The 124078-nt window shown below is 41.3% G+C and overlaps 1 protein-coding gene and 1 pseudogene across 1 annotated transcript; one reads left to right on the top strand and one right to left on the bottom strand.

The window, feature by feature from the left end:
- The first annotated feature begins 10059 nt into the window (after positions 1–10059).
- Positions 10060–29505, top strand: LOC132832155 (nucleotide-binding oligomerization domain-containing protein 1-like; annotated as a pseudogene).
- A 22226-nt stretch (positions 29506–51731) lies between these two features.
- LOC132832116 (cystathionine gamma-lyase-like) lies at positions 51732–123072 on the bottom strand. Its single transcript, XM_060849836.1, has 12 exons — positions 122896–123072; positions 99127–99208; positions 96067–96162; positions 95301–95410; positions 87292–87423; positions 76960–77017; positions 68530–68607; positions 66209–66361; positions 64566–64687; positions 61209–61261; positions 52658–52796; positions 51732–51782 (listed from the first exon to the last, which is right to left on the bottom strand). The coding sequence occupies exons 1-12, from the start codon at positions 123070–123072 to the stop codon at positions 51741–51743; spliced, it is 1242 nt and encodes a 413-aa protein (XP_060705819.1). The 3' UTR covers positions 51732–51740.
- Positions 123073–124078: the final 1006 nt, after the last annotated feature.

Below are 124078 nucleotides of genomic sequence, written 5' to 3'. Positions count from 1 at the left end.
TCACAAAGAAACAGAAAATAGTGCTGGAGTAGACCATTCAGCCCTTTGAGCCTGCACCACCATTCAATACGATTATGGCTGATCATGCAATATCAGAGACCCATTCCTGCCCTCTCCCTATACCCCTTGAATCCGTTAGTCTCAAGGGCCATGTCTAGCTCCCTCTTGAATATATCTAACGAACTGGCCCCAACAGCTTTCTGTGGGAGAGAATTCCACAGGTTCACAACTCTCTGAGTGAAGAAATTCTTCATCATCTCAATCCTGAATGGTTTACCCCTTAATCTTACCTTATTCTAGACTGTGACTCCTAGTTCTGGACTTCCCCAACATCAGGAACATTCTTCCCAATCTAGCCTGTCCAGTCCCATCAGGACTTCTTATGTTTCTATGAGATCCCCCCCCCAAAAAAAACTTCTAAATTCCATTGAGTTCAAGCCCAGTTAATCCAGTCTTTCTTCATATATATGTCCTGCCCCCCTGGGCATCAGTCTGGTGAACTTTCACTGAACTCCCTCAATAGCACAAATATCCTTCCTCAGACTAGGAGGCCAAAACTGCACAGAATGGCTGGGCCTACTTACTATTTTAAAATATAAGTATTCCAAAAGAGGCAAAGATGTTCAGCCCCAATTTAATGAATGAAGTTTTGTCATTTTTATTCTCAACACGGCATAGATTTGAATTAGTTCTTCCTTCCTGCTAAAATAGAGAACTTTATGATGTTGTCGAATTATTATGACACAGAAGGGAGCCATTCAGTCCATTGAGTCCATACAATATTGTATAAATTTCATATTTTAACTTCCAACAAAATGTTGAATTAGCTCAGTGGTAGGACTGCTCCTCAGTGAAAAGATTGTCAGTTCAAGTCCTACTCTAGTGACTCAAAATAATGGAATGGTTTAAAATGTTTATCTTTTCAGATGATTATCTAGTGTCACAGTTGAATTTTATCTCTGTAATAACCCCACGCTGTGCTATGTAAATGAAGGTTTCACTCATGTCACCTTTGATTCATTCATAGAATCGTAGAATCCCTACAGTGCAGAACAGGCAATTCGGCCCATTGAGTCTGCACCAATGGTCCGAAGACCATCTCAATCAAACCTAACTCCTACACTATCCCCATAACACTGCATTTCCCATGTCTAATCCACCTAACCTACACATCCCTGGAAACTATGGGCAATTTAGCATAGCCAATCCACCTGAGGACCCGAGGGTACAGCCTTAGAGTAAAGGGATAGAATGGTGATAAAGAGAAACTTCTTTAGCCAGAGCATTGTGAATCAGTGGAATTCATTCTCCCAGAAGACTGTGGAGGCCAGGTCATTGAGTATTTTTAAGACAGAGATAGATATGTTCTTGATTGCCAAAGGTTTTGGGGAGAAAGTGAGAAAATAGGGTTAAAAAAATCTATCAGCCTTGATCGAATGGCAGAGCATACTGGATGGGTTGAATGGCCTAATTTCTGCTCCTATGGTGTTATGGTCTAACCTGCATATCGTTATGGGAGGAAACCAGAGCAGCAGGAGGAAACCCATGCATACACAGGGAGAATGTACAAACTCCACACAGACAGTCACCTGAGGCTGTGCCATCCACTTTAAACCAGTGTCCTCTGCATTTTCTTTTTGTTCCCTATAATTTCTCCCTATCTCCTTCCTATCTCCACATGATCTTAAATGCAAAACCCCTCTCAATCTCTTTAGGAACAGCCTCAGCTTCCAATAATCCCAATAAGTAACTGAACTCTGCCATTGCTGAAATTATTTTGTTACATGTCTTTTGTACCCTCTCTAAAGTTTTAATATCATTTTCTAAATCATGGCGGCCAGAATTGGATGTAGTTGTTGAACCAGTATAGAGACTCGGTCCTTTTTCATAACCATCCTGCTACCTTTAGTAATTTGTTCACAAATACCCCAAGGTCTTTATGTCTTTGCAGTCCCTTAGAACTGTACAGTTCATAATGATACTCTCCTTTCTAGTGAAATGTATTATTTCCTATCTCTCTGCATTCAATTTCATCCAGCATGTGTCTTCCCAATGATGACATGAATACTTAATCTAGTCGTTTGAAACAGTACTGAGGATGTGCTACACTGCCAGAGGTGCTACCTTTTCAAAGAGATATTAAACCAAAATCCTGTCTGCCTCTCACTAAAAGATCCCATGGCCCAACTTTGAAAACAGGTGCTGCCACAGTTGGAATAGCATTCAGTACAACAACCAATTTGACAACAAGGTACCTCAAATTGTGATGAGCACCACGTGGAGTGGTAGGATAATAGTCACCATAGGCTGAGGATCATTGTCTCATTCAAGGTGGTGAGTTTAACCTGAGGGTCACTGTACTGTAGGTACAATTGAGAAGGTGGGACAGCCAGTTTGCATCACAAACTAACTAGGCTATCCCACAGCTCCAGCTGGTCAGATAATTCGCGAGAACTACAGCACTTCTTTAATTAATGTGTTATTAAAAGAATGAATATAATCTTAGCCCCACAAAGCAGGCAGGTTTGGGAAGTTTGGAATAAAAGTCTGAATCTGACCCCAACCAATCCAGGTTTTAATGTTACCTGAATGGAGACAGGCAACCAGCTAACCCTCTTCTATAAGGCAGCTAGGCAATTTCAACACTATAATAAGCCTGTGTACCTCAAGGTTATCCACCATCTCAAAGTTAACTCTGCCTGGTTGGAATTCCCAGGCCTTAACAAATCCTGTCAGCAGAAAGGAGGCTAGCATTGGTATATTCAAGAGTTAAGTGCCTTTGAACTTTCTGGCTGCAGTAACTCTGCCTTACTAGCCCATTGTAACTGGGCAACCAACCCCACCCCTTATCCCTGTGACCCATCTCTTTTGACCTCTGCCAACCAATTTCCTCCCTGAGGTCTCTAATCTTACCCCCCTCAGCCCCAATGTACCAAATCATCAATTCACTTCTGGAAGTCTCTAATGACACCCCACCATGGCATCTGCTTCACCTCAAGCCTTCTGATGTCCATACAAGGCCTCTCTATCAGGTTTACAATTAAACCTGGACTTCCAACCACCACCCATCTCCACCCCACACCTGTAAGTTTTCTGTAAGTCGTTTGATCTCCCTTCTGAGCTGCCCAGTCTTATCTGCCCTGCTCTCACCAACAGAGACCTCGAATGACCACCTCTGGTATTTTACTCTCTCTCTCGTACACTGCCCCCACCCTGCCCATGCCTTTGCCATTCCCCCTTCCCCTTTCTAGCATTCCAAAGTGTAACAATCTGGCCTCAAAGACCATCTTTCATTTCGGCAGTGCCTTCATATTTCAGGACATCCCGAAGCACTTTACAATCAATGTAATACCTTTGAAGTGCAGTTTACACAGCTGCCCAACAAGAGGGGCAAGGGGTTTGAGGGCTCCAATGCCACTAAGATTAAGACTATCTCACTAGCTGTCTCTCCCACTTCCACATTCCACTGGGTCAAACTTCCTCTATAGCTCCCCGCTGCCTTGGCCCTGAACTTGTGTCTTTGTCCCATTTTTCTCGGATTTCCCTTCTGTCCTCCCTGAGACAACCTTGTTCACAAGACTTTCATGTGACCCTTTCCTACTAAACTGCTGAACCTTGAACTTCCTTTCACATTCCCTAGGTTGACTGATTTTGTTTAATGGTTCTCTTTACTCAGGTATGGCCTGTTAACACTAACCTTAACCTCACTTTAATTGTGCCCCACCTCAAAGCAAAACTAATGCCGGATCCCTCTGTTCTTGTGGTTTCCTCCTCTCCAAAAACCTATCGATTCCTAAATCTATGTAATGTTTACCCAGAAATTTCTGTTTCAAATCCTCAGATCAGATTTCCACCTCTGCAACATTACCAAAACATCTCTTATTTAAAATCTGATTGAAGAGGACATGCCACAACCAAAAGGACTAGCCACTCTACCATACGTCAGGAGTGTCTCAGAACTGACAGCCAGACTACTGTGACCCTTAGGACTCATAACAGCACACAAGCCAACATCCACGCTCAGACAACAACTCACTAGAACAAAGGACCCAATACCCAGCATGAGCCAAACTAACGTAGTTTACAAAATACCATGCAAGGACTGCACAAAACACTATATAGGACAAACAGGAAGACAGCTAACAATCCGCATCCACGAACATCAGCTAGCCACAAAACGACACGACCAGCTATCTCTAGTAGCCATACACTCAGACAACCAGCAACATGAATTTGACTGGGAAAACACCACTATCATAGGACAAGCCAGACAGAGAACAGCCAGAGAATTCCTAGAAGCATGGCATTCATCCCCAAACTCCATCAATAGACACATTGACCTGGACACCATATACAAACCACTACAGCTGAAACTGACACCCGGAAACGGCAAGAACATCCATCAACAAACACATCGACCTGGACCCCAGATACAAATCACTGCAGCTGAAACTGACACCCGGAAGCGGCAAGAACAAACCAATATAAATACCGGAAGAAACATCAAAGCAGCGCTTCACACGAGGCTCCCACCGCACTGATGATGTTCCCTAGCCAGGGAACGAAACGTTTGCAGCAAAAACTTCCAGCTCGGCGAGCAGAACCACAACAACATCTCTTATCAATGACTGTGATAATGATATTCCATTCCTCTCATCCTTCTTGACCCATCTACAGCCTCTGACACAATTGACCATCCAATGGTCCTCCAGTGCTTCTGTCTGTTGTATGGTAATGTGGGTGGTCTAATTTCACTCTTGTGTAGCTAATTATAGCCAGACAATTAGCAGCAGTGCCTCTGAAGAATCCTTTCTTGGTCTCTTCTTATTTCTCATTTACTTGCTCCATCACCTTGGTGACATTATCCCAGATCACTTTACTTTCCAACACCTTACCATATCTCTATGGTCTTAAGTGACAAGATTGCCTGGCTGAAATCCAGTATCAGATGAGCAGAAATTTCCTCCAAGTAATTTAGAAACACCAAAACAATGCTGCATCTGCTTCAGTTTTCACTACAGACTGCCTAGTCATTGACTCTATACCTCTCAAAGCTGAATCAGATAGTGTGCAACCTTGGTGTCTGTTGATTTCAATGTGTTTCTGACAAGTGTCTGTTTAATCATTAAGACTACCTCCACAATAATACATAACTTCCTCTACCAGTGTCTCAGCTCATCTGCCGCTAAAGCCCTCGTATATATTTTGTAACCTCTGCATTTCATTATTTCAGAGCATTCCTTGCTGGCCTCCCACATTTTACCTTCCAGAAATGCTGGAATGCTCAAAACTGCTGCCCATGCTCTTATTCACACACTGAGGGAAGTGATGGTGTAGCAGTAATGTCAACGGGCTGGTACACCCAAGGCCCAGACTAATGTTTTGGGCTCATACATTCAAATCTCCCCATAGAAGTTTGGTGGAATTTAAATTCAAATAAAAGATCTGGAATATAAAGCTTGTCTTCATAATGGCAACCAAGACAGATTTCATGTTTTCTAGTTGTAAAAAGTGGATTCACTAGAATGTTCTACAGGGAAGGAAATCTGGAATCCTTATCATGTCTGATCCACATGTAAGTCCAAATCCAGAGCAATGCTGTTGACTCTTAACTGCCCTTTGAAATGACTTAGGCAATGTTACAACGCTGGAAATAAGTACTTCCATGGTCTTAGTAAAAATTATCTTTTGATCAAGATTTTAGGTCATATGTTATCTGCAGCCCTGTGAAGTAATTTGTATTGGTACATGCAAGGTAAATATGGCAATATAACTTGCTGTATTGTCAGAAGTTGAACACTGCAAAGTCTGACAGACAGCAATGTGACAATGACTCAGTGGTTATGGCTGAGGAGTAAGTATTGGTGCAAAAGCAGATAAAACAACAGGGGAAAATCTTCTGTTCTCCTTTATTGCCTGGTACCTTTCCTGAGGCAGTAGATGGGGTTTCAATTTCATGCTTGGTTTTGAATGATGGCACACAGAACAGCGAGGCACTCAGGTGTCAAGCTGGATTGTGAACTTAGTCTATGCAATGGGATCCCAGTAGTGATCAACTCTGGCAGTTTTGCAAAAAGAGGGCTTCTTACATTCCAATTAGGAGTATTTCGAACTAGCGCCTTCAAATACACATTTGTTTGTTGACTGAAAAAAATTATAAACCAAACCTGGCAAGAAGTTAAGTGGTAAAGTCTCAGGTTTGAACTTTCAGTGGTAAATCTGGAAAACTGCCAACCATTTCAGGGAAGAAGGAGCCACTTGCAAAATAAGTGAGGCACATGAGGAATAGCTCAGACAGTGGCTGTAGTCATCCAAATCAGATTATCACCCACAAACTGAACTCCTACTCTCAGAGGTCTATTCCTGGTCACATCATACCCATTCAAGAAGAAGTAATTAAACAGATTGTTAACTTTAACATTAAGTTATAATTATTTCCTCAGCCAAACAAAAATAAGTGCTGGCAAAAAGCCAGTATGTACTTATTGTTCTCAGCTCGATGGAGTTCATTGTGTTCTGAGTTACAGCCAGATGCTACATTTTGGTAACTTCAGTCAGTCGGACTGCACACTGGGCAGAGGCAGTTGACGTGGCAGAGACTGTGCCACAGGCTTGCGAGGGAATGTTATTTTGTTCTGAGGTGGGTTCATGGCTGCGAATGGGAGCCAGGTCTGCTTCCTTGTTTCTGTAAGACTCCATAAAATGCCAAGCCTTAGTGCTCCTGGACCTCTAAGGAAAAGAATAAAACAAATAACAGTCTTCTAGCCTTCACTTCTCACACCCAACAGACCCCATATACAACATCCTTGCCAACCAATCCATCTCATGCCCCCCAATCACCAAATGGCCGCTCATGCTCTTCTGTGACATTACATGACCTCGTACCCATCTCATAAACTTTATGGCTCATATATCAACACTGCCCACCATATTCTTCTTTATTGGCACCTTTTGTCTTTACATCCTCCATGATAGCTTGCACAATGTCTACCATAGACAGTCCTCAGGATGCATGCTGGGATAAAATCAAATACTAGATATATATTGATGGCATCACAATTAAACAAAAATATTCTCATTATTAAAAACCCATTCACTACAGTTAAATTCCTTCAATTAATAAATCCTTGATGAAAGCAAGCATTTCTATTCCTGATATTAAAGTTTGGATTACGACTTGGAACTTTCAGTCAAACTGCGAACTGACCGGCAACCCACTATGATAATGAAAGATTGTGAATCAGCTGTGGAAATGCCAGCCTCACACTTTGGTCAACAGACACAGTGAAATAGCCAACAGTGACTTTTTTAAAAAAAAAATACTTCTGGGAAAAAAAGCCCAGAAGATTTAAATAACTTGACAGCTTGACAATTCTCAGGAGGTTTTAAATGCCTTGACAGTTGATAATCGCGTTTCTTTTACACATAATCGTGTTTAATATTAATAATATTAAAGGGAATTTGACCTTTCCAAAGAGCATTTTACCTCTCCTAAAAGGACACATTATCTCATACAAAGGTGTTTTCTTTTCCAATCCAAAAGGGAACTTTGCCTTTCCATAGAGCTCTGATAAGTTTAGACCTTCTCACGAAAAACGTAATGCCCATAGTCATCATTTGGACATCCCATTAAAAAACATTGGTTAAGCTTGATGGCAGCTGCAGTTGCCAATGTACAATCACCTTCATGGACCTGATGAAATTGGTGGATGACCTTTTTGGGGCTGTGAGGAGAGTGGGTGGTGTAAGGGTAGGACTTCAGGAATTGGCCCCCAGAGGTATTTTGCCTAAGCTGTCCACCCTGTCCAATCCTGCAAAAGCTCTGGCCTACGGGTATCAATGTTTTTGGACTACAAGATTGATTTGTTGAGATAATCAACAGTAAGTATTATTGGTAAAAGGTGGAAGGGAGAAACCATGAGGCAGTGACAGATTTTTTAAAAATGTACTGGAGTGGTGAGAAAAAGAGAAAATGAATGAGAAAATAAGGATTAACATTCCAAAAACGAATATCTGAAACTTGAATTGTTGCTGTTTGTGGTTGCTGGCATTGTGCAAATTGTTTGCCAATATCATAACAATGACTACATTTGAGAATCACTTCACTGACTGCAACTTGCTTTGGGATATGTTGCAGAAGTACAAGTTATTTTCTTTCTCTTCAAATATTGTTCTCCCTTACACTTACCTCCTCCTTTAAATTGTTTTTTTTAAAAATCATATTCCTAGTGTGTCTTTCAATCTGGAACAAGTTATAATTGTTTCTCTAACCTGTGCTAGTGCTATCCTTGAAAATTTAAAATAAAATATAAAATAAATTGAAGAGATTTCAAGGCTGCAATCTCACCAAAGCTTTACATAACATCATAAACCAGCCAACCTTCTGGGGGTTACTGCATTATTTGAGCTTGATAATACAGCTACCTCACATTCACTTCTGTAAATATTTTAATGTACTCCTCAAAGCCTTATTCTGGTGTTTTGTCGCATTGCAGGAATTACTCTTTCCTGTATTAAAAGTGCATAAAAAGGTTTGTAATTTCCTGTAGCTCTTTCTGAGCTGGCTAATCTGACATCTTTTCCAAAGGAAAGATCTGGGGATTTGTTACCATCTAATTAACTTCAGGATGTAACAGCCAGAAACACTTCCCTCTGAGGTGAGATAATCCATACCACTTACCTCTGTACTTTTACATTCTGGTTTCAAGGTATGGCTCCCTGGCTGAGGAATTTAAAGGCCAGAACTAATGCCATCATTTTGCCAGGGCATTTAAATTCAAGTAATCTAATGACGATTGGAATAAAAGTCTAATACAGAATATTTCCAATCCCAAAGAGCTGTTTTGGGAGTTGGGATTAGGTAGAAGCTTGGAATCAAGTGTGTTGGTCAGTTACCAGGTATGCTCCTGTCAACAAGAGTGTGGTGGTTCACAACACCCAGGGACCCGGATTCCATTCCAGCCTTTGGTGACTGTGGAGTTTGTATATTCTTCCTGTGTCTGAGTAGGTTTCGCCAATTGCTCTGGTATCCTCTCACAGTCCAAACCTGTGCAGGTTAGGTGGATTGGCCATGCAAAATTTCCCATAGTATCCAGGGAAGTGCAGGCTAGGTGAATTAGCCATGGGAAATGCAGGGTTATAGGAATAGGACAGGGTAGGGTTTGCATCATTTGGAAGGGTGATGTAGATGGGTCGAATGGCCTGCTTCCATTATATAGGGATTCTATCATTCTAAGAGGCCTTGCCGGAGGAAGGACTCAACACAGTGGTGACTACCAATCCATTGATAATGGGTATAACCAATGAGGGCCAATGGGACATGAACTTATTGTGCTGTTGCTGAGGAATTTTGGTTTTGTCAGCAATGCCCAAATTCCATGAATGAAATTAAAAAATGATTATTAAAGGATTGGATACTCTGGAGGCAGGAAGCATAGTTCTGCTGATGGGTAGTGCCGAACCAGAAGACACAGCTTAAAAATACGGGGTAGACCATTTAGGACAGAGATGAGGAGAAACTTCTTCACCCAGTGAGTGGTGGCTGTGTGGAATGCTCTGCCCCAGAGGGCAGTGGAGGCCCAGTCTCTGGATTCATTTAAGAAAGAGTTGGATAGAGCTCTCAAGGATAGTGGAATCAAGGATATGGTGACAAGGCAAGAACAGGATACTAATTAAGAATGATCAGCCATGATCATATTGAATGGTGGTGCAGGCTCGAAGGGCAGAATGGCCTACTCCTGCACCTATTTTATATTGTTTATTGATATTAACCATTTGTCATCACCAGAGAAATTATAATGGTGTCAATTGTATCCACGATTTGGAAAATTCAGTAAGTTCTTAACCAGCTTGTATTCATGAGATCTGCACTTTATCTAGATAATTTGATTCACCAAAGATATCAATATGGAACTATGAATAGTGAGAGAGAAGGAAAGAAAAACACAATTGAAGCTGTTATGAATCCATTTGGAGCAGCTTAATTCTTAGAAGTTGAATACTATGTTAAATTTTATCCTTTTGAAATGCATTAGCTTCAGTCTTCAGACTATTGAAAAGATGAGATTTAACACTGAAGTTGAACAGAGGAAATTTAACACTGAGATCTAAATGAGGAATCTTAACATGGCCAGCATGAAAACTCAGTGCTGCTTCACAGGGTCAGGGACTCTGTTCGATTCTCGGGCGACTGTCTGTGTGGAGTTTGCACATTTTCCCCGTGTCTGATTGAGTTTCCTCTAGGTGCTTCAGTTCCCTCACAAAGTCCAAAGATATGCATATTGGCACAAATGATATAGCCAGGAAAAGGATTGAAGATATAAAAAGTGATTTCAGGGAATTAGGATGGAAGTTGCAAAGCAGGACGAACAGAATAGTGTTCTCTAGTTTACTGGTGCCACGAGAGAGGGAGGCGAGGAACAGGGAGCGGGTATAGCTTAATACGTGGCTGCGCAGCTGGTGTAGGAGGGAGGGCTTCAGATACGTAGATAATTGGGATGCCTTCTGAGGAAGGTGGGACCTGTTCAAGAAGGACGGGTTGCATCTGAACTGGAAGGGGACCAATGTCCTGGGTGGAAGGTTTGATCGAGTAGTTCGAGAGGGTTTAAACTAGTATGGCAGGGGGGTTGGGAACCTGAGCTGTATACTGGAGGTGAGAGTTGATGAAAATGAGGCAATAGCAAGAAGTAGACCAGCTAGTGGGAAGGATTTTTCTGGGAAGGAACCAAGGTATCAGTTAAAGTGTGTTTGCTTTAACGCAAGGAGCATCAGGAATAAAAGTGACGAACTTAGAGCATGGATCAGTACCTGGTGCTATGATGTTGTGGCCATAACAGACACATGGGTTTCTCATGGGCAGGAATGGTTGCTGGATGTTCCAGGGTTTAGAGCATTTAGAAAGAATAGGGAAGGGGGAAAAAGAGGAGGGGGTGTAGCACTACGAATCAGAGAGGGTATCACAGCTACAGAAGCTTCCATTGTCGAGGAAGATCTGCCTCCCGAGTCAGTATGGGTGGAAAGTAGGAACAGCAAGGGAGCAGTCACCTCTTTAGGGGTTTACTACAGGCCCCCCAATAGCAGCAGGGAGATTGAAGAAAACATAAGTCGACAGATTTTGGAAAAGTGTGGGCGTAGTAGGGTTGTTGTAGTGGGTGACTTTAGCTTTCCCAATATTGATTGGAACCTCCTTCGATCAGAAGATTTTAATAGAGCTGTTTTTGTAAGGTGTGTTCAGGAGGGTTTCCTAACTCAGTACATTGACAGGCCGACGAGGGGAGAGGCCATTCTAGACTTAGTGCTCGGAAACGAGCCGGGGCAGGTATCAGATTTTGTGGTGGGAGAGAATTTTGGTGATAGTGACCACAACTGCCTCACATTCTACATAGCTATGGAGAAGGAGAGGATTAGGCAAAATAGGAGGATATTTAATTGGGGAAGAGGAAACTATGATGCGATTAGACATGAGTTAGGAAGCATGGATTGGAAGCAATTGTTCCATGGTAAAGGCACTATAGACATGTGGAGACTGTTTAAGGAACAGTTGTTACAAGTGATGGATAAATATGTCCCTCTGAGACAGGCAAGAAATGGTAAGATAAAGGAACCTTGGATGAAGAGAGCGGTGGAGCTTCTCGTCAAAAGGAAAAAGGTAGCTTACATAAGGTGGAGGAAGCTAGGGTCAAGCTCAGCTCTAGAAGATTACAGGCAGGCAAGGAAGGAGCTTAAAAATGGTCTGAGGAGAGCCAGGAGGGGGCACAAGAAATGCTTGGCAGAACGGATTAGGGAGAACTCAAAGGCATTTTACACTTATGTGAGGAATAAGAGAATGGTCAAAGAAAGAGTAGGGTCGATCAGGGATAGCATAGGTAATTTGTGTGTGGAGTCTGAGGAGGTAGGGGAAGCCCTAAATGAGTTTTTTGCTTCTGTCTTTACAAAAGAAACGAACTTTGTAGTGAATGAAACCTTTGAAGAGCAGGTGTGCATGCTGAAATGGATAGAGATAGAGGAAGCTGATGAGCTGAAAATTTTGTCAAACATTAAGATTGACAAGTCGCCAGGCCTGGACCAGATTTGTCCTCGGCTGCTTTGGGAAACGAGAAATGTAATTGCTTCGCCACTTGCGAAGATCTTTTCATCCTCGCTCTCCACTGGAGTTGTACCTGAGGACTGGAGAGAGGCAAATGTAATTCCTCTCTTCAAGAAAGGAAATAGGGAAATCCCTGGCAATTACAGACCAGTGAGTCTCACGTCTGTCGTCTACAAGGTGTTAGAAAGGATTCTGAGGGATAGGAATTATGACCATCTGGAAGAGCATGGCTTGATGAAATTCCTGATGAAGGGCTTATGTTCGAAACGTCGAATTCTCTATTCCTGAGATGCTGCCTGGCCTGCTGTGCTTTGACCAGCAACACATTTTCAGCAGTTGATGAAATGCAGTCAACACGGCTTTGTGAGGGGCAGCTCATGCCTCACAAACCTTATCGAGTTCTTTGAGGATGTGACTAGAAAAGTTGATGAGGGTCGAGCTGTGGGTGTGGTGTATATGGACTTCAGCAAGGCATTTGATAAGGTTCCCCATGGTAGGATCATTCAGAAGGTCAGGAGGAATGGGATTCAGGGGAACATAGCTGTCAGGATACCGAATTGGCTGGCCAACAGAAGACAGCGAGTGGTAGTAGAAGGAAAATATTCTGCCTGGAGGTCTGTGGTGAGTGGTGTTCCACAGGACTCTGTCTTTGGGCCTCTATTGTTTGTAATTTTTATTAATGACTTGGATGCCAGGTGATGCATTTTGGAAGGTCAAATTTGAAAGCTGAGTACAGGATTAAGGATAGGATTCTTGCCAGTGTGGAGGAACAGAGGGATCTTGGGGTGCAGGTACATAGATCCTGTAAAATGGCCACCCAAGTGGACAGGGTTGTTAAGAAAGCATATGGTGTTTTGGCTTTCATTAACAGGGGTATTGAGTTTAAGAGTCATGAGATCTTGTTGCAGCTCTATAAAACTTTGGTTAGACTGCACTTGGAATACTGCGTCCAGTTCTGGTCGCCCTATTATAAGAAAGATGTGGATGCTTTGGAGAGGGTTCAGAGGAGGTTTACCAGGATGCTGCCTGGACTAGACTATCTTATGAGGAGAGGTTGACTGAGTTAGGACTTTTTTCATTGGAGAAAAGGGGGAGAAGAAAGGACCTAATTGAGGTATACAAGATAATGAGAGGCATAAATAGAGTCAATAGCCAGAGACTATTTCCCAGGGCAGAAATGACCAACACAAGGGGTCATAGTTTTAAGCTGGTTGGAAGAAAATATAGAGGAGATGTCAGAGGCAGATTCTTTACACAGAGAGTTGTGAGAGCATGGAATGTGTTGCCAGCAGCAGTTGTGGAGGCAGGGTCATTGGGGACATTTAAGAGACTCCTGGACATGCAGATGGTCACAGAAATTTGAGGGTGCATACATGAGGATCAGTGGTCGGTACAACATCGTGGGCTGAAGGACCTGTTCTGTGCTGTACTGTTCTATGTTTTATGTTCTATATGCTGTTTAGGTGGGATTGGCCATGCTAAATTGTGTCCAGGATGTTCAGGCTGGATGTATTAGCCACAGGAAATGCAGGGTTGAAGGGGTAGGGTAAGGGGGCTGGGTCTGGGAGGGATGCTCTTCAGAAGGTTGGTAGACTTGATGGGTTGAATGGTCTGCATCCATACTAGGGATTCTATGGTTCTTATAACAGAAATTGAAAAGACACAACTATTTTGGTTTAACTGAATACCACTTATAGCAAGCAAATTACATTGATGCCAATGCACCATTACATGCAGCTGGGATTGTATTTGTGCAGTAGTCTTTAAGGGAAAGACTGTGTTAATTACATCAGGTGTAAGTGAGGACTGTAGATGCTGGAGATTAGAGTTCAGAGTGTGGTGCTGGAAAAGCACAGCAGGTCAGGCAGCATTCCGATGAAGGGATTTTGCCCAAACATTGATTTTTCTGCTCCTTGGATGCTCCAGCACCAATCTCTCGACTCATGTTAATTTCATCCCCAAAGTAGGGCATCACTACTGTTCTCCCATTACCAGCTTTGCTCACCAGAAATATTGCAGTAATCAGCCGGTATTTAACCCTCAATACTTATTTATACAGAACCTTCGGATGTAAAAAGACAGAATCCCAAAGCAGGAGGAGTCAGGAAATGGACACTGAGCTTTTGCTGGAGAGTTAAGAGAGATAATTAAAAACTTGGTCAATGGAATTTTGAAAGCTCTTTAAGGAAGGTTAATAACTAAAAGAGAGGTCTCTCTTAAGAATTATATAATTGGATGTCGTAAGTTGAATAATGGAAGAAAATACTGACATAAGGCAAGAGGACACAAAATGAGAGACTGGAGATGAGGTAAGGTGGGGTGAAGCTGTGGGATTTATATGTATTGGTGGACTAGTATAGATCAGGAGGAATGCGAATAATGGGCAAACAGGGTGAAGTGGGATATGAGTTTCAAAGCAATTTCTAGAATATTATAAGCCATTGATACATTAATATACCATTTTGAAACTGATTATTATTGATATCATCAAGTTTATTGCTACATTTTCTTTTGGTGCGTGAAATCCTTGACATAATATTCAATAAAGGACCTGAAGCTGCTGAGTATTTTGTGTATGTGATGTACAAGGCTAAAGACGTTTATCCTGAGCTGCAGGATTGGACAAAAATAATTGAGTATCAGCCACATGAGCATTTAGTGAGAAAGATGATTCTTCTCACAGATGCTGGTAAGTAATTATATTCTTGATGAAACCAATGTATAAGCCTTTAAGAAAATAGAACATCCCTGGCCTGACATACTTATTACTTGAAGGAGGAACTGGGGCAAAGATAGGGACCTACATTACATGATGGGGCCCTTGGCATGTAAAACAAAATAATATAAATTCTGTTTTGAATAAAAACATTGATTTCAAGTTTCTACTTTCCAAGTTTGCCAATATTCTGAAAAACTTAGACATCAATTGAAAAGGGAAACCAAGTTCATCGCTTCATATGCTCAGAAAGAACATTTAAGAGGCATTTGGATGGGTATATGAATAGGAAGGGTTTGGAGGGATGTGGGCCGGGTGCTGGTAGGTGGGACTAGATTGGGTTGGGATATCTGGTCAGCATGGATACGTTGGACCAAAGGGTCTGTTTCCATGCTGGACATCTCTATGAGCTATGAGCTAAGACATCTTGCTGGATGATACTTACACTGAGACTCTATGGAACGAGTTAATGCAGTAGGTGAAACTGAAGGACCCATTTCCCACTTGGAGGATTTGTTCAGTGACACGGGCATCATCAATGAGGATGCAGAGACAGTTTTTATAACTGGTGATGCTGGGGTTGGTAAGATCATACTGCTTCAGAGACTTCAGAAACTCTGTTCCAAAGGAGAGCTGTGTACTGGTGTTAAATTCTTCTTTAAATTTAGATGTCGCATGTTTAATATCTTTGAAAAGGAAGATAAGATTTCTCTCAGAGATCTACTGTTCAAATACAATTGTTATCCAGACAAAGACCCTGATGAGATATTTAGTTACATCCAACAACACCCAGACTCTGTTCTCTTCACACTGGATGGGTTTGATGAAATTAATGCTGACTGTGACCTTAGTGATATTCCTGTAACCCCTTCACCCTTTGACCTCATGCATCCTGTCACTCTATTGTTGAACCTACTTCACGGCAATTTATTGAAAAACTCAAGAAAATTATTGACTGCAAGAACTGGCACCGAGCTACCATTAAGAATGGTGAGAAAGAGAGTGACACTAAAGGGCTTTATAAAAGACCACTTATTGCAATATTTAAAGAAGTTCTTCAAAAACCAACCCCATCAAACTTTGGTTTTGACTCAGTTGGAAGCAAACCCTCACCTTTGTAGTTTACGTTCAGTGCCATTGTTTTGCTGGATTATATTTAAATGTTACAAACACTTACAGTCAGAATGTAACTCTCAGCATATGTTGGATTATGTAACATTGACTGACAACTACCTATTGATGTTAGAGGTTTTTTTAAAACCGTTCTTCCAAAACAAGGTTGAACAAAAGAAACAAAAGTCAAAATGAGACATTCAAAGCGAAGAAGGATTCTCTGATGAGGTTGGGAAAATTGGCAAAAGAGGGAATCGAAAGCAATAACTTCATCTTTAGTCAGGAGCAAATCACAGCAGCTGGTATCTCAGAGGAGGATTTACAGTTGGGTTTTATCAAGAGTGCAGGCCACTACGATGGATGTGGGAACCAATCAACCTATGAGTTCCTTCATCTGACCCTCCAGTCATTTTTCACCACGTTTTTCCTGGTTGTTAACGAGAGAATTCGGGCGAAGGGAATCATTATATTTTTTACCGGAAAGATACCACATGGAGGGCAATCACATCCACTCAACTGTTCAGTCTCCTGCAAAAACTCCAAGAGGAGCTCAAAAGAACACTTGCTCGAGGCCCGAGAACATTTCCAACCACCTGTTTTCTTTCTTTGTGGCTTGCTTTCTAAAACCAAGTCGGATGTACTGAGTCATTTGACTTGCCAAATAAGCATTCACAAGAAGGGAGCAGTTTTGAAGTCCTACCTGGTTGGCTGTGTGAAAACATACATGAGCAACAATTTCTATCAGATGCAAGCTGTCCCGTGTTTCAAATGGCTGGTGAGGTGCATATTTGAAGTGCACAGCAAAGAAGTAGCCAGACTTACTGCCAAGAGAATTCACCAAGATTATATAAAGTTCACCTATTGCAATGTCTACTCAGTGGACTGCAGTGCAATCACTTTTATTTTACATGGTGTTCAGAAAACAATTAGGCTCGAGCTAGACAATAACAATATCAACGACTACGGAGTGAGAGAACTAATTCCTTGCTTTAGTCAGCTTCGCATTATTGGGTAAGATACATAAACACACCCTTCTATTCTTTTATTGTGTCTGTTATTGTGTGCTTACTTACATGCAAGTTCATCTGTCTCAGCTTGGATCAAAGGGAATGTTAGTTTTCAGTTCTCTCTAGGCCAGCCAGATTAGCAATTTAAAGGAGTCTTTTCTGATGGATTTATTTGACTGCAAGCACAGAAAGATCTGTCACTGAATTAATTTTGTCAGAAACTGACAGTGCCTAGAGTGTAAAATGTGGTATAGCCATGGAGTGATAGTTTTTCTGGTCCATTGATTCTGGGCCTAGCCTAACAGGCTGAAGGCTGTGAGTTAAATCTCATTGCAGAGAATTTCATTTCACTTTTAAAAAGATTCAAGAAATAAGAAGCAGAAAACTCCAATTCATGTTCACTTTTAGTAAAAGCTATCATGAAGGATTATTATTTTGTTAAAAGTGGATTAATTAATACATTGGCCCTGATCTATGTGGATTCCAATCACAGGCCTGAAGGCCAGCAAACCACCCTCCAACCATATGGCATCAATGTCAACTTCACCAGTTTCCAAATCTCCTTTCCCTCCCACCTCATGCGAGATCCAACCCTCCAAGTCAGTATGGCTCTTTTGAACTGTTCTACCTGTCCACCTTCCTTCCCACCTATCCACTCCACCCTCCCCTCCCACTTATCACTATCAGCCCCCATCTGCATCTACTTATTGCCTTCCTGGCTACCTCCTATCTATCTCTCAGCCCCCTACCCCTCCCCACATTCCTAATGAAGGGCTTAGCCTGAAACGTTGACTCTCCTGCTCCTTGGATGCTGGCTGACCTGCTGTGCTTTTCCAGCGCCTCACCTTTTGACTCTGATTTCTCCAGCATCTGCATTTTCTCACATTCTCTCGGCCAACAAACCACTCAGTTATAGTTACCTTGTGATTGGTAATAAATGCCAGGCTTACCTGCAATACCTACCTCCCAAGAACGAGTCTTTGAAAGATTTGGTACAAGAATCTGTACTGTCAAACTACATTTGCTTAGATGTTATGCTATTTCAGATACGTAGTTCAAATATGTGAGAGATCATCAACTCTGGGTAGCAATGCTTCCTCCAGATCCCACAAAAACACCCAGAAAAATCTTTAATGACCAATTTGTGAATGGTCTCCACTGACTCTTCAGGCATCATTTACATTCCCAAAACCTGAATATAAATGGGGTGGAATGTGTGTGTCACATCTTCCACCCATTGGTTTTGCAACCAGTCCTATAAATGTATTATTTGAAGAATATCCAAGATCCTCTTTTACTTTAGTTAAGGTCACTTGCTAATCCTTTGAAAATCAATTGAAGGTTACAGAAGGCAGGTCCTTGTTGGGTGAATTTTCAATCTGTCACTGATTGATCTGGGTTATTATGTGCTTCTCTGACCCTTTGCCATTGTGTCTTCAAACTATCAGATTTATCAGGCAGCGTTCGAGGAGCAGGAGAATCGACGTTTCAGGCACAGCCCATCATCAGTATTCCTGATTCCTGATGAAGGGCTTTTGCCTGAAACGTCGATTCTCCTGCTCGTCAGATGCTGCCTGACCTGCTGTGCTTTTCCAGCACCACACTCTTGACTCTGATCTCCAGCATCTGCAGTCCTCATTTTCTCCTATCAGATTTATTATCTTGAAAGGAAACATTTGCACTTAAAGAACACCTTTCATAATATTCAGACTTCCCAAAGCATTTTGCAATCAAGGTAGTATTTTGGAAGTGTAGTCATTACTGTAGGAAATGGAGCAGCCATCCTGTACATGCAGTGTCACAAATAGTGTCATGTGATTATTTGTTTATTTTGGTTATCCTAATATTTCCGACTACGACTTTATTCAGGTTGAATGCAAATCAAATCACAAATGAGGGAGTTCAAGTGCTATCTGAAGAATTTAAAAAGTACAAAATTATTTAATTTCTTGGGTAATTTGGCAAGATAAAAGGATACTCAGCTTACATTCTTCCTTTGAATGTTAGGAAGGATGGTGACAGATAAATACATTGTGAACTGTACATAGATACTTTCCATTTGTATTTAGTGTTTTAATAAGATAATTTTTATTATAAATGTCATGTATTGATGCATATGTTGGTTGTATAATACATAGGCTTCTATTCACTATATGGGATCAATATCTCGATGGATACCTATGGAGAATAATATTGAAATTAATACTTTATACCAAGGTAGGGAAAGTAAACTATTTTCCTGAAGAATAAAGGAGTAATGTAAAAGTATAAGATGGAATTCAGTGACAGTAAATATGAGGTAATGAATTTTTGTTTTTAAAAAATGGTAATTATACTCTAAATGAAACTAGAGGTGTTTTTGATTAGATTAGATTCCCTACAGTGTAGAAACAGGCCCAGAATAGCAGATAGTTTGAGGACTAAAGTTTCCCAACACATTAAAGGCAGCATTCCAGACCGATGAAGCTGTAAGGAATTACGTTATTTTAGGATTTCACCACAAGAATGTAAAGTACAAAAGTCAATAGGCAATGATTAGTTCATGCAAGATTTCAATAAGATGTAAGTTTAAGTGTTGGGTGTAATTGTGGCTCCACACTATAGAAATGATATAGAACAGTTATCTTGCCAATTTAATCATGGTTGAGAGTGTGGTGCTCAGCAGGTCAGCCAGCATCCGAGGACCAAGAGAATTGATGTTTCGGGCATAAGCCAGTCATCAGGAATGAGTCTAAAGTACCTGAGAATGTGATAGGTAGATGAAGGTAGGAGAGAAGGTGAAAGGTTGGAGAGGAGGGTAGAGCGGATAGATGGGATGATGGACAGGTCAAGAGGGCAGTGCCAAGCTGGAGGCTTGGGACTGGGATAGGATTGCGGGAGGTGAAATGAGGAAAGTGGTGAAATCCACATTAATCCCGTGTGGTGCAGAGTATCAAGGCAGAAGGTGAGGCATTCTTCCTCCAGGAATCGGGTGATTAGGGTTTGGCAATGGAGGAGGCCCAGGACCTGTATGTCCTTGGTGGAGTGGGAAGGGGAATTGGTGTTCAGCCACTGGGCAATAGGGTTGATTGGTGCGGGTGTCCCAGAGATGTTCTATGAAACATCTGCAAGTTAGCGTCCTGTTTCCCCGATGTAGGGGAGACTACATTGGATGCAACAAATACAGTTGATTCCTGTCTCCCGAATGTAGAGGATTGCCCTCTTGACCTGTCCATTGCCTTTCCCATCTATCACTCCCCCCTCCTCTCCGACCTATCACCTTTTCCCCCCACCTTCATCTACCTATAGCATTCTCAGTTACCTTCCCCCCAGCACCACTCACTCCTATTTATTTTTCAGCCCCCTTGGCCCACAAGCCTCATTCCTGATGAAGGGCTTTTGCCTGAAACATCGATTCTCCTGCTTCTCAGATGCTGACTGACTTACTGTGCTTTTCCAGCAGCACATTCTCAACTCTCATCTCCAGCATCTGCAGTTCTCCCAATTTAATCGTGGGGCTGATAAGAATAATGCCATAAGGCACAAACATTTCACTGCCTGCTTAACCATTAAAGCCATTTTGTTATCTAGAAAACATTCCGTTAAGGCTATTTCTAATTTGGGGAGGAGTTTTGTTCTTTAATTCTTTTGTGGTGACAGCAAGTTTTCAAGTTTTCTCTTGACAATGCGTTTGCAATAGATGTATTTTCACGATGGCTTGTATTTCTATAAAAGATTCCTTTCAGTCATCAAAATGGTGGACTATTCTTTTGTATTCCAGTTCTCTGTCACCTCTGCTCTTTGCTAAAGAGAAAAGCACTTTCAGGGAAGGTTAATTCATTAATTAATAAGCTCTTTACCTTTTTGAATTAATAGAGGTTTTGCTTCTGAACTGCTTCCCTCTGTTCTACTGATAAGATTCTGACATGAATTAGTGTTGGCCTTTTCAGCTGTATTTAATTCAGAGTTGACCATTATTCTTTTGCTAGAGCATGCTGTGATTGAAAGGCTACACAAAATGTCCAAATCTATCTACGCTATTAGATTTGCTTTCAGCTGTTCGCACAAAGCAACATGTCACAAAATAAATTATAGAATGCAGCCCAAATGAAACTGTCACCATGGCCACGCACTTGTGTGGAAACCAGGACTGCTGTCATCTTACCAGCAGTATCATGTCAGGTTGTAAACCCAATGTTAACATGTCGGTTTTCCATAATATTGTACTCAAGTCGGGCGCTGAAATTGGCAGCCTACCTGCATTTTGAAAAGTCTTGTTAATGGCAAATCCATCTTGGTGAAAAATTAATTGACTGATTACACTGCCCTAGCCAAAATGCAGTTGGCAAGGGAATCCAAGAGAGTGTAGGCAAACCACTTCTACACCAATTCTAGCAATTTTTAAAAAAAGGAACAAAAATGCCCTGTGTTCATCAAGAGCACCAGGCCCCAGAATGATAGCCCTCCAATGTGCCTGATTCCTCCCCATTCAGAAATCTAGTCTGACCTGAGTCTAGAATCCATATTGGGCTCTGCTTAAAAAAAATTAAAATTTGGCAACAGCGGTACAGAGGTCCAAGCTGAGGTGGTAAAGCTGACCCACAATATAAGCTCTCTGCTGGACAATCTTTGTAAAATTGTTTCATCTGTGACTGACTTTTCTGGTGGAGGATGAGCAACAAGCTATAGGATTCAGTCCCATGAAACTAGAAACAATGTATCTCGTTTATAAATACTGATTGTGCCAGCAACTCATAATTAGTACTGGTACTTGCTGTCCATGAAGGTGGTAAAAATTGAGATAGTGAATTAATTCGAAGGAAAATTGTATGGGAAGTAAACCTGCAGGAATACAATGACATAGTGGCTGAATGGGTCTGTTTTGGTTTGCTTTTCACAGAACTGACATGCATTTGATGGGCTGTACAGCCTTCATCTCTGTGGCACAGTTGCTCACTGGTGCCTCACAGCAGCATGGGCGCAGGTTCAATTCCAGCCTCAGGCAACTGACTATGTGGAGTTTGCACATTCTCCCTGTGTCTCCATAGGTTTCCTCCCACAGTCCAAAGATGTACAGGTTAAGTGAATTGGCCATGCTAAATTACCCATAGTGTCCGGGGATTTTCAGGCAAGATTGATTAGCCATTAGAAATGCAGGGTTACAGGGATGGAGTAGGGTATGTTTTTGAGGGGCAGTGTGGACTCAATAGGCCGAATGGCCTGCTTCTACACTGAAGGGATTCTATTAGCTCCATAACACATCTCAGACAATTATAAGAGAATAATTTGTGCCACTCAGTCACTCAGGCATTAGGAAAGCTATTCAAATCCTTGTCAAAAAGGGAGGTTTTAAAATGAGATTAAATGGAGAAAATGATTGATGAAGTTTAGAGAGGGAATACCAAAATTCAGGACATGAAGGTGTAGATGAAGGACAGTGAAAGTAGGCATTGCAAAGAGAATAAGAAAAATAAGCTGGATGGCAGAATTAAAGTATTGCTAAGATTTTGGTGAACTGAAGGAAGGTAAATTGTTCTTCCACACTATCAGCAACAAGTGATTGCTGATTCAAGTGGGCTTGTTGAGTACTATTGCTACATTTTCTCTGTGCAAGATCCCATTACCATGGCCTAATGCCTTAACTCATATTTGTTTTTCAAGCTTATACAAAAATCAGATTACAGACATTGGTGCCCAATATATTTCAACACTTATTGATGAATGTCCAAGTCTACTCAAATTGCATAAGCAGGTTTGCTTTAATTAATTCATACAAAATATCAGTCTGAAACTATACTATTCATGTAGTTAGAGACCAAGTTATACAATATCCCATTTTTAAGAATAAAGAGGCATGAGAGGTATCATACAAATAGTCACTGGTTGCTAAACTCACAGTATTGTCTAAAAAAGCTACAGAAGAGTGAGGGCGGTGTGTGTGCCATGCACCCACGCTGTGGTGATGAAGTTACCCATTTTATTACATCAGGAAGCATCTGCATTCTGCTGTGTAGTTCTATCGAGTGAAAGGACTCATCAGATTAGAATCTCATACACTAATGGAAATAGAAACAACATGACGTGTAAAGAATCACATTACTTCCAGATACATTGACACACATTCAAGAAAAAGCTGCAACAAAGAAGAAATCTAAATTAGGAATCAGAACACTTATAGGGATGACATGTTTGGAGCAAGCTTGTAAAAATATTCAAACTGAATCCCTGCATGAAAGGTGCCATTTTTAAATTATTAATCATCACCATTAGTAACAATCAATGCAACTCTTACTGTGAGGTTCTTATGGGCCTGTTGTAACTATTAACTTAATTCAATCAAATCTCTTTTTTGTGGCAGATTTGTCCTTGATAACCTGTTAAACTGATTAGAAGGTTGGTGCAGAGATAACATAGAAATATTTCTTGCATCTTCATACCAAATCTAGTAGGCAAAAGCAGCAGCCTACCCTAACCTGAGATCCAAGCTAGGCCAATTAGTCAGCAGATGATATCTGACAGAGGATCGAGTGAGATGAAAATTCTCACAAGACTTCTTCAAGAAGGTCTTCTGTAAATACAGAATAAAATCTCTCCCCTAATCTAACCTTTCAATCTGAATTGTTAGCGCAAATGTCCCATTACTGCAGTTACTATAGCAGCTCTTGAGAATTACCAGGGTATCTATTCCTATTTAAATGCTGCTTCATTAACTAATGTTGTCAAATGTTCTCCATCTGAGAAAATAATGAGGAATTATTTATCAACTTTTGTATTGCTGATGATTATATCAATCCTAGAATGTGGTTCCTAGAAGCTTAATCTTTGAATTAGTTAGTAAGAACACTTGCCCACAGCAAGTTTAAAGTACTTAATTTTTATAATGATTGTTTTGATTCATCACCATCAGGAAATATCTTCCTGAGAACACTTTTGAGATTACAACTAAAGATCATGAGTGATGAGAATACACAATTTATTAGGTCAATTTCTGAAGGATCCTGCTACAAGAAAGAGACTAGTGTATGTGCCAAGTATTCCGAATGGAATATTCGGTTTTCTGTGAGATCCTTTGATAACAAAAGGCACACAGATGAAGAAGAGAAAATATTAAACTAATTGTTTTCTTGTTTCTGCATTTAAAGTATTGGTTACAACATGATTACATCTGAAGGAGGGAAAAGGCTAGCATGGGCAGTTCAGAAAAGTAAGACAATCAAACACCTCTGGTGAGTAAGGGAAAGGGTGGAGAATGAAATGTACCATGTTTGAATTGTTAAATTTGAGCAAATATTACGTGATTCTTTAAAATATTGTTTTTGAGAAATGACCAATATATTGAATTGAATTAAATTTATTGTCACGTGTACCGAAAAGCTTTATGAAAGCTTTGTCTTGCGAGCAATACAGGCAATCACATAGTTAAATAGCATAGATAAGAAAATAATAGGTAAACAGCAGCAAAAACAAAAGCACAGGTACAGGTGAATGCTAACAGTTGGTGAGTCCATTCAGTATTCTAACAACAGTAGGGGAGAAACTGTTTTGAAAACAGCTGGTGCGTGTGTTCAGGCTTCTGTACTTTTTCCCAATGGTAGAGGTTGTAGAAAAGCATTGCCAGGGTGGGATGGATCTTTGAGAATGCTGGCAGCCTTTCCTTGACAGCGGGCCTGGTAGATGGATTCTGTAGATGGGAGGTTGGCCTTTGTGATTGTCTTGGCCGAGTTCACTACTCTCTGTAACCGTCTCCAATCTTGAATGGTACAGTTGCCACACCAGCTAGTGGTACATCCAGACAGAATGCTCTCGATGGCACACCAATGCAAGTTGCCAAGGGTATTTGTCATTATGCCAAATTTTCTCAGCTGCCTGAGGAAGAAGAGACATTGTTGGGCTTTTGTAACCAGTGCTTCCACATGAAGAGTCCAAGATAGCTTGTTGTTGATGCCCACTCCCAGGAGCTTGACACTCTCCACTCATTCCACCTCTGTGCTCTTAATGTATAAGAGAGTAACATCCTGCCAAAAGTCAATAATGAGTTCCTTGGTTTTGCTGGCATTGAGAGCTAGGTTGTTCTCAGTGCAATATTTTTCCAGGTCTTCCACCTCCTGTCTGCAGTCTGTGTTGTTGCCATCTGAGATTCGACCAACTATGGTGGTGTCATCAGTGAACTTGTAAATGGCATTAGTCTGGTATTTGGTGATGGATATACAGTGAGTACAGTAGGGGGCTGAGTATGCACCCCTGGGGGATTCCAGTGTTGAGTGTGAGGATGAAATTTTGTCCCCAATCTTCACTGGTGGTGATGTATGGTTCTGGAAACTGCAGAGAGTGGGTCTTAGTCCAAGATCACTATGTTTAGTAATCAGTCTCGAGGGGCATATTAGTGTTGAAGGCTGAACTATAGTCAATGAGTAGGATTCTTACATAGCTGTTCTTGGTGTCAAGGTGTTCTAGAGAGGAGTGAAGGGCAAGTGATATGGCATCTGATGTGGATCTGTCGGTTTGATAGGCAAATTGGAGTGGGTCAAGAGTAGTGGGGAGGCTGGAGTTAATTAATGCCATGACCAGCCTTTCAAAGACTTTATGACCACTGAGGTTAGGGCCACTGGGTGGTAGTCATTGAGACATACTGCATGAGCCTTCTTAGGCATAGGGCTGATGTTGGTCCTCTTGAAACAGGGAGAGGTTGGAGTTGTCCGAGAAGACCTCTGCCAGTTGATCTGCGCTTGTTCTGAGTGCACAGCCTAGTACTCCGTCTGGTCCCATCGCTTTCCTTGGATTCACATGAAGGAAAACCGATCTGACCTCTGATGCAGTGTCTGTGTGGATAAGTTCGTCAGGACTTGTCGGAATAAGTGTTACCTCTCTGCCGAAATTCTGCTCAAAGTGAGCATAGGAGGCATTGAGATGATCTGGGAGGGATTTTTCATCATCTGCTATCTTGTACTGTCTCTTTTTAGAACCTATGATGTCATTCAGTCTTTGCCATAGTCGCTGGGGGGCAGTAGTCTAGGTCTCTAGTTTGGATCAGTATTGGTCCTTGGCTGTCTTAATGGCTCTGTGAAAGTCATATTTAGCTTCCTTATATTTGAGTGGATCCCCTGGTGTGAAGGCCTCACACCTGTTTTTTTAGCATTTTCTGTATGTCTGATTCATCCAGGGTTTCCTGATGGGGAACACCTGAATTGACTTCCTCAGTATGCAGTCCCCCACACATTTGCTGATAAAGTTTGTGACGGTGGTGGTGTACTTGTCTAAGGTACCAGATTCCAGACAGCACCGGAGTTGATTTTCTGCCTCTTCAGACCAGCACGAGACCTGTATCTGTGAGGGGTCTCCTGCTTGAGCTTTTGCCTGTAGACCAGGAGAAGAAACATGGCATTGTGGTCGGAGTTCCGGAAATGAGGGTGGGGATGGAGCGGTAAGCATCTTTCACAGTGGTGTAGCAGTGGGCTAAAATGTTCGGGTGGTAATGTTCTGGTGGTACTTGAGCAACACCTTCCTTAGATTGGCTTGATTGAAGTCGCCAGTTACAATAACCAGGGGCTCGGGGTGTTCCGTCTCCAAGGTGTTAGTGGTGGAGTACAGCACATCCAGAGCTCCCTCAAACTTTGCTTGTAGCAGTTCATATAGCAGCTGTAAATTCCCATTTTAGATAGAAGGGGCAGCATTTGATGGTGAGGAATTCAAGGTTTGGGGGGCAATGTCCGTGTTCCACAAGTTGTTGATTAAAAAGCAAACCTCTCCACCTTTTGTCTTACCCGAGGACACTGTACAGTCCTTATGATGGATAGAAAAGCCATCAGCGTGAAGTGTGCATTGGGGAATGAATGGGTTGAGCCAGGTTTCTGTGAAGCAGAGTGCACAGCAGTCCCACAGTTCATGCTGGAAGCTGAGCCATGATCTGAGTTTGTCCCTCTTGGTGTCCAGAGATTGTACATTTGTTAGGAGTAAACTATGAAGGGTGGTGGGGGAAGGGGAGGTCTTGGCATCGCATAGTCTCAGTCTTACTAGCAGGCTGGCACTCTCACCCCATTTTCTCACAGGTTTCTTACGTTTGAGTGGTCCTCTGGTGTATTGTGACTGCTTCCAGTTAAGTGATCCTTCCGTGGACCCTGTGGAGCAGGTAGGTTGCAGTTTACTGTATTTTTGCAGAGGGTCTGATTATTATATTCACATCTTCTCCGAGTCAGAGTTACTTCAACTTCCATTGTTGCTGAGACATTTTATTTTGGATCTTTATTTTTGTGTGCAGATTAGTTGTCAAAGGTGATTTTAGTTGCTAAAGAGTCTCTGCAGTGGCAGAATTGTGTATTTGACACCTTGTTAGAATGACTTTAGTTAAAAATCACATAACACCAGATTATAATCCAACAGGTTTATTTGGAAGTAAACTTTTGGAGTGCTGCTCCCTTACCAAATAAACTTGTTGGACTTTAACCTGGTGTTGTGTGATTTTTTTTTAACTTTGTCCACCCAGTCCAACACCAGCTCCTCCAAGTCAAGAATACCATTAGCACAAGGTAAAAGAGTTTAAGAATGTGCCAGGGGCCGTCACACAAAGGATGATGGATGCTTTGATGACCAACTAAATTTGCTTCTTGAGCTCAATAAAGAGGCCCCACAAAATTTTGTTGGCAAGTGTTGTAATTACCGCCCCCTTCTACAAAGGATGCACTATTCCATAGGATTCATAACTATGGAGTCTCTTTGAAAACTGTTGATATTCCAGGGGCGTTTTGCCATTATCACTGAAATGAATTGTGAACTTGTTTTGATATTCCCAAAGGTATCAGCTTTCATTCTAAATTGGAAGATTGTGGATTTCAAAGGCTTGAACACAAACAGTACAAAACACACTGGTGCAAAAGAAAAGAGAAAAATGCATGTTGTATCTAATTTATGTACATGCTTTGGTCAAAAGTTGCATGCTATTTTGTAGTATGAAAGTTTTCCAGCTGAAGTTCCAGTGACTTTAAATCTTGAATTGAAACACAGGATGTGGGGGAATCAAGTTGAAGACTTGGGTGCTGAAACATTTGCTCAAGCTTTAAGAAATCATCCTTCTTTAAAAGAGCTCAGGTAATCAGATTTCTAAGCATTTTGATGACATAAGACAGACAAAGTCTGAATGTTAATCAATGCCAATATATCCATTTAAAAGGCATCTGGTTGGGTATATGAAAGGGAAGAGTTATTGAGAGATGGGCTAAATGCTGGAAAATGGGACTAGATTAATGTAGGATCTCTGGTTGGCCTGGTGGGCCGAAGGGTCTTTTTCCATGCTATACAATTCTATGGCTCTGCTGTCCATTGCATGAAGTGTTTGCATATCTATCAATATACTATCAAGTAAATGTGTACAGGCTTACATTAATTACTCAGCTTTATTTACAGGGGGATGAATAAAGAGGTAGGCTTTGGGAACCAATAAATAAAAATCAGTAAAATTTATTTAATATACATGACTTCAATATACGTTATAGCGAGCATATTTGTTATATCCTTTGCCAAAACATTGAGAGCAGCATCTTTTATAAATTTTCACAATATGACAAATTGTGTAACACAAATAAATCTCAGTTCACCCACAGTTTAGGCTGCAGGTCACAATGAAAGAAGTGAGAGAATTTTACAATGCAAACACCAGAAAACACAGGAGAAGCTCAATAGATCTGGCAGCATTTATGGAGAGAGACACAGAGTTAAAGTATCAGTGTGACTCACCTTCAGAACAACTTCAATTTGCTTTTTGTTGAGTCATACAGTACAAAAGAGGCCCTTTGACCCATCAAGTTTATACCACCACAACTACACAAAATCTACACTTGTCCCACTTTCCAGCACTAAGCCCATAGCCTTGAATGTTATTGCAAGTGCTCATTCTAATCATTTTTAAAACCTTGTGAAGTTACTCACCTTAAATACTCTCCCAGAAAATGCATCCAGATCCCCAAGACTGAGATTCGAATTTGAAGATATGTAAGAAATCTGAAGGTCTTTGAAATATAGTTACTTGGATTATTATATTGCAATCAAAAATTGGTGTGAACCAAACTTGGAATAATGATGATCTCCTGTCTCTGAATTCTCCCATTTCTTGACCATGCCTACTGTTCTCACCAGTCCCTTAACACTCTCTATGCTTGTGTTCTAAGCCACCTTGTCCTTTCAGTTATTACCTTCTGCATTCTATTTTCTTTCAAGGCTCCTTTATTCTCAGCTTTGTGGCAGTTAGAAATTAAATCTCTCAAACAGCCAACCGTAGTTTACATTTCTACCTGAAGAAGGGCTTATGGCCGAAACGTCGAATTTCCTGCTCCTTGCATGCTGCCTGACCTGCTGCGCTTTTCCAGTAACACATTTTCATTTCTACCTGAATGGAAAGATTACAATTTTGTGTAGTCATGGCCACTACTTTCTGAGGAAATTAAAATATATATATGCTGTGAATTGTCTACAATTTGTTATCTTTTAATTAATTTTTTTCCCATAGTCTTGCAGGAAATGGCATTTCCACAGAGGGAAGTAAATATTTAGCTGCCTCATTGGAAGACAACAGACGCCTGAAGACACTCTGGTATTATTTTTATCGTGTACTTTAGAATTAAGCCACCAGTACAGCTGGAATGGAAATCTCTTCCCAATGATCTGTCATGCACCTCAAAGCATGAATTGATGCTCAAGTTGTCAGGCCCACTTAGTGAACAACAGGTCATGCTGATGCAATGTAAGGTAGTGTTCCAAAATCTGATCAGATTCTCACCATTGTAGTAAGGTGAAAGGAGCTATCTCACACAAAGGAACTTTCTTCACCGTACCCCTCTTAGAAAAAAAACTCAAGGCTAGATCAATTGGAAATTTAAAAACTCAAATGGATTTTTTCATTCACTCCTGGGATATGGGCGTCGTTGGATGGCCAACATTTATTGCCATCCATAGTTTCCCTTCAGAAGGTGGTGGTGATAGTCCATCTACTGCAGATAGACTCACAATTTCCTTAGCGAGGGAATTCCAGAATTTTGACCCAGTGACAATTAAGAAATGGAGAAATATTTCTAATTCTGGTTGGTGAGTGGTTTGGAGGAGAACTTGCAGATGGTGGTGTTCCTATGTGTCTGCTGTCCTCATCTTTACAGATAGAAGTAATTATGGGTTTGGAAGACGGTGTCAAAAGATCTTTGGTGAATTTCTGCATTGCATTTTGTAGATCCTACAGCACTGCTGCTCCTGAGCTTTGGTGATGGAGGGAATGGATGTTTGTAGATATGGTACAATCAAATGGACCGCTCTATCCAGACTTGTGCCTTGTAGATAGTGGATAGGTTTTGGGGAGTCAAGAGATGAGTTACTCACCACAGTATCCCAGCCTCTGCTCTGTTCTTGTAGCTCTTGTAAATTAATGTTCAGCAAAGACATTAAAGAACAGGCCTGAGGCCTGGATAGTCTACACTGAGTTTGATGTTCCTCTTGTTTTTCTGGTTGTTCCTTGCCTGACCTGCTATTAAAATCATCTATTAAGAAATATTTGCCAAAAATTCCTGGATTATTCTTTAGTGTAGGAGTGGGTTAAAGATAATCTGCTCATGTTTTTGTTTAAAAATTGATTTTTTTTCTCTTTCTCTGCCAGAAATTATGTGGTGTTATGGGGGTATTACATGCATGATGCTATCACAGGAACATAGAAAATAGGAGCAAAAGTAGACCATCCAGCCCTTCAAACCTGGTCCAATATGATCATGGCTGATCATGTAATTCAGTACCCTGTTCCTGCTTTTGCCCCATACCCTATGATCCCTTTAGCCTGAAGAAATATGTCTAACTCATATTCAATGTTTTGGCCTGAGGCAGAGAATTCCACAGGCTCATTGCTTTCTCAGTGAAGAAATTTCTCCTCATCTCCAGCTCACAATCTTTAGATTCTGACCCTTGGATCTGCACTCCGAGGTCATCTGGAACACCCTTCATGCGATGACCCTGTCTAGTCAGAACATAGTACAGCACTGTATGGGCCCTTTGGCCCTCGATGTTGTGCCAACCTCTTATCCTACTTGAGGATCAAACTAACCCAAGTACCCTTCATTTTACTATCATCCATGCTCTAAGTTCATCATCCTTATTCCTGACACTTCTTAAAATAGACACACTTTAACCCATCACACTGACTGCAACTTTGTCCCATCAACTGTCTATCCTTCCTCACAGACTCTGTGCACGCTGCATTGCCTATTCACCAGCTACCCCATCCTCTGATCTGTAGGTACGGTTCATATTCCCCTACCACTCTAGTATAAACCCTCCCAAAGTGCTCTAGCAATCCTCCTGCCCTGGATATTGGTGCCCCTCCAGTTCAGGTGCAACCCATCCTCCTTGTGCAGATCCCACCTTCCCTAAAAGGTATCGCAATGATCCACATCTCTGAAGCCCTCCCTCCTACACCAGCTCTGCAGCCACGTTCTATTTGAATATTTTAGGTTTCTGTGATATTCTCCCTCATTCTTCTAAACCCCAGCATATATAGGCCTAACTGATCCAGTGTCTCTTCATATGTCAGTCCTGTCATCCCAGGAATCAGTCAGAGAAAAGTTTGTTGCATTCGTTCCATAGCCAGAACATCCTTTCTCCGATACAGAGACCAGAACTGCTCACTATACTCCAAAGTGTGGTCTCACCAAGGTCCTGCACAATCGCAGCAAAAAATCCCTGCTCTTGTATTTGAATCTTCTCACTATACCATTTGTCTTCATGACATACAGAACTGATAGGCAATGCTTGCATCTCTGGCCTACTTTCTCCTTGGAAAAGTGAAGGAAGATACATAAACCAAAGTGGCTAACTTGAGGATCAGTGAATAAAGCAAGTCGTTATACCTTTAAGCTCCATGTCCTCGGCCTCTAAAATTGCAGTGTTGTATCCTATTCTGGTGTATATCGCAGTACAATGGTTGGGCTATTCACGAGTGAAATCAGGAATCGTTTTTTTCGCAGAAAGGGAAGCAGGAATTTGGAACACTTGTCCTTCTCGAGGTTGTGTTGCAGCTGACCAATTGAAATTTTCACGGCTCGGGTCAATTAATTTTTGTTAGGTAAGGGGTAAGTTCAGAGTGGAAATTGTGTGGTGACTCAGCTCCTTGTTTGGATTGAGAAACTGTACAAATGTCTGATCTAGCCTGGTGTAGTCATGTGACCTCCACCACGAGGCAGACATCTTAAACTTAACTTCAATAAAGCTTGTTTTACATTTGAAACATGGTGCCAATAGCTGGAATAAAAAATTACAGTCACTGCTTTGTCAACTGGCATGGAAAGAGGAAACAAAAACAAAGATCACAGTGTAAACACTGCTTATAGAGTCATACAGCACGGAAACAGACCCTTCAGTCCAATTCGTCTGCATTGACCTGCCAAATCTGACCTTGTTCCATTTGCCAGCACTTGGCCCATATCCCTCTAAACCCTTCCTATTCATATACCCATCCTGATGCCTTTTAAATATTGTAATTGTACCAGCCTCCACCACTTCCTTTGACAGTTCATTCCATACACGGCACCACCCTCTGCATTTAAATCTTTCCCCTCTCCCCTTAAACCTCTGCCCTGTAGGTTTGGACTCTCCCCCACTCTGCGAAAATGATCTTGGCTATTTATCCTATCCATGCCCCTCATGATTTTACAAATCTCTACAAGGTCATCCTCCAGCCTCCAAAGCTCCAGGGAGAATACTTTCAGCCCCTCCCTATAGATCAAACCCTCTAGTCCCAGCAACATTCCTGCACCACCTCAATTTCAACGAAATCCTTCCTTTTGAATGGCTACCAGAATTATATGCAGTATTCCAAAAGCGGCCTCACCAATGTCCTGCACAGCCACAACACGACATCCCAACTCTTATACTCAATGTTCTGACCAATGAGTGCACATGGAACAAACACCCTCTTCACAACCATGTCTATTTGCAATTGCATTTTCAAGGAATAATGCATTTGCATCCCTAGGTCTCTTGGTTTGGCAATATTCCACTGGGCCCTACCATTAACTGTACAAATTCTGCTGTTGTTTGCTTGACTAAAATGCAACACATCACATTTATCTAAATTAAATTCCATCTGCCATTCCTTGGCCCATTAGCCCATCTGATCAAGACCCCATTGTATTCTGAGGTAATCTTCTTTGCTGTCCACTACACCACCTATTCTGGTGTCATCTGCAAACTTGCTAACCATACTTCTATATTCACATCCAAAATGTTTATATAAATGACAAAAATGCAGAGAACCCAGCAAATCCTTGTAGCACACCATTGGTCATAGGCCTCTAGTCTGAAAAACAACCCTCCACCAGCACTCTTTGTCTCCTAACTTCAAGTCAATTTTGTATACAATTGGCTAGCTCCCCGGATCCCATGTGATCTAACCATAATAACCATTCTACTGTGCGGGATCTTGTTGAATGCTTTGCTGAAATCCATATAGACAATGCCCACTGCTCTGCCTTCCTTAATCTTCTTTGTTACCTGTTCAAAATAACTCAATCAAGTTAGTAAGACACAATTCCCCACGCTCAAAACCATGTTGACTAAACCTAATCAGTCCTTGACTTTCCAAATGCATGTGAATCTTGTCACTCAGAATCCTCTCCAATAACCTATCCACCACTGATGTAAGGTTTACCAGTCTATAGTATCTTTGCTTTTCCTCAAAGCCTTTCTTAAATAATGGCACCACATTAGCCAACCTCCTGTCTTCCAGAACCTCACCTATGGCTATCTCAGCAAGGGTTGAAAAGTGTTGTGCTGGAAAAGCACAGCAGGTCAGGCAGCATCCAAGGAGCAGGAGAATCAATGTTTTGAGCATAAGCCCTTCATCACATTAAATACTCTCATCACCAAACCTCAGTTAGCCACAGCTGAATTTGGTAATATTCTGGAAATGTAACTTTTCTAAATTAGGCTCACAGCAAACAAACTGGACGATGAAGCAGTGAAGTTCGGAGATGTGCTGAAAGTAAACAGGAGCCTACAAACCTTGATACTTGATTCAGAAATGTTCAATATGCTTGTCTTGTTACATAATTTCGTAAAGGCCTCTCTGTGACAGGGAAAGATTTTTTTTAATAAAGCAAGAAAAGTCTTGCATTTGTGTGGCATCTTTTGGGGCCTTAGGGCACTCCAAAATGTTTCACAGCAAGAAGACCATGATTAAATTGTTGGAAATAGAGTGCTCAGTACAAAGTGTAACTTGCCACCACTAATGGGGATTAGAGTGAATTAGGTGTGCAAACTACAAAAGGTAATTGAATTGTAATAAGACACCATTTGTTTCGGCTTGCTATTGCACTCAGTATACTTCATTGAGGTATCTAAAGCCTTAACACATGTTTTTGCCTGAAATATTCAGATTTCTTAATACGTTATAATCAGCATCTTTAACTTGACTTTAACACCAACTGTTAGCTGAGTAGCACAATTTTTAGCTCATTTTTAGCAATTGGTCAATTAGATTATGGTTATTGTAATTGATTAGCCCAGACCTTCAGTCAGCATCAATACTGAGCTCATTGACACTGTCCATGAAGATTTCTGCCACTGAACTCTTTTATGAATTTTTCATCCATACCTTTAAATCCCAAAGGATTGGTGCAGCCATCCCTGGACAAATTCATTGGATACACCTAGAAGTTGACAATAGAAGGGCATGCCCTCTTTCTGTAGTACTAGATTTAAGGATCCAAATTTTTCCATGAGAGAATTAGTTAGTGAATGGTGAGTGGGTGAATCAGTCTGTGAATAACAGACATGGATAAGTGATTAAGGTGGATTGGTGGGTGAGTGACTGCTAACATTGGTGACCTGCAGTCTCCTTGCACCACCTGGAGGTGGTGTTCCTACAGTCAAAAAATTTAATGCTTCCTTTAGGGCAAGGAGTCTGTTACACCCACTTGATCTGGTCAATACAACACTGCAGACAATAGTGTGATTGAGTTCTAAACTGTACTCTACAAATGAGTGACTTGTGAGACTGTTTCACTCAAGAAGGCAGTGAAAGACAGTCAATAGATGCTCATTCTGCTAGCAATACACACATTACATGAGAATTTTACAATATGTTAATTCTCGCTCACCAACCATAATGCAGTTTCACTGTTTATCTTTGAAGTTATCTCTGTTAACTTCACAGAGATTAAGGAATTGGTTAAAATTAAATCTGATATTTCCAATAATTGAAATACCATTAGCTATACAGTTTAATGGATTTGTTCTCTGAAATTAAGTTGTCTGTTTAGTTCCCATTGAAATATGTGGTATAATGTATTCAAGGAACAAAATGGGTATATATAGTAAATACATACCTAAGCCACAGACAAAGTTCTGGAGAAATATAAAACATGCTTGAAATACTCAATGAGAATTGTCAGGCAGCATCTTTGGACACAGACACAAAGAAATAATATGTTGGTCTTCTGTAAAGAAATAATGCATCTGAGCAGAAATTATTTTTAACAGTTGGGCATCGATTTAACTCAGTTGGCGGAATTGTTGGTTTACAAAGTAGTGTGAGGCCAACAGTGTGGGTTCAATTCCCATCACTGGTTTGAGGTTACCATGAAGGACTCTCCTTCTCAATCCCTTTCCTCACCTGAGGTCTGGTGGCCCTCAGATTAAATCACCACAGACGCTTCTGCCTAATGAGAGAGCAGCCCCTATGATCTGGTAAGACTATGGGCAACACAATAACAATTTTTAATTATTATTTTAATGTTCAGGTTAGACACAAATGTTCAGATAGCAAATTCCAAGAAATGTTTAAGTGGAAATATAGTCTTGAAGTATAGAATTTATGTTATTGTTAAGTTCGAATATATAAGAATTATTCATGTATGTCTTAAACCTTCTTAGTTTTAGTACACAGAGCATGTACTTGTAATTCACTTTTTTCTTATAGTTTGATTGGCTGACATACATTTTAGTTTAATTGTCCTTTACTTTTGTGTGTAATTATACAGATTGTTCTGAAAAAATAAATGCTGGAGATCACAGCAGGTCAGACAGAGAGAGAGAAATTAATGTTTCTAGTCAGATGACTCATCATCAGAGCTGGTTCCTACACTATGGACTGTTCTATCTCTTTTGTTAATCTGATTTTAACAGATTTTAAAAATGTTTACACATAATTTCTATACAGGCACTTCTAGGTATTGTTATTATAAACTTACTTAAATAAAGCTCTACAACCATTTCATGTTCATGAAGTCTAACTTTTGATCTCCAACTTAACATATGTAAGAAAGTATTAGATTAAGTATTAATATTCATCAGTTTATAATAAAACCAATAAAAATATGAATATTGTGAATTCAAAATCAGTCCTTGTAATTAAAATAGAGATGCAGGGCTAGGCGATGTGTTATACCTGTCTGATGTGGGAGCTGCTGATCTCCATCTCAGTGGTTAGCACTGCTGCCCCACAGTGTCAGAGACCCGGTTCGATTCCAGCTTCGGGTGACACTCTGTGTGGAGTTTGTACATTCCCCCAGTGTCTGCATGGGTTTCCTCCCGCAGTGCAAAGATATGTAGATTAGGTGAATTGGCAATGCTAAATTGCTCATAGCATCCAGGGATGTGTAGGTTAGCTGCACTAATCAGGGGAAATGTAGAGTAATAGAGTAGGGGAATGGGTCTGGGGGTGGGATACTCTTCAGCAGGTCGGTGTGGACTTGTTGGGCCAAATCTGAAAATGTGTTGCTGGAAAAGCGCAGCAGGTCAGGCAGCATCCAAGGAGAAGGGCTCATGCCCAAAACGTCGATTCTCCTGCTCCTTGGATGCTGCCTGACCTGCTGCGCTTTTCCAGCAACACATTTTCAGCTCTGATCTCCAGCATCTGCAGTCCTCACTTTCTCCTTGTTGGGCCAAATGACTTGTTTCCATACTATAAGGATGATTCTATGATGATTGTGGTTCATAGTGACCACACCTGTAACAAATGTTGGTTGCTTGAAGAATTCTGGCTCAGAGTTAATGGCTGGAGTCTGGGCTTTCAACACTGCCACACTTCAGGTAGAAGCAGAGCTACCTGGATACCGTATATTTGACCTTAGATTAACTACCTCATATTTAGCCAGTGATCAGGGACAGGATGGCCTGATTAAGAGAGAGAGGGTAGAGGGATCCAGAAGGTAGAGCTGAAGGAACCTCAGTCCTTGAGCTTGTCAAACAGGTCTGAGATTCTTGTTTCCTGTGTGAATGAGAGCAGGGGCTGTGGGGAGGATGTGCAAACTGATCGTAGCACTACGGTACTGAGAGCTGTTCAAGAGAGGGGAGAAAGAAAAATGTCGTTGTAAGTGGGAATTGTACAGTCAGGGGAATAGACACTGTTCTCTCAGGCCAGGATCGAGAGTTCTGAAGGCTGTGTTATCTGCTCAGTGCCTGGCTTCAGCATATGTCATTTGGGCTTCAGAGGAATTTGGAGTGGAAGGGGAAAGGTCCAGTTGTCATGTTCCACATAAGTACCAGCAACATAGGCAGAAAGAGGAAACAGGTTCTGCAGAGTGTCTATGAGTAGCTAGGGGCTCAATTACAAAGCAGACCCAAAAAAGCTAATAATCACTGGATGATTACTTGAGCCATGAACAAAGTGGCAGAGCGTAAGCAAGATTAAAGACATAAATGCATGGTTTAACGATTGCTGTGGGAGAAATGGGTTTGAATTCATGTAACATTAGCATCAGTACTGGGGAAACAGGGAGCTGTTCTGATTGGATGGGTTCCACTTGATTCATGCCAGTGCCAGAATCCTGGCGAATCATGTACCTAGGGCTATGGATAGGGTTTAAACTTAATAGTAGGGGATTGGGTTCAACTGCATAGAAAATTCTGGAAACAGTTAACGTTGTGGGGAGAGCTCAGCAAAGGTTATTAAAATTTCCAGAACAAGTAATAGAAGTATGGAAAGAGTCAGGAATCTAACTTCAGGCCCAGTAGATAAGGGGACAACTATGAGAAGGGGGCAGTCAATGCAGGACTGAGGGTGTTGTACTTAAGTGCATGCAGTATATGAAACAGGGTAAATGAGTGTGTAGTGTGGATTAAAGTTGGCAGCTACAATGTTGTGGGTATCTCAGAGGCATGGCTGCAAGAGGATCAGGGCTGGGAACTAACTTTCCAAGGATACACACCCAATCAAAAGGACAGGCAGATGGGGAAAGGGGATAGGTTGTTTTGTTAGCAAGATATTAAATTAAATCAATAGTAAGGAGGGATATAGAGTCAGAAGGCATAGAACCTGTGAGGGTAGTGTTGAGAAACCACAAAGGAAAAAAATGACCCTGATTGGTGTTATGTACAGACCTCCTAGCAGCAGGCAGGCTACTGGGAAAAGAATAAATGCAGAGATAGAAAAGAAAGGCACTTTCAGATTAACCATGAGGGACTTCCATATGCAGGTGGATGGGGAAAGTCAGGATAGTGACGAATCTCAAGAAAAGAAATTATGGTATGTCTACGAGATGTTCTTTAGAACCCACTAGGGAATAGGCAATTCTGGATTTGGTGATATATAATTAGGCAGACTTGATTAGGGAGCAAAAGGAGAAGGAACTCCTGGGAGAAGTGACCACAATATGATACAATTCACCTTGCAGTCTGAGAGGGGAGACGCTGGAATAAGATATAATCATTAGAATACCCACAGTGTGAAAGCAGGCCATTTGGACCATCAGGTCTATACCGACCCTCGGAACAGCATCCCAACCAGACCTACCGCCCCATTCTATCCGTGTAACCCCACATTTACCATGGCTAACCATCTAGCCTACATATCCCTAGAGACCATGGATAATATAGCATGACCAAACCACCTGACCTGCACATCTTTGGACTGTGGGAGGAAACCGGAGCACCTGACAGAAACCTATGCAGACAAGGGGAGAACATGCAAACTCCACACAGACAGTTACCCAAGGCTGGAATTGAACCCAAATCCCTGGTGCTGTGAGGCAGCAGTGTTAATCACTGAGCCACTGTCCTGCCCTTTTCCCACCTGGGAATTACTTGGGTCTGGATAGACTACACTCCAGAGTTCTGAAGAAGATAGCTGAGGAAATTGCAGACACATTTTTGGTGATCTTTCCTCAGGGAGGACTGAAAAATGACTAATGTAACAACCCTGTTTAAGAAAGGAAGAAGGCAGAAGGTAGGAAATTATTGACCAGTTAGCCTGACCTCAGTCATTGGCAGGACTTTAGAGTCCATTATTAAGATTGTGGGGTAGTTAGAAGTGCATCGTAAAATAGATCTGAGTTAGCACAGCTTAGTCAAGGGGAGGTCAGGCCTGATAAATCTGGTAGAATTCTTTGAAGATATAATGAGTGAGTTAGAGCCAGTGGATGTGGTCTATTTAGATTTCCTGAAGGCCTTTGACAAGGTACCAAACTTGTTAAATAAGAGCCCATGGTGTTAGGTGCAGGTACTGGTATGAATAGAGGATTGGCAGAAGGCAGAAAGTAGGGACAAAGGAATCTTTTCCAGGATGGCAGCCAGTAGCTAGGGGTCAGTGTTGGGACCACAGTTATTCACATTACATATTTACTATCTGGTTGACGGAATTGATGGCATTGCTGTCAAGTTTGCAGCTATCACAAAGATAGATGGAGAGTCAGATAATGTTGAGGAAGCAGGGAGGTGGTAGAAGGAATTGGACAGGCTAGATGAAGTGGCAGATGGAATATAATGTGAGAAGTGTGAAGTTATGCATTTTGATAGGAAGAATAGAGGCACAGATTATTTTTATAATGGTGAAAAACTTCAGAAATGTGAAGCACAAAGGGACTTGGGAGCCATTATTCTAGATTCACTTAAGGTTAGCATGCAGGATCAGTTGGCAGTTAGGAATGTAAATATAATGTTATCATTCATTTTGAGAGGGCTAGAGTACAAGAGCAGAGATATACTGCTGAGGCTGTGTAAGGCTGTGGTGAGATTGCATTCGGAATATCGTTTTGGGTCCCATTGCTAAAGAAAGATATACTGCCACTGGAGGGGGTCGGGAGAAGTTTTACTAGAATGATCGGAGATGAAGGTCTAGTTGTATGAGGAGCAACTGAAGGCTCTGGGTCTGTTAGTGATGGACTTTAAAAGGATGAAGGGTGATCTGATTGAAACTTACAGAATACCGAGAGGCCTGGATAGAGTAGATGTAGAGAAGCTATTTCCACTAATATGAGAGACTTGGACTAGAGGACACTGCCTCAGAGTGAATGGACAATCCTTTAGAAATGAGATGAAGAGGAATTTCTTCAGTCAGACGTGTGAAGCTATGGAACTCATTACTGCAGAAAGCTGTGGAAGCTAAGTCACTGAGTTTATTTAAGACAGCGATAGATAGGTTCTTGATTAGAAAGGGGATCAAAGATTATGGGGAGAAAGCAGGAGGATGGGGTTGAGAAACATGTCAGCCATTAATAATGGCAGAGCTGACTCAATGGGCTGAATGGTCTAACTTCCATATCATCTGGTGTTATGGTCTTAAAAGAAAAAAAATAATTATTATTAAATGTTCAAGTATGTGTACAATGGAACTTCATGTTTCAGTGGCATTTTATCTACTTCCTGGCTAATCTCTTAATTATATTGTTATTGTTATTTGTATTGTACCAGTTATTATTGGTACACTGTGGCCTTGGTCCTTGGTTTCTAGACTTAACTTGAATTGTAACATTTTTACTATCAAGAAGCCACATTTTTAAAATGGTTTCCTTCAGCCATTTCAGTTTCCTCAATAATGGGCAGCACGGTGGCACAGTGGTTAGCACTGCTACCTCACAGTGCCAGAGACCCGGGTTCAATTCCCCCCTCAAATTACTGACTGTGTGGAGTTTGCACATTCTCCCCATGTCTGCGTGGGTTTCCTCCGGGTGCTCTGGTTTCCTCCCACAGTCCAAAGATGTGCGGGTCAGGTGAATTGGCCATGCTAAATTGCCTGTAGTGTTAGGTAAGGGGCAAATGTAGGGGAATGGGTGGGTTGCGGGTCGGTGTGGACTTGTTGGGCCGAAGGGCCTGTTTCCACACTGTAAGTAATCTAATCTAATAAATTTTAATCTGAATATGTTTGATTATCTTTTCACCAAACGCCAATATTACTTTGGGTGATAGAATGATCATGAGTTGAGAACCAAAGATAATGAGTTGCAGAAGGGAGATGTCAGGAAGCAGGCTACACAGGCTAGAGATAGTTGGATATATAAATACAAGGATATGTAAGCGACTAGGACACAATGAAAGGCAGCAGGATACAGAGGACACATAATAGTAACAAAACGATGTGGATGGCATAGAATGGGAAAGACATTGCAGAGGAAATCCAGTGGGCGATCTGCAGGACACAATGGGTGTATGTGGAGGACAAGAATGAATGTGAAACGTAGAAGACACATTAGGGGTGGTAGTGACAGAAAGAGGGCATATTGAGGGATCAGTGTGATGCAGAGGACAGCTTCTTCTTGAGTTATCTGGTTCAACTATGACATCACAATCTCCATATTGATAGGTCAAGGAGGTAGTTCCTGAATCCAGGCTGGTCAGAATGGACATCAAACCCCAAGCTGTTGTCACCAGTCTTATCCACACTAGCCCTCCTGCAAAGACCCACCCCATCCCTACTTTTACTTGTATGTAGTAGCTAGAGATCATGCATAGCAACAGTTGGGTCTCCAATTTCTTCCCATCTCATGGGAAGAATCATTCCCACTTTGACCACCTGTCACTGGCACATTTTGGAAGGATTCACAAGATGATACCCAACCTGTTTGGCCATATTATGAAACATCCTCCTTGACCATCAATGTCCTGGAATGGGACTTCAAACCTGATCTGGCTCAGAGGCAGGGATGTTACTGCAAGACCTTCTAAAGAAGATGGACAGTGGGTGAAATGACATACAAATAGGAGACGGTGTAGTAATGAGGAATGACAATGAGGGCTCACACATGGAGAAATGTTGGTTAGTGAGCGATAAAAGATGCAAATGAAGATAATAGTAGGGCTATAGAAGTTACACAGTTAAAAATAAGTAATAAATAGATTTAGTCCCATTTAAACAGCAGGCATCGGATATGGAATTAATTGAGATTACCTAATATACATTCAGCCTGACTGTGACAGTGTTCATATACGCTGGATCCTGGAACATGCGGGTGGGTAAAGATCATCAGAAAGGAGCCAGGCCATTAAAGGAAGAAAACAAGGATAAAATTAAGATATTTTTCTTTTTCAGTTGATTGAGAATAACATTACATTGACTGGAGTAAAAATAAACAGTGCGATCCAAGAGATTTGGTAAGAACAGACCTGAGAAGCTGTGTTCCATAGTAACTGGGCTCCTCTGCTTCTGCTGCTCAACTAACTTTGTCACATAGCTAAATTCATTCTCAGGAACTGAAAGTTATCTAAAACATGTTTTGGTTTTCCACAATAACAGAAAACCATTTTTTGTCGATTTTAAAACCTCCACCTTGGGAGAAAGAGAAAAAGGAAGAAGTGTTTAAAGTGGAAGTCCAGTCTACTGAACTGTTCATAATCCCAAACATTCCAAATTTAGATATTTGTTCATTTCTTGGTTTCTTTAAGTTGCTGTTGTTCTGCTATTGCTGCTATTTGAATTGATTAGTCAGAGATAACCCAAGAGTGGACATTCAGTGGAGAATGTCTTCCTCTGTGACATCAGAAAGCTCCTCTCCATTTAAATCATGATTGGATCTGGGTCCATTCTCTTAGATTTCTGATGTCCCTGGAAAAGCAAAACAGGTGACATGTTGCCAGCTTTACTTACAATAATAAACGAATAGACTTGAGATTTGCTGATAAAAGACACATTTTGTTGAAACTTTTCATCTGGTACTCATCAGGATAATTTGCAAGAATACCAATTCCAGGGGTAAAACTAACATTTATACATATTTTGGAATACATATGTCTTTTTTCAGCAATCTTCAAGTTCTGTACTGCCAAACAATTGTTAAGACTCTTTGAAATGCCTGCAATATGGGCAAAATTTGAATTTTACAAGACTACAAAGTGACCTCTGGTACAACACAATTGATGACAAACATTGACATCAACTTACTTTAACACAGCAGATCCTGATTGGGGAGTTTGATAGCCTATGTGTTGCTTTTGCAGGCTATAGTCTTTATAACTGGATCATTAGATTGGGAAATCTGTTGGGGTGCTTTCAGTACAACTGTGTAAATGTAGAGTGTCACTTTTTGTTTAAATAATCATCACCTTTGAGGAGAGCTGCTTGTCCAAGCTGCCCACTGATTCCCATTCACGAAGTGCTGTCAGAGATTAGATAAAAAAATTGTTTGTCTAAAATACCCACCTTCTTCCTAAGGCTCCACACATCTCTTCTTTATTTCCCTCAAATTAAAATATGTCTTGGAAGTTTTCTCAATAACTTTTCTAAAACATATTCTATCTGTTGTACTGCATGGTTCAGATTTAATGAGAGCTTCAATTTTCTGTCATGGTTGGCAATTGGTAAGTGCATTCCCAGTAAATTGTGTCACACAAATTATTATACTCAATTTGATTTCACCAACTTCTCATTGCTAACTCCCTCTTTCTAGTTTGCTTTAATTTTCCTCTCACTTATTCTATACATTTCTATCTTCACACTCACTCCCTCTTTCTATCTCACTATTCTATATATCCAGCTGTTTCTGTAATTAGCTGCAAGTAGCAACAGTCGTTTAACTATTACATTTTCAAACCCAGAATTGCCACATTGCACCCAAAGTCAGATCAGCAACATAAGTGCATGTGGAGTAACACAATCCCTTTCAATGTTTTCACTCAGTTAGCAGTGAGGGAGGGAAACCTGGAAGAAGGGCTGCTTTCAGATTCCACTGCTTAATGATCAGGCACCAGTGTGGTCAGTCAAAGTTGAGGCAACAGGACCTTTGCTCAATATTGGCTGTAGACCATAGAGTCAGAGTTATATAGCATGAAAACCCTTCAGTCCAACTAGTTCACACTGACCATGTTCCCAAACTAAACTGGGGGGATATGGGCCAGTGTTTGGCCCATTTCCCTCCAAACCTTTCCTAGTCATATACTTATGCAAAAGTCTTTTAAATGTTGTAGCTGTACCTGCATCCACCACTTCCTGGCTAGATATGAAAAGGTTTACAAATAATGTTGGTTGAAAAGGGTTCACGAGAAATCATTTTCATAGCGTTTTTTTCTTGTGTCTTTCCTAAACCAGCCTGAAGAGCAATTAAATATCCATTGAAGAAACCAGAGCCCTTATTGGAGAGCAAAGCATTGTGTTCTGAATAGCATCTATTGCAGTGGGATGTAGAATTGATAATCCCCAACATCTGCAGTCCTCACTTTCACCAATGGGCCTGTATGCTGAGAAATGGGACTAGTGTAGATGTAGTGTGTCAGACTCAATGGGCTGAATGGTCTCTTCTGTACTCTATGATTCTAAGTATCTCTGTTTAAAGTCGGTACCGATAATCTGTGCCAAGGAGCTTCCACACCCGCAATACTTCCTGAAGAGAACAACTACTGTTCAGTGTGGTACAATGTACACCAAATTACTCAACGATTAAATACATTTCTGTTAACTTGTGAAATGTAAGTGATGTGTATATGTGGACAACAAGATCATACTTCATAAATTGAAAGATATGTTGTGTAGTCTATAAAAATCTTACATACAACCTGACTACAGAATCTTATACTCGTTGTTACAGTTCTGTCACATTCTGTAGCAATGTTTTAGTGGGTTGAAATTTACAATGCAATCTGCCTATGTACAACCTAACCACCAGCAGACTACTATAATGAAGAACTTCTCTTTCTGTAAACTATGATTGATAAAACAAAAGCCTCAGAGACAACTTGCATTTTTTTTCTCGTCAGTTATTTTTGTTGACTAATACTTACACAATTAACTTCTCAGAACAGTAACTCTGATTTTATAAAAAGTTAAGCCTTCATAAACAGAAAGCCTCAATGCTATGGACCCATATGAAGGGCTTTTGCCCGAAACATTGATTTTTCTGCTCCTCAGATGCTGCCTAACCTGCTGTGCCTTTCCAGCACTACATTCTCTACTCTAATCTCCAGCATCTGCAGTCCTCACTTTCACCAGTGGGCCTGTGTGCTGGGAAATGGGGCTAGTGTAGATTTAGCGTGTCAGACTCAATGGACTGAATGGTCTCTTCTGTATTCTATGATTCTCCGTATCTCTGTTTAAAGTCGGTATAATACAAACATAAATGTATATATTTAGATTTGCAGAGCTTTCCGACTGTCTAAAAAGGTGCCTTATTCTCCAGTTCTGTCATACAGTGACTATGTCCAAGATTAATCCAGTTCCCGTGCTCTAACCAAAAACAATATTGATTATTTATTGTTACTTATATACATTAAGTAGCATTTTAATTAATTGATGAGGATGAAATATAATCCACGGAGTTGCATCAGCTAATTTTTGAGTCATGAAATTTATAAGTGCTTTTTAACTAAATTCATCATCAACTTGACCGATTATTGTGGTCAAACCTTTTTTTTAAATGGAGTAGATACGCTGGTGTTGTTCAAGTAAAGCTATAGAATACCACAACTCCTTTTCCCCATGTTGTTGTTTTCAGGCTGCATAAACCTGTCATCTTCTGCCTCCTTCCTACTTTTGCCCATCTCTGTCTCCTCATTAACAACAACGAAAGAAACAGAACATGCTGGAAAAACTCAGCAGGTCTGGCAACATCTGTGCAGAGAAATCAGAGTTCCTGCTTTGGGTCCAGTGACCCTTCTTCAGAACACTGGCTTCTCCTTTGTTGCCTTTATGCTTTGTGTGCTGTTCTTTAATCTTTCTTCCCTTTTCTTCATTGATATGAAATGGCCTTTGGGGGGGATTGGTTGAAGGGGTTTTGCTCGTCATTGGGTCAGAATGCTGATTGAGCAAAAGAAAGTGGAAGGACACATGTAGAGCTGTTAACAGGAAGGGAGGGAATAACAAGTGCATGTTAACCATACATCACAATCCCCATGTCCTTTATTCTTCCTGAATTTCACCACCATTGTCATTAATGCAATCAAGACATACAAAATTGCAGGGTCAGAGAGAAACAAATATATTTTATTGTGATAAAATAGTTTTAAAACTGCACAAGTCATCATTTTGACTTTTGGGAAGAGCAGATGTTTTTTACTGTTACAAGTTATGAGGTGGCAGATTTTCATTAGCCTAGGTGTCACCGTCCTTGAGTCTTTCTAAAAAAACGACATTTTGTCGATGTTTTTCCACTTGCACTCATCAGAACAATTGCAAAAAGCTCCAATATAATGCCTTTCATTGGCAATTTTTTTTTCCCTATATGTCCTTGAAAACTGGCAGCGCATTATTTTGGTGAAAGGGTTAAAATTAATACTAAGTGGGTATTGTCCCAATAAGACACGTTTGTTTAAATATCCATTTTTGGGGTTTGATTGGTGAAGATTTAAACTGCCAGAAGGCACTAAATATGAGACCTGCACATCTACCACTCATGCACCAATTTTCATCTAGTGGTATGTCTTTCATAAATTGAAAAGGTGGCCCATTAACTCCACACTGATCCTCTGAAGAGCATCCCACCCAGACCCTGCGTTTCTCCTGGCTAATCCACCTAACCTGCACACTCTGGACTCTATGGGCAATTTAACAAGGCTAACCCACACATCGTTGGACTGTGGGCAGAAACACAAGCACCTGGAGAAAACTCACATAGACAATCACCTGAGGCTGGAATTGAACCCACGTCCCTGGCGCTGAGAGGTAGCAATGTTAACCACCATGCCTCCCTAACTCATTGGCTAACAAAAGACTACATGAATCAAGAAGTTCAGGGATTGATGGGGAAGATACCAAGGGAATTCAGACTTAGCACTGGAGATCCTGATGGAGAGATAGCGGGATGTCCTATACATGTAGCAGGAAAGAAGCAAATAATGCAGTGCATTTGGAAGAGTAATTGCCAAGGTGATTACTGTCAAGAGCAATGCTTCTGCAAAACAAAACAACAATATGAGAGGCTCACTTTGCAATAACCAGCATCACAAATTCAACATGCTTCATCTGCTACCTGATGAAGGAGCAAGAATCCGAACGCTAGTGCTTCCAAATAAACCTGTTACACTATAACCTGGTGTTGTGTGATTTTTAACTTTGTTCACCCCAGTTCAACACCGGCACTTCCACATCATGTCGACACACTAACATTCTCACAGTGTACAAAACTCTATCTTTCAAAAGCACAACTTATAGCTCAGCTTTCTCTCCTATCCTCTCTCATTGCCTTCCCAGCTTATCTTATTGTAAGACCCATCTCCTACTCTCTCGACCCTATTCAGGCTAAATTGCTGACAAATAGCCAACCCTTGTCATTCCCTTTTTAGCTGACATTGTTGATGTCTCAGTCTTTTCAGGTTTTGTCCCCCTGCTATTATAACACCTGTCTTAAAAAAACCTTGACCCCACCATCCTTGAAAATTACATCCTGCAATGTCTCTTTCCTGCCCAACATCTTTGAATGAAATCCGTACCTGTCTTTCCCAGGGCACCATGTTTGAATTCCACCCATCAGCTTTCCACACTTTCCACAACACAGTCTCCTCTTGAAAAAGCAATGATATGTCTGATACAAAAGAAAAGTTCTTCCTCAACTTTCTTGAACTGCCGAATCACAAGGGATACATCACACAGAAGCTGTAAAAATGAATTTCAATTCATCAAGGCTATGCATAGGGCTGTTGATGTTGATGTTAAGTTGACTAACAACACTTTCACAGCTTTGCTCATTCGTGATTTGTCAGAATGAAATTATCTTTTTGCCAGTTTCATGATGAATGGGTAGATGAGAGGGGATGTTCTGGCTGCTGGTGGGAATAGTCTGAAAGTTCTTGTTTATGTTTCATATGAGATGAATATTATGGTAGTGGGTAATTTTAATTTCCCCATTACTAACAGGGACTTCCCTAGTCCACCAGGGGCTTAGATGGGAAATTAGTGAAATAAATGTGTTTTGATAGCATTTATGATGGTTTTATGGTCACCATTACTGGCGTTAACTTTATAATAGAAACCTATTAACTGAATTCAAATTCCACCATCGTGGGAGTTGAACGCATGTTTCCAATGCATTAGCCTGGGCCACTAGGTTACTAAGTGTAACAAGTTGTCACCATCCACCATCTCCCCTACATTTGATTAGATTAGATTACTTACAGTGTGGAAACAGGCCCTTTGGCCCAACAAGTCCACACCGACCCGCCGAAGCGAAACCCACCCATTCCTCGACATCTACCCCACACTACGGGCAATTTAGCATGGCCATCTTTGGAGTGTGGGAGGAAATCAGAGCACCCGGAGGAAACCCACGCAGACACGGGGAGAATGTGCAAACTCCACACAGTTGCCTGAGTCGGGAATTGAACCCGGGTCTCTGGCGCTGTGAGGCAGCAGTGCTAACCACTGTGCCACCTTGCCGCCCCACTTTATATAATTTGGAATTATATAAAGTCTCTGTCAGCAATTGGGATTGAAAAAATTATGGAGAAACTTCATTACCAGTGTATTAAAAGACAATAATAATGAAGAATGTACTGCACAGTCAATATCCAGCTTGGGTGCAATTGTGGTAAATGTCAAATTCTACATGTACCCTGTCCTTTCACATGATTAAAAACAAGAAACCTAAGGGTACATACTACAGTTAGACATTTAATGTTCTCCAAACCATGATTAAAAAAGCAAAATACCATAGACACTGGAAATTTGAAACAAAAGACAAAAAATTGCTTTAAAAGTACTCAGCAGATCAATCAGCATTTGTAGTCAGAAAAACAGAGATAGTAATGACCTCTCCCCAGAAATAGACAATGTTACAAGTGATGTAGAGAGTACAGAGACGTGAAAAGGAGAAATAACAAAAAATAGTTCCAGCTGAGTCAAAGGTAGGAAGGAGCAAGGGATTAAATGTCTAAACATGAGCAGTTGCTAAATTGAAAGTACAAGTAAACCGCTGATTTACCTGGAAAGCTGAGCAGACCTTGAAGGGGCTGGGGTCTTCATTAAAGAACATGCTGTTTGCTACTCTTGCAAGTAGCATCAAGTAAGAAGAGATCAAAAGGCACATCCTGTCTATGTTTGGAAAGGTTTTGTGGGAAAAGGAGGGCATCTATGTGGGTGACTGAGAAATGTATCGGGACATTGTTGGGGAAAGGTCCTTTAGAATGCAGAATGGTGAGAGAAAGAGATATTGGTGCTACTGTTAGAAGATATGTGTCGAATATGGAAGCTGTTGTATATAGAATATGAAGACAAGTGGAACATTATCATTATTCTGGAAGGGAGGGAATGGGGTGAGAGCTGAAGGGTGGGAAATGGAGCTGGTACACTCAGTGGCACTGTATCACAATAGATGGGGTTCCTTGGTTGAGGGAAAAAGACATCAAGAACATTGATGTGGGATATGGATTTGTCAGAACAGATGCAATGAATTTGGAGACATTTGATGTGTGGAATCGAGTCTTTACAGAAAACAATATGGAAGAAAGCTTGGAAAGTTTGGTGTGGGCTAGTTATAGATACGAATCCACAGCCTATACCCAGAAATGCAAACAGAAGTTGAGGCAGGAAATATGGGTCATGTGAAAGCAAGTCATGAAAATTAGAAGCAAAACTGGGGCGGCACGGTGCCTCACAGCGCTTGAGACCCGGGTTCAATTCCCGACTCAGGCGACTGACTGTGTGGAGTTTGCACGTTCTCCCCGTGTCTGCGTGGGTTTCCTCCGGGTGCTCCGGTTTCCTCCCACAGTCCAAAGATGTGCGGGTTAGGTGAATTGGCCATTCTAAATTGCCCGTAGTGTTAGGTAAGGGGTAGATGTAAGGGTTTGGGTGGGTTGCGCTTCGGCGGGTTGGTGTGGACTTGTTGGGCCGAAGGGCCTGTTTCCACACTGTAAGTAATCTAAACTGCTGATATTTTCAAGTTCAAAGGAAAAGCTGGCAATGATACTGAAATACTGAGGGGAATAAGTGAAATAAGAAGTTGTTCAATGTGAGAGTGGAAGAATGTTGAGGGACTGATTGGACCTTTGTTCAAGAAAGAATTGAGCAGCCCTTAGGCTACCTGGAGATTGGAAGTTCAGTAGGATTAGAGATCCATCAGGGCCAAGATACTGTTAAAAAGGCGGAGGACATCGAAAGAAATGCCAATGTTCATGGGAAGACATTGAACACAGGGACACAAGAAAAATTGGCAAGATAGGAAAGGGGAAAAAGAAGGCTGAATCGATGGTTCTACCAGGGCATTTCTATTAATGAATCTAGGTAAAGTGGTTGAAGCAAGGCTATACAGGGCTAAAGGATGACTTTGCTGGTGGTAATGGAGGGAAAATCTCGAGCTGAGATGAGTCTGGAAAAGTTTGGCTTGATGTTCAATGTCAAAGACATGAGTTAGAGAGTTGCAGGCAGAGAGAATTTGAGTTCACAAACAACATTGTCATTGGCTTATGCCAATGTTAGACCTGGACCTACAAGATCAGACTGTAGCAAGTCCAGGGGAATGAAAGGACCAACATGTGAGGGCAGCAAAGAAATTGAGATCCCCAATGTCATGCCAACAGTTTCCAGTGAAATGATCTAGAGAGAGGAAAAGGCTACAGGACTTGGCTCAGGTCAACTAAGAATTTGGAAGATGGCAAAGATCTGCTTTTCAAGGAAAAGACTTCTCACCAATGAATAGTTGCACAAGTGAGGGATAATGGAAAACTGGCAAGAAATATAACACTTCCCTGCTTAGTTCTTCACTTCCCAGTGCATCAAACACTCCTTCCAAGTGAAACAGAGACTCACATATATTTCTGTCAATGTAGTGTACAATATTTACTGCTTCGGATGCAGTCTCCTCAGTGTTGGGGAGAAAAATGCAGATTGGTTGACCAGGTCATCCCCCTTCAGTTCACAAGTGTGGTGAGCTTCTGTTACCTGTCAATTAAGTTCTCCATTCCACTCTGATCACATCCTCCTGCAATGTTCCCATAAAACTACATGTAAATTCAAGAGTAGCAATTCATTTCCAATTAGGTCATTTACAACCTCAACATCGAATTCAACGAATCAAATCTTATCCATTGTCTTTATTTTTGCAGTTGGTCATGATTCAGCTATTCCCATTTTTCCTATTTTGGGACCTATTTTATTGTACTATTACCATCTCATTTTCCTTGCACCATCATCTGTCATTCTATCTCTGCTGCCCACCACTCTATTGCAGACTTTCCCTTTGATCTATTCTCCTTTCCCAGCCTCCTTGGATGCTTAAAATCTTTCATAACTCCAATTCTTTCCAGTTCTGATGAAAGGCCATTTTCCTGAAATGTTAACGCTGTTTCTCTTCACAAACACTGTCTGACTTGCTGAGTGTTTCCAGAAAATTTGTTTTAGTTTCCTAATCATTGTTTATCTCACCTCATTGATATATCAAGAAAATCAATTCTTAGTTTCACCACCAGTATTCCAGAGAGAAGTGCATGACAGCAACATGAACCTAAATTTAGGGAATTAATTCAAGTCAACCCTTCACAAAATATCCCATAAAATTACAGAAGACATAAATCAACAATTTATCTAGTTGCATGCATTTTACAACTGGCATTTAATGGGATCAAATAATGACTCGTTACAGGTCAAACCATCTTAAACGGTGACAGTTCAGTGAAGCTTCATAAACAATACAAAATGTTTTGCCACTGTGCTTTTTGCCGGCGAAATAAATCATTTTCTTCAAGGGAACACTCACTGGTTAATTTGTTCGGCAGGTTTAATCTCATTCGGATGCTAGAGAAACAGTTCAATAAAAAAGAAGTGAGTGAAATTTTTAAACTCAATCCCATCATTTGAAATTGTTCTCCCCAGTTCCTCACCCAAAAGTAAGTCAAATTCAAGAGAAACAGAACTGGTGTTGGCCTGGCTGTGGATGGGGTCCTTCTCAGGGCTTATTTTATCAGCAAACAATGAAAAACTGACTGGGTCACCGAAGTACTGATTATTAGCAGGAGTGTATGAACACTTTCTGTGAAATAATCCATACCTCTCCTGAAGACAGCACCCTGCCTATGCTATAGAGTGTCACAGGGGCCAGAAACTGTCTTGCATTTTTCCAAGTGCCCATTTCCCTGCTGGTCAGCAGAATATTCCCTCCAAGGATCAAACCTTACCCTGTTCAACATCTATATGCTTTCCAGAACAAGTCGCGAGATAGTAATAATGGAAATGTATAGAAATTCCAACAAAGAAATTGGCCATTTGGTCCAATTAACTCATGACAATATTTAACCTCCACACAAACACTTGGTTCAAACGATGTATACCCATCCTGCACCTTCAACTCTCACTCTCAGCAATCACCACATAATTCCATCCTTCTGGTTCACTACTCATTTCAAACTAGAATTAAAAGCTCGAGCCTGTCCTTCCCCAACCTAATCAGAAAAACCAAGGCCACTTGTATCCAATTAGAATCAAATATTAAGGCTGGGCATCAGCACAGAACAGCCAAGAATAGCTACTTTGGAGAAGTCATGGGGGACTAGAAACATTGCAAGTTCCACTAAAGAAAAAAGACTTTCACTTTTACTCAAGGTGTTCTGTTATATGTATCATGAAAGAAATATTCAGAAACTTTGTTTCTCTATTTGAATTAGATATCTTACTGCAGCCTTTAGTGCTTGATGTAGGTCCTCGATAATGTCTACAATGTCCTCCAAACCAACAGATAATCGGATTAGGGTATCACTTATCCCCAGGGCATCTCTCTCCTCCTTTGGAATAGAACCATGTGACATAATAGCCCTAAAAAACAGAACATTATATTATGCTGCTTTATTAAGGACATTTTCTACAACAAACAGAATTAAACATCTTTCTCATAATTTTCCCCACTTTACTTTATATATTTATTACCAGAGATAATTTTATTCCTGCATTTGTTTGTGTGCAAGGCTGCTGAGGTGAGGTGAGCATGTTGTGGATAGCAGATTGCACTTTTATATTGACCTATCCTCACTGTTATTAGACTGTTGAGTGGAGCTCTCTAATTTCAATTCTAGTGTTGATCTTATGTGCACTTCCTGTGCAGCCATAACCCTGTATGCCTTGTTCTGTCAAAACACCCTATGACCTGCCAGTACTGCTTGCAAAACAAAACTTTTCACTGCAGTTAAGTACATGTGACGACAGTAAAAAGTGAGGTCTGCAGACGCTGGAGATCACAGTTGAAAATGTGTTGCTGGTTAAAGCACAGCAGGTCAGGCAGCATCCAAGGAATAGGAAATTTGACGTTTCGGGCATAAGCCCTTCATCAGGAAGCCCTTCCTGATGAAGGGCTTATGCCCGAAACGTCGAATTTCCTATTCCTTGGATGCTTCCTGACCTGCTGTGCTTTAACCAGCAACACATTTTCAACTACATATGACGACAATCAATCAAATCAAATTTCCTAGCCAATGTCGGAAACCCAAAATTACTGCCAGAAACATTAGAATAACATTTGATATTCTTGAGTGATTCTTTTATTTAGATACCCATGGAACTTGCAATTTAAAATCAATCCAAACTGTATGGAAACTTGCAGCCAATAACCAAGTCCTTGAGAAAGAGCAAGTACCTATGTATGCTAGACGCAATGTCTCAGAACAATTCGGCACAGCATCCAGTTGTCACCACTTTAAAACTGCCTCTAACTTGTGGATGTAAGTTTGCTCACTGCGTTGGAAGGTTCGTTTTCAGATGTTTCATCATCATGCTAGGTAACATCATCAGTGAGCCTCCAGTGAAGTACTGGTGTTATGTCCAGCTTGCTATTGATGTGTTTAGATTTCCTTGGGATGGTGATGTCATTTCATGTTCTTTTATTTCAGAGGGAGGTGGATGGGATCTAAGTCGATGTTGATAGAGTTCCGTTTGGAATGCCATGCTTCTCGGAATCCTTGTGCATGTCTCTGTTTTGCTTGTCCTAGGATGGACAGCATCCGTATATAAGGATACTAGTGATAGTAAGTCATGAGTTTGTGTGGCTAGTTGATGTTCATGTATCCTGGTGGCTAGTCTTCTGCCTGTTTGTCCAATGTAGTGTTTGTTACAGTTCTTGTGAGATATTTTGTAAATGAGGTTTGTTTTGCTTGTTGTCTGTATTGGGTCTTTTAAATTCATCAACTGTTGCTTTGGTGTGTTGGTGGGTTTGTGGGCTACCATGATGCCAAGAGGTCTGAGTAGTCTGGCAATCAGCTCTGAGATGTCTTTGATGCAGGGGAGATTGGCTAGGGTTTCTAGGTGCATTTTGTCTGCTTGTTTGGGTTTGTTACTTAGAAAGCTAATAGCATGCTGGTCTTCATAAAAAGAGGAATTGAGTAAAGAAGCAAAGAGGTCCTTCTGCAGCTGTACAGGGCCCTGGTGAGACCATACCTGGAATATTGTGTGCAGTTTTGGTCTCCAAATTTGAGGAAAGACATTCTGGCTATTGAGGGACTGCAGTGTAGATTCACGAGGTCAATTCTCAGAATGGCGGGACTATCTTACGCTGAAAGATTGGAGCGACTGGGCTTGTATATGCTTGAGTTTAGAAGGCTGAGAGGGGATCTGATTGAGACATATAAGATTATTAAAGGATTGGACACTCTGGAGGCAGGAAGCATGTTTCCGCTGATGGGTGAGTCCTGAACCAGCGGACGCAGTTTAAAAATAAGAGATAGGCCACATAGAACAGAGTTGAGGAGAAACTTCTTCACCCAGAGAGTGGTAGGTGTGTGGAATGCTCTGCCCCAGAAGTCTGTGGAGGCCAAATCTCTGGATACTTTCAAGAAAGAGTTGGATAGAGCTCTTAAGGATAGTGGAATCAAGGGTTATGGGGATAAGGCAGGAACAGGATACTGATTGAGGATGATCAGCCATGATCATAATGAATGGTGGTGCTGGCTGGAAGGGCAGAATGGCCTACTCCTGCACCTATTGTCTGTTGTCTATTGTCTAAATTGACAGACTGTGCTCATTGGGGATCTGTTCATTTTGAATCCGCTGTAAAGGTGATTTTCATCTGCTTTTTGTAGCAAAAAAACAGGAAATGACATCACCCAGACAGGAAATTACATCACCAACCCAAGGAAATTGAAACACATAAATAGCAATCAGGGCATAATACCAATGCTACACCAGAGGCTCACTGATTATGTCACCTAGCATGGTGATGAAACATCTGAAAATGAACATTCCAGCTCAGTGAGCAAACTTACATCCAGAACCTCAACCTGAGCTACAAAACTTCTCAAAACCCGCTGCTTCCAACTTGGTGTTAACCATGAACCTCACTCAAAGGAAAGGTGGTTCATGTGAAAAATGGAACAGTGTCCTTCTGGTGCAATGAATACTTTATACAATAGGCATAGAGATTTAAAAGGGATCTAAGGGGCAACTGTTTCATGCAGAGGGTGGTGCATGTATGGAATGAGCTGCCAGAAGAAATGGTGGAGGCTGGGCCCAGTTACAGGCCAAATGCTAGAAAATGGGACTAGATTAATTTAGGATGTCTGGTCAGCATGGACGATTTGGACCAAAGACTCTGTTTCCCTGCTGTATCACTCTATATCACTGGGCCAGAATTACTTGATTCCAAATCTCACTCAGCTATACTTGACCACGAGTGGTTGGTGTAAAAAGTGAGGTCTGCAGATGCTGGAGATCAGAGCTGAAAATGTGTTGCTGGTTAAAGCACAGCAGGTTAGGCAGCATCCAAGGAACAGGAAATTCGATGTTTCAGGCCAGAGCCCTTCATCAGGAATAGAAGGGCTCTGGCCCGAAACATCGAATTTCCTGTTCCTTGGATGCTGCCTAACCTGCTCTGCTTTAACCAGCAACACATTTTCAGCACGAGTGGTTGGTGACAAAAATGAAATTATTTCCTTTCATTTCTCATCAAATAATCATAAAATTCACAAAGAGTTTTTACAGTGAAACTTTCAACTTCGAAATGGAAAACTTTTTGAAAAATGATTAAGTGTTAGAAATTAAATGAAACATTAATTTCTATCAGGAAGGATGTTTGCATTAATTCCTTTATCATGTAGCATTACAAGCTGGCCTCCATAGACATATAAATTTATGAATTGCATTGTATATGTTGCACTATATTATATTCAAATTCATATTAGAATCACTACAGTGCGGCCTATTAAGTCCACACTGAGCCTCTGAACAGCATTCCACCTGGACCTAACCCGCTATCCTATTCTTGTAACCCTGCATTTCCCATTAATCTATCTATCCTGCATATCCCTGGACACTATGGGCAATTTAGCAAGGTCAATCCATCTAACCTGCTCATCTAAGTACTATGAGAGGAAACCAGGGCACCCAGAGGAAACCCACGCAGACACATTAGAACAATGACTACAGTCGAAATAATGAATATTTGAACCACCATGACAGCTTGCGTGTAGTATAATAGTGGAGCATTTGTTGTTCATATGTAAGATGTGTAGCTCTGAAATAATGAGGCAAATACCACTGAAATACTGAGGACAGGAATGGAACAACTATAATAGAGTTGCAACACAAAGATCAATATAATGGTATGTAATTAAGAATTTGTTGGAACTCCTTAGAGTCAAGTAATGATTGATCTGAGATAAGGCCGACTCAGAGAGGAAGCAGACTCAGACTAGGAACAGACTAGTCTAAGAGCAGGTCTACAGCACAGACCTCAGGATAGGGAGACCTCATGAAGGCTCAACAACATAGGGATTTATTCATGGTGTCAGTGCAATCCAGGAAGGCAGCTAAAACAATTAGGGATGTGACATTGCATTTCCTTTATAAAGAAAAGGTTTGGTACATTACAAAAAATATGTAATTATAGCCATTTGGCTTGCATGATTTACTTCTACTTTAAATTTTATCAGATGCCAAGAATGGGAAGATAGATTTACACACAAGTATTTTTAGTGGACCATATTTGTCAAGCATGAATTTTACTTTTCTTCATACATTCTTCAGAGAAAATACTTGGTGTATGCTAAATTATTTATGTCTTTTCAGATAGAGTGCAGACATTACATGAACAAAATACATATTGAAGATAGCTGAGTTAATCCCAGTGACATTGTGACATAAAATAAATCACTCAGTCTTTCGTATTTCATACCTAGTTTGTAGTCTAATTTCATCCGTGATGTCATAATTCATATGTATTACAATGACAAACAATATTGTTTAGTTATGATAAAGAATTAAAAAGTAGTAATCGCTGGAAGAAATTAAAATTAAAAATGTTCTAAGATGTAGTTAAAGGTTTGGTGGGCTTAGTTTAAATATTTTAAACAAAAAAGGGTTAACTGTATTTGGAATGATTAAAAAGTATTAAACATATTCATGCCTGGAAAAGTGGACATTTAAAATTATTTTAAAACAGCAACAAATAACAAAATTTCAAATTTTACTAGAAATTGTGTAGAATGAAATATACATATTAAAGGTTGTAAGAACAGAATTTAATAAATGACCATAAATCAGATCAGTTCTGTCTGATACTGAAAACATCAGTAAAAGAAGTTCAATGGAAATGTCTAATGAAATGATGGAGACAAAAATGCAACAAACTTTTTAAGATTATAAGTAATTCTCAAAATTCTTAAATATCAGGGATGATGGTGAGCTTTAATAATTTTTAAATAATTGGTATTAAAATTAATTAATAGCAGTCATTGTAAAATAGATTAATACTGATAATGAAAATCTATTTAACATAAAGTTAGAAGTACAAATCCCAAAAGTTACTTAATTCTAATTAGTGGCTGCTTGAGGGATGTGCTGTATATTGAAAATGCTCAGTTTTCACTAATGAGTAATTCATCACATAGGAACAATAAAGCAAGAAATCAAATTGAATGTTTGTGGATTATTCAGTTTTATTTCAGTGGGTTTATTAAGAATTTAAAAATGCGAAACATATGAAACTGAAGTATTTTTGTTAACAATGCAATCCCAGTGACTACACAGTCAGCTGCTGTAAACTTGTTCACTTTATTGCTCTTTTGTGATGAATTAATCATTAATGAAAATTGAGCATTTTCAATTAGTAGCACACCCCTCAAGCAACTACTAATTAGAATTAAGTAACTTATGGAATAACTGGGGTGCAGCATTGGACTTTTATTAATATTTGGGAGGAATTAAAGTAATAAATCATCTCTGGAAAATTTCCAACTGATTGCCTTTTCTGCATCTACATATTGTTCATGCAAACAAAGTGCAAATATTTAGCAGCATTATGTTTATAAAGGCACTTCATAGTTAATGCTTTTGAAACATGAATTATATTCAATATGAACTCTTTTAAATTAACTTTTTCCTTGAATAGGTGAACAATAAACTGTAATGATAGCTGTCAGAGATCACGTGACCTGATTTACATTCCCAAAATATTGCCTCACTGTCTGAAAAAGATATATTCTAAAGTGAGAAATATTAAGTACAACTTTCTTGAGACTATCCAAAAGGCTTTCCTGAAATGATTAAATCTTTTAAAACGTGGTTGTATTTATCCCCTCAGGATGTAGCTAACCCATCTTAGACCAATACCATATTTGTAATTTTGAGGAGTTGCAAGGTAAGACAGTCATATATTTGACCCTCTGTAAACCTTAAATGCTTTTTCTGAAAGACAGCAGCAGCATAATAATGTCTAAGGAAAAACATAAGTTGCAGCATCACAAAGTTTCCAGGCTTGTTCCTTATCAGTTCATCAAGACAGCAAACTGATAGTTGGTAGAAATCTCGAGGCTGTTAATGTTAGAAAAGGGAATCCTGGCCATCAGAGCTGAGATGAGGTCTTCAGGCCTTCAGAGCTGAAAAGAAGTCTTAAGCTTTTATGCAGTTCAAGGAGAAGAGTTGGTAACAGTCATTTGAGGAAGAAATTAAAGAGTTAATATAGGAATGGTACTTCACTGGGATGGATGACTAAAAGGTATTGCTGGGAAAAGAATTGAAAATTTCTGTTTATGTTAGGATCTTTCTCAATTGTCGCATATATAGCTTTGTGTTTTTGGTCTTTTGTTAAAGGAATATTAGCAGCCTCGTGTGTGAATATACACAATGACTGACCACCATAGAGGAAAAAACCTTCAAAAATGAACATGGTGGGGCCTAGAAATGAGGTGAAGGTAAAATTGGTTCAGGCATTCAAGAAGACATTTGGATTATTTAGATAGAGTCATAGCGCATCAGATTCTGGGATAAATGCATTAGAAAGTCCTTTCTAGATAGATTACTTACAGTGTGGAAACAGGCCCTTCGGCCCAACAAGTCCACACCGACCCGCCGAAGCACACCCAGCCAGACCCCTTCCCTTACATTTACCACTGCACCTAACACTACAGGCAATTTAGCATGGCCAATTCACCTGACCTGCACATTTTTGGACTGTGGGAGGAAACCGGAGCACCCGGAGGAAACCCGCACAGACACAGGGAGAATGTGCAAACTCCACACAGTCAGTCGCCTAAGGCTGGAATTGAACCCAGGTCTCTAGCGCTGTGAAGTAGCAGTGCTAACCACTGTGCCACCGTGCCGTCTGTTTTTCTTTATTTTGAGCCCATGAAAATCTTGCAGTTGGTTACTCAAATCATCTACACAAAACTATTAAAATGTACAAAGGTAAATATCTTCTTCTCAAAGATTAATTGATTATGGACAATTGCAAATAGTCACATGCTTCTTGTGGACTGGTTCGTGCTAAATCAACAAAATCTGAAATACATTTCAAAGTAAGTGTGTTTCTGTGAATATCTCATTCTTGGTTCAAGGGTTTCTGAATATACCTTTTAGTTTCAAAGGATAGTTTGTAGTTGTAGGAATTAAAGTTTAACTGTAGGAAATAGAATAAATAGCAATTAAACACAGCATAGAAATGTCAACATCTTCTTGCCTTCAGGAGTTAGCAGCTGAGGGAAGGGAATTCAAATCCTGGGCTTTAATGACTACCAAAGTATCTAAAAGAATGACTTTTCAACATGTAACCATGTTTGTTTAAAGGAATGAAAAAATGAGACATGATTAGATTAAGTTTGATTTCAGAATTACGCAAAACAGGCTACGTTATCAAAGAGATGGAATGAGATTCGGAAAGCTGCCTGGTGAAATTTATCTGGATTTTTGCTGGATGAGGCTTTATTTGAGTTTTGGATCTCATGTGTTTTTCAACTCACTGAGAGAAGATAGTCAAAATAAATGATAGTTAGATAGAACTGTGCTGTAAGCTGAATAAAACACTAAACTCATTATTGACGCATGGAGGTTGGGTGAGGGTTAATATCAGCTTGAACCTTTGGAGAACAGAAGCCTAAAGATTGCCTAGGGTGATGTATTTTTGCCAATGAAAGGAACAAGCTGAAATAGCTTTGAAGTATTGAGAAAGAAATGAGAACTTGGGGTTGCATTGTTCATAGTCAGGATATGGTAAATTAAAATTTTACATCTAATTATAGGTGGTGCTCAGGAAAAATAAAGTTATTATCTAGAGGACTGCAGTGTCGACTGTACAGAAGTAAATCATTTTTCAGATTGATGTGGCTTATAAAGTAATTCTTGGAAAAGTCGCAAGTAAATCAGAATGTAGAAAATATATAGTATGAAACCATATTGTTAATAGGGAGCATTTTGTTTAATTTTTTAATATAAATTTATTAGATTTCTTACAGTGTGGAAACAGGCCCTTCGGCCCATCAAGTCCACACCAACCCTCTGAAGAGCAACCCACCCAGGCCCTGTCCCCTACATCTAACACTGCGGGCAATTTAGCATGGTCAATTCACCTAACCTGCACATTTTTGGACTGTAGGAGGAAACCAGAACACCTGGAGGAAACCCACACAGACACAGGGAGAATGTGCAAACTCCACACAGGTAATTGCCTGAGGCAGGAATTGAACCCAGGTCTCTGGTGCTGTGAGGTAGCAGTAATAACCACTGTGCTACCATGCCTCCAATACACTTGTGTTGTTAAAAAATGAATGAACTCCATGGTGTAGCTCCATGAATTATGTTTAGTAAACATATTTCATTGCTTACATTGTAAAAGCATTTGTTTTCTATCATCACCTTTATGCAATTTCCATACTCACTTTCAAATCCCTAAACTGCTCTATCTCAAGTTTAGCCACTTTTTTTAATGCTAAAATTCTGTGATTTATAAATCCATAAATCCAAGTTCCTTACGAATTCTCCACTAGACTTTCATATCCTCCCAAACTCTCCGCAAGGGTGAACAGCTGAAAAGAAAGACACAACAGGAAAAGCAAACAAGGTTATTGTATTCAGAATCTCACTTTGGAGACACATTATGTACCACCTCTCCCACTGAAAAACAGAAGATCTCTTGTTTCATAAACTTAATTTGATGATAAGAATCAAACTTGATCAATTCTTCATCTAACATAGAAATAAAAGCATTATTATAATCCTGAATTATCATCATATTATTCAAATAGTTGAGCAGCTCTGCTCAACAATGGAACTGAATCATTGTGGCCAGAAATGTCCACGTTTCAGGGCACAGTGTGAGCCACATTTGGTAATCAGCCAAGACAGCAGCAATGAATGAAACCACTGGCTTAATCAGCAAACAACACAACATACTGCTGAAAGTGTACCAGCAACTCAGAGCTCCTTTTCTATTGTAGTTGACAGGGCCTTTGACACTGTCCATGCTATTTTCCAGACATTTCCCTTGCGGAACCATGATCTTTTCCCAGCATTCTCCTTTATCACCTTACCAGCTTCCATGACATTTCTAGTGCCATCAAATTCACCTGTTCCTTCCCTTTGAGCATTCTAAAGGACTATTCCCTCCATGGCAATGTCTCCTTTGCAATCGCATCAAACACCTTATCCATTTTACAAGGTTCCTTCCTTGCAGTCTGACTGCTATACTCTGGTTCCTACAATGTTCCTTTGAACCTCATATATGTTAAAAGAACATTCAATTGGGCACTTAAAGCTTTTCAGACTCAATACTGAGTTGAACAAAATTAGATCCACTGCTCACACGTTTTTGGGCAGGATCTGTTAACAGTAATTCTGTTATTCCATTCTGTTATTCTAGAAGTATCTTTCATTGTTCAATTACCATCTCCTATATCTTAAACATCATCCTCTCAGTTATTTGATCTCTCCTATCTTCCATCCTCTCAAAGATCTTCCCTTTCATTTTTTCCCCTCCCTTCCAACCCTTTTCTCTGCCTTTGAACTTGCTTATAATCTGCTACATAGCATCATAGAGTCATACAGCATGGAGACAGACCCTTCAGTCCAACAGTCCATGCCGAACATAATCCCAAACTCAACTGGTCCCACCTGCCTGCTCCTGGCCCATATCCCTCTAACTCTTTCCAATTCATATACTTATCCTAATGTCTTTTAAACATTGCAATTGCGCCCTCATCCACCACGTCCTCAGAACGTTCATTCCACACACAAGCCATCCATTGTGTAAAAAATTTGCCCCTCATATCTTTTCTTTTAAATTTCTCTCCTCTCACCTTAAAATGAGCCCCCTACCCTTGAAATCCCCCATCCTAGGGAAACGACAACCACCATCAACTCTATATCCCTCATTATTTTGTAAACTTCTGTAAGGTCACCTCTTAACCTCCTACATGCCAGTGAAAAATGTTCCAAACCTTTCATACCCAGCAACATCCACGTAAATCTCTTCTGAACGCTCTCTACCTTAATAATATTTTTCCTATAACCTGGTGACCAAAACTATGATGAGGGATGAGTCTCCAACAGACAGCGTTACTGCACTGACACGTAATTTATCTCCATTGGGATACAATATGAATTCTGTGACATGGTAAATATAATATATACAATATTAAAATAGTATATTTTAATCTTTCCCATGAGAGAGCTTGTTAAGTATTTTCTCTTGCCTTGTTAATGTTTTTGCTTCCCATCGCATAAGAACCAGCTGCCTGAATGCTTAAATATCTCTTAGCTTTTGATGTTAGTTAAAATACCATGTCTTTATTTTTATGCATTTTAGAATTGTGAACTGGACTGTGAAAGTACAGCTTTAAAACCAGTGTTTAAAGGATTGCTGCATATTTTGAGAAACAATTAACTGACACTCATGGTGAACATAATTTAGGTGTTTGAGCAAGCAGTAAAGGAAATGTGGGTTGCAGATGAGCTGGAGCTAAGGGTTTGAGTATTCAGATGGAGTTCTGATTGGTAACAGGAAGTTGATTGGTCTATGGACTAGTGACCAGTTATTAATAACAAAAGCCTCATGCCTGCCAACATTGTGATTGGTTCTCAGGTAACTGAAAAGATTGTGGCTGGGAAATAAGGGTAGAGAAGTGATCAGATCACCACCAGCTTAAGACCTGTCTGTCTCTGTTCACTGCAGTCAAAACCCACTTTAAACAGTAGAAAACTAATTTATCTTTTCTTCAGCAATTGCTATAAGCATTGGCTATTAATTGAAAGTCAGAGACCTTTCAGAAGTGAAACAGCCACCCAGTGATTCTTGCAAGTCACTGGAAATATTTAGATTAGATTTCCTACAGTGTGGAAACAGGCCCTTTGTCCCAACAAGTCCACACCAACTCTCTGAAGAGTAACCCACCCAGTCCCATTTCCCTCTGGCTAAAACACCTAACACTGTGGTCAATTTTAGCATGGCCAATTCACATGACCTGCATATCTTTGGACTTGTGGGAGGAAACCGGAGCACCCGGACGAAACCTACGCAGACACGAATGAAAAGTTGAGAAGAAACATTCTTATCATTACAATTAAACAGATTTTGTGAAAAAATGTTTTTCCAGTCTTCCCTCCATCCATGTTTTTATTTTTCCTGTCAATATTTGTTTGTGCAAAAGGAGAGTTTATGTAGGAATAAGAGTTTTAACTTATAGTATTAGATGCTGACAGTTTATGACTCTCTACCTGTAGGGAAAGTCTAATTACATGTAATAAAAAAAGTAATTATTGGTATGTACAAAATCCTGGTCTATCAACCTGGGTCTAAGAAAGAGGAAAATTTGGGAATTTTACGTATTAGTTAATATCTTTAACTTTTGTGATGAATTCGGGAATAGAGCAGCTTAAACTCCATGTATTATGACCCAACTTACAAAAGGATATCAACCAGAAATATCAATTCCCTCTCTTTCTCCACAAATATTGCCTGATCCTGCTGGGAATTTGCAGCAATCTGTGTGAAGAACGCATGTCTGAGGATGTTGGGTGAGGATACGTTTTGAGGCACATTTGATCCTCTAATGTAGAGGAGCAATGAGTTGAAGCATAGACACTAGGCCAAGGTACTGAAATACTGCAGCAAATTTCTATTATTCACCCTAACTATGACAGAAAGTTGCCTCTCTCTTTTTAAAAAAGACAATGAAAAGCTCATTTAATTTGTCAATGCTGAAATTAGGCTCAGCTGTACTGTTGGAACACAAACAGAAGTGAGCATAATGTTTACCTGTTACAAGAGTGGCAAATATTAATCCCGTAAATTTGAATAAGACATAGGTAGGAAGAAATTACAAAAGTGCTCACTTTTAAGTTTTTCAGGAATGTGGTGGCATTTTCCAAATCTCCTTTAATCAAGAAAGCCATCATGCCCGAACTCCCAGTACACTGCTGCTTTATCAGATCATATTGTGGATGAGAAGGAAGACCTGAAAAATATACATTGACAAAATAAAGGTGGCATTTATACAAGTTTATGAAGTATATATAAACCAGAATGGGTTTCTTGCCAGAACTGCAGTATGCTATCACAGGTGGAGAATAGGGAGTGAATGGAGCAGCGGGGGCTGTCACAGTAAAACGCTTCATATTCAACTATATTTATCTTCCAGTTGTGTAGCCCACACCAACCATGATGCACATACACATGAGATTGTGTTAAGATAAGTGGCCTTCATCTTCATGTCACTAAATCGACTCTCTTGAAAAGACATGGCAGAAAAATGGTTTAGCCATTCATTGTCAATGTTAAAAACTATTGATGAGGACCCACTCTTTTGTATCACAATTACAAGACCATCTTAGATTGCAATGCTAATTTCCTGTTTCTTACAGTGTGTCAAATTCATGGATTTCTTGGTCACAGCTCAAGAGCTGTCTCCCATACTTCCCTCCCTTCAACTAGCCCACTGAGTAAAATCCTGCTAAGGGTACTTATTACCCTAGTCCTGAGCTCACATTCCCTCTTGCTGTCTCTTATCTCATTTAGTCCTCAAGACCGTCCTTCTGATCATTTGATTTGATTTACACCCAAACTCTAACTATACAACTTCCCCTTCTGGTTTCCATGTCAGCTTTCTCCTCCTCATTAAAGGATGTTGCGCACTGCCAACTAGGTGAATTTGCAGTTGGTAGCATTCCCATGTATCTGCTGCCCATTTCTTTCCAGAGGTTTGGACGATGCTGTTTAAGGAGGTTTGTAGAATTTGTAGAATTTCTGCAGTGCATCTTGTCAATAGTGCACACTGCTGCTACTGAGCTTTGGAGGGAGTGAATGTTTGTGGATATACTGCTAATCAAGTGGACTGTTTTGTCTTAGGTGGTGTCAAGCTTATTGGGTTATGTTGGATCTGCACTCATCCAGACAAGTGGGGATTATTCCATCATATTCCCAATTTGTGCCTAGTAGATGATGGACAGGTTTTGGGAAGTCAAGAAGCGAGTTACTCATAACAGTATTCCTTGCCTCTGATTTGTTGTTATTGCCATTGCATTAATATGTCATGTCTAGTTTAGTTTCTGGTCAGGGTATATAGTCTTTGCAATATCCAGTGCCTCCAGACATTTCTTGATATTATGTGGAGTGAATAAAGCAATACATGACAGTTAAAAGCTGTCCTGTACATATCACACTGCAATCAAAGGAAAGGAAATGCACTCAATGTAAAATATTGGCTGGGCTACACTAGGAAGCGTAATATAAGGCTGATGTGGTTTTTGGACATGTGCACATTTATCAATATTGTAATTTTATGAAATGAAACAGAGTATCTAATGAACTAAGTCACATCTGATTGGTTTGTTAGTTGATCCAATTAGGGCTAACAATCAGATAGCAAATAAAATACAAAGACAGAATAAGATCATTAACCTTATTGTATCTATCAAGTCAGTTTGCGACCAAAATAGATCTGCACATTGATAATAGAAATCATGTCTTAAGCACTAACCTGGAAAAATAACCTTCTCCACCCGAGGATCTGCCTCTAAAAACTGGGCTACAGCCAACGCATTCTTGAAGTGTTGTTCCATTCGAAGAGCCATAGTCTTCAAGCCAAGGTTACACATGTAACAGTCAAATGGAGATGGAATTGCACCAATAGCTACAACACCATTAGAGTTTTGAAACAAAAACATTTTGTTAAACATTAGATTCTATAAATCATATTTTGTCCTTTGGGACAGGTTATTTGTTTGAATACTCATTCGGTTGAAAAGTTATACAAAACATGAGCCAAAATATGAAATACAGAAAAGCATATGATATTTTCTAAATCCTCTCCTACCTTTCAGACCAGAACTTTGCAGTATTTCAAGTGAATTTGAACTAAGATTATATATGAATGTGACACTACTTCCATAGATTTTTATTCTAGTCTTCTCTATAATGAAGAAGATAGTGAGGAACACAGATGCTGGAGAGTGAGAATCAATAAAATATGGCGCTGGATAAAGCACAGCAGGTCTGGCAGCATCCGAGGAGCAGGGGAGTCGATGTTATGGACAGGACCCTTCACCAGGATTGTCTGGTCTGCTGTGCTTTCTCTGTAATGAAACCTAGTGTAAACTGAATTGTTTAAGGCATTTTGAATAGTGTTGCAATGAAATATGTTTCTGGTTTTAATTACCGATATTTACATTCCCAAATCGCTCCGCTCCTCCTCAAGCTTTACCGCCAAGGAATATTTGCCTTGCTTCCCTTCATCAAGCTGAACCCCCTCACATTTTGCTTTACTAAATTTTATTTGTTATTTATCTGTCCACTCTACAAAGTTGATATGAGTTTTCTATATTTTGTTAAGTCATTCCCATTATCAGTAATACTGCCTGATGTGGCATTATCTTCAAATTTTAACATTAGCTTCAATCCCAGCTGATGGTACTACTGGACATCAGGTCACAAAATGAATAAAACTCATTTTTCAAAATATTTAGTTAACATGTTGACAAGTTACTCAAACAAAGCTACACAAGTCTGCAAAGTTTCTTTAACAAAACAGAAGTTTTTAAACAGAAGTTGCAAACAAAAACAAGCTGTCTAAGATATAGAACAGATGGAAAAATCTTAAAACACACAATGGAAATTTTTCACGATTTGGAGACGCCGGTGTTGGACTGGGGTGTATAAAGTTACAAATCACACATCACTAGGTTATAGTCCAACAGGCTTATTTGGAAGCACTAGCTTTTGGAGAGCTGCTTCTTCATCAGGTGTTGTGCAGAATAAGATTGTAAGACACAGAATGTGTAGCAAAGGTTTACAGTGTGATGTAACTGAAATTATATATTAAAAAAGACCTGCATTGTTTGTTAAGTCTCTCATCTTCTAGAATGACCACGTTGGGTTTAGTTCTTACATATGTAAATCGCAAAACTTTTTTAAAAAGTTATATTCTCAAGTGAACTTCAACAATTAGTGTCATGTCAGCCCAGATAATGTATTGAAGGTGTTAGCTTCTCTGTGTGAAGATGTCTGTGCTTCAATGGTCAAATCAATTCTAATCTAAAAAATGCATTTGCGGAACCTTACATGAATTCATGCAGTTTTTGAGCAATGTAAATGTAATTCTGCAAATACAAATTCATCCCACAAACTTATATGAATACCCCCAAATACTTCCCTGACTACCTGCACCAATCTAATCACTCTCCAGATCCAACCTCACTATCACTGACCACACAACTACGCTCAAACTGACTCAACTAATCCTTGATCATCCATAGGTCCAGACCTGTCTACTACCCTCAAAAAATCCTGAAACACCTGACACACTCCAACCCTGTCCAGATCAGAATGCCAGCACCTCCCCCAGACCCAATAAACATGCCAATCAGATCTGAAAACACCCCCTCACTAGAATAATGATACAATTCCCCACCTATCCATTTACTCAATCATCCACTCACGTATTCATTCATCCATTCACCATCCCACATTCATCCGCTGAGAGACTTAAGACTACGACTCCACACACCTCCTCCCCACACCCAAAACACATCTCTCGTGAACCCATTGGTGATATTCTGGAAAGTTAAACTGCCCATTTCTGCATTGGCCAAGATTGGAAGATCCCAGGAGAAATAGGTAGCATCACTGGATCAGAGAAAGCATCAAGGGGAGTGGCAAGATGACCATCATCGTCACTGCCCGGAAATTCTATGCCATTGTGTACTTCACCATAAAAAACTCTGACTTTAGAAATGAGCAATATTATAGAGCCATTCAAACATCATCATGCAAAATAGTATTCAGAGAGCTGTAAATTGTTACCATTTTGCAAGAATTTGAGTCTTTCATAGAGGCCATCTCGATTCATAGAAGCCAAGCCCATGATTACATCACTGTGACCTGGAAATTTAAAAAGTTATTTTTTTCTGGTAAAGTGCACACACTGATACACAGCAATTCAAGGGAATAACTTTATTAGAAGTTTCACTGAAAGCTTGGTAAAACTAAACCATACAAAGTGCTTTAACCTGAAGGACTAACAAACCAATTGTCACATACATGATTAATCTTCACCAAGCAGTTGTTTCTGTGTGTTGCTCAGAATCATTTCAAAAAATTACAAGATTATACTAGTTATATTTCTGACATTAATTCAGAAGGAGGAGTGAAAAGGTAATCCAGAGAATTCTTAAACATGATTGGCATGTTTATTGGGTCTGGGGGAGGTGCTGGCATTCTAGTCTGGTCAGGGCTGGAGTGTTGTCAGGTGTTTTGGGATTATTCGAGGGTAGTAGACAGATCTGGACATATGGATGATTGAGGATAATTGAATTCAGTTTCAAAAAAATTATGGAAATGAAAGGCTATTGGAATGTTATAACAACTTGATAAGGTTCATTTCGGGAGGAAAATCCGTCAACCTTACACATTCTGCCTGATATGCAACCCCCTTTTTACTGTGATTGGCAATTGATTACCCTCTGAAATAACAGCCTGGGATATAGAAACAAGGACTTATTTTTTATAAAGCTAGAATGAAATAAACAATGGGACACACTCAATCAATGGTAGCCATTTGTTGATTGCATTTAGAATAAAGCTCTGCCAGGGCCTGCAATTAAACTCTTTTTTTAAACACACAGCTACCCACTTTCTATTACTAGAAAGTCATAGTGGAAGTGAATGGACTGTCTTGACATATTTGTATCAGTATCTATTTGATTTGTGGGTGTATTTGAGCATTGCGTTAAATTGAGGATAAAATTGTCATGTAACAAATATCTATGACTCATTGTTAAGTGGAGACATTATTGACTATTTACTTATATTTGGAGTAGTTGCTATATATATTTAATTACCTCATACTCTGATATTGTAATCATTACTATAAATATGAAAAAGAATTAATTAGTATAATAAACATTCTTAAACACTGACTAAAATTTTCTAGCCTTAATCCTTCAAGGACCAAAAAAGAGAAATAATAATACTCTGGAATTCTTAAGTTAGATCCTATGTGCTGAAAGAAAATGAGAAAATGCTGAAGATACACAGCAGGTATTACATCATCTTTGTAGAGAGAAAAACAGAGTTAACTCCACAGGCTGGAAACATCAATACTGGGTGGAATCTTCTCAGCCCCTGAACAACATAGGCAATGGAGAGAAAATTGGGAAAATCATGGGAGATGGCCAGTGAGATGCTTCTCGAGATCAAGAGCAAGGTGTCCCGTTTTCCAATTAAACGTTAAATAGCATAACAAGCTTGTCGCTAGTGAGTGGTGAGAAGCCTAGTTGCATGCAATGTTATGATTAACATTGCTTTGTTACCTAATTTTGTTCATTGATAAGAGGTTTTACATTCTCCCCCCTTGTCGAATAGAAACTAGATGGTGACAATGTTTGACATGGAAGTCAGAGTGGTTACCTGGCAACTCTCACTCACTTTTTGGTCCTCTGGAGCTCCATGTTGGACACCAGGCACTGACATAGAGTCATAGAGGTGTACAGCACAGAAACAGGCCCTTCAGTCCAACTCATCCATGCAGACCAGATATCCTAAACTAATCTAGTTTGACCATATCCCTCTAAACTCTTCCTATTCATATACTCATCCAAATGCCTTTTAAATGTTGTCACTTCCTCTGGCAGCGCATTTGATACACACACCCCCTGTGTGAAAAAGTTGCCTGTTTGGTCCCTTTTATATTTTTCCCCTCTCACCATAAACCTATGCCCTCTATTTCTGGACTCCTCCACCACGGGGAAAAGACTTTGTCCATTTACTCTATCTATGCCCCTCATGATTTTATAAACCTCAATAAGGTCATCCCTCAGCCTCCGACACTCCAGGGAAAACAGCCCCAGCCTATTCAGCCTCTCCCTATAGCTCAAACCCTCCAACCCTGGCAACCTCCTTGTAAATCTTTTCTGAACCCTTTCATTTCAGGGCACAATCCATGGTTAGTGACTGCACATCACCCCATTCACAGACATTGGCATGCAACATGTACTGGCCTCACTGCATCACCATGGCACACCTCTGATTCACTCACAACACAGCTCTGCACTTTGGAGCATGCCAGCACCTTTCATTACAATGCTGTTGCCAGGACTTTGCTCACATGTAGAGGTATCTATCTGATGAATTGAACCGGGCTATATATCAGGGCTGCTCACTCTTGGAGTCTGCTTTGTGCTCACAGTATCTCTGCTTTACCTTTTATGCTTTGCTCTCTGAACTAGAGCTTAAAGGCTCACTCCAACCAAATCACCATGTCTCAAGTTGTAAGGGGAATAGTGCTCAGTCAAGTCAAGGTAGATACTCTTCAGTCAGGGAGTGCTGGCAAGTCAAGGGTAGCTTTCAGCATTGGTCCAAGGGTTTGGGCTAGTCAAGGTCGGGGTGTCCATACCTCTACAGTTTGGGAAGCACATCATAGGCAATTCTATGCCTCAAGAGCAACTAGCTATTGGAGTTGTGATAAGTCAGTCAGGGAGCTACATGGAGATCATTCCAAAATCTGGTCACTAATTGTTCAGGGCCGATGACATATATCAAGGGGTTTGTCCACTGTCAGTCCTGGGGTCTTTCCACTAATTGTCAAGGTGGGTTTATCTGAGGCCAATGATGTAGAAGGGACATTGGGGAACTCAACTGTGTGGATTGAAGGCAGCAGGAAATTACAGTTGTGAAATGGGACAACCTAATACCTAAATGTGGGGAGATGTTAGAGCCTTGAAGGGAAAGCTGTAATGCAGGAGTGGGGGTGGTGTTCACCAACAATCAGCAACACCCTGACTTTGACTCTGGTGGAAAGTGGTCTAGTATATATGGCACATTGATTCAATGTGACTGAGGCTGGATAGTAAAAGGGGAGATGAAGAATTGAATGATTTTGAATGGAATAATTTATTGTCATATACCTTACAGTGAGAAAAACAGTAAGATATAGTGAAAAGCATTCCCGATGCTGCCATGATCTGGCTCCATTTTGAATAATTTAGTAATAAGGGAAAGAAAATAGAAAGACAGACCTTAAAGAGAGTCTATCAGTCCTGATTTAGCTCATCATCTTCAGCAAGGGGATAGATAGTTTGCATTGGAAATTAGGGGAGTGCAAAACCAATGAGATTGATGGAGGGGACCACCAGGAAGAGAATGTTCATGTGTGAGGTATCTCTTATAGTAAGAGGATGTGCCTGATACTCTTTGCTTAAGGAGTACTTGTTGTTTCCTTCCATCGCGCTGCAAAAAAAGTTACAGAATGGAGCTGAAAATGGTGGCCACCACAGCTGGAGTGGGTGGGGTTAGAATTTCATTCTGTGAGGGAGGGGCTTCACTATGTGTGATGTGAGGCCCTTCAAAGGGGAGCAGCATTCCACAGATACCTAGACAGTACAAATGAAAGACAACTACATGCTGTATGGGAACCATAGGCATGAACTGACTGTATGCAGTCCAAAATCCTGAGCACAGCACTCTTGACCATCATTATAAATCAATCAGACTCATGGCTGTGAAGCACAATGTACTGAGTCTTGGAAGATTGAGTCTAGGGGGCAAAGTATCAAGCACCTCCCACGTTCCCAAAGTCTGTTGATGATGCAGGAATTATTCAGTTCACACCTTGGACCATACAACATTGTGTCATGCCAAGGATGGCTAGGATCTGTGTAGTTGTGGCTCGACAGACATTCACATACACAACTTAATGATGAAAAATGAAAATATATCAACAAGTGTGACAAAGTATTTACATGAAATGTCAACCAAGTCCCCTTCCTCTCATTACATTTTAGTGCAGTCCTAGGATTTGCTGCTAGGGTGAGGGACCCTAATTGAGGTGGGAACCGTTCATCTTGGATCTTTGATTGGGTGACCCGGGGCATTTGTGACAAGAGGGGCTGGACAACCTGAGAATGTTCTGCACCCTCCACAACTTGAATGCCCAGAGGGCTGAGGGTGGCATGCAAGGTAGAGAGCCTCAGTGGAGTGCTTCTGGGGAGCCTGATTGTGGTTCCTCCTCCAGCAATTGGCATCACCCTAACTCTGTGTGAGGAAGGGGCACCTGGAGTGAGGTGAAGTTTCCATGTACCTCTGTCGCTTTGTCACTGCAGCTGAGCACCAGTCATTAGCGTGATAAAGTATAGATCTGTGTGCATACCTGGCAGAGCTTTTAGAGTTAGTGCAGCTGAGGGAAAAGTAGTCATTTGTTCTATGTATACAGGTTGGTAGCACAGAGGCCAAGCAAGATGAGTATTCTGGAGGGATGGAGTAGGTAAGAGTGAGGGAGGAAAGATGTTGCAAGCAATAGTGAGAGCTATTGTCTCCTTCTTACACTGCTAGACCTTTCTTCAGACTCTGGAGACCACACTGACCCATGTGACAACTCAGGCCTGGCTATCAGGGTCTGGTTTTGTTGCCTCCTCTGGGGGAAGCGAGTGGCTGCCCCTCTGAAAAATCCTGTCCATCAGTACCTCCAGCTCCTGGTCTGCAAAGTGGGCACCAATTTTATCTTATCTGCTGTGTCCAAGGAAAATGACACAAATAGTGCAGGGCAAATCTGGACTGACAGCACTTGACTGGACACACAACGGCCTTTTAAATATAGTCCTAGGATGTGCTAAAATGTACGGGCAGCATGAGCAGGCTGCCACAGGGTCTTGGTGCGTAGGTAATGTAGCAAGTACATGAAGATAGTATGAGAAAACTCACTAGGCCTCACGGAGAGTAAGCCTCCATAAAGCTGACTAAAAACAAGACAGCCTGTGTTTGCGAAGATGCAGCCCAGAGTTTTCCATCTCAATACGGTTCCATATGAGTCCATGTTGGACTCGAAACATTAACTCTGATTGTCTCTCCACCGATGCTGCCAGACCTGTTGAGTTTCTGTTTTTATTTCAGATCTGCAGTATCCACAGTGCTTTGCTTTTGTTACTGCGTGTTAGTGTTGGCTAACTCAGTTGAGTTGTTTCTGTTACGATTTACCTGTAGATGTGTTCTATCCTGGGATAATTCTAGTACTCCAAAAATTCCTAAGAGGAAAATTCCTAAAATTTCATTATAGGACCAAAGCTATAGCTAGCAATTCTGACTAAGTTCCTTGAATGCTCTGAAATCTCTCATAGTTCCTCAGGACCTCTTTTTGTTCCTCTCCTTAGCCTCATAAAAAAGGTAGTAACACTGTTAATGCACGTAACTCCTGCCATTGACAGTTAGAACTTGCAGAGAGATGAAAAAATCCTTATAGAGATCATAGTAATTCAAATGGTTTACCCACATTGCACACTTCAGAAAACACATCGAACAGACTAAAACGTGACTTCAGAATTTTGTTATTTTCCAAACAACAGATCTGTATTGATTGGAACCAGGTGGATCTTATTGAGTATCAGATCCTTGTTTGGGGTTGTTAACCTGGGCCAACCAGGAAGCCCTGGCTGCCCAATACAAACATGGGACTGTAAAGAGGAGTGTAAAAAATATACAGTGGATTTTGATAAAAAAAACAAACATGGGACCGAGCCCGTGTGTCTCTGGAGAAGGAGCACGCAGTGTCTACCAACACCCTCAAGCTGTTCAGGGAGAGGTGGGCGCCGCAGGGATTGGAGTGCATCATTTCCCCCTCCAACTCTATTTTGATTTAGTCCCTGCCCTCCCCTTCACTGTTTTGATCACACAGCATTGCCCTTTGATGTGAAGGGCACTGCTTGTCACAGGCCACTCGGGTGTTTTCCTACTTTTCCTGGTGGTGGGAATTGAATAAAGATTTGTACACTTTGTGTCTCTCACCTGCACACACACACCATGGGTGCTGGGGATAAAAATAAGCACTACCGCAGTTAGGCGGTAGTGTGGGGGTTAAAAAAAAGGAAAAAAAATATAAAAAAAAAGAAAAAAAATATAGCCAGGAGATGCCCTTTGATGTGAAGGGCACTGCTTGTCACTGGCCACTCGGGTAAAAAAAAAAATCAGGGGATTAGTGGAGTGCATTATTTCCCCTCCAACTCTATAAGAAAGAAAAAAAATACAAACATGGGACTGTAAAGAGGAGTGTAAAAAATATACAGTGGATTTTGATAAAAAAAAACAAACATGGGACCGAGCCCGTGTGTCTCTGGAGAAGGAGCACGCAGTGTCTACCAACACCCTCAAGCTGTTCAGGGAGAGGTGGGTGCCGCAGGGAGTGGAGTGCATCATTTCCCCCTCCAACTCTATTTTGATTTAGTCCCTGCCCTCCCCTTCACTGTTTGTTCACACAGCATTGCCCTTTGATGTGAAGGGCACTGCTTGTCACAGGCCACTCGGGTGTTTTCCTACTTTTCCTGGTGGTGGAAATTGAATAAAGATTTGTACACTTTGTGTCTCTCACTGTGCCTCACACCTGCACACACACACCATGGGTGCTGGGGATAAAAATAATAAGCACTACCGCAGTTAGGCGGTAGTGTGGGGGTAAAGAAAAAAGAAAAAAAAAGAAAAAAAAACAAACATGGGACCGTAAAGAGGAGTGTAAAAAATATACAGTGGATTTTGATATAAAAAAAACAAACATGGGACCGAGCCCGTGTGTCTCTGGAGAAGGAGCACGCGGTGTCTACCAACACCCTCAAGCTGTTCAGGGAGAGGTGGGCGCCGCAGGGAGTGGAGTGCATTATTTCCCCCTCCAACTCTATTTTGATTTAGTCCCTGCCCTCCCCTTCACTGTTTGATCACACAGCATTGCCCTTTGATGTGAAAGGCACTGCTTGTCACTGGCCACCCGTATGTTTTCCTATCTTCCTGGTGGTGGAAATTGAATAAAGATTTGTGCACTTTGTGTCTCTCACTGTGTCTCACACCTGCGCACACACACCATGGGTGCTGGGGAAAAATAAGCACTACTGCAGTTAGGCGGTAGAAAAAAAGAGGAAAAGAGAAAAAAAAACAAACATGGAACCGAGCTTGTGTGTCTCTGGAGAAGGAACACGCGGTGTCTACCAAAACCCTCGAGCTGTTCAGGGAGAGGTGGGCGCTGCAGGGAGTGGAGTGCATTATTTCCCCCTCCAACTCTATTTTGATTTAGTCCCTGCCCTCCCCTTCACCTTTTTGAACACGCAGCATTGCCCTTTGATGTGAAGGGCACTGCTTGTCATTGGCCCCACTCGGGTGTCTCCTTTCTTCCTGGTGGTGGAAACTGAATAAAGATTCAGTTGCGTCTTTCACTGTGTCTCACACCTGCACACACACAACATGGGTGCTGAGGGAAAAGTAAGCACTACCGCAGTTAGGCGGTAGTGTGGGGGAGAAAAAAAGAAGAAAAAAAGAAAAAATACAAACATGGGACTGAGCCCATGTGTCTCTGGAGAAGGAGCACGCAGTGTCTACCAACACCCTCGAGCTGTACAGAGAGAGGTGGGCACACTCAAGGAGTGGAGTGTTTTATTTCCCTCTCCAATTCTATTTTGATTTAAACCCTGCCCTCCCCTTCACCTTTTTGATCATGCAGCATTGCCCTTTGAGAAGGGTACTACTTGTCACTGCCCACCCTGGTGTTTCTTTACTCCCTGGTGGTGGAAAATGAATAAAGCTGTGTACACCTGTTGCCTTTCACTGTGTCTCACACATGCAAGCACACCACATGGGTGCTTAGAGAAAGGAAAAAAAAACAGGAGAATATAATCTCTTCAGTTCAGATTTAGGACTCTGAGGTGGCTGGCCACAGTTAGTGTATTGTGAGGAGGAAGAAGAAGAGGAGTTCTCTGAACTAGGAGACATTAAAAAAACAGGGATTCGAGTCCAGTTGTCTCTGGAGAAGGAGCACACACTGTCTACTGACACCATCAAGGTTAGTAGGGAGAGGTGGGCGCCACAGGGAGTGGAGTGTATGATTTCCCCCTCTAACTCTATTTTGATGTAATCCCTGCCCTCCCCTTCACTTTTTTGATCACGCAGCATTGTCCTTTAATGGGGAGGCTACTCAGGTGTTCCCTTTCTTCCTGGTGGTGGAATACAAATAAAGATTTAAACACGTGTTGTTCTTCACTGTGTCCTACATACATGACATGGGAAAGGAAAAGAATACCAACAGGGGATTTAGAATCTCCTCAGTTCAGGGGACTGTCTCCGAGCTTGTTGGCTGCAGTCAGTGTACTGTGCTCAAGAAAATAAAGGATTACTTGATGATGGAATACCAGTCTCTGTGCAGTTAGTTCATGGTCTGAACATTAAATTGCAAATATGATGCTTTATTTAAATACGAAAAACTCTCACCATTCACGTATTTTGTTGCAGAACATGTGCAGATGTCAGCACCCAGTGCCAAAGGGCGCTAAAAAGAGAAAAGAAATTCTACAATATTCTGGAAGTAAATATTTCATTTGATATTAACCATCAAATAACATAATATTAATAGTATAAAGTAATGATATGTGAAATGTCGTCCAACTAATTCCCAATAAGAAGATGGGTGAACTAGCTAATTGAGTGGAATATTAAGGCTCCAGCCATCAGTTGGAAATAGATTAAATTTCTAGCACGAACTACTCGAGCTTCACAGCATATTGGTGATTTTATCTAGAATTGTCGGTCAAATCCAGTCAAATGGAAAGCTGACAAGAACATAATAAAACCACAACACATTAAAATGTCTTATCTTCTCATTTCTGTCCTTCCCACTGCTCAAATTTCTCACTTCACATCCAAAGAGTTTGTTGCTTTTCTGGAATAAAAGCATAAGTGGCACTTTGTGCACGTACTGTTATCAAAACAGCAAAGTTTGACATGCTACTTAATACCAGCAGCAAGAAAACATCACTGAGATTCTATCCTCAAGTGGGTCCACACATATATTTCTGGTTGACTATTGATCAATATAAACAGGCCAATTTCTGCATCTAACTCCATGAAAACCAACTGCACCACTGTGTCTCAATTGTCAGGAAAAAACAAGAACCTTATTTTATTAATACACGGCAGCTATTTAGGGAATTATACCAGACTAGGACAGGAAGGGACTGAATTTAAATGCAGCAAATAGGGCCTAAAGGGGAAAAAGGTGAAAAGGCAAAATTAACGACTCTTTATATGAACGTATTAAGAATTGAGGAAAAATGAATTAATTAGAGGTTGTTGGGTCTGATCTTATAGCCATTATGGCTACAAGGAGATTAGAGCTTGGAACAAAATATTCAGGGGTATGTGACTGACTGGAGGGAACGGGGGTGGAGTGGCTTTGATAGGACAATATGGAATAAGTGAGAAATGATCTTGGGTCAAAAGGTATTAACTCAAATGAAGAGAGATAAGAATAACAAGGGGAGGAAGATACTTTTGGGAGTAGTTTATTGGCCCCATGGCAGTAGCCATACTTTCAGACAAAGAATAAATCAGGAGATAATGAAGGCAGTAAAAAGGTAGTACATTAATCATAGGTGACTTCAATTTTCACGTAAACTGGCAGAGGTAATCACAAGCAAGGTTTCATAGATAGTATTTGGGACAGTTTCCTAGAACAGTATGTTCTGAATCCAACCAGCAATTAGGCTATTTTGGATCTGGTAATGTGCATTGAGAAAGGTTTAATACATTAATCTGGAATAGAGGATGCCCTCAGAAATAGTGACCATGACATGTTTAGCATTCAGTTCAAAGGGGAGACACTTGGATTGGAAATAGCTGGGCTAAACCTAATTAACGTTAATTACAAAGCAATGAGTGCACAGTTGACTGGAGTGGACTGGGAAAGGGGTTTTGCAGAAAAGGTGGTTAATGAACAATGATAGACTTTCAAGAAAATAGATTATGACTCATAACAAAGATCTATCACAATGAGGAATTCTGGGAAGAGAATAAATTACTCGTAGTTGACTAACAAAGTTAAGAATAGTATTAAAGTGAAAGAGAAAAAACATAAATGTGGCAAAGATTTATACCATGCCAGAGAAGTGAAAATGTTTAAGGATCAGGACAGGGGTTTGAGTCCAGCCTTGGGCAACTGTCTGTGTGGAGTTTGCACATTCTCCCAGTGTTTGCATGGGTTTCCTCCGGGTGCTCCCTCCCACAGTCCAAAGATGTACAGGTTAGGTGTATTGGCCATACTAAGTTGCCCGTAGCGTTAGGTGAAGGAGTAAATCTAGGGGAATGGGTGTGGGTGGATTGCTCTTTGGATGGTCGGTGTGGACTTGTTGGGCCGAAGGGCCTGTTTCCACCCTGTAAGTAATCCAATCTAACCTAATGTGCAGGTTAGGTGAATTGGCCATGCTATTGCCCATAGTGTTCAGGTTAGATGCATTAGTTAGGTGAAATCTAGAGTATTAGCGTAGAGTAATGGGCCTGGGTGAGTTATTCTTCGGACGGTCAATATGGATTTGTTGGGTCTGTTTCCACACTATAGGGATTCTATGATTATATGATGTTGTATTTAAATGCACGTAGCATATCAAACAAGATTAATGAGCAAGTGGCCCAGATTGAAATTGGCAGATACAATGTTGTGGGTATCACAGAGATGTGGCTGCAAGGGGACCAGGGTGTGAACGAAATATCCAAGCGTACACATCCTATCGAAAGGACAGTCAAATGGGTAAAGGAGGTGGGGTTACTATATTACTAAGAAGTGAAATTAAATCAACAACAGGAAGTGATCTGGGGTCAGAAAGTGAAGAATCTGTATGGCTCGAGTTAAGGAACAACAAAGAAAAAATACCCTTTTGAGAGTTACACAGGCCTCCTATCAGCAATCACAGTGTGGGGAAGAAAATAAATTAAGAGATAGAAAAGACATGTAAAAAAACTTGATCAAATTATCCATCAGACGACTACTGTCTAGCTCCATGCAATACCACAATCCCTCCCCCCACCAACCTCCAAAATCAGTCGACCCCAGATTTACTGGAGTCAAGGTTACGAAGCTATACTTCCTGTACTTTCAATTCACTTCATACATGGACAATGATAATTGTCTGCACTATTTATGCAGGCAATTAAAAAAAAACACGCATACAAACAACTGATATTCATGCTCTCATTGGCGAGAACATCCAAAATCTGTTGAGGTATAACTGACTTCAAAAATAGAACATTAAACAGAGTTAGACTTCTGTTGTAAAAATTTTTAAAAAGAGTCAAAATAAATCAAAACTCAAGGATTGGGATGCAGCCAAGTTTCTTTGTTATGACCAGATCCCAGCTAGTTTCCTAAATTTATTAAGGTCGCAGATGGAATTCCTAAAATTGTTCACCTCCATGATGCGGAGGGATGAACTGGCTCCTCTTCTTTGTTCACCCACCTGCTCAGCTGGTTGCAGTCAAGTTAATTTAAAAGGCATTCCTTTTGTTGTGACTATCTTTTTGCAAGATGCAAATTAATGTCAGTATTGGGGGAGTCAACTTCATCAGTTTCCTTGAATTTACAGAAAGGTTACGTTTACTCATTACTAAACACGAAAAGTACTGTCAAGGGAACACATATACACGATGATTAGAAATAAGGAATGAATATGACAGGATGAAAGTCTTAAAAAAAAATATGGATTGGTCTCTGAGTGTTTGCAAAGAGCAGCAAGTTGAATGCTGTGACCAGAGCAGTGGAAGATGCCGGTAGCACTGACATTGGTTGGTAAATGGCCAGTTGCACGATCCTTAGTATTGCAGATCAGTTGAGGTCCTGTCATTTTGATGCTTTTTGACGATGATTAAGTTCCAGTGTTCATGGTCAGAGGATGCTTCATTGTCCTGTTTCCTTTTAATTGGACTGCAGCATTAGGTGAAATCTAGTGGTTTCTTGCAATATAATGTAACCAAGAGATAGTCCTGTGGCTGTGAATTTCACAGTTCACTAACAGCTGAATGCAGGATGGCACACATAACAGTGTTCAGTCCCAGTAGTCCATTCCGATAGAATTGAAATTGGCTTTTTAATGTCTGTTCTTGTGTAGTCCTGGAGAGTAAAACAGACAGGGAGCTTTCTGCTGAGAGGAAAGAGATGGTCGGCTTCCTTTTATCTCTTTGTTCAGTCTCACCCTGTTTGAAGTTTTCCCGACAATTTATCTGCGGGACATTTTATTCACAGGACTTTGCCAAACATTCACTGAACTGAAACCCACAGTTCTTCTGTAGCATATGACTGTTATTCTTTTAAAAACAACACATTTTGGAATTAAAAATTTTAAAAGGTCTGAAAATAGTTTCGGATTCCAATCCATCATCACAACTCATTTAATGAAGGTAAAAAATAAAGGTATCATAGTCCACTACAAGTTGTTATTAGCTAAAAGTTGAATCTATTTTGCATGTGTGTTCAAAAAAGTGAAGATCAATCACTCTCATTTTGGAATAGGATCAGAATGCAGCTTTGAGCCAAAGTCACCACAGTTAAAGGTCATTGAGAAATGTTTACATTGCATTTGAAATTGGTGCATGAGACAGAAAAAAGAAAAATTCAGTCATGGGGCCAAATTAGTTGTGTAACTGATCTCTAAAGTGAGCATGTTGTGGAATCATTTGTCTGGGGAGGCAATGTGCTCACCTTTGCTGAGACTCTGCAATGTACATGCCTTTGTTGCCATATTTAAAGCCAAGCCCCACAATGTTTCAGATACCACAAGCCAGGAACTGCTCTTCACACTGTGATATCTGTACCAATTTCCTTCGGGAAATAACTGAGAAAGGCAATTTAGCTTCACAGTGCACTGACAGGGACCTGGAGGGGGTGGTGGAAAGGAGGGCAGTGCTGACTGATAGAGGAGGACACACTAAGAGAGTCAGCCAGCCCAGAGTGAAATGGCAGCTTAGGTCAGTGCAGTGTCCTGGGTAAAGTATAATACACAGCAGGGCAGAATGAAGGTTATTGATTTTCTGCATTGGGTGGAGTGCAGAAAACCTTCTCTCACTACCTTATGCCTGTCTTCTTCGGGCCACAACTCAAACAAAGGTGCAGCTGCAGTCACCTCTACCAAGGATCACTGCAACTGTCAACATTGCATTCACCATGTCCATTCAAAGCCTCTCACTCACATCACCCTCGCAAACTGCTAACCTTTCCTGTCTCTGCATTTCCTACTCACTAACAGTGGACACCTAACACCATCTCTTGCTGCAGTATCATGGACTTGTACTCTTAAAACATCTGCTCCAGTATCTTTGTCACTGTCAAACCTGGTTACGTTGAATCAGATAAGACATGAACAGACTCTTCAGGGATCCCAAACATTTCTCATCTCTCACATGCAACTGATGTCTTGACAGAACATAATGTTGGACATCAAGGATCCTTGAATCTGTGACATTGATAGCCAAGAGGTTGCACTTTAATGTGGACAACATTGAGATTAAAAGCAACATTCAGGAATTGTGTTAGGGTCTGGCCTGCACACATCTTTCACACTTATTCTCACACTGAGAGTGGAAGTACAGAATTACTGACCATTCCACACATCTTTGGAGGCAACGTTTAATTCTACCTATCAGCTTTTAAAAAAAACACATACATTCATTCAAGTCTGAGAGGTACATAATGGACAGGAGAATGTGAGGACTGCAGGTGCTGGAGGTCAGAGTCAAGAGTGTGGTGCCGGAAAAGCACAGCAGGTCAAGCAGCATCCAAGGAGCAGGAGAATTGACATTTTGGGAATAAGCCCTTCATCAGGAATTCACCTGCACATAATGGACAGTTCACATCTCCACCTTCCCTCATGATGCAGTGGTCTGCTCAGGAAAGCTGCACAAAGTCTCTTCTTAATCTGCTGTTGAAAATGAGACACAATACTTGGACATGATATGCTGACTGAAGCCTTAAACACTCCCTAAACCTATGACCATGCAATATTAGTGCCTTGTTTCACTGAGTGATGCTATTTCCAGTAGAACCTCTGCTGTGTAGATACAGAAAATTGGATCAGTCATAGATTCCAGGCATATAACCATATGGCTATGGAACACTGAGCAAGGATTATTGAGCAACAGAAAAGGTTAAGTACTGCAAACATAACACAATCCATATGTGGTTTGCTCAAAGTCGGGCTACTTGCCAGAAGACCAACAGAAGGCTTACACAATAAAAGGAAGTCTAAACCAACTTTACAGCCTGGAAATGAGTTTTAATTAGATTTTCTCTGGCATCTCACACTCAGTGAGGCATTGCTCTGTCATGTTCTCGTGAATGTCCCTTCTGATCAATGGCCATATTCTCAATTTCAGCTTCATCCTCAGATATTTTGTCAATCCCCCATTTTGTTTGCATCGAGGAGCTCCCACTTCTGTCATCTCTGTTGTGAAGGGTGCAGAATGCCACAATAATGTGGCACAACCTTTCAGGCATCAAAATGTCATCTTAAGGAGGCCAAAGATGTGTTTCCCCATGGCACTAATGGAAGCATGGGCAGCATTGCATCGTCATTCCATGCCAGTCTGAACGTTTTGTAGAAGTGTCATCAGCCATGTTTGGAGAGCATAGCCCTTGACTCCAAACAGCAATCTGTGTATGTCCCAAGGACCTTAGAAGGAGACACTAACTTGCGTGTGCTCTGGCATGTAGATATCATGTCAACTCGCAGGATATCTGGCACAGACATCCAAAACTTGCCATTGATGGTCAAATTGAACTTGAACATAGATGGAATGGAATGGAATGGAATCCCACCTCAGGCAACTATTTTTGTGGAGATTGCACATTCTCCCCATGTCTGTGTGGGTTTCCTCCGGGTGCTCCAGTTTCCTCCCACAGTCCAAAAATGTGCAGGTTAGGTGAATTGGCCATGCTAAATTGCTCGTAGTGTTAGGTGAAGAGGTAAATGTAGGGGAATGGGTCTGGGTGGGTTGCTCTTTGGAGAGTCGGTGTGGACTTGTTGGGACAAAGGGCCTGTGTCCACACTGTAAATATCTATTCTATGAGCTGGAAGACTACTCTGCTAAAGAACACTACAAGTTGGTGATAAGATAGGTTCAAAGCAATGAATGCATTGTATATCTCTTGTCCTTCAACTTGGAGAAACCAGCATTGGTGGAGAATCCCACTGGTTGAGCTGCCTCACACTCCCAAAGGGGAAGGATATGAATATCTGAGATCTGGAGAAAATGGCATCAGTGACATTCCGAGAACATGTATAGGTCAAGGATAGGGAAATGTCACACTGGTCCTCAGTTATTCCCTGAAATGAGCTGCTAGCAGATAAATTCTCAGTAGCTATAACCTTAATGGCCATCAGGATGGGTTTGCCACCCGGTCTTTGTCAGTCCAAGTTCTACTATAGCAGGTGTCCCAGGTCAGTGATGCTGGTCTAAGGCATCAGTGAGGGACCATCACCAGGGACCAAGGAGTCCAGAATCAGGGGTGACAGTCTAAGAATACAAGGTAGGCCTTTTAGGTTGGAGTCGAGAAGACATTTCTTCACCCAGAGTGTGGCGAGCTTGTGGAATTCTTTGTCACAGAAAGCAGTTGAGGCCAAAACATTGAATATTTTCAAGAAGGATATTGACATAATTACTGAATTAAAGGGATCAATGGGTATAGGGGGTGAAAGCTGGAGCAAGGTTATAAATTGGATAGTCAGCCCATGATCAGACTGAATGGTGGAGCAGGCCTACACGTGCTCCTATTTTCTGTGTATCTAAGTATCAGATGATGTTCAAACTGAGGAAGAAGAAAACACAAATAAATAGAGGTTTCACATACTGAGGTCCCAGGGAAGCAGTGAAATTGAGAATTGTAAAAACAGAAGGTCAGGCATTTGATGAGCATGTAGAACAGAAGACTACACATTCTGTTTTATCAAGTTTGAGTCTAAGTGGATGGATTAAGATAGGCCTTTTACTGTCCTTAAGTCTTTCAGTAATAGATTTGATGTCAAAACTAGAAGTCATGACCAATTATACGGCAATTTGAGAAGTGACTTTTTAAAACATTTCATTTGTGTGATATAGACATCGCTGGCTGGCCATCATTGATAGCCCATTCTTATTTGCTCTTGAGGTGGAGCTGAGTTGCCTTCTTGAATCGCTGCAGTCCACTTACTATGAGTTGACCCACAATGTCAGTAGGGAGGGAATTCCAAAATTTTGACCCAATGACTGTGAAGGGATGGTGGTATATTTCCAAGTCAGTGTGGTGAGTGGCTTGGAGGGGAACTTGCAGCTGGTGGTGTTCCCAAGTACCTGCTGCCCTTGTCCTTCGAGATGGAAGTGGTCGTAGGTTTGGAAGGTGCTGTCTAAGGATCTTTGGTGAATGTCTGCTGTGTATCTTGTAGATAGTACACACTGCTGCTACTAAGCACAGGTAGTGGAAGGATTGAATATCTGTAGATGGGCTGCTTTGATCTGAATGATGCCAAGCTTCTTGAGTGTTATTGGATTGTACCCATCCAGGCAAGTGGGGAGTATTTCATCACAATCCTGACTTATGCCTTGTTAATGATGGATACTCTTTGGAGTATCAGGAGGTGAGTTACGCGCTGCAGTATCCCTAGTCTCTGACCTGCTCTTGTAGCCATTGTGTTTATGTGATGAGTCCAGTTGAGTTTCTGGTCAATGGTAACCCCAAGGATGTTGACACTGGGGAACTCAGTGATGGTAATATCATTGAATGTGAAGCAGTGGTGATTAGAGCGTCTCTTATTGATGATGGTCATTGTCTAGCATTTGTGTAGTGCAAATGTTACTTGCCTCTTGTCGGTCCAAGCCTGGATATTGACCAGATCTTGTTGCATTTGAGCACAGACTGCTTCAGTATCTGAGGAATGCTGCTGAATACTGTGCAATCATTGGCAAACATCTCCATTTCTGACCTTATAACAGAGTGAAGATCATTGATGAAGCAGCTGAAGATTGTTGGGCCTAGGACGCTACCCTAAGGGACTCCTGCAGAGATGTCCTGGAGCTGAGATGACTGGCCTTCCGCAGCCACAACCATCTTCCTTTTTGCCAGGTATGACTCTAACCAGCGGAATGTTTGCCCCCTGATACCCACTGACTCCAGCTTTGCCAGGGTTCCTTGATGCCACACTCGGTCAAATGCAACCTTGACGTCAAGGTCTGTCACTTTCAATCTCACCTCTGGAATTTAGCTCTTTTGTCCATGTTTGAGCCAAGGCTGTAATGTGATCAGGAGCTGAGTGGCCCTGGTGAAACCCAAACTAGGTGTCACTGAGCAGGTTGTTGCTGAGCAGGTGCTGTTGAATAGCCCTATCGATGACCCCTTCCATCACTTTACTGATGATGGAGAGTTTGTTGATTGCTCCACAATTGGCAAGGTTGAATTTATCCTGCTTTTTGTGTTACAGGACATACCTGGGCAATTTTCCACATTGTCAGGTAGATGCCAGTGTTGTAACTATACTGGAAGGCCTTGGCTAGAGAAGCGGCAAGTTCTGGAACACGCATCTTTGGTACTATGGCTGGAATGTTATCAGGGCCCATTGCCTTTGCAGTATCCAGTGTCTCCAGCCATTTCTTGATATCATGTGCAGCGAACCAAATTGGCTGGAGATTGGTATCTGTGATGCTGGGGACACTGGAGGAGGAAGTGAGGACTGCAGATGCTGGAGATCAGAGCTGAAAATGTGGTGCTAGAAAAGCGCAGCAGGTCAGGCAGCATCCAAGAAGCAGGAGAATCGACGTTTCGGGCATGAGCCCTTCTTCAGGAATCTTTTCCAGCACCACATTTTCGACACTGGAGGAGCCCAAGATGGATTATCCACTCGGTACTTCTGACTGAAGATTGTTGTGAATGCATCAGCCTTCTCTTTTGCACTGATGTCCTGGGCTCCTCCATCATTGAGGATGGGGATATTTGTGGAGCTTCCTCCTCCAGTGAGTTGTTTAATTGTCCACCACCATTCACGACTGGATGTAGAAGGACTGCAGAGCTTAGATCTGATCCATTGGTTGCGGGATCACCTAGCTCTGCCTATCACTTGCTGTTTATGCCGTTTGGCACACAAGTAGTCCTGATTGGTAGCTTCACCAGGTTAGTACCTCATTTTTAGGTATGCCTGATGCTGCTCCTGGCATACCCTCCTGCACTCTCCATTGAACCAGGGTTGATTCCCTGGCTTGATGGTCATGGTTGAGTGGGAGATATGCCAAATTACCTGCTGAAATGCTATTACATTTCTTTAAAAACAAATCCAAGGTGTGCTGAGAAAGCAGCAGAACAGAGTTGAAGCTAAAGATCAAACATGATCAGATTGGACAGGGTTGAAGATAAAGTTCCCCTTTCGCATAGTCTGCAAAAAACCATATTCCAAGAGACTTGGATCTGAAATTACTAATAAAAACTATTCCATCGCAATGGAAAATAAGACTCTAACCTATAGAGTCATAGAATGCAACAATTTCTGCATCAGCAATACAATGACTCAACGCTATTGTCCATGTTCAATAACAGAAAGTCTTTATATACCTATCATTCAATTTAAAAACAGGATTTATCACTGCAGGAGCAATTTTACTGAGTCCTGAGCATAGTTAGGCTTATTGAGAGACATGAGGAAAGAAAAAGTGATAATTCAATGAAAATAATTTAGTGATAATTCACTAAATATTTGAAATTACGTTGCAATATGTTAATTCAATTGAGCAACGCGGCTAATTATGGACCAATACTGTTACCTGGAAATACGATGTCATGAAGGTGTTATCCACAACCAGTATGATGTCTCCATGTTTGTGTGCAGTTTCTGCACAAGCTTTGATGTCAATAACTTTCATCATAGGATTAGTAGGAGTCTCAATCCAAACAAGCTGTGAAAAGAACCATAAACAAGTTTAATTAGATTAGATTAGACTTACAGTGTGGAAACAGGCCCTTCGGCCCAACAAGTCCACACCGACCCGCCGAAGCGCAACCCACCCATACCCCTACCTTTACCCCTTACCTAACACTACGGGCAATTTAGCATGGCCAATTCACCTGACCCGCACATCTTTGGACAGTGGGAGGAAACCGGAGCACCCGGAGGAAACCCACGCAGACACGGGGAGAACGTGCAAACTCCACACAGTCAGTCGCCTGAGTCGGGAATTGAACCCGGGTCTCTGGTGCTGTGAGACAGCAGTGCTAACCACTGTGCCACCGTGCCGCCATAAAGTTAGTGATAGAGATTTCTTCATAGGGGCACTCTGAGGAAAGTGAAAATAAAGTAATGCAGGCTGTTGTTTTCTTAAAGTTCATGACCATAAAAGTGGACATGGCATCATATTTAGATCGGTCTGTGACAGTCTTGAACATGGTTGGTTTAGGATGAAAATGGTTGTTTCGAATTGGGAGTGGGGTGTGCATTTGCCTGATGATTAGCTACTGTGAATATTCCTGCATTTCAGTATTTTGCTGCCAAAAGGAGATTTGCCTGTCTTTCTGCCTTGGTGACAGTAAGGTAAACTAAGCACCTATGGCTATTCCCTTATCCCACTGCTCTGAAATGTCAAATGAAAACTCTTGACTATAGTGCAATAAGATAAAGAACTGTAGATGATGGAGATCTGAAACAAAAACAGAAATTGTTGTAGAACCACAGCAGGTCTGGCAGCATTGATGGGGAGAAAGCAGAGTCTACACCTGACTTAAGACTGTTAATTCTGTTTTCTCCCCACATATGCTGCCAGACGTGTTGAGTTTCTCCAGCAATTTCTGTCTCAGTATAGTACATCTTGTCCACCCATATACTGTGTACATTTCAGTATAATCAGGCAAAGTCTTGCCAATGTGGTTCTTTCTTGTACATGTTGGAAACTATGAAAGACCAAGTCCTCCTTTCATTTGCATTATCCCTGAACAGCCTTTGGGAGGTTACTGTGGCAACATTACTCAAGGAAAAATGGAGAATATATTTTGAAGAAGCCTCAGTGATTTCCATGCAACATTCCTATTCCACCATCTTAACCCTATACTGATGCTGATTGACAAAATGGTGTCAATTTTCTTCCACCATCTCAAAGCAACTATTAGAATGAATTAGTAATGTTTCTTCTGAAGACAAGATGTCTCTTTCCTGGAATTTCCAGCATCTTCCAGCCTTATCCTCAAGTGTTCCAGTTTAATGGGTTTATTTTAGATTATGACCAGTAGATTTCACAAGCTATCAAATTCTAGCTCTGAGCAATTTGACTAACCCCCAGCAGTGTACTTTTCACTGCTTCAAGGCCCTGAGACTGGTACTGTTCAGTTCTCCCAGCATGCACGTGAGGCTGCTTAGCTTTGTTGTCATTAGCACACATCTCAGAGAAACAGCCGTGGGTCAAACACTACCCCAGGAATCTTTCCAGTCTCAAACTCTGAAAAACAACTAATTCCAAGACAACTCCCCTCCCTTCAGTGATTCTAAACTGGAGCAGTCCATCCCAGTGCTACAAATCTCAGCATCCTTATCATGATATTGTCAGATTTGAGACCCTATCCCAGCTCTGCTAAGTTTGTTCCAACCCCCTCAGACTAGTAACAGGACACCCTTGTACTGCTGAGATCTTAGGTCTCATATTTTCATTCCAGTGCTCTCATTTTTCAAATACGCACTTCCAATAACATATGTCTTGCCAATCCATCATGCTGTGTACCCAAAGGCATTTTGATACTTTGAAAATTTCCATCCGGCTTTGAAAATGCCTTCTACCTTGGCTCATGAAAACATATGTTACCAGTTGTACTGTGCAACAGTGTGTGGAGGTCAACATTGGGAGGAACATGGAGTAGAAGGGAGAAGAATTCTGCCCAAGGATATCATTGCTGGGGCTTGCACTGAACTCTTTAGAAATAATTACAAATTAAATTAAACAGAAATATAGACACGTGAACAGGTCAGGCCATTTACCTGAGACAGCAGTTTACCACCAGGCACTCTTTGTCTACACCACCTTTCTTAGACAATGGCCTCTCTGGATCTGTGAGCGTAGTTTTCCTATGTGTAGCCTCCCTAGGATACAAATTGTTGACGTGCAACCAGATAGAGTCTCTGCCAAGAGCAGGAAACAACCACCTAAGGGTGGCCTTGCATAGCCATGGTGGGATTGATCAGGCACTGAGCTCCAATTAGATGGCCTGATTTAAGATATTACTTTATATGCCAAGGGACCATGGTCAGAACATGGCAGCCCACAATGACATTATAGTTGTAGCCATGGGAAGAACCGAAGGATTTCATTGGTGGAGTGACTGCCTGATTACAAGCTCCTGCACATGGGATCTCACGAACGACTGGTGTTGTGAGCATATGCTATTGTGCAAAAAAGTTAATAAAGATTTCCACATTAATTGGAAATTGTATCCAAACTTTGCTTCATATTGTACCCACCTACCATATGGGCTTGGTACTTTAGAAGGTGATGCTGTTAAAGATTGTTCATGGATTTTTCCTGACCATGAGGGGATCCCAGAAGATAAAGAAATGGGAAAACAAACTTTGGGTGGGTCTCTCACAGAATGTGTGGCAGGGAAATTGTCTCCAAAACAGGGATGGGTACAGGTTGGTTCCTGAAACCTGTGCACAAGGCTGCACAGTGGACAAAGGGGATCTCCCTGTTGGCCAGGTTTGGGAGCGGCAGTTTGGGTTATGGTAATATCAGCAGCAAGGCAGAAGGTATTAAGGTGGTAAAATTTTAACCAGGAGCTTACATAAGGTGAGAATTGGAGAAATATTGCAATGGCAGGGTGGAATAGTATATGTGGTGGTAGCATTCTCAGAATCCAGGGGTGACAAGCACAAACAGAGTTAGAATCATTTCCCATCTACAACCTCCGAGAGTCAGGCATGTGCTGTGAGGAATTAGTCATGATAAAGAAGCCCTGATAAAGAGTGGGAGAGTTTGCATTTTAAAAAGTAAAACAAAAACATAGTGAAACCATTAATGTAATTTATTTACCTTTCTTACTTCTGATTTGAGTCTGTCTTGGTTTTAAGTTGTTAAGACAAATGTTGAAAGGACTGTCAATGCAATGAAGGCTTCCAATGATAATATCTGGGTCTAAGATTTAATGAATTCTTTCGTCCACTGAATTTATAATTTATTGAAGGAGGTTAGATTTCTCGGGTGCATGGAAATATGGAAATGTGGTGATTTGCCTTTTTTAGTGCTTCTCACTTTGCATTTCCTTGGAGTCAGATCGTCATCTAATTTGCATCTCTTCTTAGTACACAGCTACTTCAGTGTTAGGTTGCAGGCTGTCACACCCTGTCGCTCCTGTTGCTTTTCAGCACAGAGGCAGATTGTCAGAGTTTAGAGAGTTGAACAGTGAAGTGAGTGGGTCTGGTGATGTATGGTACTTTACTAATATCACATGCCTGCAGCATGTGCCAGCCACTTACTTTGCAAACATCCTGTTTTTGCTTCAAGCAAATGGCCATGCCTGAAGGTGAAGTGCAGTCAATTCCTTTATGGCATCAAGGGGTCTGTCAGAGGACAGGGATTATCATGATGTCATATTGATCAACTTCTACCCACTCAACGTAGCAACCTTGGTTGCATAATGTACATTTGAACAAAGTGACATACCTCAGTTGCTGTGAATCATTGGAGGCTCACTTCTGAATCTCACTCAGCAAAACATTTTGGTCAAGTTTACAGATGAAGAAGTAGTAAATGGGGGCTTTAATTTAGTTAAGTGAGGTAGTCAGGTGATGATGCAAAACAATGCAAGGGGAGGTGCATTTGAATCAGTCTATTGTTACTCTGTACTAGATAAAGCCAGTCCAATGACGCATCTATTTCAGCTGCCCAAGCCAATTGAGTCATTCCATGTCAATCAGATGAAGCTTCTCCAGTGATAAGTACAGAACTGAAGCCAAATGGTTCTGGTGGCTATGCTGCTCTGTGACCCTGTCATCCAAGATTGCAATGGAGTTCCAATCCCAAACCAGGGTGGGTATTGTAGATGAAGCTCCTACAAGTCACACAGCAGGTGAAGTCACTTGAACTTGAGAATACTTTTCCTGGAAGGAACATTTGGTGAAACATCATCACATAGACGAGTAAAGGGATAGGAGAGCCTGATGTGATCCTGATGATAATATCATAAAAATTCAGTGTCTAATTATAACATAATTATAATTACAATATAATTAAGACTAAAACTGCTCACAATCCAGTTCCTATGTTTTTCTTTTTCTCTTACAGAAGATGGAGATAAAAGTGCTGATCCTATGAATGGTAACCGATATTTAGTGCAACAAATAGACTGTTAATATTTTCACAATTGGTTCTTTATTGTGATGTACACCATAAGGTAGCGTTAGTAATGATTAGTTTAACAGACGTGAAACTAGCCTGGTGCTGCAAACATTGTCACATTGAATGCTGCATCATGATTTGAGGGAATGCTCAGAACATACTAGCACCAGATTGCATTTGATAACTGAGGATGCTAAGCTGTACAGCAATTCCAGGAATTAAACATATACTTTCACTCACAGAGAAGGTTATGACATAGCTTCATTAATAGTGCTGCAACTAACACCAGGACATCACTTGGTAGGTCTTTAGATACTTTAGATAAATCAGTAAAGCTCATAGAACTAGGTTGAAGAAAATATTAAATAGAGGGAATAATGTGGAATATAATGAATTTGAGTAAGATTCAATTGTGACTGTTCACTTGGAAGTTGTAATGAGGGAACTGGACAAGCATGCTCAAGCAGGAAGGAAATTCTTTTGTGGGCGGCACGGTGGCACAGTGGTTAGCACTGCTGCCTCACAGCGCCTGTAGACCCGGGTTCAATTCCCGACTCAGGTGACTGACTGTGTGGAGTTTGCACGTTCTCCCCGTGTCTGCGTGGGTTTCCTCCGGGTGCTCCGGTTTCCTCCCACAGTCACAAAGATGTGCGGGTCAGGTGAATTTGCCAAACTAAATTGCCCGTAGTGTTAGGTAAGGGGTAAATGTAGGGGTATGGGTGGGTTGCGCTTCGGCGGGTCGGTGTGGACTTGTTGGGCCGAAGGGCCTGTTTCCACACTGTAAGTCTAATCTAATCTAATCTAAAGGATAAAATTAGCTCTTCAGAAGCTGCCAAAAACGATACCTGCACAAATATGATTCTTGGTTGGCAGGACAGGCCTGTGAATACCTTCAAAGGATTTTGCCTTCTTGGCTTGAAGCTAGTTAATAACCGACAGCGGAGATCTGCAAAATCAGAGGACTGGTAAGGTGTACCTGCTGAGACAGGAGTATCATCTAGGTGACAGTAACGTGACCATGCTAGGGTTTGTTGAACATTGTACTATTCTAAAAAAAAGGCAAAAGCCTAATCTTCATTTTAAATATGAAAACATGGAGGTAGAAAATTAGGGTCATGTGTCACATTGTGACCAATGCCTTGAATTTGCAACACAAGTCAACAGGGTTTCTTAGGCAGCCGAGGATTTATCTGGGTGCCCACAGAAAGAGGGCATTTTTGTTTGCCTATCTGATCAAAATGAAAATGCTGCACCTTCTATGGGGTCACTTGGGATCAGGAAGAACCTAATTATATGATAATGGTTACCCAGAGAGTAGAGTTCCTTACTTGGGCGGCATGAAGAAGAAGGGAGGATATTGTGTCTTCCACTGAGTGATCATCCATTGCCATCCTTCACCCATTCTCTCCCAATCTTCTCTCTTCCATTAATTAATCTCCTTGGCTTTAACAATGGGTATCCCTCTATCCCTCAATCATGCTTGCTCTTTGTTATCCTCAAGGGGCACTAATTTTTTTTATCAAATTAAATTTCAAAGTTTTTAGACTTCTCTGAACATCAAAATGATGAGTCTACGTGGAACTAAGTCATAATTCCAGTTGCTTTGTCTATTTCATTGTTTAGTTTCTCATACTTGAAGTGATAATAGTCATCAAGCTTCCACCACTCTGTAGTTGCTAGCTGACCCTCTGTGCCTAGCCTTTCTCAGCTTCTGTCTAGTTCCATGCAACTGGAGGCTGAAGTATGTCTCTCTGTGGTTGGATCTTATGGTGATCTCCAACTATACCAAATGATCTTGCATATCTACTCTAGCTTCACTCATGTAGAACGTCCTCCATCAGTGCACTCAATAATATTTTATACTAACTCCACAACTTCACAAGCCTCTTCTGCCAGTTTTCGAACCTGGAAAAATATTAGCTCTCATGCTAACATTTCTGTCCTGGACATACTCCAGTATTCCAGTGAAGCCCAGTGTAAACTGAAATAGCACTTCAATTTCTGCTTAGGCACTTTACAGCCTTCAGGACTTAACATTGAGTTCAACAACTTCAGTCCATGAACTCTGTCCCCTTTTCTGACTCCCTCAGGAATCCCACCGCCCTACATACAATCCTTATTTGCTTTCAGCAAAGCTGACCCATTTTGTGCTATTAAATGCCGACCATTAACACATTCTTCATCAATACCTCTTCTCCACAACCATTAGCACTCCGCTTGCTTTTTGTTTTAGGTACCTTTCCCATCTGTTACACTTGCACATCCTATTATTTAAAAGTCCCTTTATGACCTTACACTTTCCTATATCTAACCTTCTCCAGAACTGTAATTGTTCTGAGCTCCTGGCATCTTAAATATTTCCAATTTTAACCCGTCCATCAATGGTTGCCAAAACCTCAAAGTTTGAAATTTTTCTTTTTTCCTACACCATGCGCCGTAAAACCTTTCTCTTACCAACCTTTTGGTCAACAGCCCTAAAATTATCTGATGTAGCTTGTTGTCAGATAATTCTCCTGAGGAGCACCTTAATGTTTTCCTTCAATAAGGGTGCTGTAAAAATATAAGTCCCGTCATTGTACAGATCATATCTCAAATGGCGCATCAAGGTTTGGCCAATCTGGATTAATTATGTCATGACGTGGGTCTGAAACGATGTATTAGACAATATCAGGAAGAAGGAGCTTCAGTTACAAGGAGTAATTAAAACTTTTCTTGTCGGATAAAAGCCTTCCTAAGGTCTGCATCAAAGGCAGGATCAATGCCATTCCTGTCCCTACTTTCCAAGCAATTTGTCATGCCAAATTAAAAACAATTAAATAGGTACTGGTTACTGTCCAGGCTAGATAAGGATGGCTGATTTCCTTCGCTGAACTGAAATTGATGCAACGGTTGTGTTTCTTTTCAAATTTCAGTCTGACAGGCTTGTGGTCACCTTTATTGAAAGCAACTTTTCATTTCCATATTGAGAAATCAAATTCTCAAATTGTAATGATGGAATTTGAAATTCAGTTCATAGATGAGTTCAAGCCTTTTAAGTGCTAGAAAACACGATGACTACATACTTTAGCATGTGACATTGTCCAGAATTACGGAGGTTTGATTTTAAAATAGGTAGCTAAAGTTCAAAGTTCAGTGAACCAGTTATCAGAGGGTATAACTGGAAGATCATTTATCAATTAAGCAATGGGTGAAATGAGGAAACTTTATTTATAAGAGTTAATATCAATTAGAATGCTCTCTGACGATGATGAGGGTATACTCCTTAATTTGTGTTTTTAATAAATGTAGAAGCAATGCCAAAAGAAAGCTGTAAAAAAGTATATGGAGAAAGGCCAGGAAGAATGAGAATAAGTAGGTAATTCTGAACATCAGCACAAGCACAGAGTATTGTTTATGCTGCAATATTAAAAAGTACAACCATGGTTTGGAGGTAAAGGACACAGCTCACCACAGAGTCTTACTTTTGTGTTTGGTTTAATAGCTGCATTCAGTGTCTTCATTGATGTACAGTCAACAAATGAGGTTTCCAAACCCATTTCAGATGCAACTCTGCGGAAATACTGGTTTGCACCTGAAATACAGAATGTTTCCAGCATCATTGTATTTTGTATCTATTAAAGTTTTTATAGTTCTTTATTCATTCAGTTGATGAATAGCCAGTCATTGACCCAAAAGTATAACATTCCATCGATTAACACTACATGTGCTCTTTCTGCAATCATACACATTTTCAAAACTGGTGTATTAGGTCAATGTACAAATGATTTTCCTACCATTTTAAAAAAAAACTAAAGAATTGTCATATCCACCCACCTCAACTTTGAAACTCAAATCCCAAATTTATAAATAGACCTTTCATCACAATATTTTAAATGAACAATTGAGGGTCAGATAGCTCAGATTTGCAATGCAGAGTAATATCATCAGTGTAGGTTCAATTCCCATACAAGCTGAGGACACCTTGAGGTCACACATTCTCAACCTTTCCCCTTGTCTGAGTCAGGACCCTTGGGTTCACGTCACCAGCAATTTCCTTCCTTTAGTGAGAGAGCTTCCCCATGGCAACTTTACCTTTTACAAAACAACCCACCACTGTTGGCAGGATTAAAGAGGGAATCTAATGGATATTTTTCCTATTTAAATTGTCTGCCCATGTAGTTTATCCCAGTTAATGGAGGAAGAATTTCTTTCTGTTCTTGTATTAACTTCAGCCAATGCAAACTCTACCTCCATGTACATCTTTCATGCAAATGATGTTATCGCCAGACTTCAACAGATGTGCAATTGTCATCATAGCTGCAGAGCCAGACGCAAATGCTAAACCTGTAGGAAGAAAGAAAAATCAGTGAGTTGCCAGATAGGTTGAAATGCAAGATTGGGCAATTTAATATGATCACATAGGATATAAGCACAGAATAGGCCACCTGACCTCTGATGTCTAGGCTGCATATTTCCCTCCTTCAATATTTCTCTTTTTAATCTATCATTGGAATTTTCTCTTCCCCCTCTCCCATTCTCTTGGCTAGCAACTCCTTAAATGCAACACTCCTCAAGCCCTTTTTCGTTCTCAAGCAGTCACCCAGCCTGTCAATCTTTTCCTGATACTATATCCTTCCTTTCTGCTATCAACTTATCAAACCTTCTCTACACCCTCATCACAGCTTCGATCATTCTAACCAAAGCTGGATGCCACATTCTATGTGTGATCTAACCAAGATTTGAGGGAGGGTTAGCATTATTCCCCTAACTTTTCATTTTCATTTCTATCCTGCTATAGCTCAGTGCATTTTAAATTGACTGTTCTAACCCTATGTAATCAAGTATAACCATATAATACTTGCAGTATTTGTTAAGAGATCTCTTTATACCTCTACCCAACCTAGAATTACACTTTCTAATTAATAAGTGACCTCCCTATTCATCCTAGCAAAATGCTGACAGATAAATGTGCGATAGACATCACTTGCCCATTCTATAAATTTATTAGCTCCCTTTTACAATTAATTACATTTTTTTCTTGATATTAAGTATCATCATTCCAAATTTGGTGCCATTCTCAAATTTGGAAATTGTAACTTAGATTCCAAAAACTACACTGTAAATTTAAATTGTGAATGCCAGTGGCCCTATTAGTGACTTCAGGAACCCTGCTTTCCAGATTCTGTTTCTCTGAATAATAATCCTTCACTTTGGCTCCCTGCTTCTCTATTGAAAACAGTTAATAATCAATTCTGACATTATCCATTGACTCTATATTCTCTGACATCATTCAGTAATCAATACTGGGACAACTTATCAAAGACTGTTTGAAAATCCAGATAAATTACTTGTGCATTACCATTGTCTACTTTATTATGCCCTCAAAGTCAAAAATGCTAGTCAACCAAGATTTTTCCTATTAAATGCATGATTAATTTTTTTTTGTTTCTACATATTCTTCTGTTCATTTTTTCAGTAGGGATTCCAAGTTTTTTCCAATAAATGTAATATCAAGCTAACTAGTTGATAATTTAATGTTCTGTATTTCTTCTTGAAAATAGTACTTACATTAGTATCCATCAGTTTTCTTATCATGAATTACTAAATATACGTTATAATGTTTCTGCTATCTCTAGCTAAGATTGTTTTAAATATGTGAATGTAATTCACCCAGAACAGGCTTCAGCCCCTACCTAAATTAAATTTTTTCAATACATCCCTTCTTGTTAATTCAAAGTGCATATACTTCATTTAGTTACTCAACATCATATCCCTCTGCTCTATCTATCTGATATTCTAACACTAAATAATTATTTAATATTTTTGCCATTGCTTTATCGTGGCCTGTAGCATTATCTGGTTATCTCTTTAACAATCCGATTCCCAACCATTGTCTTCCTTTTTAAAAAAATGACATGCCTGTAAGATAGCTAGTTTGCTATTTTGTTTTATGTGTTAATTTACTTCCATAGGCTGTCTTTGCCTTCCTCATTACTTTTATCACTTTTCTCCTATTGCATTCCCTCTGTTAGCATATATTTTTCTGCTCTAGATGCATTATACAGGAAAGAAGTTCTTTAATGATGCAGTGATGCAATTAGCATGCTTTCCCCTCTTAAAAATTATGTTCAAATACTTATCTGTAAAACTGGGATATACTTCCTCCATGGCTTAATGGACAAGAGCGATTAGATTAGATTACATTACAGTGTGGAAACAGGCCCTTCGGCTCAACAAGTCCACACCGACCCGCCGAAGCGCAACCCACCCGTACCCCTATGTTTACCCCTACCTAACACTACGGGCAATTTAGCATGGCCAATTCACCTGACCTGCACATCTTTGGACTGTGGGAGGAAACCGGAGCACCCGGAGGAAACCCACTCAGACACGGGGAGAACGTGCAAACTTGTTCAGCATGGCAATGAGACAGACAGACTAGAAAAGTCACAGGCTCAAGCTCTGCACTGTACAAAGTAGACTCCCAACAAGGTACCAACTCTGGCATTACACTTGGCAAAATCTGTACATAAAAGGAAGAAGAACTAGATGGCATAGGTTTAGGGTGAGAGGGGAAAGAGATGAATGCGACCTAACAGGCAACTTTTTCACACAAGTATGGAATGAACTGCCACAGGAAGTGATGGAGATTGGTACAATTACAGAATTTAAAAAGCATCTGAATGGAGATATAAATAGGAAGGGTTTAGAAGAATATGGGCCAAGTGCTGGCAAATGGGACTACATTAGATTAGGACATGTGGTCAGCATGGATGGGTTGGACCAAAGGGTCTGTTTCCAGGCTGTACATCTCTATGACTCCAAGAAAACAAATAGAAACAAACAATAGAGGAGGTGATTGAAGTGGATACAATAACAATATTTAACAGGTGTCTTGGCAGAGACATAAATAGGCAGGGAATAGGTGGTACGTTGAGTCAACAGGTTTTTAGAAAGCGTCATGTTAGAGCAGCCTTGGTGGGCCGAAAGGCCTCTTCTTGTGCTGTTCTTTGTTCTTCACACGTCATTCTGGAGGGCATTAAAACTGTTTACCAACCTAACACCAGGTACACCTCACCTCTGCATTTACACAGTTTGGGCAGAATTTTGAAACACTGTGAGGATTTATGGCATTCAAAAGATTGGGTGCTGTCATGCCTAATTTCATCCCCATCTAGCATATGATAGCAACAAAATTACACATATACAGTTTACCAAAACCTGGGATATGTATTTGTCTTGAGATAAAAGAAACACTTGTACAGCTTCCCCTGCAAAAATCAATAACATATAGATTCTGTCACCTACTGTATTTTGCTCCATCAACTGCTGCTACAGCTTTCTCTAAACTATTCAGTTTGAGGTTTCCACTGCAGTCGTAATTAATGCCCTGTAGAAAAAACCAGGAGAGAGACATTAGAAGTATAATATATCCACAAAGAGGTCTTTACAGATGAAACAACATAATCCACTAACATATGTTGTTAAAAATGAGCAAACGCATTACTAGAAATTTCTCAACTGCTTATACAATTTAGTTTAAAAAGTACTAACATTTTTCACTAACATATTATCTATCTGCAGATGGAGAACCATTTGCTTTCTTGCAGGAAGCAATAAATTCTTGACCTTTCTCTCTTTCATTTGCAGCATGCAACCTGTGACTAACAATTTGCTGCCAGTTGTTGATGTCACCCTCGGAGAAGTATATGAGTTAACACCTGCAGAACCTACTGCCTCTTTCCTCCCAGCAGAGAATGCTTTGCTTCTATCCAGTTATGTTCAGGATGCTGGATTACTCTACGTGTGCGTTTTGCCTGTGACGATTTAAGTATCAACTTGCTACAATATAAATATTATAAATAGTATAAATAAAATGGTGTTATCTGCTAAAATGTATGTCTTCAATTAGCAAGACATCAGTTAAACTTAATTATTAATTCAATAATCGCCACAATAAACCATCATTCGTCTTACTAACATGGTCTTTACTAATAGCAGCAATCACAACTGTGGCATCCTCTGCTCGCAAAGACTAACTCACCAAACATTCCCTTCCACTGAGTCAAAATCTTGGAATTCCCTCCATAATGACATTGTGAGTCTGCCCACATCATATAGACTTGCAGGGCTTCAAGAAGACAGTTCACCACCATCTTGTCAAGGGCAATGAGGGACAGGCAATAAATGCTGGCCTTGCCAGGGATGCCCCTCCTCAAGAGTAAATTAAAAATATCCTCCCCACCAAGGATCAAAAATCACTGTTTTTTTTCTCTAGAACATGTACTCTAATAATTGTCTTCTAAACATGTGGTCATTGATAGACTAAATTGATGAAGCTATAGATGTTGATAGACACCCAACTGCAACTTTTATCTCTCACCACAGTCATACCCTTAACAATGATTTGGAAAAGGAAGCACTATACCAAAGGAGGGAAAGAAACAAACTAACCAATTTCTCCAAAATCTGAAGTGGTATGAAGTGCACAGAAACTAATAAACTTCCAAGCTTATCACTTGAGGACACTGTGAGTTTTGAGAAGATTTGTAGCTCAGGTTGAGGTTTTGGATGTAGGTTTGCTCGCTGAGCATGAAGGTTCATTTCCATTTGCTTCTTCACCATACTAGATAACATCTTCAGTGGGCCTCAGGCAAAGCACTGCTGAAAATTCCTGCTTTCTATTTATATGTTTGGGTTTCTTTGGGTGTGTGATGTCATTTCCTGTGGTGATGTTATTTCCTGTGGTGAAGTCACTTCCTGTTCTTTTTCTCAGGGGGTAATAGATGGGGTCTAACTCAATATGTTTGTTGATAGAATTCCGGTTGGAATGCCATGCTTCTAGGTGAGGACACCATCAATAATTATTTCAACTATAATAATTATGCACCCTATTAATCCATAATTTTCCCAAATATGTTTATTGACTCGTGATATTTTTCAGGAGTAGCTCTCATTAAGAAACCAGGTGCTGATTCTTGTTATAACCTCAATGCCAATCACATTATGAGAAATATGGGATAGGGCCATGACTCATATCAGCTACTATGACAGATCGCAACAAGTCTTAGTCAATTGTTACAAAGATATTTTAACAAGTGAGCAACTTTCCCACAGTATCATTAGCACACTGTTCAGCTTTATCCACCAAGTGACCCTTTTTGAGGATGATATTTCCCATGACTCTGCTCTTAGAGTCATAGAGTCAGAGAGATGTACAGCATGGAAACAGACTATAGTGGGCGGCACGGTGGCACAGTGGTTAGCACTGCTGTCTCACAACGTCTGAGATCTGGGTTCAATTCCCCACTCAGGCGACTGACTGTGTGGAGTTTGCACGTTCTCCCTGTGTCTGCGTGGGTTTCCTCTGGGTGCTCCGGTTTCCTCCCACAGTCCAAAGATGTGCGGGTCAGGTGAATTGGCCATGCTAAATTGCCCCTCGTGTTAGGTAAGGGGTAAATGTAGGGGTATGGGTGGGTTGCGCTTCGGTGGGTCGGTGTGGACTTGTTGGGCCGAAGGGCCTGTTTCCACACTGTAAGTAATCTAATCTAATCTAAGACCCTTCGGTCCAACCAGTTCATGCCAACCAGATAAACCAACCCAATCTAGTCCCACCTGCCAGCACCTGGCCCATATCCCTCCAAACCCTTCCTATTCATACACATCCAAACGCCTCTTAAATGTTGCAATTGTACTAGCCTCCACCACATCCTCTGACAGCTCATTCCATACACGTACCACCCTCTGCATGAAAAAGTTGCCCCTTAGGTCCCTTTTATATCTTTCCCCTCTCAGCCTAAACCTATGCCTTCTAGTTCTGGACTTCAGGAAAAAGACTTTGTCTATTTATCCTGTCCATGCTCCTAATAATTTTGTAAACCTCTATAAGGTCACCCCTCAGCCTCTGACACTCCAGGGAAAACAGCGCCAGCCTGTTCAGCCTCTCCCTATAGCTCAGATTCTCCAACCCTGGCAACATCCTTGTAAATCTCTTCTGAACTCTTTCAAGTTTCACAACATCTTTCCGATAGGAAGGAGAGCAGAATTGCATGCAATATTCCAACAGTGGCCTAACCAATGTCCTGTACAGCCCCGCAACATGACCTCTCAACTCCTGTACTCAATATTCTGACCAATAAAGGAAAGCATACCAAACGCTGCCTTAACTATCCTATCTACCTGCGACACCACTTTCAAGAAGCTATGAACCTGCACTCCAAGGTCTCTTTGTTCAGCAACACTCCCTAGAACCTTACCATTAAGTGTATAAGTCCTGCCAAGATTTGCTTTCCCAAAATGCAGCACCTCACATTTATCTGAATTAAACTCCATCTGCCACTTTTCAGCCCATTGGCCCATCTTGTCTAGATCCTGTTGCAGTCTGAGGTAACCTTCTTTGCTGTCTACTACACCTCCAATTTTGGTGTCATCTGCAAACTTACTAACTGTATCTCTTATGCTCGCCTCCAAATCATTTATGTAAATGACAAAAAGTAGAGGGCCCAGTACCGATCCTTGTGGCATTCCACTGGTCACAGGCCTCCAGTATAAAAAACAACCATCCACCAACCCCCTCTGTCTTCTACCTTTGAGCCAGTTCTGCATCCAAATGGCTAGTTCTCCCTGTATTCCATGAGATCTAACCTTGCTAATCAATCCCCCATGGAGAACCTTGTCAAACGCCTTACTGAAAAACATATAGATCACATTGACTGCTCTGCCCTCATCAATCTTCTTTGTTACTTCTTCAAAAACTTAATCAAGTTTGTGAGACATGATTTCCCATGCACAAAGCCATGTTGACTATCCCTAACCAGTCCTTGCCTTTCCAAATACATGTAAGTTCTGTCCCTCAGGATTCCCCCCAACAACTTGTCCACCACCGAGGTCAGGCTCACTGGTCTATAGTTCCCTGGCTTGTCTTTACCGCTCTTCTTAAATAGTGGCACCATGTTTGCCAACCTCCAGTCTTCCGGCACTTCACCTGTGACTATCAGTGATACAAATATCTCAGCAAGAGGCCCAGCAATCACTTCTCTAGCTTCCCACAGAGTTCTTGGGTACACCTGATCAGGTTCTGGGGATTTATCCACCCTTAACCGTTTCAAGACATCCAGCACTTCCTCCTCTGTAATCTGGACATTTTGCAAGATGACACCATCTTTTTCCCTACAGTCTATATCTTCCATATCCTTTTCCACAGTAAATACTGATGCAAAATATTCATTTAGTATCTCCCCCATTTTCTGTGGCTCCACACAAAGGCCACCTTGCTGATTTTTAAGGGGCCCTATTCTCTCCTTAGTTACCCTTTTGTCCTTAATATATTTGTAAAAACCCTTTGGATTCTCCTTAATTCTATTTGCCAAAGCTATCTCATGTCCCTGTTTTGCCCTCCTGATTTCCCTCTTAAGTATACTCCTACTTTCTTTATACTCTTCTAAGGATTCACTAGATCTATCCTGTCTGTACCTGACATATGCTTGCTTCTTTTTCTTATCCAAACCCTCAATTTCTTTAGTCATCCAGCATTTCCTGTACCTACCAGCCTTTCCTTTCACCCTGACAGAAGTATACTTTCTCTGGATTCTTGTTATCGCATTTCTGAAGGCTTTCCATTTTCCAGCTGTCCCTTTATCTGCGAACATCTGCCTCCAATCAGCTTTTGAAAGTTCTCGCCTACTACCGTCAAAATTGGCCTTTCTCCAATTTAGAACTTCAACTTTTAGATCTGGTCTATCCTTTTCCAGCACTATTTTAAAATGAATAGAATTATGGTCACTGGCACCAAAGTGCTCCCCCACTGACACCTCAGTCACCTGCCCTGCCTTATATTGTTTTCTCTCTCTGTTTCAGGAACCCTGCTTGGGGACAAGGGTCCTGAAAGACAATTGATTTGAAACCTGGGGTTGGACCCTTTCTCTAAAATAATGACAGACACCACAAGTTTTGTTTCACCGTATGCATGACAGTAATCCAGGAAACTGTGCATTGCATGGTCATATTTACAGGTTGCTCAGTAACCAATGTGCTGGAACTCTCCCAAGTGGCTAATTTGCTGACCAATTCATCTTCTACTATTTCCAGGGACTGACCAGGTCTCTGCTTCTTGCCTCAGTGCCAATTCTAGCCTGAATTTTAAATTCTTGGCTGCATTCCATCCCAGCAAAGTCAGTATGTCTGCTGCCTCTGACCACATTCAGTTAAATTTAATGTTAGATTGCTTAATTATCTTATAATCACTTTATTGTCCACCACAACCCAAACATTACTGACCTTTGTCTTTGTCTCGATGGTGATTTGATCAGCCCTGCTCATAACAAGTTGAAACTTGTAAGCACGCCTGCAGCAATTGAAGGTTGCTCAGCCTGATGCCTTCTTGAATCTCATTGTACTGCAATCCACTCCCTGCTCTTTGCATGCCTACTATGCCACAAACTGCTTTTTCACAGTCCATTTATCTCACCGTTGGTAAATGATTATGCACATACAAGTCAAGTCAATGTCATGCATCCATGGTAAGTTTCCACATGCTTTGGCCTGAGTTGCCTTGTGGTACCAAAGGCTGATCATGCATTTACTTTTCTGGCATTGCATCCCACCTGCATTATTGGTAATGCTGTACACTGAAGGTCAACACATCCTGTTGAAGGTGCGGCACTGACATCTATTCTTGTGAATTGGAGTGCTCCTTGGATGCTGCCTGACCTGCTGTGCTTTTCCAGCAACACAGTCTCGACTCTGATCTCCAGCATCTGTGGTCCTCACTTTCTCCTATTACTTGCTTGGACAGGCATCACATACGTGACCCCACTGTGGTTCACATTTGCCACATCGGTGATGGGCGGACTTAGTGATGCCACCTTCAGGAAAGAACACCTCTTGCTATTCCCAAACTGTCTGGATGAGCCTGTGCAGGGAGACATCGCTGAACCATGGGGCTGGTCAGACATTCCTTTAAATAATAAGGTACTCCCAATCAATGGAAACCTTGTGAGGGGAGGGATATGCTAGATTCTCAGTTTGTACAGGAGGCTGTGAGTGCAGATCTGTCAGCTGATGGGGGCTTTCACCAATGAAATGCTTTTCCTGCTGCTAGACCTGCATTTGCACAATGCTGAGTCCTAGCATTTTAATTGTAACCAGGTGGGAAATGTCAGAAAGAGAAAATGTGGAGACAGTACACAGTTTCAATTATGAATGATACACTTCATATTCTCATGCAAGGATACCAACCACTAGTGGCTTGTGTCTCACATGAAGTGCTGCCTGTGCATTCTTCCTGTGCTATCATAAAGGGCTGCACAGTAGTTTGTGGTGGAGAATGCACCATGGGTTAAGTATCAGTGGAAGAGACTCTTCCTTTGATTAAAAAAGGGGTTGTTTATTATTTAGTTCATAGTTTAGAGTACAATTTATTTAGAGATTTTATTAATGCTTTGGTATTACTAATAAAAGATTGGTAAGACATGCGGAGCCCCATGAGCAGACTGTGTGCCATTAACTTGAAACTGCATTTTCCTGAAATGTACATTGTTCCATCTAGAGGCAGTATTTTATATTGGACTAGGTGGAGTTTCAGCATAGCTCATGGACTAGCTCTTTCAGAACCATCATACAACATCTCCCCTCAAACTCTCTTTGCCCTTAGTTAACCCATTATACAATGTATAAACCTCCATACTCCATTTACAAGTGCCCTTTCGCACTCAAGTCTCTGACTTCACAAGTTCAAGAGAATTTAGAAATTCTTCCAGGGATATTTTAGTTTTGGATTTAGATGGTCAGTGGGCTTTTGGTTTGAAGATTGTTAACCTTGGGGCTGACTTATGATACGTTTTTCCACCGGAGAATCTGAAAACTTGAATATATCCTTCACAGAGGATATCATTAGTTGATGACTTTGATTTTGATCCATTAGCCAACTGAAGGATCTTTGGTATCATCAATGTCTGTCGTAGAAGATGAGTGCATTGATGAAAGAGGTAATTTCTTCCTTTTGACTCTGTGTTGGAGATGCAATTTTTCTCTCAATAACTTGGTTCGATGTCTTCCATCATTCTGTGAGTTCTTTGGACTGGGAAGGTAGATTTATTTCTCACTAATTCCATCAGTGTCGTCAACTGTTCCCATGCTGTTACTGTCTTCAGCAAACTATTTTGTTGTTTGGGCAGCTTTATGTAAAAAATGATCACTGAACTCAGATAGACTGTGTTGTACTTTCCTGGTTATAGTCCTGTCAAGTTTTGCTGATGGTTTGCATCAGAACATTCTTCAATAATAGCAGGAATGGAAATTATTTCCTCCAGCCCAGTAAAATCTGTGGTTCCCTTCTTTCTGATAGTATGAAACAAACTGTAGGAATGTAACTGATGTCAGCAGGTCCACACATAACTTTCAGTTCAGCCATTAACATTGCAGGGCTTTAAAAATGTTTCACTGGTTGTGCTTCCTCAGTTCAGTCAACTTCATATTAGAACATAGAACATAGAAAAATACAGCGCAGTACAGGCCCTTCGGCCTTTGATATTGCGCCGATCGAAGCCTACCTAACCTACACTAGCCCAATAACGTCCATTTGCTTATCCAATGCCCGCTTCAATGACCATAAAGAGGGAGAGTCCATCACTGCTACTGGCAGGGCATTCCATGAACCCACAACCCGCTGAGTAAAGAATCTACCCCTAACATCTGTCCTATACCTACCACCCCTTAATTTAAAGCTGTGTCCCCTAGTAACAGCTGACTCCATTAGCGGAAAAAGGTTCTCACTGTCAACCCTATCTAAACCCCTAATCATCTTGTACACCTCTATCAAATCTCCCCAAAACCTTCTTTTCTCCAATGAGAACAGCCCCAAGTGCCTCAGCCTTTCCTCATACTATCTTTCTACCATGCCAGGCAACATCCTGGTAAACATCCTCTGCACTCGTTCCAATACCTCCACATCCTTCCTATAGTATGGTGACCAAAATTGCACACAATACTCCAGATGAGGCCGCACCAGAGTCTTATACAACTGCAACATGACCTCAGGATTCCGGAACTCAATTCCTCTACCAATAAAGCCCAGTACACCATATGCCTTCTTCACAGTACTATTTACCTGGGTGGCACCTTTCAGAGATCTGTGTACATGGACACCAAGATCCCTCTGCTCATCCACACTACCAAGTAGCGTACCATTAGCCCAGTAATCCATCTTCTTGTTACTCCTACCAAAGTGAATGACTTCACACTTAGCTACATTGAACTCCATTTGCCACCTTTCTGCCCAGCTCTGCAACTTATCTATATCCCGCTGTAACCTGCCACATCCTTCTTCGCTGACCACAACTCCACTGACTTGCATGTCATCCGCAAACTTGCTCACCCAGCCTTCAAGCCACTCCTCTAGGTCATTTATAAAAATGACAAACACCAATGGTCCCAAAACAGATCCTTATGGAACACCGCTAGTAACTGCACTCCAAGATGAACCTATACCATCAACTACTACCCTCTGTCTCCTTCCAGCCAGCCAATTCCTAATCCAAACCTCTAATGCACCCTCAATGCCATACCTCCGTAGTTTTTGCATTAACCTGCCATGGGGTACCTTATCGAACGCCTTGCTAAAATCCATATACACCACATCTACTGCTTTACCCTCATCCACTTCCTTGGTCACCTTCTCAAAGAACTCAATAAGGTTTGTGAGGCACGACCTGCCCTTCACAAAACCATGCTGACTATCTTTGATCACATTATTCCTATCCAGATGTTCATAAATCCTATCCCTTACAATTCTCTCTAAGACTTTGCCCACAACAGAAGTGAGACTCACTGGCCTATAGTTACTAGGGCTATCCCTACTCCCCTTCTTGAACAAGGGGACCACATTCGCTATCCTCCAGTCTTCTGGCACTATTCCCGTAGACAACGACGACATAAAAATCAAGGCCAATGGCTCCGCTATCTCCTCCCTAGCTTCCCAGAGGATCCTAGGATAAATGCCATCAGGCCCAGGGGACTTATCTATTTTCATCCTTTCCAGTATTCCCCAGACCTCTTCCCTACATACCTCAAGGCCATCCATTCTAATCACTTGTGACCCAATATTCACATCAGCAACAGTGTCCTGTTCCTGAGTGAATACTGACGAAAAGTATTGATTTAGTGTCTCTCCAATCTCCTCCGCCTCCACGCACAACTTCCCACTACTATCCTTGACTGGACCGATACATACCCTAGTCATCCTTTTATTCCTGACATACCTATAGAAAGCCTTTGGGTTTTCCCTAATCCTACCAATTAAGGACTTTTCATGTGCCCTTCTCGCTGCTCTTAGCTCTCTCTTTAGATCCTTCCTGGCTACCTTATAACTCTCAATCGCCCCAACTGAACCTTCAAGTCTCATCTTTACATAGGCCGCCCTCTTCCCTTTCACAAGGGATTCCAATTCCTTATTAAACCTCGGCTCCCTCACAAGATCCTTAACTCCCTGCCTGACTGGTACATACTTATCAAGGACACCCATTAGCTGTTCCTTGAACAATCTCCACATATCATTTGTGTTCTTCCCTTGAAGCCTATTTTTCCAATCAACGCATCCTAAGTCATGCCTCACCGCATCGTAATTTCCCTGCCCCCAGCTATAACTCTTGTCTGCAGTGCACACTTATCCCTCTCCATCACTACAGTAAAAGTCAGTGGGCGGCACGGTGGCACAGTGGTTAGCACTGCTGCCTCACAGCGCCTGAGACCCGGGTTCAATTCCCGACTCTGGCGACTGACTGTGTGGAGTTTGCATGTTCTCCTCGTGTCTGCATGGGTTTCCTCCGGGTGCTCCGGTTTCCTCCCACAGTCCAAAGATGTGCGGGTCAGGTGAATTGGCCATGCTAAATTGCCCGTAGTGTTAGGTAAGGGCAAAATGTAGGGGTATGGGTGGGTTGTGCTTCGGCGAGTTGGTGTGGACTTGTTGGGCCAAAGGGCCTGTTTCCACACTGTAAGTAATCTGTAAGAGTTGTGGTCACTGTCCCCGAAGTGCTCACCTACCTCCAAGTCTAACAGCTGGCCTAGTTCATTACCTAGAACCAAATCCAGTATTGCCTCACCTCTTGTTGGCCTGTCTACATATTGTGTCAGGAAACCGTCCGCACACATTGGACAAACACCGACCTATCTAACGAACTCGAACTATAGCTTTCCCAGTCAATATCTGGGAAGTTAAAGTCCCCCATAACAACCACCCTGCTACTTTCACACTTCTCCTGAATCATCCTCGCAATACTTTCCTCTACTTCTCTCGGACTATTAGGAGGCCTGTAGAAAACTCCTAACAGGGTGACCTCACCTTTCCTATTTCTAACCTCAGCCCAAACTACCTCAGATGGCAAGTCTTCCTCCATCGTTCTTTCCACCGCTGTAATACTATCCTTGACAAGCAATGGCACACCTCCCCCTCTTTTACCCCCATTTCTGACCCTACTAAAACATTTAAACCCTGGAAGCTGCAACAGCCATTCCTGTCCCTGTTCTACCCACGTCTCTGTAATGGCTACAACGTCGAAGTCCCAGGTACCAACCCATGCTGCAAGTTCACCTACCTTATTTCTTATACTTCTGGCATTGAAGTATACACACTTCAAGCCACCTTCCTGTTTACAGGCACGCTCCTTCGAGATCGATGCCATGTTCCTAACCTCTCTACACTCAAGGTCCTGTACCCTAAAGCTACAGTCCAGGTTCCCATGCCCCTGCAGAGTTAGTTTAAAACCTCCCAAAGAGCACTAGCAAACCTACCCCCAAGGATACCAGTGCCCCTCAGGTTCAGGTGTAGACTATCCTGTTTATAGAGGTCCCACCTTCCCCAGAAAGAACCCCAGTTGTCCAGAAACCAGAATCCCTCCCTCCTGCACCATATCTGTAGCCACGCATTTAACTGCTCTCTCTCCCTATTCCTCGACTCTCTGGTAACAAACCAGAGACAACAACTCTGTTCGTTCTAGCTCTGAGCTTCCAACCTAGCTCCCTGAAAGCCTGCCTAACATCCTCACCCCTCTTCCTACCTATGCCTTTGGTGCCAACATGGACCACGATCTGGGGCTGCTCCCCCTCGCCCTTAAGGACTCAGAAAACATGATCAGAGACATCACGTATCCTTGCACCTGGGAGGCAACATACCAATCGTGAGTCTCTGTCTCACCCGCAAAACTGCCTATCTATGCCCCTCACTATTGAGTCCCCAATAACTATCGCTCTACCTTTCTCCACCCTTCCCTTCTGAGCAACGGGGACAGGATCCGTGCCAGAGGCCTGAACTTCGTTGCTTACCCCTGGTAAGTCATCCCCCCCACAAGTATCCAAAACGGTATACTTGTTCTTGAGGGGAATGACCGCAGAGGATCCCTGCACTGGCTGCTTCCTCCCACTCTCCCTCACTGTCACCCATTTCTGACCATTGTTTCTGACCAAGTATTATTCCATCTATGACTTATAGGATGTTGTGGGCAAGGCATATTAGTAGACAAACGAGAAAGTGAGGACTGCAGATGCTGGAGTACCAGAGTTAAAAAGTGTGGTGCTGGAAAAACACAGCAGACCAGGCAGCATCCGGGGAGCTGGAGAATCGGCGTTTTGGGCATTAGCTCTTCTTTTTTTCCTGATTCTTGAAGAAGGACTTACGCCGGAAACGTGGATTCTCCTGCTCCTCGGATGCTGTGTTTTTCCAGCACCATATTTTTCAATATTAGTAGACATAACCAGCACAGTAACATGGTGGCTCAGTGGTTAGTGTTGCAGCCTCACAGTGCCAGGGTCCTGGGTTCAATTCTAGCTTCAGGTGACTGTCTGTGTGGAGTTTGCATATTCTCTCTGTGTCTGTGTGGGGGTGCTCTGGTTTCCTCCCACAATCCAATGATGTGCCGGTCAGGTGGATTGGCCATGCTAAATTGCCCATACTATGAGGTGCATCATTCAGAGGGAAATGGGTCTTGGTGGGTTACTCTTTGGAGGGTTGGTGTGGACTGGTTAGGCCAAATGGCCTGCTCCCACACTGTGGGGAATCTAATCTAACCAGAAAATTGAGACGTAATGATTGCAGCCAACACATACGATTCTAAAGCCCCTTTGGACTTCATGTTGAAATGTCACTTGACGTATACCTTAATCTTTGCAGTCGATCTGCCTGGACCATGTGGTTTTATCTGTGTCGGTTGTTCTTTAACCATGATATTTGATTGGATAGGACAGAGACACACACCACTGTGTCAAGCTTAATTTGAGTTGTATGACCACCAACATAAAAAGTTCAGTCATATCCAATTCTGATTTCCTATTTCCCCTACAAATGTCTCTGGTATTTCCTCTAACAAAGACATATCTTTGTATAACAATATCTATTCTAAACTAGGCATATTCTGGAATTCAGGTACCTCTTCCAGAGGTTCTCGTCCCAGCATTTCGATTTTCCTGGGTATGCACTCACTCTCTTCTTGGGAAACTCTTTTGAAAATAACTGATCTTTTTACAGAAGTGACATATATGTGTCATAGCTGGATATTGCTTTAGCTTGTAAGGCTTTTTTTTTCATCCTGTAGCATCCTCACTGGCTATTTTTATCTGATATTTTGTCTACATTTTGTGTTGGCTCGGCATGTGTTTGTTTAGTGTGTTTGTACCTTATGAAGTTGATAGGCTATGTTGTTTCTCCTTTCAGGATTTGTTTGTGATTCTTCCTAATTTCAGCTTCCAACACAATCTGAAATGCTTTTAACAATGCTGGATCATTTTTTGGACTGTCTAACAAAGACTGTCTCACAATTTCAACAATAATTCTGTTTCTTATGAACTTTGATTGTAAAGTCCTATATTCATAGGTTTCAACTCATCTGTGATTCAGCCCATTGAGTCTGCACCAACCCTCCAAATGGCAGCTTATCCAGACATAGCCGCCTATCCTATCCTTGTAACCCCACATTTACAATGGCTAACTAATCTACACATCCCTGGACATGATGGGAAATTTAGCATGGTCAATCCACCTAAGCTGTACAGTTTTGGACTGTAGGAGGAAACCTGAGCACCCAGTGGAAACCTATGCAGATGTAGGGAGAATGTGCAAACTCCATACACACAATCATCCAAAGCTGGAACTTGAGTACCCGGTACTGTGAGGCAGCAGTGTTAACCACTGAGCCCACTGTGCCTCCATTTTTGAAATTGTCTTTGGATTCTTCAGTAAGTTGACTCCTGTATTAAATCTTGCCCATTCCAGAATTCTATTTCTTTTTAGGTTAACGTAATTGTCAAAAAGGATTACAAAAGTCATTAAAATTGTCTGAGTCTTCTTCTATTTCTGACCACTTTATACAATTATTATCAATACGACCTATAGAATATATTAGTGCATTAAATTGCTCTGCTTTTGATATGATATTTAACTTTGCAGCAATTTGTATTTTTTTGTGTTTTAATAATTGTTTTCTCCACATGGTCCACTCTTGCGTTTTGTTAGAACCATTTCTAATCTTGAATCTGCTAGGAAATATGTCTTTTTTCCAGTTCTTCTTAATGCACTAATTATAATTGTGACTATGAGAGTATTTTATATCTGTTCTATTTCAATATTGCTTTAAAGCTGATGTTTTGGAAACTTGCCTTCTTGTATTCAGAAATATTGTTTTACTTTAAATTATTCTGAATCTTACTGGATCTTCACAGCTTTATGTTTATTTGGCAGTATTTAATAATGCTATATTACAGTTGAATTGTACCAAATTATGTGAAAAGCTTTAAATCTTGTTTAGAGGTTGTTCTGTAGTAATCTACTGCTTTGAAATTATAAATCTTTTCTCTTCTAAAGCACTTGTATATCCAACATTGTTCATAGTTTTAAAATTCTGTACTGCAGCAATACTATCCTACAAAGCTTGTAAAATATTTTAAACGTTCAGTATAATTCTCCTGGTCTTAGGAAACAAAATAGAGGATTCTTGCCTTTTTGTTTGTAGGATATTTCCCTCCTTTTTGGAAAACTAGATGGTTCACATCCTTTTCTCTTCTTCTTGGAAAGATTTGTGCCTAACTTTCCGAAATAAATGGCACATTTTCACTCTTGACACCATTAAAGTACATTTCAATTTACAAATAAAATTTTCCTTGCTTTTGAAATGCTTTACTGTTCTAAATCTTCTTTGGTGGTAGACTTGGGATGTTTAGTTTTGTTTCTAATATTTCCACCTTATATATTAAAATGATGGCCCCATTGAAACTTAGGTACTGACTTTTTTTGGCACCTGTTTGTGACTAGCTTTAACTAGCAAATGCTTATATTTACTTTATCAGCCTCCAAGCCTGTGATTTGAACAGTTAAGTAGCCATTCTACCCTTTTTCCTTAAGGATTTAACTTGTCGCTGAAGTCCTCAATGTCCAGTTACATTACGTTGCCAAACTCTGATTCAAATCCGCTCTTTTCTGCCAAAGTGTAATTGTCTGTAGCACATACAGCCGTCTTTGGATATTTTATCCCAGGTCTGGTTTTGTTTTCTCCTCAGGTTATGGCTACTAAGCTGTTACCTCCACAGGCGTGAGCTGATTGATCACTGTTTAAATGATTCCAGAAATTGACTGTCTGGCTGCTCCTCTGTTAAAGTAATAATTCACTTTTAGGCAGAATTACAGTTTAATTTTGGAATTCAAAGGTTTCTGGAATTTTTTCACTCTTGGTATTTATTTCAGGATTTTACATAACAGCACTGTTAGTATATAATACTCTGTTGCTTGTGGTAAACTGTCTTCACTAATCCTCCTTCCTATAGCCAAACTTACACCATCAACTACTTCCCTCTGTCTCCTTCCAGCCAGCCAATTCCTAATCCAAACCTCTAATGCACCCTCAATGCCATACCTCCGTAGTTTTTGCATTAACCTGCCATGGGGTACCTTATCGAACGCCTTGCTAAAATCCATATACACCACATCTACTGCTTTACCCTCATCCACTTCCTTGGTCACCTTCTCAAAGAACTCAATAAGGTTTGTGAGGCACGACCTGCCCTTCACAAAACCATGCTGACTATCTTTGATCACATTATTCCTATCCAGATGTTCATAAATCCTATCCCTTACAATTCTCTCTAAGACTTTGCCCACAACAGAAGTGAGACTCACTGGCCTATAGTTACTAGGGCTATCCCTACTCCCCTTCTTGAACAAGGGGACCACATTCGCTATCCTCCAGTCTTCTGGCACTATTCCCGTAGACAACGACGACATAAAAATCAAGGCCAATGGCTCCGCTATCTCCTCCCTAGCTTCCCAGAGGATCCTAGGATAAATGCCATCAGGCCCAGGGGACTTATCTATTTTCATCCTTTCCAGTATTCCCCAGACCTCTTCCCTACATACCTCAAGGCCATCCATTCTAATCACTTGTGACCCAATATTCACATCAGCAACAGTGTCCTGTTCCTGAGTGAATACTGACGAAAAGTATTGATTTAGTGTCTCTCCAATCTCCTCCGCCTCCACGCACAACTTCCCACTACTATCCTTGACTGGACCGATACATACCCTAGTCATCCTTTTATTCCTGACATACCTATAGAAAGCCTTTGGGTTTTCCCTAATCCTACCAACTAAGGACTTTTCATGTCCCCTTCTCGCTGCTCTTAGCTCTCTCTTTAGATCTTTCCTGGCTACCTTATAATTCTCAATCCCCCCAACTGAACCTTCACGCCTCATCTTTACATAGGCCACCCTCTTCCCTTTCACAAGGGATTCCAATTTCTTATTAAACCACGGCTCCCTCACAAGACCCTTTACTCCCTTCCTGACTGGTACATACTTATCAAGGACACCCATTAGCTGTTCCTTGAACAATCTCCACATATCATTTGTGTTCTTCCCTTGAAGCCTATTTTTCCAATCAACGCATCCTAAGTCATGCCTCACCGCATCATAATTTCCCTGCCCCCAGCTATAACTCTTGCCCTGCAGTGCACACTTATCCCTCTCCATCACTAGAGTAAAAGTCACCGAGTTGTGGTCACTGTCCCCGAAGTGCTCACCTACCTCCAAGTCTAACAGCTGGCCTAGTTCATTACCTAGAACCAAATCCAGTATTGCCTCACCTCTTGTTGGCCTGTCTACATATTGTGTCAGGAAACCCTCCTGCACACATTGGACAAACACCGACCTATCTAACGAACTCGAGCTATAGCTTTCCCAGTCAATATCTGGGAAGTTAAAGTCCCCCATAACAACCACCCTACTACTTTCACTCTTCTCCTGAATCATCCTCACAATACTTTCCTCTACGTCTCTCGGACTATTAGGAGGCCTGTAGAAAACTCCTAACAGGGTGACCTCACCTTTCCTATTCCTAACCTCAGCCCAAACTACCTCAGATGGCAAGTCTTCCTCCATTGTCCTTTCCACCGCTGTAATACTATCCTTGACAAGCAATGCCACATCTCCCCCTCTTTTACCCCCATCTCTGACCCTACTAAAACATTTAAACCTTGGAACCTGCAACAGCCATTCCTGTCCCTGTTCTACCCACGTCTCTGTAATGGCCACAACGTCGAAGTCCCAGGTACCAACCCACGCTGCAAGTTCACCTACCTTATTTCTTATACTTCTGGCATTGAAGTATACACACTTCAAGCCACCTTCCTGTTTACAGGCACCCTCCTTCGAGATCGATGCCATGTTCCTAACCTCCATACACTCAAGGTCCTGTACCCTAAAGCTACAGTCCAGGTTCCCATGCCCCTGCAGAGTTAGGTTAAACCCTCCCAAAGAGCACTTGCAAACCTCCCCCCAAGGATACTGGTGCCCCTCAGGTTCAGGTGTAGACCATCCTGTTTATAGAGGTCCCACCTTCCCCAGAAAGAACCCCAGTTGTCCAGAAACCGGAATCCCTTCCTCCTGCACCATCCCTGTAGCCACGCATTTAACTGCTCTCTCTCCCTATTCCTCGACTCTCTATCACGTGGCACAGGGTACAAAACAGAGACAACAACTCTGTTCGTTCTAGCTCTGAGCTTCCAACCTAGCTCCCTGAAAGCCTGCCTGACATCCTCACCCCTCTTCCTACCTATGTCATTGGTGCCTATGAGGACCACGATCTGGGGCTGCTCCCCCTCCCCCTTAAGGACCCGGAAAACACGATCAGAGACATCATGTACCCTTGCACCTGGGAGGCAACATACCAATCGTGAGTCTCTGTTGCCCCCACAAAACCACCTATCTGTGCCCCTCACTATTGAGTCCCCAATAACTATCGCTCTACCTTTCTCCATCCTTCCCTTCTGAGCAACAGGGACAAGCTCCGTGCCAGAGGCCTGAACCTCGTTGCTTACCCCTGGTAAGTCATCCCCCCCACAAGTATCCAAAACGGTATACTTGTTCTTGAGGGGAATGACCGCAGGGGGTCCCTGCACTGGCTCTTTCCTCCCACTCCCCCTCACTGTCACCCATCTCTCTATAACGTTTGGAGTAACTACTTCCCTAAAGCTCTGATCTATGACCACCTCTGCCTCCCGAATGATCCGCAGTTCATCCAACTCCAGCTCCAGTTCCCTAACACGGTCTCGGAGGAGCTGGAGATGGGTAGACTTCTTGCAAGTGTAATCAGCAGGGACGCTAATGGCTTCCCTCACCTCATACATGTTGCAAGAGGAACATTGCACTGTCTTTGCTGCCATCCCTCTAAAAGGTAAGCTTTAAAAACTAGATCTAAAGAAACAAACAAGCAAAATGCAGCACTTACCTGCTTACCACAACGGGTCTTATTATTAGGTTAGAGGAGGAGGGCGGGTGGGAGGCTCTACCCCTGTAGTGCCTCGGGTTCCTCGCCTGCGCGCTTTTATAAGAAAAAAAACCTTCCCAGGTAAGCTAGCACGACACCAGCTTCCGGGTCCGCTAGGCGCTTAAAAAAAACTTTAAATTTTAGCCGTTAAAAAAACAATAACTGGACTATACCGCGACTTAAAAAAAAACCACCAGACAGCCGTTACCTGCAGTTACTAGTGGTGTTCCACAAGGATCTGTTTTGGGACCATTGCTGTTTGTCATTTTTATAAATGACCTAGAGGAGGGGCTTGAAGGCTGGGTGAGCAAGTTTGCGGATGACACGAAAGTCGGTGGAGTTGTGGACAGCGAAGAAGGATGTGGCAGGTTACAACGGGATATAGATACGTTGCAGAGCTGGGCAGAAAGGTGGCAAATGGAGTTCAATGTAGCTAAGTGTGAAGTCATTCACTTTGGTAGGAGTAACAAGACGATGGATTACTGGGCTAATGGTACGCTACTTGGTAGTGTGGATGAGCAGAGGGATCTTGGTGTCCATGTACACAGATCTCTGAAAGTTGACACCCAGGTAAATAGTGCTGTGAAGAAGGCATATGGTGTACTGGGCTTTATTGGAAGAGGAATTGAGTTCCGGAGTCCTGAGGTCATGTTGCAGTTGTATAAGACTCTGGTGCGGCCTCATCTGGAGTATTGTGTGCAGTTTTGGTTGCCATACTTTAGGAAGGATGTGGAGGCATAGAAAGATCATATGAGGAAAGGCTGAGGCACTTGGGGCTGTTCTCATTGGAGAAAAGAAGGTTTAGGGGAGATTTGATAGATGTGTACAAGATGATTAGGGGTTTAGATAGGGTTGACAGTGAGAACCTTTTTCCACTAATGGAGTCAGCTGTTACTAGGGGACACAGCTTTAAATTAAGGGGTGGTAGGTATAGGACAGATGTTAGGGGTAGATTCTTTACTCAGCGGGTTGTGAGTTCATGGAATGCCCTGCCAGTAGCAGTGGTGGACTCTCCCTCTTTATGGTCATTGAAGCGGGCATTGGATAAGCATATGGAGGTTATTGGGCTAGTGTAGGTTAGGTAGGCTTCGGTCAGCGCAACATCGAGGGCCGAAGGGCCTGTACTGCGCTGCATTTTCTATGTTCTATGTTCTAATTCAAAAGCTTGTTCAGCAGCTGATGGTGGAGAGTAGATCACAAGTAAGTCTTAGCAGAAGATGCTCCTGCCTTTCATAACTTTTGGATATATATACAGATTACATTGATTCTTCAGCATAATAACTATTAGTAACAAGATGTCAAGACATAAGATGTTGGGAGACTGTGTCCTACTATCACCAGCTCCAAACTGCAACTGCCTGAACTGCACCATGTTTCATCCAAAGGGTGTACTAGATATCAGACTGAATGGAGGTTCCATAATTCATACATTACCTCTTTTCAGAACCATTAACCTACATGACATTCCATTAATGAAATGCAGTGCCCACTAATTATTCATGCCATAATAAATACTCAGACACCTTTCAAGTGACTAATAAAGCTATAATCAGAATAAAAAGGAAAGGTTAACTTTCATAGTCAAATAAAACCTTCTGCGTCCTAAAACTGCAAAGAGACAGAGCGCATCATCTTAAAGACCTAACACTACAACTTAACCAACTTTGGAAATGAAGCAGATTATTTCAAACATCTCTTTTGTTTTTCTTTTTCTCCTTTAAGATAAGCAAAATATTTCAAACAGTGCAAGTTGGATTCCTGCCAAAAACATTTTCAAGGTGGGAGCTTATCTCTCCAAAGACAAGCTGTTCCTTTTCCACAGATGCAGAAATAAATTTAGTGAATAACACATTAATCAGCAACTTTAATTTAAATTATTTATTTTATTTTTGTCTAATTCGGCACTTCACAATTTTAAATTGAAGCAAACAGGCTCAATAACCACATTTATATGGTTCAGAATCTTGTTTCCTGTAACAGGTTGGGAATTCAAAGTACAAAATTCTATTACATTCACATTCCATAGCCCAAAGAGAGCGCAAATTCTACTAGTACACAACCGAACCATGACTAAAGCTCCCCACAGAAGTATACAGACATATAAATAAAACAAGTTATCACTGTTGTAATGGGTTCTTTAATATCTTTACTTTATTCCTAGCTATCCTCTCTTCTGCTTAATCTTAATAGCAAATAAAGTCATAGAGTCATAGAGACGTACAGCATGGAAACAGACCCTTCGGTCCAACTCATCCATGCCTTCCAGATATCCCAACCCAATCTAATCCCACCTACCAGCACTTGGCCCATATCCCTCCAAACCCTTCCTATTCATATACCTATCCAGATGTCTTTTAAATGTTGCAATTGTACCAGCCTCCACCACTTCCTCTGGCAGCTCATTCCATACACGTACCACCCTCTGAGTGAAAAAGTTGCCCCATAGGTCTCTTCTATATCTTTCCCCTCTCATCCTAAACCTATGCCCTCCAGTTCTGGACTCTCGACCCCAGGGAAAATACTTTGTCTATTTATCCTATCCATGCCCCTCATGATTTGAGAAACCTCTATAAAGTCACCCCTCAGCCTCCGACATTCCAGGGAAAACAGCCTGAGCCTATTCAGCCTCTCCCTATAGCTCAAATCCTCCATCCCTGGCAACACCCTTGTAACTCTTTTCTGAACCCTTAAAGGAGACCAAAATTGCACACAATATTTCAACAGTAGCCTAACCAATGTTCTGTACAGCAACAACATGACTTCCCAACTCCTGTACTCAATACTCTGACCAATGAAGGAAAGCATATCAAATGCCTTCTTCACTATCCTATCTACCTGCGTTTCCACTTTCAAGGAGTTCCTGCACTCCAAGGTTTCTTTGTTCAGCAACACTCCCTAGGAGATTACCATTAAGTGTATAAGTCCTGCTAAGATTTGCTTTCCCAAAATGCAGCACCTCGCATTTAACTGAATTAAACTCCATCTGCCACTTCTCAGCCCATTGGCCCATCTGATCAAGATCCTGTTGTAATCTGAGGTCACCTTCTTCACTGTCTACTACACCTCCAATTTTGGTGTCATCAGCAAACTTACTAACTGTACCTCTTATGCTCATGTCCAAATCACTTCTATAAATGATGAGAAGTAGTGGATCCAGCACCGATCCTTATGGCACTCCACTGGTCACAGGCCTCCAGTCTGAAAAACAACCCTTCACCACCATTCTCTGTCTTCTATCTTTGAGCCAGTTCTGTATCCAAATGGCTAGTTCTCCCTGTATTCCATGAGATCTAACCTTGCTAACCAGTCTCCCATGGGGAACCATGTCAAACACCTTACTGAAATACATATAGATCACATCTACCATTCTGCCCTCATCAATCCTCTTTGTTACTTCTTCAAAAAATTCAATCAAGTTCGTGAGACATGATTTCCCACACATTAAGCCATGTTGACTATCCCTAATCAGTCCTTGCCTTTCCAAATGCATGTACATCCTTTCCCTCAGGATTCCCTCCATCAACTTGTCCACCACTGATGTCAGGCTCACTGGCCTATAGTTCCCTGGCTTGTCCTTACCGTTTTTCTTAAATAGTGACACCATGTTAGCCAGCCTCCAGTCTTCCAGCACCTCTCCTATGACTATCGATGATACAATTACCTCAGCAAGAGGCCCAGCAGTCACTTCCCGAGCTTCCCACAGAGTTCTAAGGCACACCTGATCAGGTCCTGGGGATTTATCCATTTTTATGCATTTCAAGACATCCAGCACTTCCTTCTCTGTAATATGGACATTGTTCAAGATGTCACCATCTATTTCCCTGCATTCTATATCTTCCATATCCTTTTCCACGGAAAATACTGATGCAAAATACTTGTTTAGTATCTCCCCCATCTTCTGCAGCTCCACACAAAGGCAGCCTTGCTGATCTTTGAGTGGCCCTATTCTGTCCCTAGTTATCCTTTTGTCCTTAATGTATTTGTAAAAAGCCTTTGGAATTTCCTTAACTCTATTTCCAAAACTATCTCATGTCCCCTTTTTGCCCTCCTGATTTCTCTCTTAAATGTACTCCTACTGCCTTCATACGCATCTAAGGATTCACTCGATCTATCCTATCTATACCTGACACATGCTTCCTTCTTTTTCTCAACCAAAACCTCAACTTCTTGAGTCATCCAGCATTCCCATGTTCAGCTTGAAATCTGGAAGGCCAAGTGATGATTCAATTCTGAAGGTTTTTCAATTTCTGAACGGTCCTGTCAATAGTTTTGTACACTAACTTTCTGTTTTTTGAACATTCCTTCTGCCCCTGCTTTTGGGTCCACTCTGCTTCAATCACAGCTGCAGTAGCTTTCAGGTTGACACATTGCTGCAAAGGTAAAGGAACCATATGCTTTTTGTACAGTGTTGTGTTACCTCGCATGGCTAGTATATCAGTACGCCATTAAGAGACATGCTCACAATATCATCACTTTTTCACAGCATGTGATCTGAGGGTACAAGGTTCTCAAACTCTATCTCACTCAGGATCACTTGGATCATGGCAAGCTGCAGGAAGTATGTATTCTGTTATAAACTGATATTTGCATACAATGTAGCTGTAATAAATATCAGTAGAATTCTCCAATAACATGATATCCATGCCCAGATTTCCACATTACAAGGGATAATTTAAGTATTGCCTCATCAGGTAAAATACCCTGCTGGAGGCAAACTCACATTAGACAGCTCTAAATTTTGATCCAGTTGGTTTGGTGGCTTGACCGCTTTGATTAATAAACTCATTGCTTTTCTGAACACAACATGAGCATAGGTAAGACAAGTAAGAAGGTCACTCACCCTTCCACATTTTGACTTTGACCTCATCCGATCTTGGATATACTCTCGTTTCTGTTTGAAGATCCATTTAACATGTTTAGGCAACATTAAACTTTGCTAATTTCTGATGTGGTGGAGAGAGATCAGGGAGTGACTGCTATGGATGAAGGAATGGGTAAGCCCAGAGGTCACCCTACTCGAAGCTTCATTAGACTCCTTCACACATTGAGTGCTTCACCCTCCCAATTCTCCCTCTCCTTCAATCTCTTCATCAGGACTTCTTCTGCCATCCCTAGCAGCTTCTCCTCCCATCCCCATTGACAGACCTTGGCACTTGCCCTCATTCTACCTCTGGAACATAGAAACCAGGACCTCCTTGTAGTTTCAGAAACAGCCACCACTCCCAGTGGCACTGTGGTGACAACAGAACTGCCAGCCAATCAGATTTGCCAGCAGCTCCCTGAGGTGGGAATTGTTTCGAAGTGAAGGGCAGAAGTCTTGGTCCAACAAAAGAGTGCGAAGAATGGATGTGGGGCAACTAATGTTCGTGGGTTGTACTCTTGGCTGAGTTTTAGGTGATGTGGAAGAAACCCTGCAACTGGGAATCTTTGCTACTCTTTAAAATCCGCGCATGATGATCATAGAATCGTAAAGCTTATCAACACAAGGACTCCTTATCCTGATCAAAATGATCAACAATCAATCCGACTGTTACTTGCTCACTTGCCCCTTCCCTTTGCAAACAGAACACAAACCTGAGAAACAGGGAAATGTCAGATCGTGACAACAGGTGTTAATCTGTGCCCTTTGAGAATCAAAGCCAACTTCAGTCACTTCAAAACTTATGAACTACCATACCAACACCAACTTCGGCAGCTGAAGGATAAAGTTACATCAGTTCCAGCAACTTATTTTGTCCCAGTTTTACATATATTTCCATGATAAAATTTCACCTAATTTACAGAGTGAGAGAGCAAAGTAATGTGTGCTGAAAAGCAACCCATATCATATCCAAAGCAAGGTACAAAACATTCATTTGTAAGCACACATCCAGTTCCTTTTGCCAGTAAACCATCTTTAAAATGATACACACAATAAATTTCTGGTACAGTCATTTCTGCTATAATGTGCATTTCTTCAGTGCAAATCGGCTATAACACAATTGAAGAACTTAGACTATTATTTGTAGAATGAGAACTTTCTGTTCCTGTATTGGCTATAATGTGTTTTCGGTCCCATTGATTTAAATGTTGCTGCTATTACACGATTTTCTTATGACCTGGGATTGCACAAGAACGGAACCAATGCACGATAACAGAACGTGGGATAATAATGTCCTCATTTTTTCCAATAGTGTTTAATTGTAATTTAAAAAAGCTAAAAATAAGACTTTGTCTCTTCATACTTCATAGTCAAGATCAGTACTCAAAACTTAACGTTGTATTGTATTTAAATACTTACTGCAAGTTGGTCTGAGGTGCTCTGTTTCAAACTATCAGACAGAGATATTGAAGGCACCGCTGCCATAGACTTCCACTGTTCAGGTTCTTGCCCCACATGAAGTGCCTGGGTAGAAAATTGTTCAAAATGTGCCTGGAATCCACTCAACAGCTCACTTTCCTCGTACCCTGCAGACATTCTATTTTGTTTTATTTCAGTACAATAACTCTAACTGAAAATAAGTGCACAACTAATGATCAGCAGCTCAAGCTCAAAAGACAATGCACAGGACATGTCATTCATCAGCTAATCAGCAGAAGTTGGAGGTGTGGCTTCACTCTCCAAGGTATGCTCCACAGCCACTCCTTTAACCTCTATTCCACAGATAGACAGCAATGCCCGGTTAAAAACAATGACTGCAGATGCTGGAAACCAGATTCTGGATCAGTGGTGCTGGAAGAGCACAGCAGTTCAGGCAGCATTCAAGGAGCAACGAAATCGACGTTTCGGGCAAAAGCTCTTCATCAGGAATAAAGGCAGAGAGCCTGAAGCGTGGAGAGATAAGCTAGAGGAGGGTGGGGGTGGGGGTGGGGAGAAAGTAGCATAGAGTACAATAGGTGAGTGGGGGAGGGGATGAAGGTGATAGGTCAGGGAGGAGAGGGTGGAGTGGATAGGTGGCAAAGGAGATAGGCAGGTAGGACAAGTCCGGACAAGTCATGGGGACAGTGCTGAGCTGGAAGTTTGGAACTAGGGTGAGGTGGGGGAAGGGGAAATGAGGAAACTGTTGAAGTTCACACTGATGCCCTGGGGTTGAAGTGTTCCGACGCGGAAGATGAGGTGTTCTTCCTGTAGGCGTCTGGTGGTGAGGGAGCGGCGGTGAAGGAGGCCCAGGACCTCCATGTCCTCGGCAGAGTGGGAGGGGGAGTTGAAATGTTGGTCCACGGGATGGTGTGGTTGATTGGTGCGGGTGTCCCAGAGATGTTCCCTAAAGCGCTCTGCTAGGAGGCGCTCAGTCTCCCCAATGTAGAGGAGACCGCATCGGGAGCAACGGATGCAATAAATGATATTAGTGAATGTGCAGGTAAAACTTTGATGGATGTGGAAGGCTCCTTTAGGGCCTTGGATAGAGGTGAGGGAGGAGGTGTGGGCGCAGGTTTTACAGATCCTGCGGTGGCAGGGGAAGGTGCCAGGATGGAAGGGTGGG

The sequence above is a fragment of the Hemiscyllium ocellatum genome, chromosome 34 (genome assembly GCF_020745735.1).
Source record: "Hemiscyllium ocellatum isolate sHemOce1 chromosome 34, sHemOce1.pat.X.cur, whole genome shotgun sequence".
Taxonomy (NCBI): Eukaryota; Metazoa; Chordata; class Chondrichthyes; order Orectolobiformes; family Hemiscylliidae; genus Hemiscyllium; species Hemiscyllium ocellatum.
The sequence above is the reverse complement of the archived record's forward strand: the minus strand, read 5'-3'. Positions and strand labels throughout refer to the sequence as shown.

What these genes read in the sequence shown, in the direction of transcription:
- LOC132832116 (XM_060849836.1), bottom strand. Translation starts at nt 123,072, where the DNA reads ATGTCTGCAGGGTACGAGGAAAGTGAGCTGTTGAGTGGATTCCAGGCA. An exon ending in GAAAGTCTAGTGGAGAATTC is followed by an intron (nt 52,797 to 61,208) that starts GTAAGGAACTTG and finishes TCTGTTTTTTAG; the next exon opens with GGCTATTATGTCACATGGTT. An exon ending in ATCAAGCACTAAAGGCTGCA is followed by an intron (nt 51,783 to 52,657) that starts GTAAGATATCTA and finishes CTGTTTCTCTAG; the next exon opens with CATCCGAATGAGATTAAACC.